This window comes from Dermacentor albipictus, chromosome 5 (assembly GCF_038994185.2).
Source record: "Dermacentor albipictus isolate Rhodes 1998 colony chromosome 5, USDA_Dalb.pri_finalv2, whole genome shotgun sequence".
In the NCBI taxonomy this organism is placed as follows: domain Eukaryota; kingdom Metazoa; phylum Arthropoda; class Arachnida; order Ixodida; family Ixodidae; genus Dermacentor; species Dermacentor albipictus.
This window is the reverse complement of record NC_091825.1, coordinates 38,747,502-38,891,680: the sequence shown is the minus strand read 5'-3', so window position 1 is coordinate 38,891,680 and position 144,179 is coordinate 38,747,502. Positions and strand designations below refer to the sequence as shown.

The 144,179-nt window shown below is 46.6% G+C and overlaps 2 protein-coding genes and 1 long non-coding RNA gene across 5 annotated transcripts; 2 read left to right on the top strand and 1 right to left on the bottom strand.

Moving 5' to 3' along the window:
- The first annotated feature begins 5 nt into the window (after positions 1-5).
- LOC135909526 (uncharacterized) lies at positions 6-44,456 on the top strand. The gene is made up of 4 exons (XR_010566726.1): positions 6-142; positions 8,189-8,256; positions 29,210-29,293; positions 44,320-44,456. It is a non-coding gene; the product is annotated as an uncharacterized lncRNA (long non-coding RNA).
- A 20,565-nt stretch (positions 44,457-65,021) lies between these two features.
- LOC135909507 (decapping and exoribonuclease protein-like) lies at positions 65,022-120,665 on the bottom strand. Of its 3 annotated transcripts, none has more exons than XM_065441477.2 (6): positions 120,184-120,664; positions 79,478-79,692; positions 78,760-78,982; positions 77,860-77,995; positions 67,497-67,579; positions 65,022-65,458 (listed from the first exon to the last, which is right to left on the bottom strand). In XM_065441477.2, the coding sequence occupies exons 1-6, from the start codon at positions 120,594-120,596 to the stop codon at positions 65,308-65,310; spliced, it is 1,221 nt and encodes a 406-aa protein (XP_065297549.1). In that variant the 5' UTR covers positions 120,597-120,664; the 3' UTR covers positions 65,022-65,307. The 3 variants fall into 3 exon arrangements, with proteins under 3 accessions (XP_065297549.1, XP_065297550.1, XP_065297551.1); XM_065441478.2 differs by having other exon boundaries at positions 67,497-67,576; XM_065441479.2 differs by lacking the exon at positions 67,497-67,579 and having other exon boundaries at positions 65,321-65,458; positions 120,184-120,665.
- Positions 120,666-138,682: 18,017 nt separating this feature from the next.
- Positions 138,683-142,985, top strand: LOC139059870 (uncharacterized). Its single transcript, XM_070538350.1, is given in 1 exon segment — positions 138,683-142,985. A coding segment is annotated over 1 exon segment (993 nt). The 5' UTR covers positions 138,683-138,765; the 3' UTR covers positions 139,759-142,985.
- The last annotated feature ends 1,194 nt before the right edge of the window (positions 142,986-144,179 follow it).

The following is a 144,179-nucleotide window of genomic DNA, read 5'->3' as shown; positions in this document are numbered from 1 at the left end:
TATACCAGAGTTTCTGGCGCTTGGAGACTCTAACAATGACGGCGTCTTCGAATGCCTGACCGCTAAGCGAACAGAACTCAACACTGACAAAAAACGAAGCTACCTTCATACTTACCTTCAAGGGACAGCACGGTACCAAGGCGTACGTATGTTTCATTTAGCAGGCAGTGCAATTTTGTTTGTGTGTGTAGTGCGTACGAGCAACCACACCATGCTTACGAATTCATTCTTTCAAGCACGGTCTAATTAAACGATGCTGCTATGAATGCAAATCATCTTTTGGAGAACCGAAAGTCGCTTTCCGAAATATGGCTACCGGTCTTCAAGCTAGATTAACGTAAAACGCATAGTGGATCCCTTCATCCACATACCATGTTCCATTTCTCAAATTATTTGACCTCTGCAATGATACCAGCAAAATAATACTGATAGTTGTATTAAACGCGACAATAAATGTTAAAAGGCGTTTCAGTGAGCCTGCATTGAGTTTTCGTAATTAGCCTAGCTATATGGCTAGCTATGTACTCAGCTATAGAGCTGACGCAAAATATGTGCTGAATGTTGTCGCGGGATTGTATCGAATTTGTTTATGTACCCTTTTGTAGACTGCTAAACCACCGCACATTCCACTAGGGCTGTACATTCTACTCAGCTCTGACGAAACCTAACGAATACTTTGATTATAAATTTGCAGAAAGGAGAACAGTTGAATAAGTTTACATACATATGGAAAGTCAAGGGCCCTTAGGTATTTCTACATAGATGAATGCGAAAGCGTTGGGGGCTTTTTATTGAAGACGACTCGTTTTACGAAACATAATGGCAACGTTTTCAAGATGCCTTGTATCACTTCTCGCATCACGTGCCTCAGTCTCATACGCGTACTGGCGTGTACATCCGAAGGAGCCGGGCGAAGTTACTGACTGCGACGTCGAGGTCGAAGGTTTGTCTGTCGGAGCGCACGTAAGAACTCGCCTCAATCACTGCACCGACTATCAGGGGGCTAATGCCATCAGCACCTTCTCAAAGGGAGTTGCTGTATGAGAACGCTGGCATGATGACCAGCATCGGAGCCAGCTGTGTAAGAATACTATGACGAACGCGCGAGCAGCGACACGAGCGGGTCTCTGTGTCCAAGTGACTTTTTGTTTGATTCCCGGTCACGCGGTTGGATTTTTTGTTTCATGAGCCACATAATGTCATCGCATTAAAAAGCGCGACATTGCGAGCGGGCAAGGCGCCCATAGAAATGGCGCTAAATTGGAAACCTTAAGCGTTTATGTCGCCGCCTGCAGACTGGCCCTTACCACGTCACAATGAGGCCCAATCCGACTATTTTCAAGTGTTTCCTTTATTTTCGTTTCAGAAAATTGCGTCAACCTTCATTGCGCAAGTGTATCACATTCCCTAGGCTGACAAATCAATGTCACCGATTCCTGAACTCTCCTAAAGAGGCGCAGAAAGTTTTCGGGACCCTGCCCTCAACCTTTCCGTAGTTGACTGCAGCGCCAGAATAAAGTGCTTAGCACGCACACGAAAAAATTGGAGGGGAAGCATTTAGATTCACTATGGCGCTTCTGAACACTCGTCAAGAGGCAATCAGTGCTTGCACGTAGCCATGCAAGCGTTTCTAAGCTCAGGCTTTTGAAGATGCTGAGGTAAGTGATTCATACTCAAGCAATCGTCTTCTTGCTTTTAAAAAGTCGTTTGTTGTTTTTTATTGTTTCTACTGCCCCAGTGGCTTGTAGCGGCGGCTATTGAAACTAAAATATAGTGGCATGCGGCGTCGCCTGGTCGGTGAAGGATACCCTCAGCATTTTCAACTAAATGACCGGCGCATTAGCACAAAATAAAACGAAAAACTCTTTCACCAGAAGGGAATATACAGCTTAATATCCAGGAATCCCATTCAGCTCATCTTGTAATACGCTGCCTGTGGTTTCATTGTCATGCGCTCTTCCCGAACTCAGAGAGTGGTTTTTTATTGTCAACGTTTCCTTTTGCCAGCTTAAAAATTGCGACTTTGAACATCGCGTTACAATATACACATAAAATTTCAGACATTCTTGCAGCCAATAATTGTTGCTTGAGGCATTTCAGCGTTCCTTGCGTTGGGAAGAATTCTCATCATATGAATACCTTCCTTAATCTGTCGCCGAATCGCTATGACGTTTTGTTATTTACTTATACAAGACTGTATATTGCCATCGTTTACCAGGCACCTATGGAGCCTCAGCAACTTAAATCACCTCAAGGATGCTTGACTTGGCGAGAATATCATTGTTAAAGTTATAGCGTGATGAATTCGTATGCATCCATCAGCGAAATTTCTTTCATTTCTAAGAGAAAAAATCACATTATAATGTTCTTTATCAATCTCAGTCATCGACAGCCGCAGAACTTTCAATACTTCTTGACAGCAATCTTTCGTAAGCTATCTCTTGCGAAGAAACGTCTATATACTAGGTGACAAGTCAATAAGTTCAGTACTCTCTATTTTAGTTACCAATTGTTCACATGGCTTCAGACCGGAATCACTCGTTGCTTCTCTCAAAACGTGTACAGTGCCTTGCAGTGACTCATTAGTGGATTATGCAGTATGAAATCCCTTGAACTTTCTCTGGGTTCGGTGTTTTGCCAATTTCTTCAAATTCTATGACAAATAATTTATACCGAAGACGAAGTCTGGGCTCCTGCGCCACCATTGATAGATTCTTGGTCTTAGTTTGTTTCCGCCGCTCTCTCTGAAATACGTCCACTGGCTTAGCGTAGCCATCAATGAATTCCCATCAATGTGATGGAGGTCCTGGGTTCCAAACGAGAACGTTGCCTGTCGCCTCAGCATTGCATGAACAAGCCGTCGGAGAAGGTGCTTCTCAGCATCCAGTCGTTATACTTTCCTCCATAATGCATTAGTACGAAACTCGGGCTTTTAGCGGCTATGACGACCAAGACCTCGATCACTGGTTCGTATCGTACGAGTTTGTGAATGTGTGGAATGGGTGGGAAGACGCAACAAGGCTTAGTGATGAAATCGTCTGCTCGAGGGGCGAAGCCAATCTTGGGTTCCGCTACCACCAAGCTGACATGAATACCTGGTCCGCACATATTTGGAGCTTTGTAGAAGTCGTAAACTACGACACGGTGTACAAACTTCGTGCAGAACAGCGTCGTCATGGCCGGGTGTAACAGCAGGGTGAGAGCTTGTAAGCTACATGGAAGACGTGGTCACTATTTTTATACAGGTGAACCCATTGATGACAGAAACAGACAAGCCAGAGCAACTATTTAGAGAAATTAATGATGATACTTGCCAGATATAGCTCGCGAAAGGCCCCAAAACCACTGCCGAAGTTTTCAATCCATGTTCACGTTTTCTCAAGTTACAGAAGCAATGCGCTGTTCCGTGGTGCCCGCTCGCACAGTACAACTCTATTGCAGCGTTCAGTCTTTCCACTGACAAGAACTCTTTCCTCACCCACAAGAGGAGTGGTAGCGCAGCTTCCTCTTTGCCAAATGTGCCAGAACATGTACACGCGTCGGCAAAGTATACAGCCCTAACCAGCCTGCTTTCAATCCAACATGTTCTTGATGCCGCCGGTTGCCCTGACAACTCTGAGGACTTTTCTAGAGAACATCACCTCATCAACCCCCCGACGGCATTGCCTGTCCGACCACGGTGTAAGTTTTAACCTCTATATCGTTCTATTAATAAAAACGATGTCCCAAAAGCCATGCAGAGTTTAGGCCCCATATTGTTCTCTCTTTATAAGTATGATGTCCGAGAAGCCCTGTAGAGGTCAAAAGCATTGATATACACGGACGACACTACTTTGATTTTTACAGGATACTTCACTTCTCCACTTCTCAGAAACAACGTGGCGACCATGCCATTTCATTTTCGACTAACAGCGATTCCTCCTTACTGCGCCGCTGCGGCCTATGTGAATTGAGGCGCACGAAAGACAAGCGCAGCAGTTGTTGTGGTTGCCGTTATCCGGGTCATGGAGCATGTCCCCGCCGATGTCGGCTTCCAGCAAACATTGGTGCCACTCAAGGGAGTGCCCCCGAAAGTGGCCGATTTTATGCGCCGTCTCAGCAAACTCGCCACTCTTTTTTAACAAAAAGCTAGCCCTTCATCCGCCATCGTTCGCCGCCACTAAGTTCCTACTCTATCTCAGGTTTGTGGTGTCGCGCTCACCCTACAGACGCGAAAATAAAGGTACCACATTTCAAGACACACGAACTGCATTGTCGTCGAACATTGCAAGTCTTCGCATTTACCCCACAGTCGTAGCTGTTGCATTTGTTCAGGGTACTAGAACCCTATATCTCGAGCGATCTGCTAGCGCTGTCTCTGCTATAGACTAAAAACTTCGCAGCGCTCTTCGTAAGGCTACTGCGACGTCACCCGGAATATGGCTTGAAAACGCTAGCACCCATAGATTGAGCCTCTTGGCGCCATGGATAACTAGCACCCTTATTCAGGGTGTGCCATACGTCATCGAGTTTATTTTGCTCCATCTTAGGTCTCAAGAAGTCATCCTCGGTTTAGGTTTTGTTTCACGTTATCGCGCCGTTATCAATTAAGCCCACCCTGAGTTGAAATTCGCCGCGCTATGCTTCTAGTTGCCTTCCACAGGGCTATGCCAGATGGCCAATAAAGCACTTGTGGCTGAAGACACTGACATACCACCCGACTGTGCTGGTGAACCGCAAGTTTCCATGACTACTCCGTGGGCTTATGTAGAGGACATCACCAGGACACCCTCTCGACGGCATTACCACACCGACCCTCTCGTATTCCACTTCGACCACCTGCTTTCTCTTACGAGCCACGTCATCTTCGACAACCTCAGATCTACGTGAATTGACCCGTATACAAGACAATCGCGGTATTTGTTGCGGCTGCCGCTGTCGGGGTTATGTAGCACTCATTGATAATTTCATGAAGTGTCACTTATGGGTCGCAGACTCGCAGTCGTAAAGTGTGTGCTCTCTAAAGACGGCAATCTTCCAGTTTCCTGAAGACTTCCTGCTTTCCCCATTTTTCCAAGCACCACTACGTTGATAATATTATATATATATATATATATATATATATATATATATATATATATATATATATGTAAATTGCTTCAGTATTTTCCCCTTGACCATATGTGTCTACGTTCCGCTTTCTGCACATCCACGAAGCTTAATCTATTAGCGGCGAGAATTAGGAGTGGCGCCCTCTCGCGAGTGACGTCACGGCCAGGACGCCACTCGCTCCGGCTCGCTCGGCTGCCGCGCGCGCACGTTCCTTTCGTGTATGCTTGGGGCATGGGTGGCTGGAAGCGCACTTAATGAAGAATATGTCGGCTTCTTTCAGCTGCCATACCTTAACCACAGTTTCTTCTTCAAAAGCGTGTGAGTCGAGAAACTTTGCGACTTGGATATCGCAAGCTAAGTAGCGTTAACGGGGTCTACTAGGTTTTGCAATGCATATATGCGCCGTGTCTACCGGTAAATTTTGACTAAGAGAAGAATGTCTGCAAATTCCACGCGCGAAGTTGTGTATGATGCTTCGCTAAACACTTAACATTCCTTTAGTATTTAGCTATGAGAGGCATTGCAATTTACGGGGAAGAAAAATTTGGTAATTGGCGTCAACATATTATCCGATGTTAGAAAGACAAAGCCCAGCGAAGCTGTTATCATGATTCCTATTACTCTGGTGTGTTGTTCTATTCAAATATGGCCATTCATTATTGCGTAAAAACACAGTTAGGCGCGCATTTCTTATGAAAAAGTTTGCTGCTACTTTCATCCCCCTCTGAAACAGGCCTCCAAAAAACGAATTGCTCATGGCTGCTAACACGACGGCGCGTCATGTAGAGTATTTACATAGTTCATTCACAAACACCATAGTAGCAATCACCTGAGAGAAAAGTTTCGTTGTTAAGATCGAGAGCCACTCAATTGAAAGTGATGAAATGTTTCATAGTGGCCCTCAGTAGCCTTTATCGACAATATGGCACACCGCTGATCACGTAACGGTAGCAATCGACTGTCGGTATGGCGAGGCACGCTATGTTCGCGAAACCCATCAGTTCACTACAACTTCGAATTGAAACCATAAAGCATTTTTTACAGCGCCAACTGGAATGGCTAAAGTATTCTCGAACTACTACACCGCAGCTTAGATTGCCTACAAAAGGAAAATTCAAGCACCTTCTGTCTCACCATGTCTCGATCCGGCGTTATTTAATTATACAAAGGGATAACCATTCGCTTCGTCGGTACATAAAAGAGAACCTTTCAGGCTAAATCAAGTTTGCTCCAATCCAATCGCAAACATTCGTAAAGAAAGCACCACAAGCCTTGCATATACTTTCACTTAATTTCTGACTCTCCACCGGGGGAATTTCTATATCTTCAATATGTCCCCTACTACTAGTCACTGACGCTTCGACTTCTTTCTGGCTGCAGCTATGCGGTCCAGCAGGCATACTTCACAAAAAAAATTGGGCCGAGCAGCCTGTATCAGTTCGCCAAACAAATTCGTCATGTATATTCCTCAAGCAACAAGAACCTGTAAATTTCTCAAGTGAGTTTGATTTGATTTGATTAATTAATTTCCATTTACACACACAAATGTACGGAGGAGTGGTAAATGGAGGTGGATGAGGGAAAAAAGCCGCACAGACGCGGCTTGAGGTAACCTCACCCCCTTAGGTACAATATGGCTGCATGGGGTCACACATCAAGCGCCATATAAATTACATTTATATAGTGGCCATAAAACATTGCAGTTATACAATGTATGAAAGAACAGTGAAATATTTCCACAATAACAATGCAAAACACACTGCGGCATTGAAATAAATAAATGATATGCACTTGGTAACATCGACAAAAACAGAGGAACAAAACATACATTATTAATCATTAACAAACGCGCTCTAAAGAGGTGGGTTGAATGTGTAGCACGGAAAAGAGAATATATATTGGTACATTCCTATTTGTACTGCGTAAATAGCTGTGCGCCTTCATTAACTTTACTTCAAATTTCCGCCGCTTAAAAAAAATAAACACGTGAAGAACCGCCTAATGTTGACAAGCAGTTAAAGAAGCAAGTGAGGCGTGTAGAATCTAAGCTCCAGTATTAGTTAAGTCTGCGTGCTACTGCCGAGCGTTTCTGTGAGGAAATGCAAAAATTCGATATTATACCATGAACTACTCGTCGTGAGCAAACCTGTTTTAGCGGAATAAAATCAACGTAACTGCTGTAGAAGTCATATATAGCCAGCTTTGTGACATACTTGTTGCACAGCGGCAGGTATGGTATCATAACTAGATTCCTATAGGCTATGCTTTTGCGATTGTCTATCCGTGTAGGAAAAACCCGCAATGGGCTGGTCTGCGTCGCTTCGGCTGGCACTGTAGCGTTGCCTTCGAGAGCTGCATTGTTGTCTCAGAAATTAGCTCTTTGAATAAATGTTCGCAAAGGAAGACACCGTAAAAATATATTTGAGGCGACCACCATAAGTATAGAAGCAGAGAGAACGAGGGCGAACAAACGAAAACACCGCAGAAAGCGCCCGGACAACGCCCAAACTGTAGCAGACGACAGGCGCGAGTCCGTGCCCTGACGTCACGCGAGCGGCGCTCGCAGCGCCGCTCGCGTTCGTTCTCGGGGCTAATAGAGGCAAATACTTCAACTAAATAGCTGAGCGTTCGTTTACTTAACTCAGAAGGGGTGTTAAATATGTAAACTTCCTCATTTATCGATGCTGTGAGCTATTTCACGTTGAATGTCAGGTGTACAAAGCGCATTGAAATTTCTGAACATGAAATAAGACTTCACCTTTTTGTCTGCTGCTCTGCTGCTTTAATAACTTTATTTCGGTAATTTCCGTCTAGGCTGCCTGTTCAAGCAGCAATTAAGGAGCTTCTGTCTGTATATGTGTATGTGCATGTTTCCTAAAAACGTAATTAATATGCTGCTACATATAAAATAGCAGGCCAAAGTGCACTTTTCTGGCCAATCTGTCTGCCTTTTTTGTAAATAAAGTGTCCATCTCTCTGCGTTCTATAATGTATCGTTACCGAATGAGAGTGTTTAAACATTAAGTAGTAGAAATTCATGGTAAATACCCAATTGGTATAGTTATTCTGCAGTGGACAACGTATTTTACATATGCAGGAAAGTTGTGCCCTTCCACATAGTTGCTGGACCAACGCCGGACACCTTCATTTACACCCCAGAAGATGGTAAGTTCGACAAATTCACAAGATAATTATAGCGCCGTGCATTCAAACCTAAGCAGCGTGACCAGCATTGTCGTTATGACGAAATATCTACACGTGATACGAGTTGTCAGGTAGATAATCAAGAATTTGAAACAACTATACAGAAAACGTCTCTGTTCGTGGCCCCTCCCTCTTTTCTGGTAATTACGGCAACTACCAAATCACACATTGGTGTGTGAAACCTAATTGCAACAGCTGCGCTCTAAGCACATCAGAATAAAACAGTAACTAATAGCGAGGCTATGCAGTCTCAGTCCATAGCTTAATATAATCAGAACATCAATTTCAAAAATTAATTTCTCGGGCATTCTGTGAACACCACGATAACGGGAGGAGGGGGGGGGGGGAAGGGGACCTAGAAGAACACCTTTAATAAATTTAAGAACGCTTACCGACAGCTACGTAATTTACTTGACGTGCAGCATTACTGCAGGAGTAGAAGGGTGGTGGCTGCCATTGCGACCTATCCGATGTACAAACAAGGAAACCGCGATTAACGAGCTTTCCAAATCGACGTCTCTGCCTGTTGTGTAGTTTCTCTTCATGCATTATATTAAGTATTTGTTTGGCAAACTCGCCAACGTTGCACAATTGTGAATGGCATTGCCAAGGCTGATAGGGCGAAGAGCAATTGGACAACAGTGCACATTCAACCACTGACCAGGTACGGCTGAATATAATGCCGCTTTTTATGATATTGCAAACGAGGTGACTTTCACGAAAGAGAATGGGTGCTGCCTAGGCCCAATGGGAGCATCTTCGTGTTTCCTCTACCTCTGCGTTTCGTACTGCTTATAATATTCCTCATGTAAACGCACCATCCCTGGTTCGGTCTCAAATGAGCCTAGCTTAAGACGTATGTAGGGCAAACTGGCCGGTGGCTAAACAAGAGAATAAAACAGTACTATGACAAGGTGGATTCAGCCATTTCCGGTAATTAAGGCTTATATTGCCGAACTTGTGGGTGCGTACGACGTTTTGATGACAGAGCTGTGCTTAGCCACCTTTTTTGACAAGGTTATAATACTGTCACGCTGCACGACACATCCTTATGCAGGAAAAGTAGAGGTGCGTGCCAGTACCTGGCCGCTGCCTGTTGGCCTTACATGACCACTCTGTCCCCCGCGCTATGTTAACCATCTATCATCTCGTAATTGAATCTGTTCCATTGGGAAATATATTGTGGAGGTGCGGGGAGCTAGTAAAGCAGCTGGTGCGACCGACAGTGGTGACGTCGCGGGACAGTCACTTCTTCAAAAGCCTTCGCCGATCGCTTTGTTAAAGAACAAAGTGTTTGTCTCGACGGCTTAACAACACGTCTCAGGCGGTTAGCAGTGAACTCTTACGTCCTGTGGGAGTATGTTCAGTTGTGATAACCGTTGTGGAAAGGCATTTCTAACGCAATTTACCGTACTCGTACGCGCCACGCAGTACGTAATTCCTCTTATTGATTTTTCATGGGAGTCTGAAGCAACATTAGACTGCGGGGCTGGGAAATATCGCTCACCAGCATTGTCAGACCATCAGCACTCGACTACGTTCCGTGAAAATGTCAAGAAGTATGCATGGAGTGATAAACATGTGCCTCTGCAGACGGCAATGTTCATTCCAGGGACCTCGCTGCGTGCCTGTGTTGATTTTTGGTGTGGACTAATTGAATCTCGAATACGTCTACACTTTAACGAAGAATGTACTAGTTCCTCACTCACTTATCGAAGCTATAGAAGGTTGTGCTCACGTGTGGACGGTGAGTGGTGTCCACCGAGTCACTTATTTTAACTGCCGTACTGAAGGTAGCTCACATTGAAGAAGATGGTGCGGTGAGCATTCGTGCAGTTGCTACTTCAACGGAGACAAGATCGTCGCTCAGTAAGCACTCTTTGAAATCTGAAAGAGTAATTAATTATTTACTCCCCTCTTCCCACCAACATGTGTGTCAAGAGCACCTTGTCCGCTGTGCTTCAGTGTTCGACTTTGCACGAGAGCATCTATTTTCACCAGCACACTCCCGCGTACACCACTTCACGAATACTGCAACAGCGTCGCCAATACGACAGAAGCCATACCGCGTTTTATCCACCCAGCGCAAAGTGATCGTCAAACAAGTTAGAGACATGCTACAGAAAGGCGTCATCTATGAATCCAATAGTGTGTGGGCGGCTCGACTTAAACTGGTCACCAAGAAATATGATTCATCGCGATTCTGCGTCGACGACAGGCGCCTAAACGCAGTCGCAGAAGGATGTGTCATTGGGTAGATGACGCCATTGACAGTTTACATTCTTCCTCGTACTTCTCATCTGACAATCTGCGCTATGGCTACTTGCCAGATACCCATGCACCACCACCTCCCCAAGACAAGTTGGACAATGTTGCCTTCGCTGCATACAGCAATCCGGACTGATTTCAAATTCCAAAACCTGCCACTTTGGCGAGAGTGAAACACTTGTTTTGGGTTACCTTGTCGACAAAGGAGGCATCTATCAAGAGCCGTAGACGCTTCAAGCCCTTCGTGACTTCCACCAGCCCGAGACGGCGAAAGACCTCCGCAATTTCCTCAGATTATGTTCGTGTTTTTGACATCTTATTAAGCGCTTTGCAAGCCTACCTTATCCGCTCACGGAGCTCCTTCACAAGGACTCACAATTCACGTGAATTGACTTTAATGACTGTAAGTGTGCGTTCTGTCAATTAAAATTTCTGCTCACCTCAGCTCCAATTTTGCGCCACTTCGATCCTGAAGCTCCAACTTAGCTTCACACCGATATCAGTGGTCTGGGCGCCGCTGCAGTGCTCGCACAGATACATGGTGGCCGCCATCAAGGCATCACCTATGCAAGCGGTACTCTTCCCAAGGCTGAGCGAAATGTTGCCTTAACCGAATCGGAATGCTTCGCGGTAGTCTCCGCCACCTACAAATTTCGACCATACTTGTACGACCGGCACTTGACGATAGTGATGGACCACCATTCTCTTTGCTGTTTGGTTGGACTGCACGATCCATCTAGCCGATTAGATCGGTGGTCACTATAGATTCAAATACTCTCTCAAATACTTCTCTCAAATACAAGAGTAGTCGCTCTCACACCCATGCTGACTGTTTGTCTCAATTTCCGTCAGCAGGCATGGGATACACGGCCGATGACTTCGATGAGTACCTCCTTATCATCTTAAAACAGCTTCCTAATGCCTTTAAACATGAGCAACAGTATGACCCTTGTATTCGGTCTGTTCTTCCCGCTGCTTGGAGCTCCACTTTTATTATTTCTGATGGTTTATTGTATATGTCAAATCATTCTACTGAAGGCGCCCATTCCTCCTCGTGGTTCCCCAGACAGTCAGACGTATAATCCTTCGGGGCATGCACGATGATATCACGTCAGGCCACCTTGGCTTTGCTCGGATGCTCCACCGACAGCGCTAGCGTTTCTATTGGCCCATTCTCTGGAAGACAGCGAATGAATACGTTTACAGCTGTGCAATTTGCCAACGTGATAAGCAGTTAACGACGCCTTCTGCGGGTGTCCTGCTGCCAGTTAAACTGCCCGCCTTGCCATTTCTAAAGTTGGCGCCCGCTTTTTGGGTCTCTTGTCGAAGTCTACTACTGGACGTCACTGTATTATTGTGTATGTGGACTATTTTACTCGGTATACTAAGACGGCGGCACTTGCTTCGGCGACAGAAGCGGACATTTCATTGTTCCTGCTGTACTCCATGATCCTACGTCACGGTACTCCACGCGTGGTGATTAGTGATCGTGGACGGCAGTTTTCTGCGGACGTTGTTGAAGAAGTAATACATATTTGTAAATGTAATTACTCCACTCAGCCTCTTACCACGCGAAAACAAACGGCCTAACTGATCATTCAAATTGCACGCTGAGCAGCACGTTTGTCATGTACGCCTCCACAAATCACAAGAATTGAAATTCTTTTTTACCATTTGTTAGGTATAATTACAATACTGCCAAGCATGCATTCGCAGATTATGTGCCTTCCTTTGTACTGTTTGCTCTCAACTGCCAAAATTTCATCTACATGACCCTCCCCTGGTCTGCACATGATGACTATTCAATAGGCGAGACTGTCGAATAAGCCCGTCGACTAGCCCATCTCCGGACTCTCTTCTCTCCAGGTCGTGCCAAAGCTCGTTATGACGCTCGACCTACGCTGGTCACATTTGCTCCTGGGGACTTGGTTTGGCTTTGGACACATGTACGGAAAAAAGGGGCTGCACACAAAATTTCTGTCACGATACACCGGCACATACATCATAATAAAATGCTCGAGTGACGGGACGTACGTCATCGCAAGAGTAACTTCGCTCAACCAGCGGTCGCGTAGAGCGGAAGTCGTGCACGTCACCCTATTGAAACTGCTCCACCGTGTGGCTGTGTAAATCGATCGGAGAGATTCGCCTGCCCCCGGAGAAACTGTTATGCTGCACGACACATCCGAAAGAAGAGAAAGTAGAGACGTGCGTGAGGAGCAGGCCACTGCCTGTTGACCTTACATGATCGCCCGGTCCCTTGCCTTACGCTAAACATGGGCCATAAAACGTAAAACTACTCCAATATGTTTTTATTCCAATCTCCTGACGTCATATTTGCAGAACCACCGACGGAAGCATCGGGCGGTCAGCCGCAGGGTTATTGAACAGACCAATCAAACGGCTCTCTTTGTTCATAGGAGGTCACTTTTGTTTGCTTGAAAAACGAATAACATTGTCTACACTGAGCCGCTTGCCTTAACTAATTGACTGACAAGAGGCGAGGAGCACGCTCAAGTGGAGAGGGATTCGATGGCGTCGAGCCAATGCACTGAAAATCGATAACAGGATGATGAGGGTGGTGCCGAAGTTTTCGACTGGTCCGCTTTCCCTCACTCGAATTCAGGTGGTTGGCCGAAAATTGCGGTGGCATGCAACGGAAGCTTAAGAATGACGCTAAAAGGGAACCTCAGCAAAGAATAGTTGGCAGAAAGAGGTCGTAATTGTGCCGAAAGTACTCGAAAGCGATAGACAGCCACGCAAAAAGGTTCATTGTACGCAAATAAACCCATGCTCTCCGGCAGGTGCCAGTAGCCAGTTTATGAGCCATCGGCCGCAGTCATCTTTTATTCCTTTCAGAAAAGGGCAGCCTGCGGCTATTCAGAAGGAAATTCACTTTTGTTCGGCATATTAATACATCTTTAACGCGTACAGGTCACTTGGACGCGGTGAGTTTTTGCGGTTTTGTGACGTCGCATGACACGCAGGTGAAGCGGGTGCAGCGCGAAAGCTTATGACGAATAGCCGAGGGCTAATGGCGAAAAGGCGTCCAATCAGGAATAATAATTTTCATTTTGCTAGGTTAAATCATCCTTAATCAGTGTGTATACGTCCTACCAGATGGGGAGCTATCATTGTTTCCATGACGTCGCATGAGAGACCGGTGAAGGGCAGGGGGTCCAAAAAAGATTTTGACCAATCGCGCAGGTCTGATTGCAGAATTGGAATAAAGAAGTTAGGAATAGTTTTATGTTGTAGAGCGTCATCTATCACCTTGCAATAAACTTAGCCCATCCGTAACAATACCAATAATCAAAGCAGCAGAAACGTCTAAATGGCATGACGCATGTGTGAGCATGATTTACCTCACTGATAAAAAAAGAAACAGTTTCAAGCTAGGATATAGTCACAGGGATACGTTATTCTACTAGGCAGTGAACATGTGTTAGTGATTGTTGTTACTTTCCTTTGTTTTTTTTCGTTTTAACAATATGTCATACATTTCGTACACTTCCGGAAAAAGCAGTGGTTGAAAGTCATATCCATGTATATCGCCTGCTCACCTTGTTTTTACCGCAAAGCTATATATATCTAGGATCCCTGGAATTCCCTTTGGCTTAACGTCGACAGAAAATTAACATCCCCCATGACACATAATGCCAAATCCAACGGATCACGCACCCGTAGTGCCGAGCCTTAAAACACTCAGCAAAGTGAAGCGAATAATGCATGCGCTGAATGTTTCACGTTCAAAGAACAGTGCATACATTCTTTGGAATCGCGCATGCAATATACGGAACTACATACGTTTCCTTAAAGAACAAACTCAAAACAGGCATCCTATCTACCTAATTGATGACAAGGCGCTTCTGCGCCTTCACACAATGGGAAGTACGTAATGCTCCCCGCCTACATTTCCCAGTAAAGATTACTGTTGGGTAAGCTGCCGAGGCGACGGTAGTTTGTATGATATAGAGCCAAGGGCGACGTTGCTATACTTTCGCACGAACTATAGAACCCGCCTAGCAACATATTTGCGTTCTGACAGAGCTACAGGTAGGCCACGTATAGTGAGGACTCCTGAAAGCAGCGTGTATAATAGGCGCGGCGAGTTCCACTTCTCACTTGTCTACTCTTTCTAATTGCACAAAGTAACGGCGCAAGCAAACCGCCAGCTGTCGAAGCGTCTTAGGTTAAACATTAGGTAAATTGGCTGTTGATGTTGCCACGTGAATATTTTCAACGCACGTCGCAATGGGTAATCGTTCTAGTTGTCATTTACAACTTCGCTGTCCAATAACCTTCACAGTGTGTATTGGAGACATTTTTTGCCTGTTCGCAGTGTTAGACGGTTATGATGATCCAGAACCATCTAGCCCACGAGTAAATCTGAACCAAAATGTCAACAGCAGAAAACTCAGGTCAGCTACGCAGAAGAGAAAAAGTCGGCATCAAAAGCAGCCAAGTGTGGAGAATGCAATAACGTCAACAGAAAGGCATAAAACCTGCTTTAGGCGAGAATACTAACAAAATGATAAATTGTGGAGCTTTATGTACTAAAACCCAGACATGATAATAAAGCATGCCTCACTGGGGTACTCTGGATTAATTTTCACTGCCTCCGGTTCTTTAACGTGCACTTAATTCAAGGCACATGGGCGCTTTTGCATTTCGCCCCCATCGAAATGCGGCTGCTACAGCCAGGATTCAATCCCGCGCCCTCTGTCTTACATAGAGCGAGGAGCGTTGGGCTTCAGTGAAGATATGAAAATGCCAGTAGCAGAAGATTGAAGAATCAGGCCACGCAAAAGCGAAAAACAGGAGAATAAGTTGTGTCACTTCGTGTTTCACGGCGAATTAGATTCATTTCGATACTTACAGTGATATATGTAGTGCCAATTTTTTTGCAGTACTTGCAGCGTTCCAACAGAGCAAAGCTTACAACCGTGAGGTGTTTTCAAGTCATATGTAAAGGCAGACACAAACCAGAGTGGTGTTATAATACGCTAGGTTAATCACACTCATATTTGCCTTGCAGTGGATCTTTCACCAGGCATGATTTTGTGAAACTTGCACAGGGTGCCACAATTTCAATATTACAATAAACATAAAAAAGTAAGCCATGAAAAAAAAACTCATTAGTTGGTCTAGCATGGCCTAGTTTATTATTGTGAGTGAAGGAGATGTGCGTGTAAATATATAATACGGCATAACCTCTCATAGTTTTGCAGGAGAAGCAGCAGAAAGGTTGACGCCCACAACCACATTATACCATAGCAGTCAACGCCATGCCACATCATTTAAAATAAACTCTCACAGTAGCAACGCAAACAAATATAAGATATTCTACAGAAGAGCATCGCCAATAAAGACCACTCTTAAAGGCAACGCGTTTTCTTACAGTCGTTATTAACACAAGCAATGTCACTGCCATCAAAACTCTTTCAATGCCTTATCAAGCGCACTTTTTCTATCTTTTCATGGTCACTGACTAAAGCATAATAATTTCTATATATATAGGTTTATTTATGTACATTTTGTATTAAGGTGCAAAAGCTAATGCATCCAGACTGCTACATTTCTTAATAGCTTTCATTTCAAAATTATTACGTTACGTGCAGGCAAAGAAATTACTCTACATCGCGCCAGCGGACATTGTGGATATCAATGTTTATAAGTACGCTTTCTAATTAGCAATATAAAACCTTTTCAAGATATATGTGGTATTACAATAGGTTTGCTAAGGAATTAATTGTGCACCAATGAATTTTCATCAAATTTCCTGGCCTCTTCAGTATATTGGGCCTAGAGATATGGGAAACAGCCATAATAAATTGGCATTATAGGATCTGGAGGCTCCAATTGGTTCGGATTTTTTTTCGTGAGTTATCGATCTGAAATATTGCACGATGTTCGAATCATAACATCGACTTCTAGCATACCAATTTTATTGATTGTACGCATGTGCCAGGTCTAGCACCGAATGAGTGAACGAATAAATAAAGGGAAAATCAGACATCCACCCGTTCGTAGCAACTGCTACAAGGAAAATCCATACGGCTTCCTCGAAAGAAAAGTTTCATAGCTGAAGAAAAATTCGTCCTCGTCTGGGACTCCAACCTGGGACCACCGCCTTCCCGGGTCAGCCGCTCTACCATCTGAGCTAACCAGGCGACTAGCAGATGGCAGGGCGAAGTCGAATTTGTCGACAACACGAAGCAAAGGCAAGAGTTTGACATAGTAGTTGTGCAGAAACCCGCAAGGTTGAGAGAAGTAATGAATAAACAGAAAATCAGACATCCACACGTTCGTAGCAATTGCTACAATTCTTCTTCAACTCTGAGGCTTTTCTTTCAAGAAGCCCGTAAGGGTTTCTCTTGTTGCAATTGCTACGAATGGGTGGATGTCTGATTTCCCCTTTATTCATTACTTCTCTCCACCTTGCGGGTTTCCGCAGAACTACTACTGCAAACTCTTGCCTTTGCTTCGTGTTGTCGACAAATTTGACTTCGCCCTGCCATCTGCTAGCCGCCTGGTTAGCTCAGATGGTAGAGCGGTTGCCTCGGAAAGGCGGCGGTCCCGGGTTCCAGTCGCGGACCAGGACGAATTTTTCTTCCACTTTGAGGCTTTTGTTTAGAGGAACCCATATGGTTTTCCCTTGTAGCAATTGCTACGAACGGGTGGATGTCTGATTTTCCCTTTATTCATTACTTTTCCCCACCCTGAGGGTTTCCGCAGAACTACTACGTGAACGAATATCACGCAAGATAAGTATCACAATTATGATCATGACTATCATATTAATCATCAGCCTATCCTAATGCCGTCTGCAGGTGGACGCCTCTCCCAGTGATTTCCAGCTTCCAAGTTGTGCCTACAAATTTCATATTTTGATCACCTTGGCTAATTTTATGCAGTCCTTAATAGGGCCTTCCTTTCCTTGGTCCCAACCTTGTTACTTTCGTGGTCGACCGGTATCGACCCTATGCATCACATGTACTCTCCCGCTCCATTTTCCATGTACTCTCCATTCACATGTACTCTCCCGCTCCACTAAAATATCAGATATCACCGTTTGCTTTCTGAATCCCATCATTCTGTTCCTGTCTCACGACGTCACGCCTGGCATTTTTTCTTCTCTCCATCGCTCTTTCCGCGGTCAATACTTTGTTCTTCGGCTTCTTGTTAACCTCCAAGTTGTTTTCATCCCAAATTTTAGCACCATAACATGCAATCTTTGCACACTTTCCAACGACGTTGGAAAACTTCAAGTCAGGTTATGGTAATGTTGGCCGTATGCACTCCAACCCGTATTTATTATTCTATAACCCTTTTTGACGAGTGTTGCCTTCATTCAACATACCAGAAAAAGAAATTATTGTCCAGTTTCAGTATTTAACACAAAGTTTCTCACTAAATGTCTTCGACCAACACTGAGTGACAAGCAGCAAGCTTAATTCGTTGGTTTGGAGCACAAACACGGGAGGAAGAAGTTCGGCATGCGACTCGCTTTCTTTTGAAAACACTGTTACAGGAAACAGGCCGATGTAAGATATCCGCCTCAAGTGGTGTCACACACGTGTCACACCATTTCATATGACATCTATAGTTCGCATATGATGAGAGCGGCCTGTACAAGCTCAAATGAAGACTTAAAATGGCTTCAGCCCACTTCCACTTTTCTGCCTAGGGGGTTTTGGCCCTATCGCTTCAAAAACTTCTGTTAAATATTTTTTCTCTTTGTCGATTATACCTATTTGTGATGTGTTTTGTACATTTAGATAGCAAACACACATTTTCTATGGGTATTTGTGTGTCTCGCCTTTAAAGGGTTAAATTACCTTCAGATGATGACGGTCCCCTGCGAGTATTTCACAAAAATAAACGTACTCGCGCACAGATCCTAGAGGCTGCATGGTGATCGTGAATATTTTTCTCCTGCCAGGCGATTCATTATCTTTCTCTCCTGAATACTAATACTGAACGTTACTCTCATATTTCATCTGTTCCCCAATCATTTGATGCGACTCATCCCCAATGTTGCTTACCAGCTAGGGCAAAATTTGGCAAATGAACTTGCAGTTTTGTGTTTAGTGTAATAGAAGGCAACATGAAGCGTTTCCTAATACAGGGTGCTTTCAAATCGGGCTAAAATGTCCTCAGAATTTTTTTTTAGAAATGATAGTGACCCCTAATGCCACTTCTGCTGCTTTCATGAATAAAAAATTCTTCTTTAACCTGTGCATTATTTATGCACATGCACTATTCTTCATGGGTGGCACCATGGATAGATTGGTGGGTGGATGGATGCTATGAGCGTACCCCTGGGAATGGGGCAGTGGGCTGCGCCACAAAGCTCTTGTTATTACATTGGTTATTGCTCTACTTATGTTACAGAAGAAAAAGGGAAAAAAAGACGAAACAAAAAAAAGAACCACAATCACTTGCCATAACCAAACTTCCTGAACCTCTATTGTGAACTTTATTTTTGCGCACCTCCGCTTGTAGTTTCCATACTTTTTTCAACCAATCTTCCTATCGCTGCTCACTCATCTCTGCTACGGACACGTTTACTTTTTCTCTGCTTTCGCTGAACCCAAGAGGTTTAATATGGCTAGAGATGCTTAAATCATCCCCTGGGCAGATCTTCATATTCTAATAAAACATGCTCCATCGTTTCCCTAGCTTAATAGCAGCAAGCACATGCTTCTGCTTCCTTTTTTATATCTTGCTTTATAGGTTCGTGTTTAGGCCATCGTGACCTCGCTTCAAAAAGTAACGAGCTTCCATTTGAGTTCTCCTTAATTGTTTCTTTCCTGATTTTGTTTTTTTAAGTAGTTAGTGACAGTAGGTTTCTTTTTCATATCCGACACCTGAGATTATCACAGCCCCCCCGACTTTCCGCTTGATGTTTTTTGTTCCAATGTTGCTCACCATACAGGTCGTATGCTTGTTGGTAAGCTTCGTAGTTTTTTTCCTCCACTGTGAATCAATGTTTTTTACTGTACGGATACCTCAACACTCTCTCAGGCCATTTAATTTCTTCCATATTCATCAGTCGTTCTCCATAATAAATTTTACGGCGAGCTTCCCTCACTTCAATAATACTCCAGCCCATATCACCCTGCATAGCTTCATTTGTAGTCTTCCCGTGAGCGCCCAATGCGAGGCGACCCACTGACCTTTGGTTCCCGTCGAGTCCTGAGTGTAACCCTGATTTAATGCAAACAACCACCTTTCCAAAAGTAAGTCCTGGAACCATTACACCTTTCCACATACCTCGGAGGACTTCGCACCTATTGTATCCCCATAGAGCTTTGTGCTTCATTATTGCTGCATTTCTCTTCCCCTTCACTGTTATGGTTTTTTCCTGTGATTCGATGTATCTATTGCCTTCGTTTATTCATATACCAAGATATATATATTATGTTACGCGAGGTATTTCCTGGCCCTGTATTTCCATTCTCTCTTCACTGTTTTCATTGAATACCATACCACCTGATTTTCTATACTAAATTTCAAACCTAAATTTTTGGCTTCCTGTCCACAGATATTAGCCAGACGTTGCAAATCAAGTTGATTGTTTGTTAGCAACACAATGTCGTTCGCGTAGGACAAACCACCGAAACGGAAACGACGAGAACCACCACCGAATCCGCATGTGATGTATACATCTACAAACCAAAAGCAACACGACACGGTGCAGCGCAGAGACAGGGCTTTGAAAAAAGTCCTACACCTCAGTCATGAAATAAAACCAGCAAAGGCCATCAACTGCAACGAATCCATCAAAGCCCTCAAGTGATATAACCTCAACCTCACGACAGCAACAAGTGTCCTCAAGGTCGCAGCAGAACAGGAAGAACGAAGAACGGTTGTTAGATGGTAGCACTGCAAATGATATATCAAGTATGCTGATTCCCATGATGTTCGCCGCAATCATGGCTATTCTCCGTGCCAGCTCATCGTTTAAGAGCATCCCTGAAGTAGAGGCCGTCCTGGCTTTGGACCCGCTAGTGTCGTCTTTTTTCACGGCGCAAAGCCGTGATTCTTCGTAGTAGCAACGATGGCTTCGCCAACAATCGTCTCACAAGCGGTGTCCACCAACAAACACTTCCGCACATGTACTGTATTCCAGTGGAACGCTCGCGGATTGCGCTCGAAGTTAGCAGACTTTAAGCATCTTACGCGAGTGTACCGATTCCCTTTTAACGCGATAGCGTTAAGGAGCTCGTGTCGCAGAAAAGCCGGTGTCGTCGGCGTTGGTGTCGGTGTCGGCGTTTCGCGGCGTTGACCGTGAGCGATAAATCACGGCAGGCACTCCATAAATAAAAAGCAACTTCCAAGATGGGCTGGGTGGGAATCGAACCAGGGTCTCCGGAGTGTGAGACGGAGACGCTACCACTCAGCCACGATTTCGATGCTTCCGAAAGGTACAAACGCGCCTCTAGTGAATGCGGTGTTGCCTTCGAAACGAGCCGTGGAAAGTTATACTGTGGTGTATATCGGTAATTATGAACATGTAACTTACAGAAGTCGCATTTACACGAGTAGCGAAGTGCGTTTCGCTGCATTTCTTCTGCGCTTTCCGCACACGGAGAGCCATCTTGCGGCAAACACAGAAGACCCCCTCCTCTCCATGTACGGCACTGCCCCGACAGATGGCGCGCCACGCGCGCATTGGAGCTCTCGCGGCTCGGACTCTCTCCCCTGACAACGCTTCGCCTTGCTCCCTCTGTAGAATCAAGCGTCCTTCCTTTCTTTAGATCACTATCTCTCCATCTCTCTGCCCGTGCCGATCACGACGTTTGGCTGGCGTGCATCATTTCCCCCTCCTGGATACCGAGTTCTTTGGTTCGCTCCGCTTGCTCAGGCGCACGTTTCGTTGCTGCGCCGAACGCCGCGTTGCTCGACCATATGGCTCGACGCTCACCGCGTCTGATGCGGGGCGCCTCGTAAGTGATGGCTGCCCTGTAGCCCATTGTGTTACACCCCTTGGCGGGTCGACGGGAACGCTATCGCGTTCCACTCTTGAAGGCGAAGCTTAAGCGTCCTCCAATTTTTTTAGTCATTTCCGAGTCTCGCGTCGACAAGCACTTTAGGATAAAGGAGTAATATTTTCATCATTCAAGGCGAGAAAATGGAATTAGCCGACTGCTCGTTGGATTTCGCAGCGACATACCTGCCTCTGTGATCGACGCAACACCGCATGACAAAAACGAATATATTTGCGCAACCACAGTAATTGCATCCAAAGTGTTTACCCTGATCGGCGTCTACTTGGAACCAGGATCACTTTTCGACGTGACTAGATTGGAAAACTTCTTGAGAAACACTCAGTCTCCACATATTATTTGTTGCGATTTCAACGCACATAACGAGATCTGGGGCAATTCACATACATGTGCTCGGGGTGCCAAGCTGACGAAGCTTTTTGCAAAATACAATATAGAGCCCTTGAACGATGGCAGCATAACATACCTGAAAAATCCGACGACTGTTAGCTGCATTGACATCACATTGGTATCAAGTCAAGTGGCCCTATGTTCGGATGGTGTGCAGATTTCGAGACTCGAGGTAGTGATCACTACCCGATCCTAATCTATGCCTTTCATTTTCGGACGGCGCCCAGAAAAGTGAAACTGAAGTCGGTAGACTGGGAAGCTTATACAGCAGCCGTAGACAAAGGAATCACAGCCTCGACTACGAATACAGAAATAATACCGACAACAGCTCGTTGCCTCAAACAAAGTACCCGCTCTGCCCTTAAGCATTGTAATGTACCAACAAACGACGAGGAATTTGAAAGGTTATGTGCCATTCGAAGGCGTGCCGAAAGGAAGGCTCTACGTACTAAGAATATCGAAGACCTCAGAACTTGTCGACGGGCACAAAGACATATACGACGTTACCTCACCAAACTGGACCGAAAAAGGTAGAGGGATTTTTGTGGGACACTGGACATACGACAACCGCTGAGCAAAATATGGCGATTCGTCAGAGGCATTCGCAAAGAGCCGCAACAGCTTTATCCTTTTATCGCCCTCTCATTACATGAGCGCGCATCACTGAAAGAGGTGGCAGAGCAGTACTGCAGGCTCCTTTCCAACGGGGCACAACCTTTGCGACAAATTGCAAGTCGTCAGCCTAGTCCACCTCGAGCTACCCTTCGTGACTTAGAATTACTGTTCACCATCAAAGAGCTCACGGCAGCAATCAGCGACGTAAACAAGCGATCATCACCTGGCCATGACGGCGTGAGTTATGAAGCGCTCGCAAATCCATGTCACACATCTCGCCTGCGCCTTTTGGAGTACTACAACGCCTCATGGATTACTGGGGAGGTTCCTACGGAATGGAAGCTTGCGAAAGTTATTCCTATATTAAAGCGAGGGAAGCAGCCAACAAATTACGCCTCGTTCAGACCCATATCTCTGCTTAGCTGCGTAGGGAAGCTATTCCAAAAATGATCTACAAGTGACTAAATTGGTTCCTGGAAACTGCAAAAGTTTACCCGGAGGAAATGAATGGCTTCCCGCAAAATAGATCCGCAATTGATAATGTCATTGCCTTGGCCTCACCAATTGAAGAGGAATTGGTCTCTGGAAACATACCTACTGCATTATTTTTAGACATTAAGGCAGCACATGATTCGGTCTACCATAAAGCAATACTTGACGCTTTGGAAACCCTTGGTCTTGGAGGATGGCTCTACGCATGGATTGCAGACTATCTTCAAGGACGCCAACTTTTCATGTGTACCCCGGATGGCCCTACGGCGCTGTATGCCGTCGAGAAGGGAGTGCCACAAGGAGCTGCGTTAAGCCCGGTATTATTTAATTTAGTCCTCATCCATCTGAAAAGAAACCTGCCCCCTGGCGTCAAAATCACACTGTATCCGGACGACATCTGCATTTGGAGTGCGGCGCATTTCCGCAGTACCACCCAGCAACGTCTCCAGAGAGCGCTAGCAAATATATCGGCCTACCTAAATCTAAGGGGTCTGAAATTGTCCCCCGACAAAAGCGTTGCCATGGCTTTCACGCGGAGGTGTACGGAAAAATACCCACTAGTGTTGGGTGGTCGCGCCCTTCCATACGTCAAGACGCAAAGGTTTCTTGGAGTGACGATCGATAGGAACCTCACATGGTCGCCCCAAGTGAAAAAATTGAGTGAGAAGATTTCCTCGGCGTCGCATGTATTCCGATTTTTAGCCGGATCACAGTGGGGCAGCAACTGTCGATCAATGGTGCTCTTCCATAAGGCCTACGTCGACGGAACACTACGATATTACCTCCCGATACTGCACAAAATATCTCCCACAAGCAAGAGAAAACTCAAGGCAGCACGAAACAACTGCCTTCGCGTATGTCTTGGCCTTCCGAAGGGGTCGTCCCGCTCAGGGACTGTAGCAGAAGCTGGATGCCTGCCTCTGGAAGTGCTATGTTCACAGGAGACACTTCGGATACACCTCCGCCACGTCATTCATACGAAGACTCACTTATTAAAGGATATTTCCAGAACCCGTGCTACATCTAGCTTTGGGCAGGCCATCGGAAGCATATATATTTCCATTCCTGCTCAGGCGTCACAATTTATGCCGCGAAACATTTCACCATCGACACTGTCCCCACTGGAAATCGTGCCATATATACCTGGAATCAGTGCGAAAAAGAAAATTCCTCAAGCAGCGACTTATCAGGTAGCTTTAGAATATATGCACAAACAATACGCAGCCGCAACGCACATTTTCACAGATGGCTCTACAACTCCACATCGTTCATCATGCGGACTTTTTGTTCCCTCTACAGGGCAACGATTCTCGTTTCGTCTTGAGCGAGCGACATCATCTACTTCAGCGGAGCTATATGGCATTAAGGAGGCCCTTGTGTATGTACTTCGACAGCAACCGCCAAAGACATGGGTGATTTTCACAGACTCAAAAGCTGCCCTACAAAGTATGTGGAACAGGCACAAGCGTTGCAATAATCAACCAGCAGCATTTGACATTGCTTATCTTCACCACAGGGCTAAGATTGCTGGGCATTGCATAAAGTTCCAGTGGATACCTGGCCATGCCGGTATTTCGGGAAATGTAAGAGTGCACGAAGCTGCCAGAAATGGACTTCAGTACCGCAAGTTCAGCAGAACATATTTTACAAAAGCCGACGCTTCAACCATGGCAAAAAAATATGCCTATCAAGAAAAAGACCGCATCTTGGATCTGCCGCTTCACCAAGATGACTTCCTACGTTACATTGACCCAGAAATGAGACCGAAAATTCCACGACCACTTCCTCCACACTTAGAGACATTGTACCATCGTCTTCGACTGAACGTGGCATACACGAACAATTATCTGTACCGCATAGGACTTACCACTAACCCATATTGTGATAACTGTCGCAACTTAGAAACAACTGAGCACATATTACTAGAATGCCCCGCGTACCGCGACGAGAGACAATTTTTTGAGCACCAAATGGACATGGTTTGCCATGAACCGTTAACGTTACCGAGCATCTTAGGTCCAATGCCCGGCCCCTCAAAACAGCGACGGGTTTTGGATTTATTGTTCAAATACCTGACAGAAATCGGTCAAATAGGAAAGGTTTAAAAATTGTATCCTTCCTTAACAAAAGCCTAAATTTACCCGCCATGTCACCTGTAAAAATTTGTATCAGGTCCACTCGGACATTTCATATTTAGTTTTATCCTTTTTTTTCTCCCATTCTTTTCTGGAATCTTTTTTCCCTTTTCCCATCCCTATACAGAGTAGCATGCCAGCGGTTATATACGCGCCGGCAAAATTCTCTGTTTTTCTAATAAAGAGCCCTTTCTCTCTCTCTCTCTCTCTGGAAGATGCTGCTCTAGTACTGTACCCGCCTCTTTGGTTGGGAGAATAAAGCCGATATTACTTTCTAGCACCCTATCTAACCTCACCATGCGCATCCGAAACAGTATTAAAGATAGAGGGCACCGCTGCTTGAGTCCCTTATTGATATGAACATTCTCCTCGCTCCTCATCCCTTCCCATTCAACGCAAACGATATTTTCTGAATAAATCTCTCTCGAAAGCTGTATAGAATCGCCGATACAACTTTCCCCTTCTAGAATATTCTACAAAATGTTGCGCATTACGTTGTCATACACCCCTGTGATGTCGAAAAAGGCGATATATTACGGTCTCCTTTCTAGACTGAGTAAGGACAATTAAGTTATCATCGAGATGCCTACTTATTCTGAAGTCATTATAAATTTCTCCCAAAATGTCGTTATTCTCTGTCTATGTTTGCAGCTTTAATTTAATGGCTTGATTTTCTATCTTGTGTATTACCGACGAAATCATCAAGTCTCTGTGAGTGAATTGTATATTTCTCCCCTTTAGTTTTATAAATAAATTAATTATACTGGGTCGCCATTTATCTGGTACGCGCCTAACTATTAAGCTTTTTTCTGCTGCTTTCAACAGAGCTTCCTTACAATTTGGACCTTGTTAATTGATCAACCTAACCAGAACCTCGTCTAGCCATGTGGCGGTGCGCTTATGAATTTTATCTTAGGCTTTCTTCCAGCTAAACTTTCTCAGCGCCAGCTTCTATTATATCTGGTTCTCTTTCATACACTTTTTCTTCCGCAAGCAAAATTTCGTCACTGCTTTGGAAAAATTCTGCTGGTATTTTTCGGATGTAATTTAATGCCGCCTCCTCTTCCAGTTTGTTTCCATCTTCGTCTAGGATATGTTGTGTTGTTCCAGACTTCCTCCCTAACAAGTTGTGTGATTAGATTTTTTTTATTTGTTTCATACTGCAGATCATGTTACTGATCCAAGCAGATCAAATATAGAAATTGATAGCATAGGATCAAAGGTACAAGTAAAAAACTGCAACGAAAAAGAAAAGAATGACGCAGCATCACAATGCGTTGTCATTTATTGTTTCGGCGAAATAAGGGGTTGGTGAACCGGGTTTATGGTGACCCCTGCGGCACGTGGTTAGAGATTATACATAAGATGCACGATCAAGTGCCATTTTTCTATTCATTAGCAAGGAAAATAATTATCGACGCATGTTTTTTTCTTCTTGTTTCCAGGATTTGGATACTGTTAGTTTTCATTAGCTCGGACGGTGAATCCAATGGCGAAAATTTTAAATAAAATAATCTTGCGGCTTTCCTTTGAATTCTTTGAAATATTCTAGGTGTGGCCTTCTTTTCTCACGTATTTCTGACAACCAGCATTCACTTCCCGTTTTATCTTTCCTTGCACCAGTATTTGAACCATAGACTTTTTCTCCCGGTATATTTCCCATTTACTGGTTACTTCATCCTGCGGCAACTGCACCTTTGCCTGCCTGTGCTCTCAAGATGCTTTCTGTCGTTCGGCGATCGCTTCTCGTATCTCCTTGTTCCACCAGCTTTTCGGTTTCTTTTTTTACTTTCCAACGTGCATGTTGCTGTTTTTTCTATAATTCTGTCGTCATTACACTTAGAAGCTCACCATATTTCCACTCTATGACTGGCCATTCGCGACGTTCTTCCTCGGCTCTTGTCACTCAATTTTTTTTTATTTGCTCAGCGTTAATATTTGTACTGAATATGTTGGGATCAATGCTCTCTTTCGCCACTAAATATACCATTTTCAAAATGATTCGTTTATGGTCACTCCCTGTTCTGCTATATCCTTCCTCGTCAATGACCATTTCTCTGAAGTTATCATTAAGTAACATAAGGGATGGGATTACAACAATTATTAAAGCACTATTAGTTTCGCTGACGTTTCTTCCGTGAATGCAGATGAACTGCTGATCGCCGCCATGTCGTTTTTGAAGGTGAAAAAACCAGCAAATCAAAACCAGAAGTGAGCTCAAAGTATGCGCAAAAACCTATGTTTTCGTCTGCGCCAAGGAGCATAGGAAAAGCACGTCCGTCCGCAAAAACATCACCACGCCGAAAAAGCCACATTGTGTATGCCGTGGCATGTTATATAGACAGTTGACTTTCGACGCGCGGTACGCCAGGTGTAAGCTCGACGGCAGTTTCAGGTGGTAATTTTTGCGCTCGCGTAGTCTACTTAGCCTGACGTGGCGTAGCCTATTTGAGAAACTGTTCTGTGAGACGCACTAGTGGCGTATCCTACGCGAGGAAAGGTTCTGTGAACATGCTGAAGGAATTTAGGCCGAGATGGCCGATGTTTCTGCTGGCGTCGAAGTGGATGTACCACCCATCCCAATGCGTAGGCGCGTGATTAGGCCGGTAATCAGCCTCGAACTTCAGTTGTGATATTCCTAATACTTGTTTCACTGATGGAATCTGAATGCACCATTCCCATTTTAGTTTTAATATGCAGTTTAGATGTGGTACCATTCTGGTTGGGTCATAAGTCGTGCTCTCTATGCTGTTACAAGCATTCAAATTGTTATCTGCAGATGCACTGCGCGACTACTTCGTTAGTGTGTAGCTGCTCCCGCCCACGAATGAAATCGCTTAGGTTGGAAATAACAGCCCCTCATATAGTGTAAATCACACTTATCTTGTGGTCGAGTGGTAGGCTGAAGGCGGCGCGAAAGTCCAAAGCGGTTGTGGATGGTGATTTTCAGATTCCCTTGTTCAATGTTGGGACATAGCCCAAGCATGCGACGCGAGCACGCGAGGTAATATTGCGGCGTAATCCCACGTTTTCTTTTTCTCTTCTTTTTCGCGATGGAGAAAGAAAAAAACATTTTTTTTTTGGCTTGATGTTACACTGACCCGTCTCACTCAAATTGTACAAATAGCTGTCGGATTCTTTTTTATGCGTTCCCTTTCAGATACTACTGCGCCACAGATTAAAAAACCTGGACGAAGCATAAACCTTGGAAATATCATGCCGGCTTACAAACCGAAGGCATTGCTGTGTTGAGCAACGGCATCGACCTCCTAGATGAAGCTAACGTGAAGATAGCACAGTCATATCATTCTAATAGTCTTCACTTGCGAGAGACGGGTTCCGCTGGCTGACGCAAATATATTTTAAGCATCGTCGCTTGGTTGTTTCGGGGTTTCACTACGTTGGTCACACAGGAGCTGAAGGTCGTGTGTTTTATTTCACGTGCCAAGCCACCATATAGTCTGAAGATTTTGAAATTGAAGCTGGGAATTTACAAACGCTGCTTCCTTTCGATAAGAGAAAACCACTGCAGCCAGATAAGTGCGCAACACAGAAATGAACTACGGATGATGGCGCAGGTTGTATTTTTGCGCATCCAATAAAAATGTCCGTTTACTGTACTTACCGTTACACCGAAAGGCGACACAGTGGTTGTTCGGCGAACCTGTTTGACCAGACGTCACGTAAATTACACTATGCGCGAGGTAAGACGTTCCAAAATTGTTCGGTAGCTTTCTACGGCAAGATTTTCAAGCATCGCCTCAACTGCTTGCACAAGCCAGAGAGAAGAAAACACTCGCCGCGCACCCTTTCCTCCTCGCCCAATAAAAAGGTTTGAATGCATAAAATTTGAATTATCGACAAAGCTCTAAAAATTATAGCTGGACCTGCTCTTCCGGAAGGCACTTTTTTATGTTTGGAATTTCTGCATGTGATATTAAACGGATAGCACTGTTTTTTGTATCACCTAATAACGTTCGTATCTTGTTTGTATTGCAGATCCAAGCTACAGCGAAACAACCAAAGTCGCATACACTAACTTCGAGAACTGTGCCGTAGCTCAAGGCAAATACTACGAACAACGTAAGGCCCATTGTATAGTAGCTGATTGCAAGGCGAAGCATGTAACTTTCTTTTTTCACTTGATGTGTGAAGGCAACTTGAATCAACCAAGAGGCCTTTGTTCGCAAATATTCACCCTAACTTAATCAATATAGTCACTGAAGCTTGAACAACGTAGAACGACAGAAAGTTGAGCTAGTTGGTAAGTATTCATTATGCAAAAGGTTAGGCATACATACAGGACAAAAGAGAAGTTCGTAAAAGATCTTAGGACACAAGGGAAGAGAAGTTCGTGCTGTCGATTTCTCTTGTGTCTTGTTTGCACACCTTACCTTTTTGCATATTGAACAACTTTATCAGATTGTTGCAATGATCCTGACAATAGGGGCAAAAAGTCATTGACTGAACATAGAAGACAAACTTAACCACGGCCATGACGAAAATAGTTATGACCTGCTCGTTATGGCTCAGAAGCTTCACCCAGGCTGTATGGGAGGTCGCTTCTAGAAAGCAAATTCATTTTGTATTAATGTCTATCTGTACGTTGTGCTGTATCATGTTATCTATGAGTCGTAATTCTGTAAACAGTGTGAAGTATCAATCACGATGACCGTATCATGTTCATTTTGTCTGATATTACGCTTAACGTAATATCAGGCAATCTGAATCCTATCAGTCTGAGAGCTGTCAGTATCAGGCTATCAATCTGAAAGAAATCACTGCGGCAAAACTCTTTAATCGACCTACGCAACACTAGGCAACAGGAAGGTTTCGTCAATGTAGAGGTGAATGGTTTTACTTCTCCTAGTAGGGTAAAAGAACTTGATCAAGATCGGCTTTTCTCAACAAAATTTACAACGCATTCTACGTTGTAATAAGTTTGTACTTAAACTCTATCTCAGTTAATTAACAAAAGACCTGCTTCGCACAAATATGTAGGTTGTAGCTATTATTTAATCAAACACAATTCCCCAGCCAAGCAACTTCGCTCTAAAATAACAAGATTTTCTGGTGAGACAGTGTGAAACTGTGCCACACTTCGGCGTAACCCTTCCTGCCAATCGGATGTCTCCCCGTTATCAATTTTAGCTTGACGAAGCAAGTGTTACTTGAAGGCATAGCGGTGGCCATGCTCCAGTCAGTGACAGACAACCACGTCACTGCTTTTGCAGCCAACGCGTCTCTAGATCCTCCACACTACCCGCCGTACGCTTTGAACCTCGACGGTCCATTACATCCCATGGTAGCTCCGGACCTCGCATCTGACGAAGCAGCCGCCCTACATCACCTTTTGCTTTCTTACCGCGACATATTTGACACTGACAATCGACCTCTTGGTGAGACGTCCCATGTTAAGCATCGAATGAACACTGGTGATGCTGTTCCCATCCACCACCGACTGTATCGCGTGTCCACGGCAGAGCGGCAAGTTATTCAGCAGGAAGTAAACAAGATACTCGCCAGAGGCATTGTCGAGCCCTCGTGGAGTCTTTGAGTTTCACCTGTCATGCTCGCCAAAAAGAAAGATGGCATGTTGCGTTTCCGCGTTGATTACCACCACCTAAACTGAATTATCAGAAAATAACGTTTACCCTTTACCACGAATCGACGACGCACTTGTCTTCACGGTGCCAAATACTTTTTGTCCATCGACATTTGTCTTGTTATTGGCAGATTTCTGTCGATGAGCAAGACCAAGAAAAGACCGCTTTCGTCACTCCAGATGGCCTCTACAAAATGCAAGGTTATGCTATTCGGTATATGCAATGCCCCCGCCAGGTTCGATCGGACGACCGATTCTCTGCTTGAAGGTTTCAAATGATCTACTTACCCATGTTTCCTCGACGACGTCCTTGTGTTTTGTCCTACATTTGCGACGGCCCTTGAGCGCGTCGCGTCTGTCCTTGACGTCTTCCGCAAGGCTGGGTGCCAATTAAACTGATGGAAATGCCACTTCGGGTGCGGACAGATTACAGTGCTAGACCATCTCGTCGATGCTTCCGGAGTACAACCCGACCCGGAGAAGGTCAGCGCAGTAACAACTTTTCCTGTACCTCAGTCTGTCAAAGACATTCTGAGTTTCGTGGGGCTCTGTTCTTGTTTATGACGGCTCGTAAAAGGTTTCGCAGCAATCGCTCGACCACTCACTGAACATCTGAAGAAAGACGTGCGTTTTACGTGCGGTTCCCCTCAGGCTGCCGTATTTTCACACCTTATCATGATTCACACCAATCCACCGGTCTTCAACCACTTTGACCCGCCGCACCTACAGATGTCCGAACCGATGCCAGTGTTCATGAGATCCGCGCCTTCTTATAGAAACGCCAACATGGACACGACCGCGTTATAGCCTACGCTAGCCGGCTCCTGACAACTACGGAGCGCAATTATTCGATTACCGAGTGTGAATATCTTGCTCTCGTCTGGGCTGTTTCAAAGTTCCGTCATTTTTATAAGGCAAGCCCTTCTCAGTAATCACAGGCCTTCGTGCTCTCTGTTGGCTTTCATCGCTCAAGGACCTACTAGCCGGCTTGGTCGTTGGGCCCACCGGCTGCAAGAATATTCCTACGCAGCGGCTGACAAGTAAGGACGCCAACACCAGGACGCGAATTGCCTCTCGCTACCCATTCGAAGACGCGACCTCTACGTCTGAAACCGACACCAACATCTGTGTTCTCTCTGTTTTTCCACTGCTCCATGTCGCCGACGAGCAGCGCCGTGCCCTATCCTTGTGTATCAATAATGACCACCTGGAATCGTCACTCGCCGACAGTTCTCTTCGATTATTCACAGTTCAAGATGGCGTACTCTACCGACACAACTTTCATCCCGAGGGCCCTGCATTACTCCTTGTGACCCCAAAATACCTTCGCTCGGCTGTTCTCCACGAACTTCACGACCTCCCCACTGCCGGTCACCTGGGTTTGTCACGTCCCTACGACCGGATCTGCCGAAGCTTCTTTTGGTCAGGGCTTGCTCGCTCAATTCGAAGATACGAAGCTGCGTGTGAGAAATGCCAGCGACGCAAGACACCATCGACGCTTCCTGCTAGGTACCTTGAACCACTCGATATTGCCGCGGAACCATTCTTTCTGGTTCGTTTGAACTTGGCCTTTTTCCTCTTTCTACTTCTGGGAACAGGTGGATCGCTGTGGACATGAATTACGCCACTCGCTACGTCATCACCCGAGCGCTTCCTACAAGCTGGGCCACAGATGTTGCCCATTTTCTTCTACGCGACCTGACTTTATTACATGGAACTCCACGACAACTTCTCACAGACCTTTTTTGGACATTCCTATCAAAAGTTATCGCGGACATCCTACAATCCTGTGCCACGAGGCTGAAGCTATTCTCGTCATACCATCCGCAAACAAATGACCTCACGGAGTGTCTCAATCTCTCTCACAGACATGCTCGCGAAGTATGTCTCTTCACACCACACTGACTTGGACCTCACTTTACCATTTGTCTCATTTGCTTATAGTTCCTCACGCCACGACACAGCCGGTTATTCCCCATTTTTCTTTCTGTTTGACGGAAAACCAGCGCTGCCCCTCGACCCAACCCTCCGTGTTCAGATGGAACCGACTGGTGAATATGTACTTGACGCCATCGCCTGCTGTTTCCACGCAAAGAAAATTCCCCGTGAACGCCTTCCCAGTCATTCCCGTCCAGTGATATTGTGCACGTTACACGACAGAAACACAATCCCAGTGATGACATTTAGGTGCTGCGGGACGTTGCTTCTGCCGCCGGGGAATCTTTTTTTATTGATATGATATAAGGAGATGTTTACGCCCAACTTAAGGCACCGGCTACTCCTCATCTCTTGAATGGATCTTCATACATACTATAGGGTTCAAGATTACATATCTAATGACGTTTTCACACAAGCACCAGTATTTAACACGCAACGATTTAACAGGAAGACCATGGCGTACGAAACACATGGTACATACATTATACAAGGAAAATGTACCCATATTTATCTAGATAAATGTCTCGAAAATACAAATGATACTGTCGCCTAATAACGCAGTCTGTAGTGAGCGGGTGGTACATACATCGTGTAACTCCATTATAACCTATATTCACAACAGAACAGTGAACATAACATAATTCACAAACACGCGCATATATACAGCGACATTCAGATGAAGGGAACAATAAAAGCGTTAATAACGTCCAACAATGCCGCTGTCTTCAACAAAAGTGTTTAGTGCTTTTAAAACGCCCTTCTGCAAGGATGTTGTTTGCCAAGGACCCTGAACTTTAAACTAAAAGCTACGCGGTTTCATTTAATTAGGGTTCACTGAAGTCGGCTTCTCGGTGTGTCGTGATGTGGGCAATCTAGAAGGAGGTGATATACATCTTCGAATACAAATTCACAATCACATTCGGGGGTTTCCGCGCAGCCAATTCTGTGTAAAAAAGTGCTTTGTGTTGGCAGTGCTTAGCCTTAGTCGATGAATGAGGGTTTCCATAGTTCTGTCTAATAACAATGAAAATTTGAAATCAGTACACAGATCCATATGGTACAAGTCTGAGCTCCTAGAGTTCTTGTCAAACAAGTGTTTCTACAAATTTAAAAGCCGTTGTTCTTATAATGCCGCGTAATTCATTATTTGATATTGGTAGCGGAAATGCATCATCTTTGAGGCGTGCTTGTCGTACTGCTTCATCGGCTGCTGTGTTGCCAGGGAGGTTACAATGCCCAGGTATCCACTGGAATGCTATTGTATGTTTCGCTACCCTTGCTTTTGTGAGGCGTTTAAGTGTTTCGTATATTATACTATCACTGAATGTGTTCCCTTTTGTGCTGCAGAGTGATGTTAAAGCCGCCTGTGAATCACTGAAAATTACCCATTTTTGCGCATCTCCAATTGACAATATAAATTGTATCGCACATAGTATTGCTAACAGTTCAGACGGTGTGGACGAAGTCGCACGAGATAGCCTAAATGATTCTTGTTTGTTGAGGTGCGGTATAATGAATGATGAAGTTGAAGAGGTTGCTGTACTGGAGCCAGCTGTGTAGACGTGTATGTATCTTGAATACCGCATATAATAACTGGTACAGTGCTAGTTGTTGAGCAGCTTGAATGAATATGTCTCTTTTTTTGAATATCCCGTCTACTGACAATTCGATTTTTGCAAGTGTAAGCAACCATGGAGGATATTCGACGTCTTAGTTCCAAAATTCATTTCTTGGCAATATGTGAAGCTTTTGTCGAATTTCTATATGAGCCAAACCTGTATCTTATTTCATTATGTCTCGAGCGAATGGGTGGCTTTTATGCTGTGTTTGAAGACGAAAATAATGTCGGCATGTTTGTGTAGTTCGCATGACTGGAAATAGTGATTGGCGAGCCTCAGCTATAACAAGAGAGCTAGAATCTCGTGTCGCTCGTGGAACTCCTAGACATGTACGTAGTCCTCTAGCTAAAAGTATTTGCAGCCGCTCTTCTGACAGGTGTGAAAGTCCATGTAAGATGGGCACGGAATACGCAATTTTTTGTCGTAATAATGCATTGTAACCAGTCAGATGGGCGATACTGATCCGCCCCATGATGCGCCGGTAAGTCTGCGAAGTACAGTGAATATGACATTTACCCCGTTTTCGAGTTTTTTTTTTATGCGGGGTGCCCACGATAGCTGCCTATCAAGTGTTATGCCAAGACATTGGTGCTGTGTGACAATCATTAGCGGGTGTCCTTCCAGATTAAGAGCGACATTTTTTTACTGCCTCCTAGTGAAGGGCAATATCGCTGTTCTTGCGTGTGAGAGCATCATTCCTCTCTCTCTCTCAAAAATTGGTTAATGATATTTATGTCGTCTTGCACTGCCATCTGAAGTACTTGAGCATTAGACTCAGATGTCCAAATACACACATCATCTGCATGCATTAAAAACTTCAACTGTGATGGCAGGCTTGTTAAATCAGCTATGATGAAGCAAAAAATAAAGGGGCTGAGTACGCTTCCTTGTTACGCTCCCTATTTAGCAACATATTCAGCACTCTTTCCTTCACCTGTCTGACCAAATCTTTTGCGACCTGATAAAAATTTAGAAATCCATCGCAAGGACCTGCCAGAAAGTCCAAATACCAACGTACATAGAAAATGAACGTGACTAACAGTGTCAAATGCTCTCTGATGTCTAGGAATACTGCTATCGTCATGTTTCCGCGTGCACGCTTGTGTTCCATACAGGTTACTACATCAAATATTGCATCCATTGTGCATCTATGTTTTCCTAAACGTACTAAGTAGTTGGGCAACACCCCCGTTTCATCAGAACACCCTTGAAGTCACGCATCAATCATTTTCTCCATTACTTTGCATAAAGAATTTCTCAAACTAACTGGGCAAAGGGATTAAAGGCACAAGGGCGCCGTACGCAGTTTTAAAATTCGTATGATTCGGTCGACTTTCCCAGAGTCAGGTACAGTTACTTCTATTCATAAATTATTATAGATGTCTAAGAGAGCATTTGTACCTGTCGGTCTGAAGTTTCTTAGCATATTGTACGTAATGCCGTCCGGCCCAGCAGCGGACTATTGGCGACATGATGCAATAGCAGATTGAAGCTCGCTTAATGTGAATGTATGATTTAGTTGAGGATGTTGGGCCCAGTAGCAAGAAGTAATTTTCTGTTGAGCTGACATTGCTGAAATATCAAATTCGGCACATTGAGATGAAAAAGCAGGTCTGGAAATAAGTTCACAAAAGTAATCTCCAACTATTACCTCACACGTGTCCCTGGCCACAGGGAGAGCACGAAATGGGGAACTCTGTGTTACAGGTACGCCTAAACAACGAATTACTAGAAACATTCGTGGTACAGACATGTGAGGAGACAGCGTGCCGCAGAAATCGTGCCAGCGCCGTTTCCCCAAACTTCACATGCGCCTGCGCGTTACAGTGTGCATTTTCTGAGCGTATTTATATGCTTCTAAACTTCCGCTCTGGTGGTACGCTCTTTCGGATCGGCATCTCATGGCTCTTAGGTGTTCATACTGTTCGTCAACTGCCGCACAGTATTTGGGAATTGAGACCGTCCTTTTGCATATGCTCATACTATCCGGCAAAGATTCTGTAAATCTTTCCACTGTTGCACGTTAATTAATTTGATCCGTTAGGCGGTACTGAAAAGCTTGCCAGTTGGTTAGTCTTCTGTAACCCCTGATATCACAGTGCATGCTACGGTGATTTACAAGGATGGGAAAATGATCAATTCCGCGCGTTCCCATATCTGTTGTCCATCCCACATCATTCACTAGATCATGGGAACATCTATGCAGCTTGAATAATTATATCCGCGAAGAAATGTTGGCATCCCATCGTTTAAAACAGTCAAGTTGTATTTATCCATGTCGCACTCAATAACGTTACCACAAGCATCACAATGATAACTGCCCCAGTTGATGTTGTGTGCATCGACATCGCCACATATAAATACATTACAATGAGCTATTTTGAAGATCTCCACTAGCACTGCTACTGAAATATGGTTTGAAGAATGTAGGTACAAATGAATCACTGTTATGCAGACCTCGCCAAAGGGTACATTACATGCGATGAACTCCGGGAAGTATGAATCACTGGACTGAGTTTGATACGATGGTAGGTCCTTTCTGACGCACAGGAGCACTCAGCTAACAGCACCTTGATTCCAGTTCATTCTTCTTCCTTTTTCTCGAGTGATGACGCCCACGTGCCTCGTTCAAGCAATCAAATACCACACGCGTGTTCCCCGGCAGAGCAAATCCTATCTGCTCCGCCTGGGAATTATGCTACACTTGTGTTATTTGATTGTTTGAAAAAGGCGTGTGGGCGTCATCACTCGAGAAAAAAGGAGGAAGAACTCACTGGTCTCGCCTGTGGATCTAACCGGTGAGCGCTGCGACCACTTTTGTAAATATAACCTGTGAATCGTTGCTCGTATTACTGGCTCCTTCTTTGCGTAACAATCTATTGCATGCGTGTTAAATCTTAGCTTTCGTTTAGAGAGTAACTTCCCTTCCATGGAAGTCGCATTATCACTTGTAGTATCCTAGAGGATAGCACATCGCAGACAGAAGGAAAATTGAACAACAGCTGCAATCATACAGATGAAGAACGCGGTACCCACTCTATCTCTATTAATGAAAAAGCATTGTATGCCTCAGTAGGCGAAAATCTTGCCTGGCAATCGGCGGCGTCAGCAAATTATGGCACCAAAGATGGATACCGGCAACGACTAAAAGCACTTCGAAACATACTCACAATAACGCCAAATTTCTCAAGGGGGTTCTTGAAACAAAGTAAATTATGACTTTGAAAGGTACATTGGGTAAATTTAGGAAGAAGACAGGACGGCAAGCCATCCTGTCTACTCCGCTATCCGCATATACAATGAGATGTCTCTAATGGATAATTCAGCAGTCTAGGAGCCAAGTTGATTGAGAAATTTTGTATCCGTGGACTTCTACATGTACTTCAGTAAGCCTTGCTAACGTGACGCTAAAAGTTAACAGACATCTTGACAAAAAGAATTGAATACTTTTGTTATACATTTCTTGAAATTCTTGTGGCAGCGCTTACAGAAACACGTGGTGTGTCAACGGCTACAATTTATTTTAACCTCTTCACTGCCGGAACAAGGAGTAAAAAGGGAAGCATGGGCATCAGAAAGAAAAAGGTAGTATGGCCGGGGGTGCCGTGATGCACTAGTAGTTTCCCCAGACGTGAACGATGTAAATAGTGTGGAACAGCCTGATTATTTGACTAGCGTATTTTTCTTATAATAATAAATTTAATGCCACCTGTCGCCATCAGAATGTGAATAAGAAATGTCTGTATTGCATGCTGATGTCATGCCAATGTGCCCCATTAAGGAAAACAAGTATGAAATGCAAGAAAAACTTCACTGTTGACCAAATGTCACCCGGCTGGCTCACCTGCAAACAGAAATTTTTTCTACCAGAGAAAGATTCTGTCAGTGTTGCTGCTTAAAGGGCCCTTCATCAGGTCTGGCCTTTTTTAGCAGACAAGCGCACAGCATACAATGCGCACTAGCGATCGTGCTTGCAAAGAATTACATCGCTACGCGCCGCGGAAAAGTCTGAAATTTCAGCCAGAAATTATTTTTCCCTAATCATTAACCCTCGGGGTTACCGCGCTCCAAACCGGATGCTGATGTAGTCGTGTCCCTGCGCCTACGCAGTCGTGTCCGCAATGTGACATCACGTGACAGGTGACTTCCAGAATTCTTCGAGGCATCCTTTGGTATTTGTGTGAACTGTTGCTTGCATTGACGAATTGAGCTTTCGAGAAATAACAAAACACACAAACGGAATGTCTACGTATTTTTATGCGAAGCATATTACTAGAGCTCAACCCAGCTCCTCAGGCGCGGCGGTGTCGCCTTCAATACCACGTGATACCGTGACGTCAAGACAGAGGAGAAACGGGGCTCCAACTCGCGCCGTCGCTCGCGGCGCCGCCTTCAAGGCTGACCACGTGACACCGTGACGTCATGACAGAGGAGAAACGGGGCTCCAACTCGCGCCGTCGCTCGCGGCGTCGCGGCGGCATATAAGCAGCTCCGCTTGCCTCTGCAAGACACTCACGAGGTGAGATGCCTTCTGGAGACAGAGCTGCTCGTTGGAATGAGAAGCGAAGGTTGCGGCGTGCTACAGAGACTGTTTCTAGGTGGCTTTGGTACGGCGCAGCGACTACGCGCCCCGCATCGGACGCGGTGAGCGTCGAGCAACACAGCGTTCGGCGCGACAACGAAATGTGCGCCTGAGCAAGCGCCGCACGCCTGAGCCGACGCCGACGACACCGGCTTTTCTGCGACACGAGCTCCTTAACGCCGTCGCGTTAAAATAAAGGCTATTATGCTTCGCATCCTGGGCTTAACCTTAGCTAAGCCACAGCCAGTTCTTTTTGTTCTACTTCGCACCGAAACAAGAGCGATGCACTTCCACTTCGTCTGCTTGTTCACGCCGTCGTGCAGTCGCGTGCGTGCGTATCGAAACTATGTCACCCGCTCTGCGACCCGCTTGTTCTCCCTCAGTACTCCTGTAGCACTGAATTATGCCGCTAGTCACGTGTCCGTATAAACAGCGCCCAAAATCGTGCGCTGCGCGAAATGAGACACACAGCAACACGCACGCAATGCCGTCAGCGGAAGTGCCCAGCGCCGTATAAAAGCAAAAGCGAAGGGAAAAAAATGGAGGCGGGGCCCGTGACATATGCATCATGCGATCCTCGACGTCCGGTATGGGAGAACGCAGGGAAGGAATTTCAATTACAGAGGTTAGACAGGGTGAGTGGAGAGCATGTCTCGCTGTGCAGTGCAGCTCGACTTCTGAAATCATGGGTTCACGGCACTGAAATATTGCTACCTCGGCCACAATTGAGCCGATCTGAATTTTCTTTTTTCCGGCAGAGCTCTCCCAAGAGGATACGTAACAACTTCCGGTGTATGAGCAAAATTTGTTATGGGGCCTGGTGTGGGGCCCTTGAAGGCTGAACTGAAATTTTGGTTTCACTTACAGGCGATAGGATAGCATGACACCAGTGTTACAAATAGAATGCGGTGCTACAATGAATCTTTAGAAACGTAAAAGATTGTTCCCATAGGCGAATACCCATGGCCTACCATTCTATCCTCCAGTATAATATTTCTGTTTTGATGTTCGTGCCTCATTTAAAAGTTAATTCTAACCTACTTTGTGCGCGCCCATTGTGAACTACCACAATATGGTCATTCAGTGTCACACATAAGTTGTAGTCATTCATTCATTCATTCATTCATTCATTCATTCATTAGTGAGGTCCTCAAGATGCAAAACTTGCACGTTGCAGATGGGAGAAACGAGAGTACAATGCAAGAGTAAAAAAAAAATACAGGATTAGTTCTAGCAATAAACAGTGCAGGGATGGAAAATAGGCATGTAAATATTACTAACTAGTGTTTTCCACAACTGTAAAAAACAATTAAACAGTATGAAGTATTTAAATACACGAAGAGTACACTTTACCAAGCTATGTGCACGAATAATTAAGTAAGCCTACAGTTTGCTACCATACATCATTTCATGTTGATTAACATATTCTTCAAACGAGTGGGGTCACAGATCCTTAGTAATGATGCATAAACAATCGCCTGTGGTATCACAGAATGTCGTGGCTGATGATGGTACTCGGTAACCAGCACCGATAACAACCCTTGGGTGGCTAGTGCTTCGGCCCACCCACCAATCAATGAATTCCTTGCTTATTCCATGTCCCCGGGACTGAAAGACACAACCAAATATGCTTTTTTTTTATACACACGCTGTACAGAGAAGCACCTGACGCACTGCAGTGCAAAAAGCATGACGGCAGGCTAAAATGCCGCAATACATCTACTTCACACAATATACATATACATACATATATATATACATATATACATATACATATACATATATGCATATATATAGTCAAATTTTATTAGCTAGTAAATGAGAAAATATGCAGCAAGTATAACTAAAACAGTGACAAATAGCAGCACATGTAGTCCTGCGTGGACCTCGAAGATACTTGCTGCCGCAGCCAGAGGAGGGCAGCCTTCGTAGGAGAACACTGGCTACACACAAAAGCTTGCTGTTACAGGTCACGTGCGATGGTTCGTGTTCACACAGGCAAGCATAATGTGCACAGAACTGCAAAAAAAAAGCCAGGGGAAATGACAATTCGCAAATCACAACTTCCATTTGCAACAGGTGGCAAGCAAGAAGTTTGCCACACATCAAAAATAAATTGATGTACTCCTTGCTCTCGAAGTACTGGGCTCTTAGAATGTATGAGATGAGGTTTAGGAATATTGGTACATTTCCTGGCGTATAGGTATTAAAATGCAGAGTAGACAGAGATGTACTTTGCACTGCATGGTGTTTTGCAGTTAAAAAGGCACTTCTCCACTTGTCAAACTAGTCTTACAGAAGTTCTCTGCAAACATGATCGCCTGAATACAATCACCTTTTCAGGTAAATGATAGGCTATCTTTATTATAATATTAAATCCCCCGTTTGAACCGAAAGCAAGCTCGAAATTTCGTAGTCTAGCTGTCTGCTTTTTTCATAATTTTTTCATTCAGGTAGCAGGTAACATTTAAAGGACTGGCGATCACATTCCACAAGGGCAATGCTGCGGGACAGGGGCAACCAATTTTGTAGCCATACTTTTAGTTCACCCTGACGGGCTTAAGGCAATACTTCTAACCAGTAATGCGTCACCTTGTCTGACACGTTGTATAAAATTGAAAGTATCTCACACTGTGATGAAATCAGAACTTTACCCATTTCTTGTAAGTATGAGCATGCTGATTGCGCCAGAAATTGCCAAGTGAGTTCTATAGGCTTCAAATTCTTCAGTGCCTCTAGAGCCTATATTAATTCTGAACATCTATATTGCTTACTGAAAAGCATTAAGAGAGAGAAAATGACACCAACAACGCAGAAAGATATACGGACAAGCCCAGACTATCAACACACCGTAGCTTTCAGTTGACATTACCAACCTTCCGAACGCACCGCCCTTTTGAAGCATTAACTAGCCCCTAGAAGCCACTGTACCCAAAAAACTGCAGTGAGGTAATGACCCATGTTGAATAATTCCACCTAGACGAAGGTCGAAAGCGGCAGCCTAATGAGAGGGCCAAATGAAACAGGTTGCTAAAATCTGATAACGCCTTTGACTGATATCATTGCAATAGATCTCAAAATAGCACAGGTAATATGAGAGTAAAGGCAAAATTTTGCAAAACACATCTGCATCCTGCTTGGACCCGAAGTGTCATACCTGTTCTACACACTCATTTGACAGAGCGCAATCGCTATTCCAGCTACCTGACAATCTCGTCAAGCTACCTGGCGGGATTTCTCGGCATGTGGCAGCCAAGTGCTGATGGCGGTAGAGCAAAATTGAAGATTGTTCTTTTATGGAAGTCTCGGCCGACGTTTTATCAATCGCAGCATCAAAGTATACCTCGGTACCGCACACAAATCTACGATTAGAGTCCGTGCTCCTGGTATAGAGTGATTGTAAAGAAACTAAATCCAACAGAAAACATTTAAAATACAGAACCTATTGGTTCCCTGATGCACAAATGTATTCAAGCTGGCATGCAAATTGCACCATACACCGCTATAGCAACATTTACTCATATATGAAATATTGATAAATGATGACACAACAGCGTCCATTTGTGAGTTATTAGGATGCTGTGGCTACCCACAGTGATTGGGTTTTGTAAGAATTGGCGAAACTAACAACTCGATTCTGGTAGTTAAACTATGTACACCGCCCAGAAGTAGCAGGGGCGCCTTATTGGGTATCATTGCAAAAAAAAAAACTTCCCAATTGTAAGAGACGACAAATTAGCTACTTTACCGCGAAGTGATTCCTTCTCTCCACCTATCGATGGCGAGGACCAGAGATGGTACAGTACTTAGGCTTACACAAATCACAATATTTAGGTGCAGTCATTCAGCTAGCACTACGTGACGAGGAGGATGGCCGTACAGTTTAGAGGACAAAAAAAGAGCATGTCTGTTCAAAGGCTGATTTGCAGTTACAAATGAGGTGAACCACAATCATCACTCTAGATGAACCTCCTAGGCTGCAAGTTTTGCAGTTCACAGGGACCGGAGCACCAGTGCTATTTCTTACTTGTTATGAAACAACGAAGCATTGGAGTCATCTTTCTGTTTTGCTACGAAGCGGGAACGCTGCAAGCTGTTTAGTTAAACACTCGTGAGCGCGCAAACACGCGTAAGTGTAATTTATCCAAGAACAAAATGACAAAAAATAGGACGAGTTCAGTTTCCTTCCGGCCTTAGTGTCCTTTTTGAAAGGCCTCCCTTCGGTGGTTTATGCTACGTCAAGCACAAAGAAAATAAGCAAGCAAAAGCGTCGTATAAAAAATAAAGCTGACAAAATCCGGCAGCGCACAAGATGCCCACAATCAATAATTGCCGCAGTTAACACCTGGAAATATTGATACATTGTTGAGGAAAAATATAAGTGCAAAGCCTTTCACATGAAGAAAAAGTTCTACCTGAACACGCGACGTACCAGAACGTATTGAGAACAACGAAGGCGCCGAGCGCAGATCCCGCCATTGTGGTAGTGAGCCGGCTGAGAAAACACACAATGTCAGCCAATGTTACGAAGCACTGATGCAAAACACATGGCAAACAGCGTCAGCACAGCTAAATGACGCTACTTAATATCTCATAAATATACAGAACAACTGAGCACGGCTCAGCACTTGCATAGCGTACCTAACCGAACCGAAGACGGAGACATCGCGTGTGCCGGCGACCACTTTTTTTTTTCAGGCTTCCAGCCTCCCAGTGTTTCAGCACGCAGAGAGATGCCTGAAACATTTAGAACCTGCTTACTTGACTACTGTCCAAGTGATCGCCGCATGGTGGCTATCACTGACACCGCTTCAGCCACAACGATAATCACGGCGCTGCGATCATTGTGACACCCGCGTATCGCTCCTGAATCAGGGCTGCTGCGGGAGCATGGAAAAATGGGTGCGAAGCGTCGTGGGCACCCACTGCATTGAAAGCGCTAACACATCCTTTATTGCTGAAGTTGCGGTGGGAAGCTATTCAACATTCACGCCAGCATAATATGTTGCTTCTTATGAGGTCATTTTATCCCTGGCGTCCTTTCTTTGTTAACGCATGCATTCTCCGTAATTTTAACATGTCGATCACATTTTACGCACTTGAGACAAAACATCTGAAAAGGGCTTGAGTTAGACGTTCTGAATGCGTTTACCAAAATTTACTCCGGTAGCACCAGTAGTTGGTTGTTACCGCAGGTAACAACCAAGCACTGGTGTCACCGGGAAACTTCCCTAAATGATTATTGCATTTGTGGATTCGGAATAAAAAAGATTTTAGGAAAACGATAGTCACAATGACTTTTTGAAATCGAGCATTTCTTTTGTTTTCTCTTTTTTTTTCCAATATGCACATTTCATTCCTCCAGGTTGCATACTCTACATCTCCAAGGATGTTGCTAATGATGTGCCACCGCAATGTAGGAAGAACTTCCAAGAAATCTGCGGTCTCGCCTCTTCATCTAACTGGAGTGATGTATGTGGTGAAGACGCGTAGACCACGCGGGAAAAAAACGTGTCATTAAAAACAGTGTTGAGATATATGTCATGTTCAGCAGCACAGTTTGAAAAAAACATATTTTTCTTCAAGCGCAACTTGATCAAAAACTAATAAACGCTAAAAGCACCATGCATACAAAAGCCGTGATGTGTAAAAAAGTATCGGTAAATCCAGAAAGTTCGCTGTTTTCCAAACTGAGATATACGCCAAAAACCGCACTAGTAGCCGAATATAAGTTGGAGTGAAACTGCAATTTATTTAACCACAGAATTTCTTTGCATCACCATGTTGATGTAAATATCCCTTAACTGAACATGCTAAAGGTTATGTCTGCTGCACTAAAAAAAAAAAATCGGAGGAATGTACGGAGAATAATAATGAAGCTGCGGCACAATTGCAGTTCCGCAGCTTCAATGGAAGGAAAGCGTTGCTGCATGCACAACAAATGTGTTTCTCTGCATGGCCACATAGCAGAACGTATTTTCTATGCTGGTTATCATATGCTCGATTCAGAAAAAGAAGACATAATGTGCTATTCCCTTATTGTTTAGCGGATGACAGCAGACATATTTTCGCTTGCAAAATGAATGTTAATAAACAGAATACGGCCGCCACGTTTTACGGAAGATTAGAAATCAAAAGCGTAATTTTTCTTATTTCATTTTACCACGGCTGCACATTTTGGTTATTTAATTGCCTATTACAAAACCCAGTACCACTGGGTTCCAGTGTCATATCAGATCACGACTTCAGTGTCGCGCTTGATGCTGGAGCGCTGGACTGGTGCAGCAAAGCGGCAGGCACTGCGCACGAATGGAAAATGGTGAAGCCCAACTCTAGAGTGCAAAAAGTACGCAGTGCTTGCATACCATACCTCATTCATTACAATAAGCGAGAGAGAAGAGCCTAATTTATTAAAATAGGGAATGCATTACATTTTAAGAAAAACTACCATAACGAAAATGCAAATATCTCACCCAGGAATGACAAGCACAGTAGCCTATTATGAAGTCACGCAGCAATCATGAATTATGGTCATTCTGCCAGGTAAAGAGACATACGGAGTTGCACATTGTGTTGATATGCCGCGTACACACAGGCTAGATGCAATTTCTCCCGCTAAACAAAACGCATGCGACTACCACAGAGATAACAAAATGGTGTCGCTGCGTATGAAATATTTCTGTTCGAGAAAATCTGGTTTGGCCAATGTGGAGTGCATGAGAGCCCTCTTATTTTACTTTTTTTATCACGCAAGCGGCGATCCACGTACAGCTGCTGCGCTGGGTGCATTGTAGTCGCACCGCAACTCTCTGAAATGTAGGTCTGCAAAACTCTCTCAAACGTCGTCCAGCGAAATGCTCTTGCTCATCACCACGCATCAGGAAGCGAACTTCCTTTTCCTCAAATATGTCTGTGTCGGCTTGGTGGAACAGGCGAGCCTTTGCTTCATTGTAGATGGAGATGGTCTCGTTTGGAAGCTGCGCATGGGATTCGAGTATTGCCTCAGCCCTATCTTTGCCGGCGACATCGTGAAGGTGTTCAAAAGCTGTTGAGGAAGTTGACCCACGTTGTAAGGGTGGACTCTCGGTTCTCAAACCACGTCCTGGCAGCGCCTTTCCAGCACAAATATACATGGCTCAGTTCGTTATCGTAGTTCCTGTTATTTAGCGTAGTGACTCTTTAATAGGTTTGCATCCAGCTTTCTTGGTCTTCAAATGACGCTCCGCGGAAACTCGTTGGTTCATTGGGCTGCTGCAACATGATTGGTTTAGGTGGAACTGTAGCTGTTACCGTGACTGCTGTCATGGCCATGCACTTCCTAGTCTTCCCCGGTAGATGTTCGTGCTTCGGGGGCAGGTGTATGCTGCGGCTTGCTCGGTGGTCCTGGACATCATTCGTGCTGTCCACGCGGACGAGCCTTGGATCACGGTTTGTCAAAGGCAACCTGTACATCAACGCAAAGCTCATCCACCAAATGTCATGTGACGGTCAAGGAGAGTAACGAAAGTGTGAATGGCGAAACTAACTTTATTGGGCGAACCTATGGCCAGATAAATAGGCTGCACTTAAAGCTCTACGAAAGCCGCGAACAGAGTCGGCGACCGTTGAAAGTTTGATGTGCGGGGCTAGCACGTCATCTTTTATACGTGAGTTATCGAAGTTTCCCGGATAATCGCTGCTGCACGCGTATATTGCAGAAAGTCATACACAATTCGCGTCGCGCATACAAGGAATCATATTAGACACGATTTAGTGGCAAGAGACAGCGGATAGAAGCATCGCTAGTATTCGAGGAACTTCCCATACATGCCGGTGCGCTGACCGATAACATATCCTACACGCTGAAAGCGGTCACCAGTGAAAGATAAATGCGCACAGTGTCAATACAATGTAAAATATAATGCTCCAGAAATATTCAACTGCATATTTGATCAAGAATGCGTAACACTCGAGGCGTCTGTTAAGACACATATCTAAGAAAAGCGTGAATATGTGGCAGGCCGCCTTCGGGCACAGCACACATACGCATCGTTATGACTGCAGTAGACAACACGCTGTTTGCTACGCACAAGAGTAGATTGCCAGGACTACGCTGGGAAGATAGTCGGAGGACAGTTCCCATGCAATGCTGGACGCTGCGGTCATCACGGCACCCGCCGCTATGAGTGCGTGATCGACGAAAGACAGGACACGACTGTAGTCCAACACGGCAGCAAGCGGAAAAAGCCCCGTCTTTATTTCCACACCTGTTTAAGTAGAACCAGCGTGATGTCAGCGACACGTGGTCCCATACATGCGTCAGGCACAATGACTCGGCGCACCCTGCGGGAGCGTGCTTTCAGCCGCAGAGAAATACAATCCAGCACATCCCCCCTTTTGCAAAACGAAAGAGGGGTTTTCGCGCGTGGCCTTTATAGACCACACTAGCTTCCGGAATAGCCCGCATTTTTAGAATAGACACCGCGGCAATGGTCCGTATTTTCTGACTGCATAATCTTCGGGGGCGTCACATATTTTTGCACTGCACATACCCAAGGGACGTCCAGCATTTTCACACTACACAACTGCTACAATCGACTCATAGATTTAATCTGCATCAACACATTCGAAATCCTCATATTTACTTTAGCTGCACAACATTCCGGATCGGCCCACATCTTTAGACAAAGCTATATTCGGGATTGGCCTATGAAAGGCAGTAATGACCGATATACCTCACATGGAAAAATTGGAGATACTCGCCAGGTAAGCCACTGTCATTATGAAGAGTAGCGATTGAAACTGATTGTAAGGTTCGCACTCAAAAGTGGGTATTCTCACGACGTAACAGTGTTGTTATGTTAAAGCGCTGCAGGTAATTGAACGACTTTTTGATATGCCATTTGCGAAGGAACAATTGCACTGCATCTGCTCGCCATACTTCAATGAAGTGCGCCATTTGACGAAGGTCAGTGGTGAATGGTTCAAATAAATTCTCAAGCATTTCGCGTCAGAAAGTACGCGAATATTTGAAAAAAAAAACTGTTTCTGCTGCACGTTGTTTCAGTTTGCTCACTAGGTTACCTATAGTTATAAATTTCAATAATAGTAATGATTTTTTTACGTTTATGCAAGTGTCGGATAGCTTCAACAATCGACTAACTTTATCCATTACTGCGATCTGCTTTAGAGGTAGTGAGTGTTTGATGTTTAATGGCGCAAGGGCAAAGTATGGCCAAAGAGCGCCATGTCTGTGGTAATGAGTTCGCAGTGCAATTATGATTACTATGAAGCTGGTGTGACGTGGCTGTAAAGGGGCCTTAAAAATATACGCTCTAAAGTGCGTAAAATCTGTATATTGAAATTATGGCGAGGACGTATGACTTCTACTATGAACATTTAGTTGCATTTAAAAAGAATGATACGATAGGTAAAATATATCAGATAATAAGAAATGCTTGGGCACTACTGCCTCCTTAGAGCCCTTGAAACAGAATGGTCTGGAGGCATGTGCTATGCAAAACAATTATCGCAGTGGCACCCTCTGGAGAGAGGAGGCGCTATGAATGTATGGGACTAATAACATGTAAGACGACATCTCTGAGGAAACCTAGGACTGTGCCTATATTAAAAAGCGGTTCTGGACCGAGAAACATTGCAGGATGAAGAGGAATGTGCTGTCGGTACGCTCAGGAAAAATGTCTCTTTCTCTCGGATTTGGCTTCCCGACACTCCAGGAGGACGTGGAGTACGGTCAGCCTCTCCCCGCATCTATCACAAGTAGGAGGCTCACTTCCAGTGAGTAGAAAGTTATGGGTGCCAAATGTGTGTCCTATTCTTAAACAACAGGATAGGACATCTGTTCGGCGAGATTTTGAATTCGAGGGCCAGAACCCTAACTGTGGCTTTATCAGGTGGAGCTTATTATCCGTTTCCGCGTCCCACATGTGTTGCCAGTGATCTCGCAGCCTCCTTCGCAAGAAGGGTCTCAGATCTGTGACAGGCACCTCAGTGTTAGGGTTAACTGGGATAACATTTCAAACTCATTAGTAATGGCACGCGCTCAACGTGTTTCTTCTGAGTCTGGCCATTTGACTTCCATGCCATCCACTTCTTGAATTCATCCTGGTCGTTTTGAGAACCTTGTTGTCTTGAATATAAACGCTCGTAGTGTTGTTAAAACATTTCCTGATTTATTGTCCCTTATATCTATTCATTCCCCCCATGTTATCGGCATCACAGAGACTTGGTTGCACAATGGTATCTATGAATCTGAGTTCACTCCACCCGGTTTTGTTGCCGTGTGCTTGGACAGAGTTAGCGGTACTGGTGGTGGCGTGGCACTGCTTATCCGGTCGGATATACGATTCTCAGTCTTGCCTTCTCCTCCAGAAACAGAATCCGTGTGGTGTAAAATTTACCTTCATAATCGGTGTATTGTGATTAGTGTTATATATCGTCCCCCCGGCTCTACTCTTGATGTTCTTCATGCTGTTTCAAACTTCATGAGCGAGATCAACATTGCGTCGTCGAGTTTTATCTGTATGGGCGACTTCAACGCCCCTGGCATCCACTGGCCGTCATCGGTTAGAAGCTGACGAGGAGCTGCGTGATGCAGAATCACATGGCGGAGAAGGAAGTGAGAAATATCGGTAGTACAGGTGGTTAGAAGCTTGCGTGTAATAGCGTAGCGCGTGGCATAGTATGTCGCGATAGTGACCCATTTATTCCCTGATGGTGATGAAGGGAAAGGTCCGATCAGATCGAGGCCGACGTGGAAGAACGGCTCTACTGGGACATCGATAGGCTGATGAAGGCTGGCAGGAAGTGCCGATGGCCGCTTGCGTCGTTTGTACAGTTCGCAGCTGCCAACATACTTCTGCATGGAGCGATAAAGCCCAAGCCAAAAGAAACGACCCCGCACGCGGTCGTAAGTGCCCGTTACAGCAAGATCACCTGCTGTGGGTTCGTCGTGAAGCTGCTGCAGGACAGTAGAACACATGTGGGAGGGCACTGCCAGCAAGTCCTCAGGGCCTTCAGGTAATACACAGGCCCCGGAGCTGAGGTGGTCGATGATGGAATGTAACACCAGATCACGCCGCTGTTCATCGCAGACATGAAGAAAGTCCGAGATAGAAAGAACACAGGCAACACGAGGCACGAGGCGAGAGGATGAGGCTAAAACACAGGCTTGGTGTTGTTGGGCGGATCAACGGGATATCGGGACAGTCAGTCTGCGTCCTGATGTTATCGGCCAGACTTATCCACGACGGAAAACGAGCACTCTGGTAACCGCAAAGCCCAGTGTCCAAGGCGGCCTGTAGGATCTTTCAGCGAGGAAGCCAGGAGAACGCATTGTGGTCAGTCACTACCGTTAATTGACGGCCAATAAGGTACGGCCGAAATTTGGAAGTGGCCCAAACAAGGGCAAAGCATTCACGCTTGGTAATTGAGTAATTGCGCTCTCGGGCAGAGAGCAGCCGGCTGGCGTACGCTATGGCGCAGCCACAATCATGCTGGTGCTGGGAAAGCACGGCTCCGATTCTGTATTCACTGGCGTCCGTTGACATTTAAGTAAGAGCAGAAGGGTAGAAGCACGCCCACAGAGAAGTCGTGAGAAGGCAGCTAAGCGCAGAACACGCTTGAGCTTACCTACGAATCCATGCGAAAGGTATATCTTTCTTCAGCAGTTTAGTAAATCGACGGACAATGTCAGCGAAATTTTTGACAAAGCGACAGAAGCAAGAACATAAGCAAATGAAGGAGCGAACGTATTTGGTAGAAGCTACGCGGAATTGCTTCACGGTGCGAGTGTTTTAGTGTCATGTCGGATTCCTACACCAATAACATAGTGACCGAGCGTAGTTATGTTGCGGTGACCGCAGTGACACTTGGATGAGTTGAGCTGAAGACCGGCGCTGCGGAATACTTGGAGGATGGCCGATACGCGCGAATATGGCTGGAAAATGTCGTTGAATAAACAATAATTCCATACAGGTAACATAAGCAGATCGACCATTTCAAGTCTCGAAGGAGCGAATCCATCATGCGCTTAAATCTGGCTAGCGCATTGCATAGACTGCAGGGTATAAACTTCAATTGGTATTGCCCGCCAGGTGTTACAAATGCAGCCTTCTCGTGGTCCATGGGATCTATGTCAATCTGCTGTAGTAGGTCTTGTTCCGCGATCGTGGAACGCGACCGCGAACCGTGAGGAAGGTCCGAGAGTCTACATTCAGTCCTGTAGGCTTTCAAAACTCTGTTGACTGTCGAAATCGATCTTCCGGTAATCTCCGCAATTCTCTGGGGAATTCCTTGGCGGTACAAAGCGATGATTTCAATCCTGTCAGCGTCCGACGCACGCGGCATGTTGTTCTGTTCAAACTGAAGAGGCTCAAGCCGATAGCTTTCCCAATGTCGATCCAAATAGGTCGCGAAGCTCCGTGTGAAAAGCGGTTCAGTACAAACTGTCACCGACATCAGCAAGGGGGATTTGGGAGCCGCAATTGAAGCGCGACTACGTTTGGAGGGAACAAATATTGGTAAAGAAAAAGGGGTTTTTTCAATTCAAGCGAGACACAGATTCATTCAACGAAAATAAAATTCCTGCTATATATAATATATTTGTGCCTAGTTAAGAAAATACAATTTTATTTAATTTTAGTATTATTAAGACATACATTTCTTTTCAATGCCCATCGTTACAGGTGGCGTTGACGCCACTATCACTGGCAACGTGACGCAAGTCTTGAAATGTGCAGAAGGGCGCGCTCGTAAAGTTCACTTGTTGAAATACGCCCCCACCCACCCCTCTGACGTTATGCCTGTTTGCTTGACGAAGTTTGTCTGAATTTGGTGACGCGGGTAGCTTCATCGCTTCCTAATCTGTTCTGGCAAAAGTTACGAGTTCCGACCGCCAGGTAATTGTGTAGTTGTTTTCGTGCGACTGCGCTGGCCGACGGGCTTGGCATCCGACGATAAGATCAGCACTCGACACCTAAACCTTTCGTGGGCCTCCAAAGAAAGTATGTTCTTTGCAGGGCTGCGATTTCAACAACCGTAAAGCTGGCCTTTTCCTACGTCGCTTTCCACGCTGAAAGCTCGAAACACCTATCAAGTCGAATGGCAGGGCATCTGAATATATAGCTGCAAAGGCAGGCCAACAAAACAAATTTCGCACCTTCGAAAACAAAATTACGTCCCTTCGGCTTTTAACGCATATGGTGCAACTTTATTTTTTTTCTTCCGCCGGAAGTGTTGCCTCCACATAGAGATGGCGCTAAGCATCATGAATCGCTAAAACCCCTCAATCTCCCAAAGTAGCGCCAATCACTTCCCTCCTCCTCCACTCGGCGCAGCCTCGACGGTGGCGCCGCCGGTGGTGGGCCCGCCGTAGCAGACGACAGCTAACACGCTACGGGAGGAAATCCGCGGAAAAGTTCGTTCGAGTCCTGCGGAGCAGTTTTTTCAATCTAGATCTTGCTTTGTCAGTCGGTAACTGGCCTTAAGAATGTCGTGTCGGATTTGCAGACGAAATAGAGAAAATCACCATTATTCAAGGCGTATTTAAGGCGTAAAGCGTGCGCACGTTGAAAGTTCGTGTGGCTGAAACACGACACAAGCACGCGGTGTGCTCAAACACGCGAGTAATTAGCAGAGTTTCAGGTTTTGACAGCGTGAAAGTATGTGTACGTGGTTTCATAGGCTAATTTACGTACAGTCGCCCAAATCTTTAGCTGGTGTGCGGGAGCGACGACTTTTCCGTGCGTCAGCGCCGTTTGACGGGGCGAGGCTGGAAACAGTCTGAGGCTAAGCGCATGCGGACAAAGCGCGCTCAGCTGGGCCCATCGTCTACTAGGCTGTTTCCAGCCTCGCCGCGTTATACGGCGCTAACGCCCGGAAAAGTCGCCGCTCCCGCACACCAGCTAAAGATTTGGGCGACTGTACCTGCAGGATGCTTTTGTTCGGCCGGCGCGTGAGAGATTCCGACTGTCTGCGGTCAGCAATGCCTGGCAGCAGGGCCGTTTCTGTTCCGCGCCTTTTATAGATGTACGTAGCTCATGCACAGGTTGTGTTGGCCATTAGCAACATTTTCACGCATAGGCGGTACAGATAATTTGAACAACGTACCAGCATATGAAATCGTTATTGATTTATTACAGGGCAAATGGTTAGAATTTGATAGAAAAAAAATAAGGAACTTGATGGGACAACTGGAAAGAGGTTCAGAAAATAATTATCCCACTCCCCTCATTGGCACCAGCAACACGTTTGTTGAAGTGCTAATTTTACCCCTGTATACTACATGCGTCTGTATTCTTTTGCGTTGTAAGTTTTCACAAGGAAGCAGTGTTGCGTTAACTGGAACAGTCAAGGCACACAAGACAGAAAAAAAGTTGATTCTTGGGTTTTACATCCCAACACCACGATCTCATAAGGCACGCCATAATGGGGGCTCCGGATGAATTTTTTTCCAGCTGGGGTTCTTTAACGCGCCCCCAATGCACTGGACACGGGCCCGTTTTGACACGGGCGTGAAAAGAAGAGTTTGGAGGAGCCGTGGCACTTACTTCACAAAGCCGCGCGTTCTTTGCCACTTGCTCGAAGTCAGCCCGCCCGATCTTGTGAATCCACACTTTTCTTCGTTTTGCGTTGCGCCCGGCGGATGGTAAACCAAAAAGCTTTTTGCGTCACTGGGTATGTTGTGGCAACCGTAGGCGCAGCAGCACGGCATCGCAATTAAGCACTCGGCCCTAACACATTGTATAAAACTACCGCGCTCCTTCAAACCGCCTGCCGTACTTTCGTCGCGCAGGCCCAAGAATGGGGGTCGCAGCGCGCTGGAAAGAAAAGATATACAAAAGCGCGGCGCCTGCTCTGCGCCGGAAAGAAAAAAAATATACGAAAGCGCGGGGCCTGCTTTCACGTCACACAGATTGGCCAATGGGGGAGCGGAGGAGGCTGGGGCGACAGGAGGAGTGGAGGAGGAAGCGCCTGGGTGAGCGGGGTGGCGGAAAGATCTAAGAATGGCGCTACTTTTGGAAAATTGAGGGGCTTTATGAATCGCCGATGAACCTCCATGTTTTGAACGTATGAGCTTCTATGGAAGCTTCACTACCAGGTATACTTACCTTGGCATTGCTCCTACGCCGTAGGAGAATAGATCGCGCATGTGCAGCTCCACTTCCAATCATTGTTTTATTCTTGAAGCTTGTTTTTCTTTCATTTACATGATAACCGCTGCCGTAAGGCAGCGACGTTCAAGCTCGCACATAACGCTTCAGTTCTGTTAAGCACACAAACATCGCGACAGCATAAAAGGGTGCCGCAATTTACTTGCCGGCGAATACAACAAGAGCGGACACTCCCATACAGCCCAGCGGCCAAATTGACTGCAGCGCACCAAGCCGTGGATGTTAAAACCTGAAGCACACTTCCGGTTTCGGTTTTGTGCGCTCGCGTTTTGAATACTAGCTGGTGCGCGTCACGCCGGCTCCGTTATTTTTTTTTGCAGCAAATATTTATTCCCTTTTTTATTATTTAATAAATATTTATTTGCAAAATATTTTATTAAGTAAAATTGATTGCGAACGATCTTCACAAGCCTCCATGGAATATATGCCACGTGCAATTTCATAAAGACGCAAGACACCTTGTGAAATGTGGAAAAATTAACGTTTATTTTATTCTTTGTAAATGCTCGTCGCGGGCTTTTTGTGCATTTATCCAGCGTTGTGGCACCAGGTAAGCAGCAGTAGTTTCCGCAGGAAGCTCCACCAGACGACCTGAGCTGAAACAATTACAAGCGTTATTTTAGTATTAACATCTAAGAATAATGCGTGTAGAGGCGAAGCGTGCGAAAGTGGTGAGTGGGCGGCATTACAAACAAAAGCAGTTTGTATTTACACACACGGCGTAGAAAATACCCGAGTCATCCCAAGCAATACCGTACATACCACAAACAGATAATTCCAAGCATTCCCCTCTTCCCAATACTTATTCCTGCACTTTAATAGCACGAATGCGCGGGCAGCGGCGCGTATCGCGAACTTGGCTACAACCGACGCGATAGTACGCTACGAATACACTTAGGTGGCCACAACACAGGCTCTCAACCAGAGCATACTGGACGCTTGCAGAATTCCTTCTACTCGCACTCAAGACAAAATGCGTGGCTGCCGTTCAGAAGACAAAATTTTCGAGTTACTAGTTCCTGGCGTTTGGGCTCCTTGGCTTATCACTTGTGCGTTTTGCAGGCGCAAGCAACACACTCCTGTGTTATCACTCTTTATCACTGCTCGTCGCGTTTTTGACAAGAGTGGGTACCGAAAGAAGGCTTAAATTGTTGCGGGAACATAAAAATTGCGACAAATTTGTCGGAATAAGATTCAGTACGCGCCAAACTGTCACCACGGCCGAGCTGCTTTTCGCTGCGTCATAACGGACGCGACGAGCGGGCCTCATAACATAAAAGTATCGAAAATAATTTTCAACAATGTTGGGCGTCAGAGAAAGAAAAGCGCCATGAACTTGTCAGTGCAAAAGCGCGAAACCGCGGCCGAGCTGATTTTCGCTAGCCGAGTCACAGGGCCAGGCGCGCCCACTGTGCTCGAAAGGTAGCCCGAAAAGTAATGAAATTAGTTCCAATAATGTTGGCAGTCAGAGAAAGCGCCAAAACTTGTCGCAGTAAAATTCAGTACACGCGAAACTGCGTCACAGCACCCTGTGCGACTATCGTGCCCAAAAACTACCGGAATTAGTTAAAACAATATTGGGGCTTATAGGAAGCGTCGCAAACATCTCCCAGTGCGATTCTTTAATTCAAATTAACTGCTCCACGACGGCCACGCTGTTTTTCGTTAACTGCGTCACAAGTCGAGCCTAGTTGCCGGGCAGTAAGCCTAATTGCTTGAAGTGCGTCGCAGACTGTCGAACAAAGTTTCTCACCTTGCCGTAGTCCAATAGTGCAGTTCTGCCATGTCGAAGTTCCGAATGACCGCAATAATTCGCCGGGAGGCCAACAAACCAGGCTAAATCCCAAAATAGAAAAACAGGTGGACGGGTGCCCGAACAGTCCAACGCTCAGATAGGCGGCCGGTCTCTCTCGCTTCTGCGGCGTGTCTGACGAATGACGCAAACATCTGGCTCGTCATTCGCCTGTCGCTAGGCAAGGGAAGTAAGCTGCAAAGTTTAATTTATTTCATACGCAGATATTTTTCATTTTTCCGGGAAATAATAAAAAAAATAAAACAATTTCTGTTAACCTCATTTCACATTCTTCTTTTTTTCGATGCTCGCGACCCCAATTCATCGATGTTAATACTATAGCGTGACCTGTTTCCTGTTTCCAATTTTCGCCGAGTGTCCGCTCTTGTTCAATCCCTTTTTCTATGAGGAAAGCTTATCATCTGCCAGTCATGTCTAGAACGCGCAACACGCACGCGGTGCGATAGCGCCAGCCTGAACAAGATTCTAGCGCTATGGTGGCACCGATGGAAAGCAGACATTCGCCTAGCGACAGCCAAAGCATATAATAGTTGGACACGTGCCCTCGCACTAGCGCTGACTGTTCCAAAAGCCACGCTTTCCGCGGTTAGCGTTTGTTTCAATCCCGATAGTACAGTTTGCGCTGTCATCATTACTGTACCGTCACCATTCCTCGTTTTCAAATTAAACAGAAACAGAGCAGAAACAAAAATCTCGCAGGACAGGGGGCGCACCATCATACAGCGCGATAAAACCGGATATGCCCGCCTGTCTATGGCGATGACTGGACGGCGCGCACTATACCTTCAGTTATGCTTCGGCCACGCGCTCCGCTATTCGCGTTTCTTTCCATCGCCATAGGAGATACGTTCTTCTTAGGGATCTTGCCCACGTGTCTAATCGACACAGAAACGTCATGTGACGTCTTTTTTGTTTTGAGGAGCACAACTAGAGATGCCCATGGGGTACTCGAGGGTTCTATAATGTCTTTCTCTGCCATCTTGGCGACTTCTTTTTGTATATTCGCCCGCTCAGCTGCAGAAACGCGATACTGACGACGATGAAAAGGGTATGCGTCGCCGGTGTCATTTGATGAATTCCAGCCGTTGTCTGGCCATGCGGGCGTTTGTCGAAGGCAACAACATCTCGATATGACGCTAACACACGGCAAAGTTCAGCAGCGTGCGCACGTAAACTCTCTGAGGCTATCATTTTGGCGAATTCACTGCTGGGTAAGCTGACGGATACTGCTGTGTACGTAGGACATGAATGGACTTCAGACGGTAGCGTGGAAATCTGAAAGTTGTTTGGGAATAACAACGTTGCAAGGTCAATTCCGGAAGGTAGAACATGGGCGGATACGTCGAAGTTGAGCACAGGCCGATGAGCTTCATTGTTAACAATTTTGACAACGGTGTGTGGTAGCGTAACATTGTGTGCCAAAACAACGTCGATGATAGGGGATGCAACGTAATCCCCGTCAGCGCCAAGGGAGGACCTCAAAAGAACATGATTAGTCGATTGTGGTGGCAGTCGCACGAACTCTACAGCACAGAGCCGCGTGGGCCTAGAAGCAAAAGTATCGTGGTCAGAATGGAGCTCAAAGTGAAGAGTGATGGCGCCACCGTCGACAAGGGCTGAATCTGTCAATAAGAGGTCAATGGCCATGATCACGTTCGTATGGCCATCAAGCACAAGAAACAGAGCACTTGTCCAATGGACAGATATAGTGACTCGGGCAGTACATGTTCCAACAATGGTAGGTGTGCTTCCATCACCGACTCTTGCTGCACCTTGCACGGCAGGTGCTAGGACTTTCTTCAGCTTCTCACGAAGACTAGCGCTCATCACGCAGAATGAGGGCCCTAATAGTAACACCGTCGACTTAGACTTCGAGCAAATTAGAGTGGGTAAGCACAGTCAGACGAGGATTTCGAAGCCGGGTCAAGAATGCACTCGTTTGTTTTCCGGAGCGTAGCGTCCGGGATTGTCAGCTGACGGGAACCGGCAAGCTTGCGACGAAAGGAACTGGCTGGCTTGTGGCTAAATGAACCAGCTGGCTTGCTGCTAAAGGAACCGGCTGGCTTGCGGCTAAAGGAACCGGCTTGCTTGCGGCTAAAGGAACCGGCTGGCTTGCGGCTAAAGGTACCGGCTGGCTTGCGGCTAAAGGTACCGGCTGGCTTGCGGCGAGCGAGATCGGTGGTCACGTGGTGATGGTGACCTGCTATACACATTGGTACGAGTGTCGACATCGGACATGTCAGTCGGTAGAGAGCGCGACGATGTTGTACGGGAGTAGCCTTCAGGACGAGGGTTCTGGTGCTCCAGCCAGGCGGCGACGTCCGATGGCTCCAGCAGTGCCGCGCGGTATGCCCAACTCGAGAGCACGCGAAACATATTGGGCGATCATCCGGCGTCCTCTTCTCGGCAGGATTGCGGTGTCACGAATAAAAGAGCTGGTCCCTCGGTTCGACTGGTGGAACTGATGGTGTGACTGGTGTAACTGGTGGAACGCGCATGGTACAGACACAGGATAGTCTCAAATTAGCGACCTCCTGTCGAACCACGGCTTTCATCAAGGAAACCATAGGCTGGTTGGAAGTCGAGGCATCAGGCTTTACAGGGGTGGGCGACATTGCTTCTATTTTACGACAAACGATACGTGTCAAAGTGTCCGAAGGAGGCGATTGTAAATCCTGTGGCGATTGTTCGCATGATGACGATGCAGCAGTTTTGGGGAGCCTGGTGAATTGCTGGGTGATACGGTGGGATTATGCTTGTTTGAATCGCCGACAGTCTTTAACAATGGCATCCATGGTAGCACATTTCATGAATATCAAGACTTTGAATGCGTCGTCGGCGATACGTTTGAGCATGTGCCCGATCTTGTCCGCTTTGGACATGTTGCCGTCAACGTTGCGGCAAAGTGCTATGATATCTCAAATATACCAAACGTATGATTCAGTAGGTGACAGCGAGTGAGAGCCAAGTTCTTTTTTAGCGGCTAGCTGACGAGCCAACGGCTTGCCGAATAAATCGTTCAGTTTTTCTTTGCAAAGGTGCCAGCTGGTGAGATCGTCCTCACGCATCTCGTACCAGACGCGTGCGGTTCCCTTAAGATAAAATACCCCATTTGCCAGCATAAAGGTATCGTCCCAGCTGTTCTGTTTGCTGAGACGCTCGTACCATGAAAGCTAATTCTCAACGTCAACGTCATCTGTGCCACAGAAGGTGCCTGGATCTTTTGGAAGCGATAAGATGACAGATGGGGGGGGGGCGGCTGTGGCGCGGTAAGTTCCGGCGTGGTGGGTGCTTCAGTGGGCATCGCAGAGGGATCAGCGCGGCGACCGCCTCGGACTTCCGTTCTGAGGTGATGCTGATGAACAGGCAGCGCACCCAGCACTTCCACCAGAAATGTTGCATAAAATATTTTTATTCCCAAATACCTACAAGTAAGTCGAGCAGCACGGGAGTCGTTGTTGTTGTCAGAGCCGCCAAGATGGCGAGAAGCAACCTCTGCTTCTTCATCGATGCCGGCCTAATGCGAAAAACTTATTTTGTCTTGCGGCAATATGTATATACCACCACTCGGCGCCGTAATGACTACGCTAAGTTCACTTACATGGGTCGTCTTATCGTCGAATGGAACTTGTTACCTGACTCTAAAATCAGATCTTCTACGTTTACCTGGTTCGAAGAAACTATAACGCGTTTTTTTTTGTACATAACATTGTGACTACATACAGATTTTATTCTGCATGCCAGTCTCATGATTCTGCACATGCTTGTCCCTTGCTCTTGTACACGATGCATTTTGCACTGCAACTTACGTATGTTCTTTTAGTATACGTGTGTCATTGTTCTTGTATATATTGAGCTGCTCTTTACAACAACCCCGGGAAGCATCACTAGAGCACTGTAATACATTTTTGCCTGATTAATTTTCGTACTTTACAGCTGTAATGGCCCTCTACAGGGCTAACAATATAAAAATCATTGAATGAAATGAAGTAAACCATACGATATATTGTCGCGCTTCCTCGCTAGAGAAAAGCCCTCTGAAGTACTATAGCGCCAAACAGACGACACAAGAAGAAGAGACACGGACGAGCGCTTACTAACAACTGATGCTTTAATGACGGAAACAATACATATACACAAATTTGGCGGCGCAACTCGCGCATTCTCAAAACATCATATGGAAGATGGGCAAAAGGTGATAGAACGATTGTGAATGTGACGTTCGTGAAGATGACACGTGGTGTACAGGGCCAAATGACTATAAATGATAATGGTTACGCGATACACAAACAGCGCCGTAAGGGAGTACCCCCTAAAAAACTAAAAGATTAGGAATGTTCAGCAGGCGCGGATGGCACAGCAACATGCTCAGATTTAACTATGGGCTTCTAAAAATGACATCTCACTTTTATAGAGAATTTTCGATGGTTCGCTTACGCATTCAATGCCCTTCCTTTTAATGTGGAAGTCTTCCTTCAGCTCGCGGGCCACGCTGTCTCGACTTCTGTCCAGAATGATGGTTTAAGTTTCTGTCCAGAATGAGTTATTTTAAAAAAAAGAACACGTAGTATGTTAGGTATGAGCGCTCCCATGCTGGCGCGGCACCATTAACACGAAATTCTAGCGCAACGTGCGACCGTACTACGAGGTCGTCTACATGAGCGCTAAATCCCGGCCGCGGTGGCTGCATTTCAGTGGGGTCGAATGCAAAAAGTGCCGCTGTGTTGCAGGTTGAAAAAAAAAACCATTTTAATAGAGCAAGGACGTAGGAAGGAAAAAAAAACAGTATAAGGCAGAGCGCTAAGTTCCAAGCTATTTTGAAGTTAGTTATGTGAAAAGTTAACGCTTTGTGTTTAGTTGGTTTTCTTCCCGTTTCCTAGCGCTTTTAACAATGTTTCACCATGGTATGCCCGGCAGGCCTAGATTGCGGCGTTTGTGCATTGGGTGCCCGTTTAAGAACCCCGGGTGTTAAAAACAAATTAAGTCTCCCACTAAGTCATATCTAATAATCATATCGTGGTTCTGGTACGTAAAACTTCAAATGGTAATTAATCTTAATTACAAGCTCGCCTAAAGTTCAGTTCATTTCAGCCAGCGTGATCTAACAGATAGAGCACCCTGACTTGCTGTGCGAATAGATACGAATTAACGTAGCCCAAAAAACCTAGTTCGTCAACTGGGTGGCACCCAAGAAAATTACGCGGAAAGCGGATTCGCAGCGTGAATGACTATCTCCACAGAATACGCAGTTCACAGAGTCACCTCACCGTCCCCAAAGCTAAATGAAAATAGTAAAACAGGTGTGTCACACGCAACCAGTACAGTACGAGTTAAATGGAAACACGATGCGGTAACAGCATGCGTGCGAATCATCCCGAGATCACATTCGAGGGGGGAATATTTTACAACAGCGCTGCCGCGCCACGCAGGTGTCGAAGAGTAAAGAACATACCGAACAAATTATTCCAGCTAAGCGAGCTTGCCTCATCGCGTTTGTGATCGCAAACAATCTGCAAATGACATGCCAGTAGAGAAGCAAGCCATGCAGTTCTATGTCATCAAACAAGCGACACTTGTCGAAATTTTAAAGTCTCGGCATGCATACAGCACCCGCTTTGATAACCCTGACCTGAGTAATTAACTCGCCCTAATGGTCCCCGTATGTGTACACTAACTCTCCAGAACGGATTCCACTGAATATCGATCAGGGCAATTTAATTAGGTATTAAAGCTCGTCAGTGTAGCGCTGTCTCACGCGCCTGTCAGAATCGCGGATAACAACATGAAAATGCGACAAATAGTCGCTCACAATGTTGAAAAAGCATTCACGTATCTGTGAGATTACATGTCTAAACTTTTAATTTGGCACCGCGGCAAGCTCACAGTATACCCTTCGAGCGCGTCGCGCAGACGTACCATGCCCATACGAAGGAAATTTCGGGTAACAATTATCAGAAATACGTCATTTTCATGCGGTTCTCATTTTTCGTCAGCGAAGCGCAGACATTGGCGAGTCAGGATCCTTCAGAGTCAGAGAAGCGACGCCGCGTAACCTAAGGGTCAACGTTGGTCTTTAGTTCAACACAGTCATACGCTACAAAGCACAGTACGCTTTGACTCAACCACAGAGATAATGTAACGAGCTTCAGAGACAAAGCTCCACTTAGCACCCATACTTTGAAAGTGGCAACCGCAAGAGCGCCGCAATGTTGATGCGTCTAGTTTACCGAACGAGATGAATCCTTGTGTCATCACGTGACGTCGTATATCCTGTAGCATTCTGTATTTTCTGTTGACACTGGTGACCCAAAAGCACCTCTGGCCTTACAGCAAAGGGATCCACACTAGAGAAGCTACAGCCGCATGATTGCACCGGAGGTCGTAAAGCCAACATGCTTTATCATGCAGTTTACTCTTGCAATCATTGCTTGTGCCTCCAACGACTGTGCATTGACTTTCAGGCAGCTTTATGGATAGAGCGTAGAAGTAGCACTGAAAATGAGGAGGACTAGTTCGGAAATTCTAACCTTTCTGTCAATGCAAGTATATGGAAAAGCATCAACGCCGGATCGCGCAAGCCTCAGAAGAGGAAATCAGCTTGTGGCGTTGGGTTGAGACTAGTTCTCTCCTGTCGTTAAAGAGCTCTATATGCGTGCTACATCCTTGAGAACTCTAATGAATGCTTCGCTTGTATTACAAATGTTTTGTCTCGGATTTCGAGGCCTAGTATGTATTAATAGCCGGGAGGTCTCTAAATCGGTTGTGCCAGGTGTGCTGTCTGTCGTTTCCTTACTAGCAGTTCGTCCCTCGTACTGAGCTTTTATTCTTGCTACGCAGCACCCCTTCATAGACGACGGCGGTGTTAATAGATGTCGTGATTGATCGGTTGTGCCGGTTTGAGGCTATTTCAGTCGTTTCTTCTATCGAAAATGCTTGTGTCGATTAGACACGCAGGTAGTAGGATCGAGAACGCAATGATTTCTACTTTTCGATTAAGATTCGAACGGGTCTATCATTTCCCCAACGTACATTATTGTTTGTTACTGCAGCTACTGGAAGTGACATTCAATCACCTTGGAATGGCTTGGCTTGGCTTGCAGCAGTAGCAACTGAAGTATTTCTTTAAATTGTTCACCGAAAATTTTCGCGTAGCTTTCGAAAAAGAAGCATAACCTGACCTTTGACTGTCATTTCTTTTTGCATAGTTCTTATCCAAGTGCTTGCTCCACATGCCGACATTCTCGAGGGAGAGTAGCCTGATTCAAATGTTTTAGTTGCAACGCTTTTCGTTTATATGATACACACTCTTGACTCGAGAGCAAAGAGAACTGAGAGTTTTTTTATATAAAATTATTCTTCGACAATTTAAAAGGAAACAATAGGCATTTGGCGAGCCAGTAAAGGTGCAAAAAAGAAAGACGCATGGTGCATCACAGTTCGCCCAGCAGATCTTCGTGATGTAACGCATTTTGATGATGCCTGCTAGGGCCTAAGTAATTCTTTGGCGGTAAACATGGTCCGCATTGTTTTCGAAAGGAGTCACACTGAATATCGCAAGTTTCACAGACTTTTGCGCGGCAAACACGGCCCATGGAGAGAAAAAATATGTTGCCGTCAGTGACGTCACACTAAGGCACAGGCATCCAGGTTTCAGTGCGAAATTGCAGATATTAAACATGGACCTTGATTTTCTCATCTAATAATCAGCTCACTTGCGTGAAAAGAATAACCACCGTATTCAAACATATCTTCTCAGTTACGACTACATTGTTTCCTTTAATACTACAGAGTTACCTGCCTCCCCACGTCTTCCTACATTCCTCAATTCAATTATTTTATTTAAATTTTATGGCGATAGCAGTCATATGGACACTCTGAGCACATTTCTGCCGTCGGCGCCAGCGTCGCAGTGATGTTCCGTATAATGTCCAAGGGCGCTAACACCGTTGCCGAGCGCCGTAACCTGTATGGGCGAGTGAAAGCGTGCGATGGAAGCCGACGAGTGTGCCTCATTCTCGCCCACGCAAATAGAGACGCAAGCGGAAAGTGCGCCATCTTGCGTCGCGCGCGAGGCACCCAAATAGCGAGACGCCGGAGGGGGGAGTGAAAGTGCGGCAACGTTCTACTCGGGCTGTCACTGCGCACTCTGAGCACGGGGTGGCTGCACCGGTCATTCAACCATATCTTGAGAGCGATCTGTGTTCGGGGCAGAGTTTACGTCCATTCGCTGCTCGTACCTTTATGCGTGCTGTGTGTCCTCAGGGCTCACTTTTCGTCGAAGTGACAGACAGCATGAAGGCCTTTTCGCTTGCAAATGCTGGTGCCGCACGGTTTCCTCAAGCCAAAGTTTTGACAAAGTGTCCATGGTCATTGAGTGGGATGCGTTTAGGTTTGCTGAACGTGCTGAGACCATGTTAGTTAACGTAGTTAGCAAGCAAATGATTACAAGTAGATACGACCGATAAGACCTTACTTCATATGGCTTTCTGCTAATTTGCTATCGCGATTGGTATTATACCTTTCGGACGAAACTGCGACTGTGCTGCGCTGTGACTGCGACTGTGCTGCGCTGTGCAACTGTGCTGAGAGCAGGAAGTACGCGGGAAACTAAGTGGCTCTTTGTTCAGTTATAATCATAGGAAATAAAAGGATGAGCTCATGCAATGCACAAGTGAAGTGCCTTATTTCGAACCTAAAGAGTTCTTATGGAATAGCGAAAGAGAAGTAGACAAAAAGACAACTTCACGCATGTCGCAGCCAAACGCAAATAAACCGCATTACGTGCTAGCTGCTTCACCGTTAGGCTACTAAAGCAGCTGTACGGCGGCCAATGTTCTTGGGTGTCTTTGTGTACGTTGACGATTGGTGCTGACGGACATGAAGTTGAACATCCTTGCAACAGCAAGCGTCACGTACTATGACAACTTAGAAGTGGGTATGGGGTCGAGAGATTGTCCCTTGCAATCGCATGGCGTCAGGGCTGCCAAAGTCGAGACCATCGCTATCCGGCTAGCAAGAACAACGCGGGGAATAGACGGACTCGGCTTGTCATTTGCGAGAACCTTTACACGGATACGGTACTAACAAAAAATACTATCATTTATTTGATATTAAAGGATTAAAAGAAGCATGATGGATGCTCGTGCTGATAAAATATTGGTCACAAATGCTGTCGCGTCATTGATAAATAGCGACCATGCACGTTTTCTGTTGAGTAAATCAACTGATGTAAACATAGCCGTTTTGCCCAGCAGATGAAAATAGAGTCCACACAGAGACACTCGAGAGGTGGCTCTGATGAAGGACGTGGCTTCTCTGGGGTGTCTTCAAGAAACGTAGATGTGGTCCGAAGTCGTTAAGTTGGGTATTAACTGGTAGATTTGCCAGTTACCATAGATTGCAGGTACCAGTCGGGCAGCACTGGAATACGTGAAGGATTCTGAAGGCGCCTACATTCAACTTTCCGTCTTGATGAGTGGCCTGTTTCAGTCTCCATCGCGACGTTGAAAAGGTACGTCCTAATAGAGGTGGGAAGAAACGGGAGGAAAAAGGGGTAAGACATTCCTCACGCATCACAAAAAATGCTTGAGAATGTTAAACAAGCGGACCTTCCGATGCTAATGCGTCAAATGGCCCATTGAGCGAAAAAGCCAGCGTCTGTCGTCTGGACAAGCAAAAAACTGCACATACATTCCCATTGCCTGTGACGCCAAGTCATGATTTTGCCTCGATGGAGGAAAACAGCCGACAAGAAACACCTACTGCCGCGTTAGCGCAGCAGGTGTTCCGATGGTTTATAAAGAGGTGTATACTGATCCGCCCTCTCCTCACACTTCATCTTGGTGTTGGGTGAGAAGGCATCGCTGTGAAGCCACGTCACCCTCACTCTCGCCTGCGTTGTAACTGCGCCTCGGTAAGGCCAAATGAATTTAAAGGACGCTTAAGCTTCCCCCTTTAAGAGTGGAACGCATAGGGCCGACTGAACGAATTCGACTGAACGATATCGCTTTCTCATTTTGCAAGTGATTAGGAGTGCTCAGATTTTTTCGCAGCTTTAATTTTTGCTGTTGGGTGACATTTCGAAATGAATTGGCAACTGCCTAATTCAAAATTTACGCATACCAGCGATCGGCGGTCACTGCCCGTTTGCCCTTCTATCGCACTTCAACGCAATGAACCGCATATTTCGGTGGGCTATATATCAAGACATGGAGCGAATTTTCACAACTTTTTCTTGACAATGTCGTCAGGGTGCTTCGTCTTATTATACATCTTTACGGCACATTATTGTAACATTCCTCCTTCGTTATATTGGTACATTGGTCAAGACGAAAACATTTATAAGATATAACGGTGGTGAATTTCGACAAATAGCAGAAGAGGCAATCTCTTGAAAGACCTGACTTGTTTTATACCTGAACAAAAAGGTTCAAAAACACTTGAGTGCAAACCAGTCATTGGGACAAGTTGTATAATGCGTTCGAAACACCTAAATTTATATCGCTGTTATTCCCTCAAATTAGCACTACATGCGGCCCTGCCAACGTAAACGCCTATCGACAGAAACAAGCGACGTTTTAAATTTTCTGCATGATTATGTGGTCTACAAATTACTAGTCACATGTCTTAACCTAGACTATGTCCAGCACTTTCAGAATTATGCAGCTTAGTCATCTAACCCACTTCTAGAACCCATATTTAATTTCGGGTTAGCGGCCGTGCAGAATAGACTTGAGCTGCAGTCAGCCTGAAGTCAGATTAGGGACACGGGGGAGCAGCTGCCCCATAGGTACGAAACAGAAAGGGCACCGCTTTGTTTTCCCTCAAATGTATTTAGGGCTTCTCTCCCCGGTTTGATACTGCGAAGCACGGACGTCGCCTTATCCTCCTGAGTCCCCGCTATGGGGATTTGTCCAATATATTGGACATTAAGAAATAAGACAGCACTTCTGTCACAAGGCTTTCACCCTCATAAAACCGCACTGTCCAACTTATTGGACACCTGCTTGCGCCATCTATGCAGCATTGATGAAAATACATCGTTCAAATTCCTGCCGAAACAATTCCACAATGGCGGCATTCAGCGGCGCGGCGTTTTACGGCAGCTGCCGGAGAAGTAAGCACTGTTTCTCGTATTTCTACCTGCTTTCAGGGCATATCTTTGATTTTATAATAAAGTTAATACAACAGCATAAGCGCAGAATACGAAATTTAAATTTTTGGCGCGCTTACTTTTTTTCACGCTTCCTTTGATTTTGCGTCTTGATGTCTTGATAAATCTGCACGTGATTGTTGCCCTTGTTTCTGCTTTCAACCGAAGTTGCAGACGCCACCTCACCGGAACTCTACAAAGTCAAGGTCGCGCTTGGCGTTGAGAGCAGCATGTAGTGCTCCGATGTAGAGCCTGGCGCTCCGATGGAATTTATTGCTATTATGCTATTATATGAATTATTGCTATTATGCACAATATGAATTTAGGTTCACTTCCAGAGTGCTCTCAAGCGCTAAAAACGACCCGCCATATGCACCACAGTAAAGTTCATACGTTTCACTGACCTTTCATCATCCCGGACATATTCCTTGATAAAAGAGAGAACGTTATCGCAGAATCGCATGCACTCCTCTTCCTTCCAGAACTTCTAGAAATAAACAGACGGCAAAACGCTAGACTGAAACAGAGAACAGCTGCCGTTTGGTACCACTGTACCATCGTCATCGACTGAACGTGGCATACACGAACAAATGTCTGGAACACATAGGGCGTACACTTGTTGCTTAGTGCGATAACTGTGTCAATTTACACTGAGTGGAGCACATTACTTGAGTGCCCTGCGTACCGTGACGAGAGCCAATTTTTTCGATTGACAAATGGACATGACGTTCCACACATGCTTAGGTCTAAAGCCCGGCCCTCCAAAACAGCATCTGGTTTTGAATTTATTGCTGAAATACCCATCACAAATTCGTTTAATCGGAAAGATTAAACAGTAAAAATTTCATATAGAAAAACTTAAAAATGACCTGCCCTCTCACCTATGAATATTAGTATTGCGTTCGCTGGCGTATTACGTATTTTTTATTCTCTTTTCTCCCTCCTCTGGAATCTCAAACCCCTTCTCCTTCCCTATACAGAGTAGCATGCTAGCGGCTGTACACGTGCCGGCGAAAATCTGTCTTATAAAGAGCCTCTTTCTCTGCCCTGTACCTGCCGCGTTGTATGAGAACAGAGCGCGACTCATGATACACGTTAGCACAACCTCATCTTTATTTGACTAGATTGTGTGTCGAAGTGAAGTTTAATAGAACTTCCTAGAAGCCGCCAATCACTTGATCCAGTAAGACTTGACTTCTGGAATTGGTTGGAGCGCTTGACCGCTTAGTTGATTTCGTCTTGACAGTATTACTAAAAAACTGACATGATCGTTTGACATGTGCCACTCTGTGTAATAATCCCTCAAGTTGAAATTAGACGATGGGAGGGCAATGGCCGAGGTACGTTTGTAAGGCTAGGTCAGCGTTTAGCTAGCACCATCTTATTCCGCCTCTAACTTGCGTGTATACTCAACAACGTACACCGTTTGATATCAGTTCGCAGTTGTGTCAAAATGCTTCTCGTGCGTTGTCTCCGAATAGAAAGTTAGAGAAAATTTTAATGCGAAATTAAACAAACCTAGAAGTTGTCTACAAGACAAGATTACGGCACTCAACCTAATAAAAAAGCAAAGTACACCACTATTTGCGTTTGGCATGCAGTCTGATTGCAGACGAGATTCTTTTGTTATAGGATCGTCAAGAGGATTCGAGAAACTTCAAATGCGTCAAGGCTCGTCCTGCGCCGAACAATAACACGAGAAAAAAAAACGTTCGGCGAAAAACAAAGAATCTACAGGTATGGCGGTATAGCACCAAAGGCAGTCTAAGATTTTACCACCTACGTACATATGGCAAACGGTCTAAAACAATTCTTGATGTCACGTAGCACTCACCGGACTCTATAAAATGCTATATTGCGTTGAATGCGTAGTCCGGGCACAAATATTTCAGTGAAAATAGGTTCCCTGAAACACTGTTGAGCTGTTATGGTGATGATGATGCACGGAGATTTTCGGCAGAAGGGCTAAGAATGGCCAAAGAGCGCCAAAAAAAATGGTATGGGGAAGTCGATGATACGGTGAACGACAAATCCCAGATTTAACGTGGTTGTGTAGATGCCTAAAATATTCGCTGTGAGTTACGTAAAATATACAAGTAGGAAAATATTGTCTGGGAAGAGTGATGTTGGTGATGGAAGTGAAACATATTAGAGAAAGTGAAAACACAATAAAATGCGTCGCTTCCAATAGCACTACTGCCTCATTGAGGCCCTTGATCACAAGGGCCTGGAGGAACGTGCCCTACAATACAGTACGCTCGCAGCAATACCCTCTGAATTGAGGAATGGCTACAAATATATCAATCACAAACTTAAGCACCGCGCTGGTTTCAAAGAAAGGTTCTTGGCAAAGAAAATTTTGATTTACGGGAATTCGTAATTTGTATGCTACAAAAATTAGTGGCTATCATATTTGTTCCTCATTCTGAAGGGGCAAAAAAGGACAGATAGTCGCAATTTTGTAACATGGTCATTTCTCAAGAAGTGGCTGAATTACATGGAGCTTGTTCAGTGATTGCGCATCCATTCCCCAAGTGCTAATTTTCCTCAGGAACGGCTTTCAGCGTGTGGCCGCGAGGTGTGTGGATGGATTGCGAGGCTTAGTTGATATAAAAGTTGCTATAGGAGTCCCTATTTCATTTGCAAGCTCATTACTCGATGCACGCCTGTGCCCAGGCACTCAACATATTGTCATGTGGTAGTGACGGTGAAGAAGACATCAAAACTCTAATTGCCGAAGCCAACCATTTCTTGGGCGAACTTGTGCCCTCAAAAGCAGGTTACGCTTAAAGAACAATGATAGTGGCGAACACAGTCAGCGTTAGTCGAAAATTTGATCGGCCGATCCAGCCAGTCGGCTTTCATACACGAGCCATCCAACATTCCAGAGAAATCGCTGGTGCAATCAGATTAGAGAAGGTTCGGTGAAAACAGACAGCGGATATAACCATCGATAAGATTCCAGAATCCTACGATTGATGCAGGCGCGTGGCGCGCTGAGCGACAATATCTGTTAGACGGTAAAAAAGCACTCATAAAAAAAGATAAACAAGTCCACGTGTCAATTCCTCCTTCGCAAAAAGTATCGTCCCGATGCTACAAACATAGCAGGAGAGAGCAGCACAAAAAGACAGTTATCCAAAAAACAAAGTCCAATGTGACAGTCTCGAAAAAAAGAAAGTCCAAAGGTCAGCTATGCAAAGTCCCCAAGTTCACTAGCGCTGGCAGAACGGCTTAAGTCGCACAACGGGGACTATTTGAGGTCGTGAGCGGCACTGCTGTGATAGCGAAATGCCATCTGGTACGACTTCGTAGTAGAGCACGCGAATGCGTCGGATGATCTTGCAGATTCCGAAATAGCGGCGTAGAAGCTTCTCGCTAAGTCCTGGTCGGCGTATTGGGGTGCAAACCCAAATGCGGTCGCCGGGCTGGTACTAGGCGTAGCGTCGTCGCAGGTTGTAGTGTCGGCTGTCGGTCCTCTGCTTGCCTTTGATCCGCAGGCGGGACAGCTGTCGGGATTTTTCGGCGCGCAGAAGAGAGCTGGCGAAGTCATGATTCTCTTCGGCGCAGACGTGCGGCAGCATGGCGTCGAATTGTCGTCGGGTTTCTGCTGTAAATCACCTTGAATGGAGTGATCTGTGTTCCTTCTCGAACAGCCATGTTATAAGCGAATGTTACGTACTGCAGGACGGCATCCTAGGTCTTTCGTTCGACGTCGACCTACACTGCTACCATATCGGTGAGGGTCTAATTCAGGCGCCCCGTAAGACCATTCGCCTGCGGGTGATAGGCAGTTGCCCTCCCGTGGCTTCTCTGTGTTGCACAATGGTTTTCGTGAGCTCCGCTGTAAAGCCCGTTCCTCTGTCGGTGATGAGGACTTCTGGGGCGGCATATCGCAGCAGGATGTTCTCGACAAAGAATTTCGCCACTTCGGCTGCGCTACCATTCGGCACAGCTTTCATTTCTGCGAAGCGGGTGAGGTAGCCCGTCGACACGACGATCCACTTATTTCCGTATGTTGACCTCGGAAAGGGTCCCAACAAATCCATCCCGATCTACTGAAATGGTAGGCTAGCAGGCTCGTTCGGTTGTAGTAATCCTGCTGCCCTTGTCGGTGGCGCCTACCATCGCTGACACTCTCGCCATGTCTTGACGTAACGGGCGACGTCGGTGGTCAGGCGCGGACAGTAATACATATCCTGTATCCTCGATGGCATCCGGTAGAATCCGCGACGTCCAGCTGTCGGGTCATCATGAAGCGCGTGCAGTACTGCTGGACGCAGCGTTGAGGGAACGTGAACAAGGTTGTTGGTGCACACTGGCGAGATAATTGTTTTGAAGTGATAACGAAGGCAATCCTCGTATAAATGCACTAGTGGCAATGTCGGATTACCCTTCTAAATACTCGACGAGGCTGCTTAGCTCCAGGTTTGCGCATTGTTATTCAGCGAAGTGTTCGGCGCTTATTATTATGTGAAGGCGGCCTTTTCGCGATTTCTCTCGTCGACTTCTATGTGCCAGTAGCCAGGCTTCAGCTCCATCGACGAGAAGTATTTAGCGGTCCATAGCCGCTCCAATGCGTCGTCTATCCATGGCGGGGGGTATAATTTCTTCTCCGGAATCTTGTTCAGTCGACAATAAGCGACGCGAACCGTAGGGTTCCGTCATTTTTCTTCACTAAGACTACAAGAGATGCCCACAGGCTTTTCGACGGCTGAATTATGTCTACGGAATTATGCAAGACGACTTGTTGCCTAATAGCTTCCCGTTCTCGTGTCGAAACTCGGCAAGGGCTCTGGCGGAGTGGTCGACCGCACTTTTAAGGTATTATACGATGCTTTGCGACTGGTATTTGCTGAATCCTCCATGACGTCGAAACGCACTCTTTGTATCTTAGGCGCAGACTTCTGTGCCGTCGCTGCTTGCTGAAGGAGAGACTTGGATTTATGTTGTATTCTGTATCGGGAACTATGGTCGTCGGTGTAGATGCGGCAGTATCCGGGGGGACCAACTCAATGCTGGTTTCCAGAATTTGCTCGTTGTACGCAATTGTCGTGCCGTTGTTGATGTGCTGGTACTCCTGGCTGAAGTTGGTTAGCACCATTTCTGTTTTCCCTCGGTGCAGGTGAGCGATACTTCTTGCGCTGCAAAATTTCGCGGTCAAGCAAGCGACCTTGGTCGCCCTCGATGACGCCTTCGTCTGCGGGTGTTTTCTACCGATGGAGTTGACAACGTGGGAGCCAGCTTGGATGCTCCCTCGAACTTCAAGCATATTCAAGGTGTGGCGACTACGAAAGCTCTGCGGCGGTGTCACTTGATCTTCCGACAGCGTTATCGACTTCACGTCGATGATTGGGCCGTGTTTGCTCAGGAAGTCCATGCCGAGAATGACGTCACGTGAACAGTGTTGGCGCATAACGAATGTGACAGGGTAATACCGGTCATGAACGGTAATTCTTGCCGCGCATGTTCCAGCCGGCGTTATGTGGCGCCGTGCAGCGATCCGAATTTGAGGGCCTTCCCATGCAATCTCAACTTTCTTCAGCTGGCCGGCGATAAGTCCACTCACCACGGAGTAATCGTCTCCTGTGTCCACTAAGGCGGTGACTGCGTGGCAGTCGAGAAGCGTGTGGAGGGTGGTCGTTTTTATGCGAAGCATATTACGAGAGCTCAACCCAGCTCCTCAGGCGCGGCGGTGTCGCCTTCAATACCACGTGACACCGTGACGTCACGACAGAGGAGAAACGGGGCTCCAACTCGCGCCGTCGCGGCGGTATATAAGCAGCTGCGCTTGCCTCTGCTTGACGCTCACGAGGTGAAATGCCTCCTGGAGACAGAACTGCTCGTTGGAATGAGAAGCGAAGGTTGCGGCGTGCTACAGAGACTGATTTTCTAGGTGGCTTTGGCTCAACTCTTGCAAGATGGGCTGGGTGGGAATCGAACCAGGGTCTCCGGAGTGTGAGACGGAGACGCTACCACTGAGCCACGAGTATTTTTTTTTCTTTATTACCGGCTTGGCAAGTACATACAAATATTGTCAAATGAATCCGAATGTTAAAACGTCTAGTCTTTACTAAGACTGACGTGTCATGTTAAAATGGCTTCATCGAAGCCAAACTGTCCAACACTGAAAGCCAATTTGGCGGATCACTTAGCAGTTTCAACACTTCGCTTGTATAATTAACATTCTCGGTAAAATAATACATTGCTGGCCTTGCATCAACATCAGCATTGCGTACAGCCATACGAGTTCGCCACACACTTTGCATACACAATAGCATCAACATGTCCACCGGCACACCGTCAGGTTCAGCACATGGCAAAAACCTTATTCCGAACGCAGTGATAGGAAGCTCCTTTTTTATTGTTCTTTGCAGGATGTCCCAAAGAAAGCGGGCATCGTGGCAGTCAAGAAAAATATGTTTGACAGTTTCTTCCTTGTTACATATAAGACAGTTGTCTGACCCTGGGACAAACAAGCCCTTGCTTCTTAGCCATGGCTTAACAGGCAGTGTGCCGGTATGCAGTTTGAAAAAGAATGATTTTGTGTTAGCTCGTACAGGCATATTATTGACTCGCTTGAAAACATCTCCTTCAGGCCCTAAGTAATACATAGAACGATACACTGGTGTAGGTATAAACACTTCAACAAGATCCTTATACATGTGTGTGTCTCTGACACATCTGAACATTGATCGCTCTCACTGAGCCACGAGTACGATGCTTCAAAGCGGTACAAAAGCGCCTCTAGGTTATGCGGTGTTGCCTTAGAAACGAGCTGTTTCTAAGGCTCAGGCGTGCGTCGCTTGCTCAGGCGCACATTTTGTTGCTGCGCCGAACGCTGCGTTGCTCGACGCTCACCGCGTCCAATGCGGGGCGCGTAGTCGCTGCGCCGTAGCCCATTGTCTTACACCCCTTGGCGGGTCGACGGGAACGCTGTCGCGTTCCACTCTTGAAGGCGAAGCAGAGTAACGCATGAGTTGTTTCTTCGTCTAGCCGAACCAAATATAGCCAAGCAACAGCAGTTCACCAGGCTAAACAGAGGTTCAACAACTAAAATAAGGGCTAGTATGCTTCGAATCCTGGGCTTAACCTTAGCTAAGCCACAGCCATTTTTTGTCTTGGGTTACAGTTGGGTCTTGGCGTCAGATTACGGCGGCATCGCCTTCACCTGTGGCTGGTATGTGGCGCCGTCAGGTCGTCGTTTGCCGGCGTATTCTTTGCTTCCAGACTTCGTCGGGATGGCGGCGTCTCGTTGAGATGTCATCGAGACAGGATTTTCGCCGTCTTCGCCGTCTTCGTCGGCGGCGGAGGATCTTCATCAGTCCAACAAACTGCAGCCGCACCTCCATCCGTTGCTGCTTTTAGTTTTCCGGATATGGACTCTCAGAGCGGTACTGGGCGGGCTGTGTATGGTTGGCATCGCAGCGACAGATAGCGGCAAGATGAGTGCAACGGGACGGTCGTCGAGGACTCCACTGTGTGGCGGCGAGGTAGTTGGCGATGTCACGTGGGCGCTCCTCAAGTTGTGGACGCGGCACGTTTACGGTGAACCCTCTCAGTCCCAAGTAGCCGTATGGGCATCGGCGGTACCAATGGCTGGCTTCCCCACAGTGACAGCAGTGCGGGTGTTGTCGGGGGCTCGCCGAATTTCTGTCTTCCTTTCGTACTGCGCGGGGCGACGAGTGGGCGTTCTGGCGTCGGCGGCTTTGGACGACGGGATCGCGGTGCTTCAGGGCCCTGGCGTGGGTGCAGAGGGGGACCTTGACCCCATGCGACGGCAGATTAGGTCATCGCTTCCGGCACGGGAAGCAGCGAATGGGGCTGCACTTCGGAAACGAGCAGTGACCATCGAAGTTCGTCCTTGGCGATGTCAGTGAAAGGAGACACCTGGGGTTACGACGAAGTAACGTTCTAGCACAGTTCTTTGCGTATAATGGCCCTGATGGTCTCTCGGAGGTCACTACTTACATTGAGACAGGAAATGCTGCACCGGATTCACGACGGGCATTTGGGCCTTAATAAGTGCAAAACTAGAGCACGGGCACATGTCTTCTGGCCTGCTCTGGCCAGTGATATAGAAGCTTTATTCCGGTCATGCAGCATGTGCAAGACATTCGCATTTAGTCAGGCGTGCGAGCCCCTTTCGCCCCGCGAAGCACCAGCATGGCCGTGATATTGTGTGGGAGTAGATATCTGCCAATCCAAGGCGCCCCGCTATATTGTGGAGTATGACCCACGCTCCAACTTACTAAACTTTGAGCGGCTGCGTAGCACAAATGCCCGGGAAGTTGTTGATGTGTTGAAAAACATCTTTAGCAGACATGGCATTCCATTGGAAGGTATTACTGAGAGCGGTCTGCAATTTGCTTGCTACGTATTCAGGCAATTCGCAAACGCTTCTGAATTCTATCACACAACATCCAGTCCTCGATATTCCCGGTCAAATGGTCTGGCGAAGAACGGTGTCAAATAACGGTGGCGAAGAACAAAAAACGGATGTTGATATGCGGTTGCTACAAAATTCGTCGAGTAGAAAAGAATTCCTCTGGTTCGCCCTGTAATACTAGATCCACTCCTCTTGAAGATGAGTGGATCCTTAGTGAGCTTCTGATGGGCCGCCGCCTAAGAATACGACTACCATACGTTGCAGCTGATGGTCCTCAATACGTATGGAAGCGCATCGAGCAAATGCAAGGTCGTCTGCTGCCTGTCTTGAAGAAAGGAGATGTTGTACAAGTTCGCGAACACTGCAGATGGAAAATCAAGGCGCAAGTACAACAGCAGTTCCGCAGCAACAGGCATCATTTCCTGTCAACCGAGGAATAGTACGAACCCGTCTTTAGCAACCGCTGTGTTCAAACAATTGACTGCTTTGGAAACCCAGAAAGATATTCATATGACATTCGCCAGCGAGGCACCACTGCTAATGAGATGAACCATCTACAGTTTCACAGCCTCAGCAATAGGCTCCCGCCACGCAGTCACCATCACCCAATGTGGTAGCAAAGCGTAGATCAGCCAGGCGGCCAAGGATGAAAACTTCCAGCAGCTCGCCAGGCAATGACGCTTTTGTGCTGAGCGGTGTAGTGAAGTTGGCAGCCGTTGTCTAAAACAGTTGTCCTTGTGACATCTCTGTGACGGGTGTGCATGGTGTGTGACCGACTTGCCCGATCATGACTTTTTACTGCTGGTGTTAAGTCAGAGAAGGTATATCGTATGCATATAGTGGGACATATCTGCATCCACTACTCTCGGCTGGCAAGACTGGTTGCCTACGAGCCCCGATATCGCAGTAGAAATCATTCGCCATCTTGCATGCGTCAGTGAACCATGCGGTACTTTGCTCCTTTGTTTGCGACTGCGGAATTGACAGTGCAAGAACTAAAACTGTGGCTGCAGTCCATCAATGATAAGCCGCAGGTGCGACGTCTTCGGTGTGCTTGTACAACGATAAGAGATGCGCGTGACTTGTTATGGCGCGTTGCTGAATGATACAAAAAGTCATTGCAACGCACCTCGGCATTTGGATGTAACGTGCGCACGTCATCGTACAGGAACACCTGCACTTGTGCAGGAATGTGCCTTCTCGGTTTCAGAAACTTCACGCTCCACTTAAATGCCACGCTGCTTCAGTATGTGGAAGCTGTGCTATGCATGCGTGTCGATGTAGAGAAAATGTGGGACAAGTTTTGTACTCAATACAGAACTGGGTGGTATAATTCGGACCCATAGATGAAAGAGAATTCCTGGCGATAAGGCAGACAGCATCTTATTAAAATATGTTTGGGCGACAAACTTCTGCTGGGAAACTTTGTTTTGCGATTTCCTGGCATATAGTGTGGTATTCACGATGATTTTTAGCCGCAGCGGCAAATAATGAGTTATAATTATTATTCGCAACCGCAGCACGACCTCCAACAACAGCTTGATGTGAAACAACTGCTATGCTCACGAAGAGTTGAGATGTTCCTCAACAGCAATATCACGTCATCGGCAAGACACTGCAACAAATTCTGCTACGTTCGAGTGCCTCCGACGTTTTCTTCACATATCACCGGCTCATTGACACGTGTTCCTTGCAACAGAGGCGCATCTACAGCCGCAACAATTTTCCCAGTGACGATGCTGTCACTCATTGTGTCTGAATGGCTTAACATTGATGAACATTCATTTTTGGAAGTGGTGTAAAATGTTCGATAATTGGTGGAAAACGTTTATTGAAATGCAGAGGCACAATGACGTAACATAAAATTTAAGCCCAATAACCCACTTCCTTGCTCCGTAGACCAGACATGTTTTTGTGCCGACTCTCAACGACGGCTGCCCTAGTGGTCACACGCATGTCTAAATCATTGGATGTCAAGAATAAAGGCCCAGGCAGTTTCCCACCTGGCTTTCGAAAAACATGCCTTCGGTATATAGCTCGTACAATGATCTATCATAATCCGACATAATAGTAGGGGCACAATGTGCTAAAGAAACTACAGAGAAACAGTGTTAATTCTTAGCCTGTGACTGCTAATCGATATTTTTACTCAATTTTATGAGTTAAGCATAAGGCACTAAAGCGTATAGACGCTGTTCGTTCTATAAAACGCGTAGTTCGGTTCTTGGTTCTTGCCAATTCGAGCTTCGAAAAACCATTAGAGGACTCATTGTCCAATACAGTGTTTGCAGGGAAGACACCAGGTACGGATAGGTTTCAACGTGTATTTGAATGTGAATGCATGGAGCCTAGTTACGTTGAAAAGGAGGGTCACTGACCTTCGTCTTTTTAGGAATGTCGGAGATCTGCAGCTTCTCGATGCGTTTCACCATGCCACTTTCGCTGCACGAGCCGCACACTAGGCTGGATGCACCAGCCAGCCGGGCGTGTGCCCACCATTTGAGAGATTTGTACCTGTGACCGAAACTCATTTCAATAAAGCTGAAACAATTACTTCAGTGCGTTTTCACAAGCAGATAATTTGAAAGGATATCGTTGGAGACTGACTAGGGAAAAAGTACCCGCGAACAGTATTTTTCCCAAAATTTGATACAACATTCGTGAACTTTTTGAACAAACTCGAATTCGTAAACTTTACAACTAATTGGCAACACTTGGAAGGTTTGCTAGATATTGCACCTCTAAGGGCGAGGAGTCAATCTTGTGTTCGTAGGGTCGCGTATGGCGGCGAACACGCTGTCTGTTTAAGGTCACTGTATTCAAAAGGAAATATAGCAGAGCGCACCAGACCAAGGAATATTCACCGCTGGTCCTGCTCTCGCTCGTACGTCTATCCTACGGGATGATGGTGGAAACCAATGTGCACACTTTGTTGTCTGCATATTACAAGAGGTTTGATATATAAATACCTTAAATAATTCCTTTCTTGACCATAGCTTCTGTGATTTCATATTTTCCTGACCACAAGGGAAGCACGCCAGCTTTAAAAATGTCGCATTTAACGAGGCTCTTGTGCACAAAATGTAGTGCATTAAAATTCCGCACGTCGTAACACATTCAAACCTTACGACCAGCATTTTGGTCGGCGTGGTACGTGGTACAAAGTAAGGGTACACCAGCACAAGCAAAGGATGACTGTCTCATGATTTCTTACCGCTTGTTGGCATGCCCTTACCGTGCATCCAAGCAGAAACTGGGACGCTGTCATCGGTGCCTACCTGAGGTATTTTTCTCCTTTTTTAAAACCGTCAAAATCAATGCATGTTCTGAATTCCACGTAGGGATTCAGGCCGGACTTGGTAAATCCCTGGGAATTGTCGACTGCCATCACTTCGGCCTCAAAGATGATCTTGTGAGTACCCAGCTGGCTCTGGAGGACGGCATGGTACGTCTGCGTTTCGTCGGCAATCTTATCGGGCACAACATTACTGCTTCTTTGGCCTGCGTAGGAAATATTGAAGCCTCAACATAAGTAGGTCATCATAGTTTTCAACTTCACACGAATTTCCTAACGCCATTCAGAAGAGAAAGAAGCAAGTGCCGCCTGTTTTGAGCGAGATGCTACATATAGAAAGCCATATCTGCTGAGTAATCGACTATTATGGCGGTGAAACAGCAACTGAGCACTGATGCGGACCAACGTAAAATGTATAAATGCAGGAATCCCTAAAGCACAAAGCGATTTTACGTTTACTTTATTAAGTATGTAGTTTAATATATAGACCTGAAATGCAATGACGGGTTATTTACGACAAAGAATTTGTAAGAAGTCGCCGCAAGTAGTGATTACTTGTAGACTTTTTACCAGTTACTCTTTTCTTAATTGTTTTTCCTTCATAATGTTTACTTCGCATGCATTTTGCAAGAAAAGTGTAAAGTTATGCTGGCCGTGAACCTGACAAGATCGTTGCATTTTCAATTGTGGTATACACATACATGAGACCATGTGCTGTCGGAACCTGCTGCTCCAGTTTGCCTTTCCTTCTTGGGTACCACGACGTCGATCTTGTTCCGCCTTCGAGAGAACGTTGCGCAGGTACACGACGCCCTCGATGCGACGTGCTGCCACTCGCCACTCATCTTTAGCCAAGTAAGGAGTGCAGAGAAACAGCTTCAAAACGTCACGGCTGCATATGAAATCCGGGCGCACTCTGTGTACAGCAAAGTAGAGAGGTGAAAGTTAATATGAACTTTTCTGGCAATATGCGCACGAAACTCGGTAGCCATAAGCAAAACACTGGACAAGACGCTACCGCTCATAAGACCACGCCTTAGCGCACCGTTGCATGCATACACCGAATCAGACGCTAGCATAAAAGAGCCTCGACAGAAAAGGTGAAGCCTGTTGCCCGTTGGATCGGCAATGGGTAGCGAATATAGTCGAGTCATTTAGTTCGGATACAGCGCAAGATTTCAAGATTTTATTGATAGAATATGTTACGATGAAATCAGCTTTCGAATAGATAATGACGGCTGCTATAGGTGTGAGTGTGTGAAAACATTTATTGGAATGAGGTCTGGAGGCTCGACTTCTTAAGTCAAGGCGGACCGCTCCCACGTTGGCACTGTCAGGCCAAGCCTTTCAGCAACATCATGCGCCCTCTGGACGGCCCTTAGTTGGTCCTGAAACAATGGGCTTTGAATCCTTTTCTCCCACTGTGTCCATTCTTCAATGAGGTTGGGGAGAGTCGCAGGGCACCCCGCCAGCATATGTCTGATTCCAATGATGCCATTACAATCGTTGCAGTGCATCCTAATCTCCTTCTCTGGATATATTTTAATAATTGTGTACGGTGTGGGATATGTACCTGTTTGCAATAAGCGCAGTGAGACTGCCTGAGCCCTGTTCAGTTTGGAATGTGGCAATGGGAATTGCCTGCGTCCTAAATAGTAGTGTTTGGTAATGTCATTGTATGTTATTTAATGATCACTAGACTCCCTGGCTTGATGGTGAACGGCTCGGTTGTGACTGTCACGGTTACCAAGTCCTCGTGCCAAGTCATGAGCAACCTCATCGAGGTTTATCCGAGTCTCGTCCACTTTTCTCATATGCGCAGGAAACCATCGAATTTCAGTTCTCATAATCCCAATGTTTTCAAAACGTTTCGCTGCAACACCAGCTACGTAGCCTTTATCAAAACACTTTATAGCGGATTTCGAATCACTGTAAATGCAGGCCCACTTATTACTCCTGATGGCTAGAGCAATTGCCACTTGTTCCGCCACCATGGGGTCCTTGGTAAAAATAGTGATAGCATCTTGCACCTTCCCTTGATAATTTGAGACACTGGCCGTATATGCTTCTTTACCTTTCACCCAGGCTGCATCAACTACAGCTGCCAATTGGTTCTGTTATTCTATTTCCTGCAAGAGTGCTTTAGCTCTTGCCTTTCTCCTTTCGACATTATATTCTGGATGCATGTTTCTGGGGAGAGCGTTGGTTCTGATCTTGTTCCAAACGTCAGTGCTTAATTCTACTTCAGCCTCTATTGGGCTCCTTGATGTATTCCGTTCTGCACCTATTGCCTGTAATATGTTCCTGCCAGCTCGCGATTTTGTCAATCTTTCGTGTTGCGCTAGGTGTTGAGCCTCCGCAATTTCTTCCATTGTGTTGTGCACCCCTAGACTCATGAGTTTGTCAGTTGCAGCGTTACTAGGTATCCCTAGGGCTTTTTAACGAGCTTCCTGAGCATCACATGAAGTTTGTTAAGTTCTGCCTGCTTCCATTTGAATAATCCAGCCCCATAAGTGAAGTGACAGAGAGCAAAGGCGTGTATTAGCCTCAATGCGCTGTCCTCTCCTAAGCCTCTGTGTCTATGGGTAATTATCCTTAGTAACCTAATCACTTCATCTGTTTTATTCGAGATATGTTGTTTGTTCTATAGTTAGCATTGTTTCCGTCTATGTGATACCCAAGAACCTTGATTGTTTCAACTAGCCTGACTGCGGATCCTTCATGAGTGTATAAGCACACTCTTGGCTCATCTTCCGGAATGTAACCTCTTGGTTTGCGACCTTTTCTGCGATGTTTAATGACCAAGAGTTCTGATTTGGCTGCCGAGCATTGCAACCCCATGTCTCTCAGTGTGTTCTCTACAACATATAAGCTTTCCTGTAATCTTTTCTCTGTCTGCCCTACATTACCCTTGGCGCTCCATATGGTTATGTCATCGGTATATACCCCATAATGTATACCCTCAATTTTCTCGAGTGCCTCGGAAGAAGAACGCCTATAGCTGTGGTCTCTTCAATTTCCTGTGTCTCGGACGTTTTTCAACATCAGAGACGGTGTAAAGGGCACAACGTCATCCTCCAGGATGGGGGATCGGAATCCCAACCAAGCGTTTGACCCTGGTCGTCCACCACTGGCTGCATCGAAGACAAGGGACCGCACTGGCCCTTCCACTGTCACCCTTGAATCTTCCGACAGCTCAACCGTTGAAGAAATGGACTCGGACAACGATTTCACACTTGCCATGGGTCGCCGTTTGAAGAGAAAACTCAGGAGGACATCAACAGACAGTGAATCGTTGCCCAGGCAGGACAGCGGTAAGCAATCATTCACTATTGCTTACGTCCCTAACACAGCTACCGACGATCTGAATACCTTGAACAGGCAGAGTTTAACAGAGTACTTTGAGCGAATTGCGCCCGGCCAAGTCTGCGAGATCAGAATTAACGCACGGAGGAACATCCTTTCGATGGACGTGAACAACAAGACAATTCTGGATACGCTAAAGGCTGCCACACTACTAGGAAACATCCCAGTGCGCTCCTTCTTTGCGTATGGAAAAGGAACTTCGACTGGCGTTATTTCTGACGTGGACAAAGAAATCGCAGACACTGACCTCCAGCGGCTTCTGAATTCCACCGCACCAATAGTGCAGATTCACCGCTTCGGTCAATCCCGGTGTATTAAAATCGTTTTTGACTCTGAAGCATTACCTGACTACGTAAAAGTTGGATACGTAAGACACCGTGTGCGCCCTTACGTGCCAAAACTGGTGCAGTGTCGGAAGTGTTTCAAAATAGGACACGTAAGCGCAGCTTGCAAGGGCGGCGTAACATGCCAACGGTGTGGAGGGGCCCATCAAAATGATAGCTGCGATGCTACTGCCCTAAAATGTCCTAACTGCGCCGGTCCACATGAAGCGACATCAAAGGACTGCCAGAAAATCAAGGACGAAATGTCAGTGCTTCGAAAGATGGTGCGGGACAACTCCACTCACAGACAGGCTGCTACATCGATACGCCGCCGCAGACGTCGATCGCGACACAGACGACAGCAAGACAAGAGTACTTCTCATACAGATGGACCATCGAACGCATGGCGAACTCCTCGCTTGCCAAGTTTGCTTCTGCGATCAAGATGCGGGCCCGACGTGCCTTCTTCGGCGGCAGCACGTGGAACACATGCGCTGCATAAAACGACGCTTCCGCCGACCGACTCTGACATTGACTGGCCGTCGCTCCCACCCAAACAAACAGGCTTAAATGCGCCGGGTGATGTGTCTGCAAGGGTGGTTGAGAACGATAAGACAGAAAATGAAAATGTACAAAGTATGCTGAAACAGCTGATAACTACGATGCGTTCACTTCTCTGCGGACTTCAGACGCCGGCTGCTAAGACCGCGCTACATGTTCTAGATGCTTTGGAACCGCTCCTCGCGGCTCTACAATAAGGCATCATGGCGCTCTCTTTTGAAAACCAATTACGAAGATCTGCAATAATGCAGTGGAATGCCAGAGGCCTACGAGGCCGCCTCGCAGACTTTCGGCAGTGGATGTTCAAATACCAGTTTCCCGTGGCTGTGATATGTGAACCAAACATGACATCTTTACTACGCGTATCTGGATATGTGCCTCTGTGGTCAAGGAATGATCACAATTTAAGCAAAGTGCTCACTTTTGTTCGTCGGAACATAACGTGCCTTCGTAAAGACATTCCTGCACACGCTTCCAACGAGTACGTTTGCATAACGCTGAAGTACAAGTGGCGCACACTCTCAGTAATTGGCGGGTGTATACCCCCAACATCGAGCATAGACTGTTGATATTTGCTGTCCATACTGAAAGCTTGTCCGGGTCCCCACATAGTCATCGGTGACTTCAATGCCCACCATCCCATGTGGGGCTCTGCTTCGACGAACGCCCGCGGTAGAGACTTAGCTGACTTCATGCTTAGTCAAGGCTTGATGGTGATCAATGATGGCTCACCAACATACCTTCGAGGCTCTTACTACAGCAGTTGTCTTGACATTGCGTTCGTTTCAAAAAGCCTGCTGTCTGCTACACGATGGTGTACTGATCTCGACACCCATGGAAGTGACCATCTGCCAACATATGTTCAGTTGAAATGGTTACATCCCCCAGCTCCGCACACTGTGCGTTCTATCGATTGGCCAGCATTTCGAGAATCTGTGGCCAATGCATGTCAAGCCATCCAAGCACCATCCAATATTGAAGATGTCATCGCGGCAACTTTACGTGACACAACAAAACACCTCAGTGCGCCTTCACCTAGATCATCTATTGATGACCAGTACGAGCGACTTCGCGCGATACGGCGTCGAGCAGAACGAAAATACAGAAGGACCAAATCACCATTAGACGTCACTGCATCACGCCGGGCTCAGCGTCATGTCCTGCGCCACCTTGACAAGCTTGACAAACAACGCTGGAGATCATTCTGTGGCTCTCTGGATCCGAGAAAACCTCTATCTAGAATTTGGCAAATTGTACGAAGCCTTCGCTCGCCTCCACAACAGCTTCACCCGTTCAGTGCTGTGGCCATAGGGCAAGGCCGGCGTGAGGTTGAGGTCGCCGATGACTTTTGCAAATTACTCGTGAGCTCCTCGAGCGATATACCAACCCATTCACGACTGACTTTCCCGTCATCTAGTGATCACCGTCTGGACGCGCCTTTTACCATGCACGAGCTCGACGCGGCGATATCTTCTTCCCGCCGATCAACTTGTCCAGGACCGGACGGAATTACATACTCCGCGATTTGTCATCTTGGAGTAGAAGCCCGAGAAATTCTCCTGGCGCTCTACAACTCTACGTGGGACACAGCAACTGTGCCTAATCACTGGAAGTGCAGCCGTCTTGTGGGTTTGCTAAAACCTGGGAAATGCCCGCAGGATCTCTCACACTATCGACCAATAGCCTTGGCAAGCTGTGTCGGTAAAGTGATGGAGCGAATGGTACTGAGCAGGCTGGAATGGCTACTCGAGAAAAGTGGTGGACTTCCTGATTTCATCAATGGATTCAGAAGAGGCCGATCATCCATTGACGGTGTTATCGACCTAGTATCTTCTGTTCAACAGGAAAAGAGACGCCGTCGTCTAGTATGCGCAATATTTCTGGACATCAAAAGTGCCTATGACAACGTCTTCCACCACTCGATTCTTCAGGCGCTTGAGGATATCGGTGTTGGCGGCCGGATGTATGCGTGGCTGCAGAGTTACCTCAGTGGCCGCACCATTTTCATGTCCACTTCGGATGGCGAGACTGATAGACATGAAGTTGGCAGGGGTGTTCCGCAGGGTGGTGTCCTTAGCCCAGTATTGTTCAATATGATACTGGTGGGCCTTGCAGACGAGCTACCTGAAACAGCGCGTATCAGTACGTACGCGGATGATATCTGTATTTGGTCATCTGGGGTCACACGTCCACAAGTGCGTGCAAGGCTTCAACGTGCGGTTACCATAACGGCGAAGTACTTGCGCCGTAGAGGCCTGCAACTCTCAGCTACTAAGTGTGCAGTCATGGCATTTACGCGCAAATTGATGTCAAATTATCCAATCGTTGTCGACGGAACGGCGCTCCCTTTAGTCACCCACCACAGATTTCTTGGCGTGATAATAGACCGCAGTCTTTCTTGGACCAAACATGTTACTGCGCTTAGGGCTAAACTGACCAACTTCATACACGTTCTTCGTGCAATATCAGGACTGAGATGGGGCCCCTCTGAGCGAAGTTTGCTCCAAGTGTACCAGGCACTTTTTGTGGGATACATACGCTACAGCATGCCTGTGTTATCTAACATGGGGTCATCTTGTATACGCACGCTGGAGAGCCTTCAGGCTCAAGCACTACGGATATGTCTTGGCTTGCCACGCTGCACGTCAACTAAGGGCACAATAGCGGAAGCACGGGCTTGTCCTATCGACATATACAGGTCTTGTGAACCTGTGCGCACCTATCTTCGCCTGCTAACCAGACACTCAGGCCATCCACTGTCAACGCTTCCAAGCATCAACCTTGACTGTGCTTTTTCTAAAGCTATTGCATGTCACGCAAGCATTGTACCTGCAAGATTCCAGGTAAACGACATCCCCACGACACCTCCATGGACATTGCCAAGACCACTAGTGAGGCTTCAGATACCCGGAATTAGGAAGAAATCTCACGTCTCCTCCATTGGCTTGAAGCAGCTCACCCTGTCCCATATATTTACTTTATATAGTGGGACTGTAGAAGTATATACCGATGGTTCGGTCACGCCATCTGCCACAACGGCCGCATTTGTCATCCCACAACTTGGAATTACCCAACGATTTCGATTAGACCACAAATCGACATCTACGGCAGCGGAACTTGCGGGAATACGGGAGGCTGTCCGTTTTATGAGAACGCAGACACCCCATAAATGGACAATATTGTGCGATGCCAAATCAGCGCTACAGGCGCTAAAATATTTTTTAAACAAAGGACCATACTATCTGCTCGTGCTGGAAATCGTCGAACTTTATCACAGTGCCGAGTTAAGTGGCCACGTGATCACCTTTCAATGGGTGCCTAGCCATTGTGGTGTTTTTGGTAATGAACTCGCTGACAGTGAGGCAAGATCGGCCTCCCCTTCCTGTGATGAAGTACGGATTGCCTACTCGCGACCTGACACCAATTCCATGATCAAGGCACTCATGCAGGACCTTACAAAGGCTTACAGAGCCCACTCTGATAACATTCACAGACGTCTACGTATGATTGACCCAGACGGTAAATTCTGTTTGCCCCCGAAGCTTACACGGAGCAAAACATCATTGCTACACAGGATTCGGCTCGGCGTTGCTTTCACCCGTCGCTACGCACACCTCATCGGCCAATCGAACAGCCCTGATTGCGTACACTGCCAGATGCCCGAAACACTGCAACACGTACTGTGCGACTGCCCAGCATATATGCTGGAGCGAAGGACGTTAGACAGTTTCCTAGCCAGCGTTGGCAGACAACTACTGTCGGAGGAAGCTATTCTCGGCCCATGGCCTGACACTGCAATTTCAATGCGTGCCACAAAAGTATTGTTGAAGTTCCTGCAGGACACCAAGCTCGACGAGCGGCTCTAGCGAGGCAACTGTCTCATGTACATAAGCACTCACCACTTCTCTTATCATCGTCATCCATCCCAATACTTTCACTCCCCTTCCCTCTTCCCCAGTACAGAGTAGCAGACTAGAGCGCACTAGCTCAGGTCGACCTCTCTGTCTTTCCTATCAATAAATTCTATTCTTCTTCTCTTCTTCTCAATTTTCTCCAGATTTCTTGCAACCTTGGACATTGCTAAATTAAATAGCATGGGTGAGAGCACAGCCCCTTTTAGAGTGCCCCTATTACCCAAATTCTTAGCTTCTGATTTAAGCTCACCCAGCATAAGTTGTGCAGTTCGATTTCTAAGAAAGTCCTTAATCATGTTAAAGAGCCTCTTACCTAACCCCATCTCCGAGAGGACGCCAAGTATTGCGTTATGCTTTATACGATCAAAAGCTTTTTCCACGTCCAATCCCAAAAGAGCTTTCGTAAGCGCTGCGCTTGCCTGTATAAGTTGGTGTTTGATCAGCAGCATAGCATCCTGAGTTGACAGCCCGGGATGAAAGCCGATCAAGTTGTACGGGAGGATGTCGTTCTGCTCTACGTATTGAGTGAGTCGATTTAGGATGACATGTTCCATAGCTTTGCCTAGGCAGGACGTTAAGGAAATACTACGGAGGTTGTCCAGAGTGAGTTGTTTTCCTGGCTTTGGTATGGGGATAGTATTGGCCACCCTCCATTCCTCTGAGTATACCCCTTTTCTCCAACGCTGATTGAAATGTTCAGTTAGATAAGAAATTGATTCATCATCCAGATTTCTTAATATCATGTTAGTTATTCCATCAAGTCTAGCCGCCGATCTACTATTAAGACTGAAGAGCCGCCCTCACTTCACTCTCAGCGGAGTCCCGGTCAAGTTCTTCACATATGCCTACCGTATATTCGGGGCTCTCGTCTTCTTCGTTTGGTTGTTTAAGTTCGAGATATTTGGCTGCGAGACTATCCATGATATCCTTCTGTGTTTTATCTTGGCTTTCCTGATGAACCAACTTAGATATAGCTGTTCTCTTGCTTGCCCTTGTTTCATTCTCGTTGAGCAAGTGCTTGAGGAGGTTCCAGCTACATCCATGCTTGAGTCTACCATCAGCCTAATTACAGATCTCATCCCACTGTTTCTTCACGAGAGTCTTCGAGTGATTATCAATTTCTCTATTTAATTGCGCAATGTTTTTTTCCTTAGCCATCTGTTAAGTCTCTGCGTTTTCCATCTCTGTAATATAGACTGTTTGGCCTCGATCAGATGTGCCAGCCTGCTGTTCATAGCCTCAATATTTTCCTCTGTCCTGATTTCTTTAGTGGCCCCTTTGACGTCCTTTCTGAGCAGGGTGACCCACGTCTGAAGGGGATCCTGTTCGGCATCTAGAGGCCCCACTTTCCTTTTGTTCGCCCTGATTTTTCTGAACTGATCCCAATCAGTGAATTTGAAGATACTAGTTTCCTATCTCGGTATGCGTATAGTTATGTGTATGATATAATGATCGCTCCCGAGATCCATGTTTGAATTTTCCCAATTGGCTCCTTCTGAGTTGTTTACGAAAGTAAGATCTGGTGTGGAGTCCCTGCTTGTGGACGTGCCACAGCGAGTGGGATACGCCGGATCAGTAATCAAGCATAACCCCAGATCCGTGGCAAGACTCCATAGCTCCTCTCCCTTCTTTGTGTTCCAAGCGTATCCCCACGTGTGATAGGGAGCATTAAAGACCCCTCCAATGATGAGCGGGGAGTTTTGGGCAACCGAAAGCACCTTGAAGAGTGCTCTAAACCTCTGTCTCGTGTCGTTAGGACTGCTGTGAATATTCAAACAGAAAAAGCTTTGCGTCTCACCTCTGTTCCTTTTAAGTATTATCTCAACTAGAATAAATTCAAACCTGGAATGTATAAGATGAATATCATGCTCAATGTATGGCAACTTTTTGTCAATGAGGGTCGCCAACCCTCTCCCCGTTTTTTTGTCTACATATAACTTTGTACCCAGTAAGCATAATTTCGTCCGCTAAGGTTTCCTGCAGGATAATTACTTTTGGCCTGGCCTCAGATGACCTGATTACTTGTCGCAGTGCTGCTTTTTTGTGTTGAAACCCGCGACAATTCCATTGCCACACGTTAAATCCATGATTACTGTCCATTGTTATTAGGTGAGGATGCCTTTCTATTACCCACTACTTTGCTCTTTGTGATGGCCCCCGACAGTCCAGGAATGGACTTTATGCTATCCGCCTCCGATGGCAGATACTCATCGTCGTCATCCCGTCGCGTCTCAATTTTCCTAAGTCTTTTCTCCGCCGTTAGTCTCGATTTCCACAATTTGTCCACTTTAAAGTTGGTCGTTTCCACTGTCTCTCTTATCGCTTTAATTGCATCTTTAATTTCACTGAGGCCTGAGAAGACTGACTCATCCTCGGAACTGACCGCCCTCTTTTTAGGGGCAGGAGAGCTGGATTCTCCTGGATCGCTGCTTTTGCTTACAGGTCTATCTATCTCTAGCAGGGCTCGACTGCTCTTTTTTACGAAGCTCTGCTACCTGCGTTGTCAATTCTTCATTAGCTTTTCTTAAAGAAGTTATTCTTGAATTAATCGCTCTATTCTGGCATCATTGTCATCACCCACAACAGCCGAGGCACCCCCAACAACTCTCGCCATACCTTTTACTTTGTCAGCCCAAGTGGTTCCTGGCGTCTTCTCTCCAGGTGTTGAGTCCCTTTGCACGAAGCGCACCTGTGCTTCCCTTAACTTGGAGCGCCTTCTCTCCCTGGATAGTGATCGATGCCTGGATCTGGTGCGACTCCTGGAGCGTGAGTGCTTCCTGTCCTCGGGGCGATGGTTGGGCGCCAGCTGTTGCGCTTCCGACTGCACTCCGGTTGACGACCGAGTCCTGTTGCGCTCTCTTCGACGAAGTCGTACGACGTAAGGGATTTGAAATCTTTGCTTACAAAACTTGTCGCCGACAGGGTGATCGCCTTCACAAAATTTACACTTAGGTACACACACATGTTCATCTCCTGGGTTGCGAGTTCCACATCCACTGCACTGAACAAAGTCAGGTGTTGGACACACATCAGAACGGTGCCCGACCCTTCCGCAAGTGAAGCAGATGTCGAATTGCTTCCTGTAGAGGTAGCATCTCACTAGTGAGGATCCGTACCTGACGAAATTGGGCACTTCGAGTCCATCGAAAAGTACGATGACCGATCCCGAAGTCTCGATGCGCTTGGCAGCAAGCGCAAGCGGGTTCAAATCATGCACGATGCTTCTTGATATTATAGCTTGCGAATCTCTGATGTCCACTCTTTGGATGACGCCTTTGCATGTGGCATGGGGTGCCGCTTCGTATGCATTTGCCTCGTATTCCACTTCCATAATATTGAAAGACTTGATCCTAACGTACTTCGCAGCATGTTCGGGCTTAGGCGTGCTGACTACGATGATATTTTGAATGAAGTTCGGGCAGACAACATCCTCACGGGCCTTCTCTTTCGTTAGGCCGGACGCCTCGATGACTGCGGAACCAATCGTGGTGGTGCTCACCTGGTTAAAATTGAGCCCTTCTCGAGGTCGTATAATGATCGTTCTGTGCTCCTCGGGCAGTTGAGGCATCCTCGAAGCTTCGATAACCCGATTCTTGACCATTCCACCAACGGCGGTTCTCTTGACTCCATGCTCTCGCTGATTACGTGGCAATGTGCTGTCCTCATCCACAGCCTTTGTGCTAGCTCGTGATCTTCGGACAGCCACTACTTGCCAGCCGTAGTCGTCCTGACCATTGTTTCTTTCATTTCCAGTAAAATCATCATCTTATATGTTTGTATCCGCCATGGCTGCGGTCAGGTGGGCTTACTATGCCCAGCAAAGTCCCTACTCCTCACTAAGGCGCAGAAAACGTTCCGTAAGATTGTAAAAAAAACAAGCCCCACCTCGAATCTTGGTGTCAGTAGATTCGCCGTCGCTTCGCAGATCCAGTGGTATGCTTTTTTTCGTTGCACTCTCAAAACTGACGAGCGGAGCATGGAAAAAGAAACGGAGCCGATGCTTCCACGTCTGCACTGCTCGGCGCTTCTTCTTCCCCTGCTATAGGTGAGTAGTCACTTTCGGCAAGGGCGTGTTTCCGCCCGCTTTCAGTGCAAACGCATTATTACTTGGTTCTTTTGACGCACTGGAGACACGCCATAATAGGCCAGCCACTTAAAGCAGTTTGCTCAACTTTCCAACAATGCTATCAAATGCGTTGTTTCTACAACACCCTTATGCCTCTACTGTTGGCTGCAAAGAATATTGTGCGTGTATACTATTTATTTTTCTGACAGTTTTTTGCGAGCTAGGCACTGTTACAAAGCTATCGATAGGTGCAAGATGCCTATTTTTTCATATGTTATTTCTAGAATGTTCTCTGCAAATTTAGAGCAAAAGAATGTTTTTATTAGATTGCGTGCGTGAACCTACGCGAGCACTATCGGTTACGCTGCAACATACGACGAGTCGTGTGCAAAGAGTCACGTCTGTTTCGTCCATTGAACTGTGCTCACCGCTGCCGTCCTGCTCGAAATTTCACCTGCTCTCCTGGCCCGTAGTTCACCAAATAAGAAAAAAATTATGCGTCACTCGTGTGGTAGTGTGTTATTCGTGAATGTCACGACAATTAACTTTACGAAATACACATTTTTTTAAGCGAAGCTCTTTTTCATAACATCCGCGTTTCTGCATGTCACACCAGATCTGTCATTGGCCGGGTTCTCGCACAGTAGATTTGCCCTCATTCTTATAAAATGTAGTGGGTCTGGTTTTGTGGTTTGAACCTAGGCTCACCGGCACAGCATCCCTACCCAAGCAGCCATGGCTCCGTCTAGAAAAACAATGCAATATATTCATTGTATATGTATGGCAGAAAACATTTCCCCTATAGGGAGGGCAGTAGTTTGCACTTGATCATCAATCCACGCCATTTCAGTTGGAAATTTTAATAAAGGCTTTAATCTTTGAAGTCACTTCAATAAATTGCGACTGCGAAGATACCATTAATTGTGCATTTCTATCCAGTATAGAAGCTTTTTCTAAAATGTTTATCTCCATAAATAGGTGCATGTCAAAAGGCGCGTGTTCAGATTATGGTATGAAAATATGCCTACAGATCGTCTTTAAATGCTTTTAGATAAATGCTAAAAATAGGATTCAGTTCTTCTAGCTAATGAATTAGGGCCCTATAGCTTCCAGGACATCACCGAGACGACCGGTAACCAAAGACACAGACACCTACCAAGATACCTCCTAACATGTGGACACCGTATGCCGAACAGTGTACAGACCTTGATTTATACATAAAGATAACCTGAAAGCAAATTCTTGAGTGAACGCGGCATCTCCGGAAACGCAAAAACTTATCCACTGTTCTCCATCAAAGTCTTAAAGAACTCGCTGAAATAAATTATAATAAAACGATTAGACAAACACGGCCGTATCGTAATCTGGCCTATGGAAAAGTACAGAGTCAGGCCCCGAAACCACTGAGCAGCCGCACTCATATCCAAAAACCTGCCTTTAAGCCAACTTCAGACTACAGCAATATTGTGCAAAGCACAAAAGCGGAGTCCCCGTCCATGAAACTAATGCCGCAATCTGAATATAGCTTCATCACGACCAAGAAGAAAAAAAGCAGGAACTTTTATGTTCCTGACATACTTGAGGCTCCCGTAGAAGAAGTATTTATAGCAGAAATCCCAGGTCTGCCTTATAGTATATAATAACAACACACCTATCGAGTTTTTTCTCCACCGTTAAATCACCACCGGTCAAACATCCCCACTTTTTGTTCAAGACACGCCGCACATCCTTCGAATTATCGACGGCATAAACGATAACCAAATTCTTTCCGAGCGCGCCATTCTAGACACTTTAGATGTTTCTGACCTCTATACTAATATACCCATGAGTGAAGGAATTGAAGCCGCATCGAAATCCCTCGCAATCAATACCCAAGCGCATGCTCCGGAAATTTACCTGTCGCTCGCGAGGTTAGTTCGCTTACTCGGCTATTTCGAATTCGATTACGTTCACTACCTGCAAACTTTCCGCACTAGAATGGCAACACCGTTTGCTCTGACGTATGTCAAGATTTGCATGGGGCACTTTGAGGGAAACCTGATAGAATCATACGCTTTAAAACTACCACACCTGTCAGCGTTACATTGACTAGATATTTATGATATGGGGACATATCAGAAGCGTGTTAAGCGACTTAAGTAGCCATGCAACCACTTCCGCTCGAGTATTAAATTTACTGCTCACCATTTTCCTACTCAAATGAACTTACTCGACCCGACGGACTACATAGAAAATGAAAAACTGAGAAGGACACTATACAGCAAGCCTATGGAAACGCAGCAATAGTTAGACTACAGCAGTCATCACCCAGCGACAGTGCAAGCAAGAAATTTTGTCGGAAATGCAATACGAATAAGAAACATCTGCAGGAAAGACAATGATTATATGCACCACCTAAACGACCTTGAAGCAATGCTACCATGAAGAGACCCTCCCCAGGTTTCTCTCTACAGAGCGTATGACGTTGCGTGAAGATTGGAGCGGCAGTTCGAAATAGCTAAGAAACAGCCCATAGCAAAATCTGACATCTTTATAACAAAATATTCTAAAGACCTCCCAGACATCAACAATGTTTTACGAAAATACCATCCAATATAATCAATTAAGGCACATCTGAGAGAAGTGTTCGCGGTGGTACTAAGGGTGACATATCATTGCAACAGAAGCAATAAAGACATGTTACTGCACGCAAAAGTCAACCAACATCGATCCCGCCTAGTAAAAGCATGTTGTCGCGCCAGGTGCAAAACCTGCAGGCACCTCCCACATGACAATAAAATTAAAAACACCCCTAATAGTTACACTGAAAGTGAAAACTAGCGTCACTTGCACTAGTTTGGATGCGATCTGTATGTTCCTTCTCTAAGAAACAATATATGGATGAAACGGGACAATCAATAAGCGTTATATTATTCGGACATCACGCGGACAAAGCTAAAAACGTTCCTAAAGCCGTCTCCGAGCATTTCAGCTAACCACGTGATTGCTCTGATGAACTTAAACTCTACATCTTACAGTCGAAATTCTGCTCTGTGGGACAAATAACATGCAGAAAATCTTCTCATGTCTCCGACTCGCGCGCGGCGGTCAGGGCTTTCTATTCTGCTCTGGTTTCTAAACAGGCAGCCGGCATCATCAACAGATCCTTTCGTATTACTACGGGGAAGAAACTTGCTCATAACATAGGGTGGTTCTCGGCGCACGTTAACGATCTAACTAACCAAGCGGGTCGCAAACCAAAGGAGTGGGCCAACTGTCTGGCGCATAAATTCACGAACCGCGCCCGAGCTAGTGGTCCAGCTCTCCCACAAGAGTGCCCCATTCAAAATCCTCTAACCGCCCATCACCAAATTACGTCGCATTACAGACACGGCAGGAAGAAAATACCTGCCCCCATCCCAAAACTGAACAGGGCTCAGGCCGTTACTGTCAGGCTCTTGCACACGAGATTCTGCCTTACCCCCAGAGTGCTTAGTTGCATAGATCCAAACTTCCGACAGTCGTGTTCCAAATGCGGTCACGCAAGCTTCTCCTTCGACCGCAGTCAGTCACTCCCGGAGCGGACCGGATTCAACACCACCGCAGCAGCAAGGAAACGCAACCCTTCGCACGACCACAGTTAAAGGGCAAGACGCACCCCCCAAGGTAAGCTGGGCCAGCATTGTCTCCCACCCAGGTCACACCTCGCAGCCTATAGCAACCCCAGTGATGATACATGCAGTTAGTGACGGTACGATGCACAGCTTCATGCATGAGCTCCGATCCTTACGTGCTGAGATAAAAGACTTCAAGACAGAAAACGGTAAGCTCAAATCACAACTTGCAGACACACAACCCAAACACACCATCAAATGCAGGCATCCTTCCTGTCCCTGCAATAGATTGCCCGCAAACAACCGAACAACCAACCCCGCACAAGCGCAAAGCTCTCGATCCAATCTCAACAGCGGCAAAACCAGCATACACTTCAGAAGGAAATGTCAACTGTGAGGCCCTCACTGAGCTGCAACAGAGGATAGAACGCAACCTCAACGAAGCAATAGACTAAGTTCGCCACATCGCTCGATGTCTCCATTGCAAAGGCTCTCGAACGCGCAATGGACAACCTCCTTACTACGAAACTAGAAACGTTACTACTGCCCAGAATTGAGCAAGCCTTTGCGGCAAGAGAACAACAGCGACAGGAAAACATGGACGACACGCGCAAAGTGTTTCAAGACATGGTCGCGACTCTGGCTCAAAATCACAACGCCCGTTTGACAGAATTGGAAAATACCCTACTCCGTCCCAGAGCAGGTCCCCTAAAGAAGCCGTACTCGCGTCCCGACAAAGATGGCTGCGAGTAATCCAGAACGTGCTACCTACTGCATTTGGCAGTGGAACTGCCGGGGCTTCCGGCAAAAAAAAGCACGCTTAGAGCAATATATTACCTCTCTCGCACCACATACTTCCCCCGATGTTATCGCATTACAAGAGACCGGAGCAGCCGCTAAGCTTTCGGGATATGCGACATACACCGCAGTTTGCGATAATAACCGCAGGTCCCAAGTAACCACACTAGTTAAGCGAAACATTGCGGTTATACAGCATCACACAGGCATTGATACAGCAGCCCACATTTTCCTGGAGATCATCCCGTCTGCAAGGCGCAAGCAACAGAGTCTCTTCATCCTCAATGTGTACAGCAGCCCCAAACAACAACATAGGTTTCTACGACTTCTCACCAAAGCAGATCAAGTAGCTAGGGGAGCGCCCTGCTCATCGTAGGGGACCTAAACGCCCCTGCGGGGGCATGGGGATACCCAATGGACCGCCGAAAGGGAAGACTACTGTGGCTTGACGGATGCAATCTAGGTCTTAGTCTTGTCACGGATCCAACTTGTCCCACTCGTATGGGAAACAGCGCTAGCAGAGACACTACTCCGGACTTAACATTCGCAAAACGAATTGCACAAGCATACTGGATCAACACACAAGACAACTTGGGCAGCGATCGCTATTTATTCCAAACAGTTCGAGTGGGCCCGCGAAAGCCCAAGGGCCGTCAACTCCGCATAACGAACTGCGACGCTTTCCGGCAGGCCACAGCCCTCACCTCTTACTCAGGTACCCAACCCCCTTTCGAAGATTGGGTCGCATCCTTGCTGCAAGACGCGAGTGAATCCACTAAATTGGTGCCTGAGGAAGCCAATCTGCAGGAGGCAGATAGCATGTTACTGCATATGTGGGAAGCCCTCGCCAGTCTGCAACGCAGATACAAACACAACAAGCTCAACAGAACGCTCAGGAAACGTTTTAGTACTCTCACCCTTCATATCGAAGACTACGCACGACAACTTCCTCGTCAAAATTGGCAGAGCACATGTGACATCATGGAACGGCAACCAAACCTGCCCAAAACGTGGAATATCTTCCGTTACCTCCTCGATCCGGCCAACAGCAAGAACACACAACAGCACAACTTGCAAAAAATTATTCACACCCATCCGGGTACGGACGCACAAGTTCTTCAAGAGCTGATAGACCGATACATAGGACCTCAACCTACTACACCCACTCCCAGCATACACAGGCACCACTAACGACCACCTGGACGCGCCCATAAAAGCAGCAGAAGTACGGGAAGCCATCCTCGCACTCCGCCCTAACTCGGCCCCGGGACCTGATGGAATTATTAATAAAATGCTTCGGAACCTAGATAAAGATTCTATAGCAGCCCTCACAGCTTATTTTACCGCATACTGGGAAACTGGAAACCTCCCCTCACAATGGAAAGAAGCCAAGATTATTATGATTCCCAAACCCGGGAAGCACCTCCTACTCGAAAACCTCCGTCCTATCTCCCTCACTTCATGTGTCGGTAAGGTCCTCGAACACGTTATCCTCACACGCTTACACAGACATGAACGACTATGACCTCTTCCCCAATACCATGGTTGGCTTCCGCACGAAACTTTCTGCTCAAGATGTCATGATTCAACTGAAGCACCAAATTATCGATGGCGACAAAAGCTCCAGGCTAGACACCAAAGCCATCTTGGGACTAGACTTAACCAATACATTCGATAACGTCACGCATGAGGCCATACTGAACCAACTGGCACAACTCCAGGTTGGACATCGAACATATAACTACGTGAAGAATTTTCTTACTGGTCGCACGGCCACGATTACCACCAGAGGGTTGCAGTCGCCAATTATTCACTTCGGCAGCAAGGCACGCCGCAAGGATCGGTTCTATCCTCTTTTCTGTTCAACGTGGTCTTGCTCGGACTACCGCTTGCATTAGCTAGCATCCCAAACATCAAGCATAGCCTCTACGCAGACGATATCACCCTGTGGGTCACCGGGGGCAGCGACGGGGACATCCAAGACACGCTGCAGCAAGCCATCAACGAGGTCGTTGCATACGTAGAACCACGCGGTCTGGCGTGCTCCCCACAGAAATCGGAGCTCCTTCTGTACAAGCCTAATTGGGGAGGTCGACGTCCATACCCTCACCCGCCCGAGATATAACTCCACGCGCACCAGCAACGCATACCTACTGTACCTAGCATTCGTATACTTGGCTTACGCATCCAACAAAACGGCAGAAACACGGAGATACTCAAGCAATTAGACAATCATGTACACCAAACCACTCGCCTCATTGCACGCATCGGAAATCGGCATCACGGCATGAAAGAAAGCAACCTTATACGCCTGGTAACCGCCTACGCCCTGAGCAGGATCACCTATGTCGCCCCGTACCTTAGCCTCAACGCAACCGACAAGCTCAAACTCAACACCATGATCAAGAGGGCCTATAAACAAGCACTGCATCTTCCCATCGCCACCTCTAACTAGAAACTGGACGCCCTCGGCATTCATAACACCATAGACGAGCCTATTGAAGCGCAGCGTAATAGCCAATACGAAGGACTCGCCAATTGCACCACGGGCAGGCACATTCTAGGCACCCTAGGAATAACCTACGCCCCCCAATTCGGACCAAAAATACCCATCCCTCCAAACGTTCGTGCTCAACTAGTTATCCCACCCATACCTCGCAATATGCACCTTGAACATAATTCGGAGGGGCGTGCAGAACGAGCTAAACGACTACAAAAGCGCTACGGCCAAGCCGCTGACGTAACCTACGTGGTCGCTGCAGAATACCCCAAACAAAACGCCATGGCGGTCGTCGCAGTCGCGGGTTCGCAGTACAATATTCACCACACAACCCGAAGAAGGAGGAGAAGCGTCCATCGCTTTGGCCTACGCGGTTACCAATGCACACTGCATCATAAGCAATTCAAAAACGGTCATTCGTAACTACACAAGAGGACTGATAGCACCCCAAGTACAGAAGATTCTCTCTGGCACTCGTCCCTCAAGGCAACGCCAAGTGCAGATTATTTGGGCCCCTGGTCACTCGGGTCTGGCTGGAAACAAAGCCGCTCACGATGCCGCCCGAGTTCTCGCACACCGGGTGCATCATCCTTCTCCTGCGTCTTCCGATCCCGACCAGCCCTCTGTTCTGCATCGCGGTCACGTGCGGGACCGAATGGTCACGTTGAGAGAAATTCTCCTGCACTACCGCGGGGAGCGGTTACGCTGCCCCCCAGCACACAAAACACTGAATAAGTCTCAATCTACCACTTGGCGAATCCTTCCGACAGGAACTTTTCCGAGCCCCCTGCTTTACAACCGCATGTACCCCGATGCATACTCTCCACTCTGCAAAGCGTGCGAGGCCCGCGCTGACCTCGATCACGTTATCTGGCAAAGCTCCAAAGCCTCACCCACCAACACCTACCGCACTAACACACTCATAATTAAGGCCGAGCAGTGGGAGACATTGCTGCTCAGCTTGGACCCAGGGGAGCAGCTCTGAGCCGTCCGGATGGCCGAAGATGCCGCCAGAAAGCCAGGACTGGCCGCCGTCTGAGGAAGGGGGGGGATTGGGGGTTAGTCTCCCGACCCCCGCCACCCCTGAACCCCATCAAGGACATAAGAAAGTTTTATCTCTCTCTCTCTCTCCCCCCTTTTCCGCATTTATTTATATATTCATTCCATTTTAGCCTTTTTTTCTTTCACGAGCACCATTTGCTGTAGCTGCTTTTATTACCTCTTTAAGAGGGACGCTAGCTCGCCAACCTACAGCGAAGCAAGAAAGGCCCCATCCCGCCGCCGTCATCCAAGTCGCTTCCACGAAAAAACACGACCCGCTCCATCACGACCGTGTCATTGGCAGTTTTAATAGCACCCCTTTATTTTCAGTTCTACACCCTCGGTCGCAAACACACCCTCGGTCGTTGCCTCAAGCACCCGCTTTACCCCACTCCCCTTTTGAAGAACCATAGCTTTAGATGTGTGCCGTGGAAAGCATGTGTCACCTTGAAAAAGACAAGGTGACTTGTCGAAACGTTGGCTCCCGCTTTTACCTTGGTCTCGTTTTGCTGATGTTATCTTCACACCTTAAGCAGCCTTTAGCGGGTAGCACGTCCGTAAGAAGTTTAGAAAAGAATGTATAAGAGTGAGAAGAAGCCAGTGTATTAAGGGCTCATGCAAGCATGTCATGTCCAGGAAAGCCGATGTATAGGGAGTGGTATAACGTAGCTTAAAAAAGTATCAGTTTCGCCAGAAAGGTGATGCAGTTGTTTTGAGTTCAGGATATAGCTTTTATCACCATTATCTACTTGGAAACAGTTGCTCGCTAGCTAAATTCACAAGCATGGTGTCAGCGCGCAAAGAAAACACATCCCACTCAATTACGGCGGACACTCGCTGTCTAAACGTTGGCGTGTGCAAGCGCGGCAACAGCAGGGAGCGAAGTGAACTCCGTGCTGTGTATCGCTTAAACGGAAACTTAGTGCTGAGAACACACAGTACGCACAAACTTACGAGCCGTCAACGCGCCTTGACTCTGCCCCCAACGCAGATCGGCGTCAAGATGCTACGTATGTGGTCGCCGCACGAACGGGCGCTGCCACCACATACGTTGTTTCAACTGAAGTAAAACTGCACCCCCTCCTTCGCATCCTCGTGGCGCCTCACAACGCTGGGTTTCACACCATTATATTTATAGCACCTAACGGTGCCATGCTCTAGAAGAGGAAACAGAAAGGGGACGATGATCTGTAACGATCGTTTCTCATTTCATCGTGGAGGTTGTTACCCTGTGCCCCAGAAATGCAGTTTGCCTCGCCGTGGGGGTCATTGCCACCTACTATTGCTTGAAACCGAGGTGCCTTCCCGACTGGGACGCCGCCAGTCGCTCGGCAAACCTGCTTTTATTCTTGAATAAAGCCAATCACTCCGCTTTCTCAAGCTGTCAAAATGATCATTCCTTACCTGATCTAAACAAAGCTCCCAACACTACTTATCAAATGCTGTAGGTAAGTGCATTTGGTGCATTGCCAATTCGAAACGGGAGCTGGAACAAGATTTCACTAGTGTATGGTATCAGTGTATTCTTTTTATTGAGTGACCTTGCAGACAGCAAGTCTGCAAGGTCAATTCTTTTGAATACCGGCATTGTTGTTCTTATTAGAACTTAAAAGTGCCAACTTCAACAGTGTCTACATGTCGGGAAATTTTGAAATTAGGACTATGCGACTTCTTGTGTATGATATAAGAAGGCTGTCCAGGTCAAAACCAACTCTGAATATGTGGAGTAATGCAGGACAAAGTAAGGATTTAAATGCTGTAGAAAACGTGCCTGAAATTCCACTATGACCCGGTGTCTTCACATCAGTAATTGCACAGTAGCTAGTGCTGGTTACGGTTGATCGAACGGAACAATGACGGCACGCTGTTCTTCAGATAAAGCTATGTTAAAATAGAGAATAAATATGTTCCCGTATGATTATGTTGTTTATCAGAAGGTAGGCAAACATTGCCCCATAGGAAGTATCATATTCGGTCATACTTTCATTTTCAGACGAATAATCCTATCGAATAAGCATCACGCACCAGCCTGGCTTTTTTTTTCACTCCTGTATTCATCAACTAATGTGCGAGGAGTCGGTTCGAGTTTTAGGAAGCATTTATGATGCAAGTGGCAACTCGAAGCAACGACTAGTGTGCATTCATGTGCCATATGAACATTGCCCTATTCGCGCTTCGCTGAATTCAAGCCTTCCTATCTAACGGAGCTCAGTACCTCGAAGTTAACAATGCTAACTCACCTGCGATGCCTGTGGGATCAGCTGTGCCATAGGGATATGTTCAAACGCCTTTATCACTTATAATATATATTTCCAGTTTACCTAATGAAATTTCCTTCTCGGCCTTTCCCGTGAGGACTGCGTTATGTATTGCAAAATTTCTTCCGACTCTGACACAGCTAATCTCCCAAATGCCATTAGCCGTTTAACTAAAGTTGCCGTGAATTCGCCACATAACTAATAAGTGTCATCTAGGTGCTAGAAGCTTTTTTGACTCGATTGCCGATTTTCACTCGTTCGCTACAGCGTTTTCGTGCGCTGACACACAGCGCCATCTATGAAATGTGGAGTATGCAGTATCGTAATCATTGTTTGCAGCCGCAATCGAGGTTGTGGTCCCACGTGGAACTTTAACTATTTTGCACAGATCTTGCTTAAAAGTCACTTATTGCATCGAAAATGTTCTTCCGTTTGTTTTCATCCCAAAGATTACGATGGCGGTGTAGCAGTCTTGAGAATTCAGTCAATTAGAGCGTTATTGCTTTTTCTATGGTAAGTCACGAATTCGTTGCATTCGACGCTCAATGACTTTAGCAACATGCTCGAACACTAAAAACGCGCCTTGTTAAGTGGTAGGGAACAGACATTACGTATCTTTAGCATTTAGATTCCCGCAACTTTTCATGCAGAAATCTAGAGATGTCCTTTAGAAGTCTTGCGAAGTAAGTGCCCCTAGCCAGTGCCGTAGTGAGGAATGTTTATTCAGGGATTACGGGTACGCAGATGGCATGGTTAGGCGTGCGAGGCTGCATGTGTTGTCACGCGTATTTTCTACAAGCAATACTTGGTACACATAACTTTCAATAAAAGAGGGGGTGACAGCGACGGGAGTGCCTTTTACTGATGCGATTCGCTCTCCCCGGCTACGCTACCTCCCTGTAGCCTGCGGCCAACGCTAGCACTGACAGCAGCAGACAGTTGCCAGTAGTTTATGCAAACCAAACCATGCAGGCGGGAAGGATCCAAGGCAGGAATAGTTATATTTATGCACAAAGTGCAATGTGCGTTTGTGTCTGTACAAATTGGTTTTCTGTTTTCGGTATAGCTTACCGGTGAAAGTTGTGTCACCCATTCAATAAATATATGGCCATATAATAGTGCAGAATATTCCGTTTTGCAGGAGTTAAAGCAGAAAATGTTTCAGGTTGATATCATTTTCTTGCAATATATGCGCAACATTTTTGGCCCAAGTGCCAGATGCCGCGAATTAGCGACGTACTGCAAAGGGCTTCGATAATGCTCAATTATCACAAAATACAAGGTACACGTAATTACGAGGGTTCAATGAAATGAAAATCTCGTGCGACAATTTTTGTGTCGTGCCCTTAATAATTCTGGCGGTAAATGGTCAATACCATTATTACCTGGTCTGACACGTTACCTGGTGCAACAGTCAGGCATTCGTGTTTTTTGTCAGCCTCTTTGACAGATTTGTTGTATTTGCTGCCAAAACAAACAATTCATTCAAGGTGGAATTGAAAATGCGCACTCATAGGTCAATGAATGTTTCTTGCGGTCTATCTCCATCTCCTACGATGTTCCTAAACAGATACATCTTTATATTCCCTAACCGCCGATAAGCTTGGCTTTCACATCCCTAACAATCTGCCGTTAAAACTGCATGTTGACTCAATCAGATCTAAGGCCAACTGTACATTTGCTTTCCTAGATACAAAATTTTATCTTGCTTCCACAGCGCATAAAAAACCCTAACCTAAAACAGCCCGCCTAATTGTAAGACCCCGGTCACGTTACAATAATCAACAAGCTTAAAGGTGTGCAGAATATGCCTATCATTTGATATGCCTATCATCGCACTGCAAGCGATTCTTGACGAAATTCACTTTGGACCCGCATTTGCTCCTACTCGAAGAAAGTTGTTGCATCTTTGTTTCTTGCATAAAGCGTATCGCAAAAATGAGCTACTCAATTCATATTGGATCAAAGGAGCTCTTTTCATTTCGCCGAACCCAGAATAAGCTCTCAACGTTGCCATACGTACTACAACACTGCCGTTCTCTCATTCCTGAACTAGAACCACCTTCCTGAATTGCTATTAAGCATTGTAAACATTGGTTGTTTCCACAGCTCATTCGCCAGCATAATCTGGATAAGACCCAATTATTTCGTTACTCATACCTGTTCAGTTTATTATATATATGTTGTTTTCTCTTGCTTTTTTCGTACGCGTAATACACGAAGAGTTGACATAATTAACGTCTGATATTTATTTTCTCGATGGGTTCTGCAGCGCTGTATTCTTTGTTTTTTTTTAATTGTCTGCGATTTTAGATCCTCCCTCTCTCGGGCACTCGACGCATTGGAACATCATAAAAATTGTAATAAAAGATTAAGTAGGTCTGAAGAGAACTTCTTGCTGGGAAAGTTGGCATTGAAAAATTATACCTCGTTTTAAGGTGCCAAAAAGCAACACACAGCACACAAGAGAGCTTGACGAGAAACAGCACCACCCAACTATATTTTCAGGGAAGACTCAAGCATCAAGTACAGTAAGATAACACCTTTCAACAAGAGACCGGAAGCAAAAATACACAAGTTAGCGAATTGCTAAATGCCTTTTAATTACAGTAAGATAGGTAGCTGGTGTGTTATTCAAACTTCGTTATCATTGTATAGGTCAGAAAAAGTTTGTTGAAAGGGCCTTATGTTACCGTACTTGATGCTTGAGCATCCTTGTGCAAGCGCTGACTGAGCGTATATGGGAAGAGGGGGGGGGGGGGGGGGACCTTGGGCCAGTTCAACCGACATGTTTAAAGAGGAAAAGAACTGCGACGTCTGAAGTCGCGGTTGTTTCCCTCTTGAAACATGAGGGTATATATGTACGTGTTTTCTGTGAAAATAAAGTAGTTGCGAGTGCCGCTCTGCCCCGTTGTCCTCTCTTGTGTGGTGTGTGTTATACTTGGTGCCTGAAAAATTAAGTTGTTCATCCGAGTAAATAACCTACTGGGAGACAACAACAAGCGAAAACACTGACAACAACAGTGAACTTTAGCCTGCTCACCAATGAAATGAAGTCTTAAGTCAACGAGATTAAGATCACACAAAGACTTGTCTGTATTCATTTGCCGGTCCCTTTGTTTTTAGTCCAGACCTGTCATCTTAGCGTTGCTGAGTAAGGCGTTGCGAGGTCAAACCCCATCTACGGTAGCGACACTGATTTGGGCGCATCTCCAATATGGACTTGTACCGCGCATTCGGTTTAAGGTAAACGATCCCAAGTGGTCAGAATTATGCCGTATGCATTGTTAAGCATAGTAGAAGGCTACAACGCGAGAACCGATGGAAACAAAGGAGGCCACAAAGTACGAACTACCAGTGAGTCCAACTAGTTACTCTGCTCAGCTTCAGTTCAAGTATATCAGGCTCTTTTGCTCGTACCAGCATGTATCCTTGCTCCCTTATCGCGGTCGTTTCCTTGGCCGAGTGTCGGTCACGCGCCACTTGTTACTGTCTTTGCTTCAACGTCCTTCTGCCTGAAATCAGATTTCTTTTGGGTCATCTTATCCCTTCCACAGGCCATGGACAACGGATCACCAAAATCCCGAGAGCTGAATGGAGAAAACAAGCCGTTTCGTCGAAGACTGCTTGTACGCAAGGTTAAAGTGGCACAGACGACGGAAGTAAACTGGTAACGTTTACCTACTCTACTCCGGAGCCTCCGTCGTCCAAAGGATCTCGTAATCGGGAACAGTGTGCACAACTATTCCAACGTGGATCTAGGGAGGATGCGTGTGAATCATTACAGGACGGGCCACAATTTGCCGTGGAACCTAACAAAGACGGTCCGGGTCTAGCGATTCTTGTAGGAAGAGTAGCGAAACGTGCACCACAAAGTGAAAATGACGGCTGTGTCTCGCTTGGCGCTGATGTGCTCAACTGTAATGTTGGTCAGCGCTATGTGTGTACCTTCTGTGCTTTTGTCTCTGTCGGTTCTTGCGTTGTATCCTTCCACAATGTTCAACCAAGAAGCCGAACTAGTTGCTATGCTCAAATATAAACGCGTCTATAGAGCCGCCCGAGCACAGAAAATTCGCCAGCAACAAGGAGATCTTGAGCTGAGGGAGAGGTAGGCCGAAGCAGTGTGAAGAAGTTAAAGTGCATGCAGGACAAGCTTTGCTCACCCCCATTTTTCTGTAAGCGAGGGGTGCGTAAATTTAACGCGCTAGCGCCAAGGGCCCGTGTCACAAAATCCGGCATTAGCGTCCGGATTTCGAACCACGCATACCCAATCACACACCGTCGCGCACGCACCGTCGCAGAGCCCTACAGTCGTGAGCCATTTAGACTAACGACTGATTTTCGGAACCTGAACTTTTGGACATTACAAAAATTGTGCATGTGTAAGGTAATATATTATAATACTGCATGATATTTAGCTTTAGAAATATTGCTCGTGTGTTACAATCTGGACTATAAGCGCATAAAAGCCGCCTAGTATCATAAAAATAAAAACAACTTCTAAAAGCTTCTGTCTATGGAAAATAAGTCATACTGCACTAAGCAAAGAGGGATTTAGCAGCGCATCTTATCACCTATGAATGCCATCCATAAGCGCTTCCACAAGTGAGTGTGCTGAACTTGTTCTGTTTGCAAGAATACTCATTTTTTCTTTATCCGTAGAGCGTATTTCACCGGCTAACAAATGTTAAAGGCTGTCCGTCAACGCAGGATGCCTTCTGGTATCGGAAGTCGCTGAAATGTCATGGATGGTTCTATCTGTTTTCTGTGTTGTTGCCAAGCCAAGTCTAATCAAATTCCATGTGTAATGGGAATCATGTTGTACATTCTAGAAATTATGCGAGCGGCCATAATGGCGCTTGAAGGTTCATTGAGTCAGCATAAATAGACGACGCGTCTCATCCACATATCAGATATCAACGATCGCCGATTGTTGTCGCCGCTATTGTTCTGCTTCTGAGTGTCACTTGCTCATGTGGGATCAGGTTCGCACAATAAAATGTTAGCTTCGCGATTCACATTTTTGCTACACTGCATTTACACCGTCACTACAACGTGACATTTGGTGTAGGTGTATTGTGGTAATGTACCCGATGCCCCCCCAAACCTATGAAAGAAACCCCAGCCACGAGGACAGCCCCAACACCCTCCAGAACCATCGAGCTAGCCTCAGGCTTTGAAACCTACTCCCGCAGCACGGACTTCTTCGCGAACAGACCGGGAAGTGCACAGCCACAACCGCAGCCACGATGACAGCTTCAGTGGAACCAAGACCGAATGCATTGCAGCAGCCCAGGAAGCCGTCGACCGCCCAAGGATCTTCATTCGAAGTGTCGGAAAGCTAAGTGGAAACGTAGAAAACGACCGCTGCCTACTACCACTGAAACTACGACGACAAGCTGTGCCATGTAAACTTTTCTTTAAAAGATGCCGCTGGGGCGCGGCTCGAGAATCGTGAGTCCAACCCAACAGCCTGAGAATTCTTCCGCAGCCCCCTCTTGTACTTTCACAATCGTCGTGCGCAAGGAAAGGGACAAAGTTCATTTGGAAGCCCGAGTACAACAACCGAACCATACCGTCTCGATCTTCACGGAGAAAATAACAGGGCTCTTCCGCCACACCAGCCATGATATGTCTCAAAAATAGAAAGTTCCGATCCGCATGCGAGGTGTTCAAGAACAGCTCTTTCGCGGATTCATGCACGATGCACCCAAGACCGTCGCCGAGTTTGTTTCGGAGGCCACAACAATCGAGAAGACGTTTGAGATGTGTGTCAGCCAATACAACTGCCGTACGCTGACAACTACGCTGAAGCTCATGAGCTACGCGGCGACGACCCGCACGACATAATAGCGGTGGTCGTACGAGAAAAGCTGCAAACGCTGTGCCCAAGGTCGCAGCCTCAGGTGGCATCGAACGCTGACAAAGTCAAGGAAGACCTTCAGCGGTGACTTGAAGTAACAGAAGTGGCCCACATCTCCGCAGCCCCAGCCGGAAGCGATGTCCTACGCCGCCGTCCCTCGCAGTCAAAGCCCCGTTGCCTCGGCGCGCCTGCACCACGGACAAGTAACGCCGCATTTCCGTCGCCAGCCACCGCACCGCCAACATGCCAACCTAAGAGGCTGTGCAAAGCCGGACCAAGAAAGACGGAGGTTTGCTACGCCCGCGGCCACCACCTAGGGTCCTACTTCTGTAGAGAAGGAGGCCACGTCTACCCGCCGGTCCCCATATCACGAAATGGGACTACGACAGCTGTGGGCTCCAAGCTTCGCTGTACCGTTTTCTTCACCGTCACTACAACGCGCCAATATGATAAAAGCCTAGAGGTCAATATGGTAATATTCACCTCTAGGCTAATATGGTATGGTATGGTATGTGGTACGCCAATATGGTAAAAGCCATGTGCAAGCCTGCGATGTTCAGGTGATCCAGGCGTTGCTGCAGGACACTCATTGGGGGAATGAGTTGACCCATGCATAGGCGCCGACTGCAGGGGGCCTCCGGGGTCCGAACCCCCTCTGGAGTTCCCGGAGGAAAGGCTGAGCGCCCCCCCCCCCCCCCCCCGTGGTGATACCAAAGCCTGCCGCCACCCACCCCCTCCCCCTAACGTGTAAATAGAGTTTCGCCACTCACATCAATTCAATGTTCTGTTGTCCTGCCTCGACCAGTTCACCCAAATTTTATTATAGATAATGCCTTACTTATCATTGTTGGCACGGACGTGCACGGATTTTTATTCCTGGTTTGCTTTATTTCTGCTAATCCCGACAATACGAGAACAAGCGCATTAGATGTATCAGCGGTGGCTGCCACACCCATATTTTCTCCCTTCAACATGGTTTTAAATTTCCACTGCAGGCAACATGCACATGCACAGTATGTTTAAATATACACCCAAGACTATGTTGATTACATTTTTAAAGAGAACGAAGCAGCCAAATAACAGTGCTTCTAAAGGTATGTATAGTTTATTCCTAGAGAATGAATGTGTTCCTATATTTTGACCTGGCTGCAATATGCTTTGAGTGCTTTTTTGAGACTGAAACTGACACTTAAAAAAACATTTAGACTTCAGTGACCCATTCAGCAGATTCTTATCAATGACGTGTGAAATGCACATTAATTATATGTGTCTCACTATTGCTTGTCTTTCAACTAGGTGCTCCTAACGAGTCTCGAAAGAAAGCAATTCTCATAATTTACAACATTTATTAGGGATGGAACCATCCTCATTTGCACGCAGAAGTCAAGTATATACAGGGTGTCCCAGTTAAATATCATGCACTATATTAACGAAAGAGCAGTTGCGCTACTTGAAGAAAACTTAGTGCATATATTTTCCGGTACAGTAGCTTAGTAGTTTTTGAATTAGTGAAATTTATTTAGGTAATCGTAATTAATTTTACAGCTCTAGGCGTAATGTCCTAATTATATAAGTGCCAGCGATGCACTTGTAGGCACTGACAATGGTCATCTAATTACGGTATATCTAGGAACGTCAAAATTGCGCACAATTTTTTTCCGACAAGAAGCAACCCCACAAACATATATAAAGCAGCGCCCTTGGAACATGCTCTCTCTGAGTGGCCAGGAGGAATTAGATGAAATAAAGAAAAACATCGCGATCGAGCAAGTGCCTTATCTGCCACGCCCGACTGAACTAGCACGTCACGTTTGGTCTTGGAAAGAGGCTGCGATAGCTGTTGTCTTACCCTGGATAAAGTGCACGGCCGATTCTTTCTGTTTCCAGAATACCTACCAGCACAAGAGCGAATTGACAACGTTAGTGCAAATGTTTAAAAGTGAGTTTTGTTTCGTCCCAGTCGCCACGTCTCTCTTATGGGCAGAAGCTAAAAATAATCCTTACCTTGGGAGCTGAAAATGACAGCAAGAGGAAGGCTGCAGATACAAATTAATCATCGAAGCGTGGCGGTAGATCAATTTTGTCGATTATCATCAGAAATGATGAAAGCCCGAGACAAAGCGGAAGCTTGAAGAAACAGCGGCGTAGGACTCCATCTTTGAGTCATAGTCTACGAATGGATAGTCTAGCATATATGGCCTCAAACCCTCATACTAGCGTGGGGATGTGGCGGCCCAGGTACTAATTTCCAAATCAACATATTGGAGGATTGTATACGATGGCGTTTTACCCGTAGACGTTAACCAGCACGAATGATTCAAATACGGGGACCTGTAGAATCGCCTAGATTTCTCGAATTGGGTCTTCACAAAAGCCCTTGAGTTACCGGACTTTTTGAGCAACAATATGTGCACAAATGAAGCCAGATTTCACAGAAACATTTAGGTAGATTTGAATATTACACACTATTGGAGTAACTATAATGCACACTGCGTAAAGCGCGATCGGCACCAGTACCAGAGGTCATTCAATATGGGATGCGGAATTTACGCCGGCGCTATAATCAGCCCATCTTCTTCGATCACACACTGACTGGACAGAGTTGCGTGAACGAAATCTGAAAAAGTGGTGTATGAGTATTTCGGCGAAGTCTCGCTTTCACGTCTTTCCTTCTTTGATATCAGTAAGATGGGGCAACCGCACACAGCAGCAGCCAAGCACGAAATTGTCTGGATGATACACTTCATGTGCAATAGACTGGAAAGCGCAGGCCTGTGAATTGGCCGGGTAAGTTACCTGACCTCCCTCCACCAGATTTTTTTCTTTGTGATTATGTGAAAATTGTGTTTACATGATTGAGACGGACGTCAGATTAGCTCAAGACAAGGACAACGAATGTCTGCCGTAGAATTCGAGCGTCGGTCGTCAAGAAAACAATTGAATATGTGATAAAGCAAACTCGGTACTGCGTAGCTGCGAAAGGAGACCTATTCGAACATGTGCTCTAGGCGGCAGACTATGTCCAACGGCGCTTACGATCTAATAGAGAGTAAGGGCACACTGAAATCTGCAGTTGCTTTTTTTCAGCAGGCATCTCGATGCCAATTCGGCTCATTTAAAGTGGTTATTAATTTTCTTCAAAGCATCGGTTTTCCTTTTTCTTAACACCTGGGTCGCCCCTCTGTTGGTTTATTTTGCTTTTATTTTATGCCATGTACCTGTTTTCCACACCTACAACATGCGATAAACGTAGCGAGACCAGATGTTTAGTCATATGATCTGGCGTTGCTCTGCGTTACGCAGCTGCAAGGGCCACACAAAAAAGCGGAGGGATGCAACTCTATGCAGTCTCACATCCGATGAAAAACTATGGGCAGTCCAACGCGCCTGCGAAGCTCCCGAAAGGCTTGGCCGTTCAGTCCCAACGTAGAAGCGGCCCACTTCGTTTTGAAGCTAGTGTGACGTGAGTGACCACAATAAAGTTTCCATCCATCTATGAAACTGCTTTTGCAGCAGGGGAGCCTTTCATGAAAAATAAAACCGTCACTTTAATTTCGCTTTGTTCCGAAGCAAGTTTCTGTCTAGAAATATCGCAGCGCGCGCACTCTCGATGCGATGCGAGCATAGCCGGCATTTTGAAACATTCTATGCCTATTCCATTGCTTTTTTATTTGCGTGCCTGATCAAAGCGGCGTTTCGGCTGCGTTATCAAGGGGCTTTTTTATCAATATGATCAGTAGGCCTTGAGAGACGGATAATGAGTGACGTACAGAGGAAGGAACAGCTGCAAAGCCGCGAAATCAGCTGTTGGTACTCCTTTTGTACCATTATCAAGGTGATGAGCTGTCTCTCCGGGTTTGCGACTGGCAATGCAGTTGTTTGTAATCAGCTTATTTGAGGGCGCAGCTTTATGATGCTCGTGGGAGAGCAGTCACGTGGTATTTTTCATATTTCGTGATGTTTATTTGCCAGTCGGAAGAATATAGCATGCAATTAGTACATCGCTAAAAACGCAGCAACGACGTGTCATTTGTCCACTGGCTAAGCGCCTACGAATGTCTCATTGACACTTCGATAATTAGGGCAGTAGTTCTCGAATTAGATAAATAATTGGAATTGTTTAATTAAATTTCGGGAACGAAAGAAATACTGGCGGCTATAGCAGTGTACTGTAATCAATATGGACTGGATTTTTCTTTTCGAGTAAAGCAACTGCTCTTTTTCTTTTGTTTTGATGCACGATAGTCGGGGAATCCTGTATAATTCACCCAGTAACCGAAATGAGGCCAAGCCGCATTCACTCGAAATCGTAAACAGCAGTCATGCGTAGTAGCGCTTATACTCGGACTCCCAGAAACAGACAGTGCGAAGCTGCAGTTTCACCGGAAAAGCGAATCATTATTAGTGATAGCGAAGTATACTACGAAAACACGAATTTAGATTACACCAACAAGAGATGCCAGATTCTTGGTGGTGGGAGAAGTCTCCCAGGCTCCGAGGTCTTGTAAATTTTCATGTAAGGCCGTCACTTCAGTGACCAATTCTTCCAGGTAACACGAAGTTATGAACCAGACGAACAATTACATGTTGAAATAATCGGTAGAAGACCAGTAAAAAGAGCTCTGTGTAAAACGCCTTCCTATAATCTCTCTCTCCATAGTTTCGTGCCCTTCCATCGAAAGCATTTAACTCATATTTCAGAAGAATGGCGAGATTCGATCAACAAGCGTCCTCCACACGACAGGAACTGTACGACAAAGACAACCTGGCTGCGCAAAAAATATGTGAGCATCATTATAAATGCATCGGGCGAACTCATGGGATCATGTTAACCTTGTGGTCTACATGAGTGCATACAGTAATTTTGGAGACCTAACTGAATACAAATGAAATGGTGCTAAAAACCAATTTTAATAAATTAATCAGTTGTTGTAGAACGGTTTTGAAGTCGACTACCAACTAATTTCTTTGATGGGTAGTCATTTTCACAACTGATATAAATCATTGGCAGATTTTTTTTTTCATTGCGGTTTGAAGCATAGTTTAACAAAAAGCATAAATTGAGAATTACCAAAATAAACAGCTTCTTAGCACATCCACAACCCTTGAATAGTGCGAAAATTTGATGTAAAGCTGGTCAAGTATGGCTCCCTAATCACCGTTGCCTGGTACACTACACTACAATACGCCGCTTGCAATACTATGACCGTTGGGCTGAAGCGTATCCTATTGTTTTCCCTCCCTAATTTGTTTCATTGTACGTAGTTCACTTATTAGAATATTCAAATACTACTGAAAAAAAGATATTCGTGTTTACTAATAGCGACTTCTCTATTCCAAAACCGAACTGAATGGGCCAATATTTCCTTCGTTATTCGGAACATTGTGGTATTCACACACCCACTACTCAGGTCACAGGTTTGCTGCAGCATGCCGAAACATGACTGTCTCCAAGCCAAACAGCGTTGTCAAAAAGAAATGAAGTGGTATAATGGAAGGCGCCCAGGTGCGCAGTCTAGTGAATTATAATAGCAAAGTATAAAGGCAGAATCATGTCTAAGGAGAGAGTATCGACCATGGAGTAACAAAAAGAGTAGCAGTGACACTACTATCGTGCAACGCATTTGGTGCGGTCATCTAATGTCTAATTGATAAAGTTAACCGAGAATGAGACAATGCTATACACCTCCGCTGAACTCCTCTCGTTTGTGATATTCCAAGATAGTCTCTTTCCGTTCTTTCCCTAGCTGTTGGCGCTAAATGTGCATGGCGCGCGGCGGCCATCACCACAATGAACTGTGTCGAGTACTTTATGAGGTGCACAAAGATAAAATGGCTGGAGGTAGCCATTCTGCCGATACTTGAAACGGGATATAATTACGGTGGGGTACTTAATTTTGATTGCGACCAGTTACTTTTTATTGAAATTTTTCTGCAACAATCTGATCTAAAAGCCCTTGCGCCTTATCAGTGCTGCCAGCCCCGAAAGAGGCGAAAACAGAACGGGCTTTAAGCAGAACAGCGGCGCGTTAGTTGGCTTGTGAAGAGAGGTTACGTGCAACCGATTTGTTCCCAATGATACATAATGTAAAGCAAACGTATACGGCTTTCATTCAAGTTTCGTTTTACCGAATGCAATTTGAATGAAAGCATACTGACGTAAGCATACTGACGTGATTTTTTATCAGATGCTCGTATGACACTGACACCTATTGCAGCCACTTCTCATGTACGTAAGATCATCGAGCTATCACACTAGATTGAGCAGACGACAAGTGGGACTCGCTAGCACACGCGCCTAAACTGTGCCACACAGACACCAGCAGAAACGCTCGCATAGTTCTACAACATGCAAATTTTTCAACAAACAGAAAGCCCGATTTCTCCTCCTTCACGTCTGACCGCGTATTGGCGACTCCGGCCGGCGTGCTCTGTGTGTCAGCAACTTGTAACGAGTGATGATCTGACCCATAAGGCATCTCATTCGCCAATGTTCTAGTTTAAACGCCTTAACCAATGAGCAGGCGCTCGTGGGCTCCTTGTTTACTGTGAGTCACTCACTATCATTGATTTATTGAAGTGAAATAAACACATGCGGATCGCAGGCACTGTAGGAATTGTTATGAGTGAACATTTCCTCGGGGTTTTCGGAGGACTGCGTAGCTTCTTACCGTCTATGACGGAAGACGACGACGGCAGTGATGTGGTGACGAGGGCAGTTTAACCACAGATAAAGAAGCTGGTGCGCTGCAGTAACCATAGGATGGTAAGAACTCGAATTAGCTTAGACCTGAGGAGGGAACGGAAGAAACTGGTACATAAGAAGCCGATCAATGAGTTAGCGGTAAGAGGGAATATAGAGGAATTCCAGATCAAGCTACAGAACAAGTATTCGGCTTTAACTCAGGAAGAGGACCGTAGTAATGAAGCAATGAACGACATTCTTGTGGGCATCATTAAGGAGTGCGCAATAGAAGTCGGTGGTAACTCCGTTAGACAGGATACCAGTAAGCTATCGCAGGCTACGAAACATCTGATCAAGAAACGCCAATGTATGAAAGCCTCTAACCCTACAGCTAGAATACAACTGGCAGAACTTTCGAAGTTAATCAACAAGTGTAAGACAGCTGACATAAGGAAGCTTAATATGGATAGAATTGAACATGCCCTCAGGAATGGAGGAAGCCTAAAAGCAGTGAAGAAGAAAATAGGAATTGGCAAGAATCAGATGTATGCGTTAAGAGACAAAGCCGGCAATATCATTACTAATATGGATGAAGTAGTTCAAGTGGCGGAGGAGTTATACAGAAATTTATACAGTACCAGTGGCAGCCACGACGATAATGGAAGAGTGAATAGTCTAGAGGAATTCGAAATCCCACAGGTAACGACGGAAGAAGTAAAGAAAGCCTCAGGAGCTATGCAAAGGGGGAAGGCAGCTGGGTAGGATCAGGTAACAGCAGATTTGTTGAAGGATGGTAGGCAGATTGTACTAGAGAAACTGGCCACCATGTATACGCAATGCCTCATGTCCTCGAGCGTACCGGAATCTTGGCAAAACGCTAACATAATCCTAATCCATAAGAAAGGGGACGCCAAAGACTTGAAAAATTATAGACCGATCAGCTTACTATCACTTTCCTACAAACTATTTACTAAGGCAATCGCAAATAGAATCAGGAACACCTTAGACTTCTGTCAAGCAAAGGACAAGGCAGGATTCCGTAAAGGCTACTCAACAATAGATCATGTTCACACTATCAATCAGGTGATAGAGAAATGTGCGGAATATAACGAAGCCTTATATATAGCTTTCACTGATTACGAGAAAGCGTTTCATTCTGTCGAAACATCAGCAGTCATGCAGGCATTACGGAATCAGGGTGTAGACGAACCGTATGTAAAAATTCTGAAAGATATCTATAGTGGCTCCGCAGCCACCGTATCCTCTATAAAAAAAGAAACAAAATCCCAATAAAGGAAGGCGTCAGGCAGGGAGATACGATCTCTCCAATGCTATTCACAGCGTGTGTACAGGAGGTATTCAGAGACCTGGATATGGAAGAATTGGGGATAAAAGTTAATGGAGAATACCTTAGTAACTTGCGATTCGCTGATGATATTGCCTTGCTTAGTAACTCAGGGGACCTATTGCAATGCATGCTCACTGACCTAGAGTGGCAAAGCAGAAGAGTGGGTCTAAAAATTTATCTGCAGAAAACTAAAGTAATGCAACTGTCTTGGAAGAGAACAGCAATTTACATTAGGTAGCGAGGCACTGGAAATGGTAAGGGAATACATCTACTTAGGGCAGGTAGTGACGGTGGATCCGGATCATGAAACGAAATCAGAAGAATAAGAATTGGCAGGGGTGCGTTTGACAGTCATTCTCAGATCATGAAAAAGCAGGCTTCCATTATCCCTCAATAGAAAAGTGTATAATAGCTGTGTCTTACCAGGACTCAATTACGGGGCAGAAATATCGAGGCTTACGAAAAGGGTTCTACTTAAATTGAGGACGACGCAACGAGATATGGAAGGGAGAATGATGGGTGTAACGTTAAGGGATATGAAAAGAGCAGGTTGGGTGAAGGAACAAACGCGAGGTAATGACATCTCAGTTGAAATCAAGAAAAAGAAATGAGCATAGGCAGGACGTGTAATGAGGAGGGAAGATAACCAATGGTCATTAACGGTTACCGACAGGATTCCGAGGGAAGGGACGCGTAGCAGGGGGCGGCAGAAAGTTAGGAGGGCGGATGAGAATAAGAAGTTTGCTGGGACGATATGGCCACCGTGAGCACATGACCGGGGTTGTCGGAAAAGTATTGGAGAGGCCTTTGCCCTGCAGTGGACGTAACCAGGCTGGTGATGATGATGATGAAATAAGCTGAAGCGTCAAGAATGGTACGACTACGACGGCGGAACGACAATAGGATCATCATCATCATCTTCTTCAGCCTGGCTACGCCTACTGCAGGGCAAAGGCCTCTCCCATACTTCAACTACCGCGGTCATGAGATAACTGCCATTCCTTGCTACGCTTCCCTTCTCTTGGAATCCACTCCGTAACCCTTAATGACCACCGGTTATCTGTCCTCCTCATCCCATACCCTGGCTATGCCGATTTCTTTTGCTTGATTTCAACTAACATGTCATTAAATCACGTATGTTCCTCACCCAATCTGCTCTTTTCTTATCCCTTAACGTTACACCCATCATTCCTTGCATAGCTCGTTGCGTCGTCCTCAATTTAAGTAGAACCGCTTTCGTAAGCCTCCAGGTTTCGGCTCCTTACGCGAGTACTGGTAAGACACAGCTGTTGTACACTTTTCTCTTGAGGGATAATGGCAACCTGCAGTTCATGATCAAAGAATGCCTGCTTATCCTACCCATATTTGTAATGATATTGCCAGCTTTATCTCTTAGCTCATACATCTGATTTTTGCCTATTCTTAGATTCTTCACTGCTTTTAGGCTGCGTCCGTTCCTGAGAGCATGCTGAATTCTATCTACATTATATTCCTTACGTCAGCTATCTTACGCTTGTTGATTAACTTGGAAAGTCCTGCGAGTTCTGATCTAGCTGTAGGGTTAGATGCTTTCATAGATTAGGATACATTAGGACTATAGGATACTGACACTGCAATGATGTCAAGGGTATGGCGACGCCTGTATGACGACGACGGCGTGAGGAAGGGAAGGACGGAGCTGGAATGATAACGACAGCAGGACGACAAAAGGATAGGGATGCTAAAATGTGATTAATGAAGCCAATACAATGACATGACGAAGGTGGAGTGACCACGATGGTCTGACGACAAAGGCATAACGACAATGGATTAAATGCAATGAGAAGCTACAAAGTATAAAACTAGCACGATAACGCAGAATGCGGTTGGGACTTGTTTCCTCAACCATTATCAATTCGAAAATCTCAGGAGAAAAAATTTACTGGATGACAATGAAAAACGTGGGCCATAGCTAGTGTCTTCTGACCTCCAAAGCACAGGGCAGAGGTTAAGGGAACAAAATAGACTCATGAGATGTAATGATGACGAAGGGAAAAGGGCATGTATAAAGGATCTTAGAACGCGGTAGAAGCACATACCTTGGAAGCTTATTGCTGCAGTAATCAAAAAGATCATGCATCGCCGTTGCTTCATGGTGCCTCAAAATTATGGGATTGTACGTGCGAAAACCACAATCTGATTATGAGGCACGACGTAATGAGGGACTGCGAAATAATTTTCCTGGTGTCATCTGTTGAATGAAATGGTGTTGTCTGACCCAATTTACGTTCGGAGTGCCAGGGCTAGAGCCGCGTGGCCATTATCAGGAGTTTCATACTTTGTTATGCAGGTTATTCTAGGGCGGCTGGGGCTAGCTGGTTAAAACGACGCCCAGGGCAAAGGACAAGGGCTGCGAAAGACGACAGACTGCGCCGCCGTATGTCGCCTATCGCAGTACTTGTCCTTCGCGCTGTACGTCGTATTTATCAGGATCTTCCGTTTGATATATGTTGGTTTGAACTTCGTATCTGGTTCGTTTTATGGTCATTTCATTGTGCGATTCCTGGCTTCGTTTTAAACAAAAGTGAAGAAAACCCTTTGTAACTGGCGTGCGTTGTGTCAGCTGACAAAGTTGTCGCTGTCGTTTTCCAAAACTTTATATCAACATGAACGAGCAGCTTCATGTGTGTGAGTGTGTGAACGAAGTAAGTTTTTATTTACACGTGCTAGAGCGAAGATGATCGGTATACAATTCAGCATCTACGGCTGTTGTGGCACGCTCAGTAAGCAGTACGAGTTCCGATAAAAGTCGAGTACAGCTGCAGGGCACGGCTACCGATGGCGCGCCATGGACGCCAGCCAAATTTGTTCGAACTATCCCGGCCATGCTTGCGTTGTGTTTGCTCTAGTTGCATAGGCAGTGTTCCACAATGTGCCCACCTCAAGTAGCAAGTTAGTAAAGTATTTCGGCATCATGGGCAACGAACACGCCGATGGAGTTTCTAGGAGGGCTCACAAAAATTCCATGAAGGAACCCATCCTGCATCAATAATCAATGCAGCAACGCTTCGCATACTCGTACGTAATACCACGTAATTCACGTGGTAGGTGTGTCACGTTTGCGACATACTCGACTGCATCGCCTGGACCAATCTATCCGACTACGCATTCCATCTGAACTATACCTAATCGAGACAAATGTTCTCTGTCGACTGTAGCTTGGAGTATTTTACTGCAATACAAACTATATGGGCACTCCAAGCGCATTTAAACCATCAGCGTCGCCGTGAAGTTCCGTATAGAATCTAAGGGTGATAAAATGAACGCCGCGTGCCGCATGCTGCATGTAGGAGTGAAAGCTTGCGAGGGTGAGCAGCCGATCGGGGCTCAATCTCGCTCACCCAACAGAGGAAAGTGGCGGCGAAGTGCGCCGCCTTCCGCTGCGCACAAGGGGGAGGGGAGGGAGACAGTCCCTTGTGACAACGTTGGCACGGCTTTAGGAGTAGTCGCTTTCTGAGCATACGATCTCAGACTGCCGGCTGATGAAGTCTTCACACCAGAAGGCGACGACCTTTTCAAACGACTGTGAAACCACAGTGTTCCTTCGGGTGGGTGATTTTTTAAATCACCAGTCTGCGCTCGTAACTTGTCCTTGCTTTCGCCTTTCGTCCGGGTTGAGCTGCCCGCCCCTAGGAACGTGTATTTTTTGCCAACCCCCTCACTATATTTGCGCGGGCATTTTTTACTCATCTTTCTGTCTCCCCATAACCCTTCCAATAGCCCAGGGTAGCAAACTGGATATCGATCTTACGGCTAACAACCTGGCCTTTCGCATCTCATTTATCTCTGCCTCTCTTTCGCCGCCCACTTGCCTGACTATCCCCTCTGTGGCGGCACGCTGCGCGATATGCGATACATGCCATCTACACTGTGCGATAAAGAAATTTCAGTAAAAAAAAATTAATATTTCCGTCATTGCGGGAATCAGTGTAAGCGGTGCTTTCATGAGACTGGAAGTACGGCACCACACTGTGAGAAACGCCGAATTATTTTTGGCTACGAACGAGTCCCGTAACCCGGCCGCGGTCAGGAACCACCATAGATAAGCTGGATAAAAATATAAGTTGTTTGGTTTTAAGGCAGAAACCACTAACTAATTATGTGGCGCGCTGTAGTGGGGGAGTCCTGATTAATGTTGACCACCTGGGGTTCTTTACCGTGCGCCCAATGAAGGGCACACATGCGTTTCTTTTTTCTCCATTTCGCCTCTACAGAAAGGGGGCGGCCGCTGCAGGGATGTGATCCTACGAGCTTCTGCTTAGCAGCGCATCACCAAAGCCTCTAAGCAACCACTGCTGGTGGCGTGCAGACAGTAAATACATGTTGTATTCAGGAGCGATCACTTCAGCTGATACACGAGATTCGATGAGTCGATGCATTGGCCGCGTACACGTAGACGGCCGATAGCCTTTGCGGCGTATCACCAGAATCTGCGTGAGCTAGAACAGTCTGCTCCCATTGTCGCGAGTGAAACGCGCCCGCTAAGTCGGCAAGAGAAGCTTAATTTAATTAAAGACCCGTAGGTGCATCTTCCTCCGGCGCTCACTCTTCCCTTGTACAAATCTCGTTTCCGTCTCTCTGTATTCCGATGACCCTAGCCTTTGTGAACAATACACGCACAGCGTCCGCTCATGCCGCGTTTACTAGCGCACTTTTATGTCTGAGCGAAATTATTGTGAGAAGGTAAATTGACAGCAGCTGTAAAAAAAACGCTGTGGCTCGCAACACGTGTGCGCAAAACCAGCGGTTAGGCTTTGTAAATTGCCAATGAAAAAAAAAAAACAATGCACACGTGTCAGTATGTCATGTGGTCGACGCCTAGAGGATATAAATAACGACCGCAATAATTGCAAGGAGCAAAACATTATGCATATTTTCTATTGGGAATAATTGATACCCTTCGATGTTCATGCAAGGCTAAACATGATAAAGCGACAGACCATACTGGTTCCCTAGTTAGCCTCCATCCCGCCTTCAGCGTAACATAATGCATAGAGTCAACTATAATTCACGAAGCGCTGCGATAAATTTTGAAACAATAAACGCACTTACCGTTGTGTTTCTTCAGAGGAACAAGGCGGCATCACCTTGCCTCGGTTGCGATCAACCCAGTGAAGTAGGTTTTCTAACGCAGCGCTCTTCGTCCAGTCCCTTGGCACTCTACCTTCTAGACCATACTTCAGGTTAATCTCGGCCGTCTTGCACGGTATATCAGCACGGAGGTACCTTTTGTTGACGGGACTATCGATGTATGTGCGCGTTTTGCCTCCCACTGAGTAGCAACCGATCTCACGAGGCACATCAAAAGTTAAACTGTGATCCCTTTGAGAAGAGGAATTAAATATCACTGCCATTGACGCGATTTCATTGCCATATGAAGCAGGGTGATCATCCTGAGGTGGTGACTCCCGCGGCGAATATGCATCATGACCGTACGCCATCCCAGGATGTAGTGAAGGGGACATATCACTCCTGGCGCGAGCAAATGGTTATGGCAACTGACTGCTCGCTTTCTGCCTGTTCCGTGATATGTAACATCGGTAAATTTATTCAGAGGGCGCTTCAAGCAGCTGTACTCTAAGATCCCTGAAGTTTTGATGTGCATGCGATTCTCTTCTTTTTCGATGCGGAAGAGCCAGCGATTGGCTCATTCCGTTCACGTGCAGTAATTTCACCTGCAGTGTGCTCTTTAACACACCGGAAGCATATCTGTACTGCTGAGGGGAAATGAAAGGCGAATAGTAGATAGCACACACCAAGCAAAAGTGGATGCAATGAGCGTCGTTGGCCAGTCATTTTTGTACACATGCGCGTGCAAATGGTTTTCCCGCTGACTGCCAATGTGCACGTTCTACTGACAACCATACTAGTATGTCCGACCCTTGCTTCCTCACGACAATGGTACAAAAATAATACTGGGGTTTTACATCCAAAAACCTTGATATGATTATGAGGCACGCCGTAGTTGGGGACACGGGAGTAAATTTTACCACCTGTGGTTCTGTAACACATACCCAGAGCCCGGTACACACACATTCTTGTTTTTTTCATTTTGCCTCCCTTGACACGAGGTCACCGCGGCCGGAATTTCGTCACTTGCTCGGGCATGTTAGCGCAGTGCCAAAGCCACTACTTGAGCAGGATGGGTGCGAGGACTGTGCCAGCCACCCTAACGGTACTTACAAGGTGGCAGTCACGCTGCAGCAGGTGAAGCGATGAAAAAAAACGTTTAATGATAGGGTACACAGGCAACGCATGTCTATCATGGGAAAGAAAGTGTCATAGAAGTTTACATGCCCTTCAATGACAGCGTGCGAGGCGCCTGAGCGTGATCGACATCTTGAGGGGCGAACGGTTAAACGAAAATAGGTCATGTTTTGAGAGCACGTGACTTCGTGAGAATATTGAAGGTTATCAGTTGTAGGATTGTTACACCCGCCATTGCATGTCTATGTCATGCCAGAATGCCCAGCTACGAGATATTATCAAGGCTGGAAGAAGTACAACACTCGGACGACTAACGGTAATGAACCGTTATTAAGTACTGTAGATGTTGAAATTTGTATTCGGCGTTGAATGCAACAATAACTATTTCACGAAAACAATTACGAAAGCTATTGGGTAAAATTAAACAAAGATGATGGCTGGTGAATCATACAACATCGTAATCGAGGCCTGCAATTCACGTGTAAATGTATTCTACAAAGCCCATCGGGTCCGCGTGGAGCGCTACAGAATGAAACCCTTACAGTTTTACGGGTTGTCTCTTGTGGCGCTAGCTATCGCGGCACGTCTTCACGTACTGTTGAACCAAGTAGAATAGCCGGTTCAGTCATATATTTGTCGTAATCTCAACAACATCCTAGTGAATTTCCTGGGTCCTGTACACGGCCGGGTCATGACAGGACTACAAAACAGCTTGGCGCAGCGCCGAGAGTTCAACAAAGTACACTCGCCCACAAAATATAGCGGCGCATGCAAGCGCGTGGCGTAATGGTCGTCCGCGCTTTGTAGTGGCGCACCCTTCTTTTGAAGACTGACACCTGCGCGCATGCGCATCCCACCGGGACTGCGAGCGTGCATGTTTGCGCACTTCCTCCTTAAGGCTGTTTCACATGGTGCGATTTTCAGTCAGCGACACTACGAATTCCGTCCCTCAGCGACCGCCGCGACATCGCGGGCTCACCGCGAATGGCTGCCAACATGTTGGTCGCGCCGTCGCAGAGTCGCAGCGATAGCTGGATGTGGGAGGGGCAATGTGTGAAGAAACAAAGCGACTGCAAAATGTGTGCTTCCCTGTTTTACCACGCGTTGGTAGCTCTGTGGAGCCAGAGGCGCGCCAGCTTTAGTTATGTTTTGATAGGGCGTACCCACCAGAGCCTGCGGTTTAGGAGCTTTATACAATTTTTTTTTCTTCCGCTTACACAATTTGTTTAAAAGCAGAAGCTGCACGCTAGCCAGGCCGGGAAAGCACGCCGCCGTCAACATAAGGCACGTGCCTACTTGACCGCCATCGTAGTCAACCTCTTCAATGCTGCAAATTGTGCCAGCTGCTTATACATGCACACTCAATAATAGCTTCTTCTTCTGGAAAAGCAAATACTCAACCAGGAAAAACGGTGAGGCTTCCACAGTAACAAGGAAACTTGAGTGTACTTTGTGGAACCACGCCACCGATGCCGCACAAGCAGCACGCTCATACTTGCGGTTTTGAACAGCGTCTCACTAGCCACCTCCGCAAGGTGTCGTAAATTCAACGCTTTCAAAAGTTAAAAAATCGTGTACTTATTCTATTACCGACTAATAATACGAAAATTCGAGTATTTATTAGTTTCCAGGTTCTTTTTATTTAATGATGCAGGCATGGATACTTCGTGAGCAGGGGACAGCCTTGCGCACCACTGCGACGGTAATTGCACTCCCTCAAATGCAGGTGAAAGATGTCAGCAAAAATTGTTCTGCGACTTGCGTCCAGAACAATAATTTTCGCCCCAATCGCACCATGGGAAACAGCCTTTATGCGCTGGCAATATCCGATTGTATCCGCGACGTGCCGCTCCTGCGAATGAGGGTGTCGAGATTTCAACGTGCAAAACTAGGTGACGTGCCGCATCGGACCCTTTTTGTCGAGCCACAGCGCGGAAGCATAGGGCCCGGGGGCGAACGCAGCAATCTTTTTTTTTCTGCACTGCGCATTCCCGTGGCCAGTCTTCGTTGTTTCTTCCTTTTTACGATCAGGGTGTTCTCCTGCAGAAGATCCTAGCAGAAAACGTGCTCTATAGAAGAAGAAAGGCAAAAACTCTTTGTTTACGTTACATAAACGAAGTTTTGCCCGTCGAAGCCGCCACAGCGCGAATCACAAAGGGGCACCTCACGGCTTGTTACGAACGGCCTGCAGGGGCTGGTGAACAGGAGAAGTGACCGTCGAAACCTGCCCGGCCCGCTGCGATGACTCACTTTGTGAAAACAACAATCCGTCGAGTCAACAGCCCATCGGTGCCACCATGTCTGCTGCGACGACTCGCTTTGCAAGGACGACAATGCGCCGCGTACCCAACCGAACGGCGCCGGGATGTCTCGACGGCATCGGCGGACCAAGTATTGTTTGTGGAGTCGCCGTCTTAAAGGTTTGATTGGAGCGGGGGAACTCCTGGAAGGAGATGTCTTGCAGTGCGTCTCACGGGCCTTATAAGTCATCAGTCAATGGACAGACGCGGCGGCCACTGTATGCGGGGTCAACTCTGGAATCAAGGGGCGCCTGCTGAGAGCAAGACCTGTGTCTGCGAAAAACCTCTCGCCTTGGTGTGGTCACTGAAACCTGTGCTAAAGTTAGTGTGTAAACACTCCCCCTCAAACGCGAGTCGCCTAGGATGACTTTCCACGCTCCGAATTGGTCGATGGTTGAACGGCCGTATTCTCTCACCTAGGGATCTAGGGGGGACAGAGTGTATTTAAGCAGTCGTTGTCGGCTTTTTGGTGTGCATTCTCTTTCATTCATGCTAGACTGATGAACTGCAACGTTCTCATGTAACGTTCTCTCACACGTTTGCTGTGCGTTGCGTGTGTGTGGCGTGCACTGTGCGTTGCATGTGCGCGCGTGTTTTGCGTGTGCTGTGCGTTGCCTGTGCTCCACGTTACGTGTGCTGTGTGTTGCATGGGCTCTGCATTGCATGTGCTCTGCATTGTTTGCGCTGTGCATTGCGCGTGTATGTTGCATGTTCTCTGTGTGTGTTGCCTGTGCTGTGCATTGCATGTGCTCCGCACTGCGTGTGCTCTGCGTTGCGTGTGTGTGCTGTGTGCGCTGTGCGTTGCGTGTGTGTGTTGCATGTGCGCACGTGTGTTGCGTATGTGCGTTGCGAGTGCGCGCATGCGTTGCGTGTGTGCGTTGCGTGCGTGCGTGTATGTTGCCTGTGCTGTGCGTTGCGTGTGCTGTGCATCACATGTGCGTGGGTGTGCTGTGCGTTGCATTTCCTGTGCGTTGCATGTGCTGTGCGTTGCATGTGCTGTGCGTTGCGTGTACTCTGCATTGCGAGTGCTCTGCGTTGCATGTGCTATGTGTTAAGTGCTGCACGCTGGGTGTGTGTGTTGCGTGCGCTGTGCATTGCATGTGCAGCGGGTTGCGCGTTTGTGGCGGGTGCTGTGTGTTGCATGTGCTGTGCGTTGCGTGTGCTGTGTGTTGCGGGTGTGCCTTGCATGTGTTGATCATTCTGTGTGTGTGTTGTATGTGCTGTGCGTTGCGTGTGCTGTTCCTTGCATGTGCTGTGCGTTTTGTGTGCTGTGCGTTGCATGTGCTGAGTACTGCGTATGCTGTGCGTTGCGTGTGTCTTGTGTGTGTGCCTTGCGCGTGTGCGCGTGTGTTTCGGGTTCTGTGCATTTCGTTTCTGTGCGTTGCGTGCACTGTAGGTTGCGTGTGTTAAATGCGTGTGTGCATTGCGTGTACGCGCGTGTGTTGCATGTGTGCATTGCGTGTGCTGTACATAGCGTGTGTGTTGCGTGTGTATGTTGCGCGCGCTGTGCATTGCATGTGATGTGTGTTGCGTGTGCTGGGCATTGCGTGTGCGGTGCGTTGCGTGAGCGCTGTGTTGCGTGTGCGATGCGTTTCGTGTGTGTTGCTTGTGTGCATTGCGTGTGTGTGCGTGTGGTGCTGTGCGTTGCATGTGCTCTGCATTGCGTGTGTACATTGCGTGTGCACGCATATGTTGCGTGTGCTGTGCGTTGTGTGTGCTGTGTGTTGCGTTTGCGTGCGTGTGTTGCGGGTGTGGGTTGCGTGTGCGCGCGTGTGTTGCGTGTGCTGAGCGTTGTGTGCGTGTGTTGCATGTGCTGTGCATTGCATGTGCTGTGCGTTGCATGTGCTGTGCGTTGTGTGTGCTGTGTGTTGCATGTACTGTGCGTTGCGTACGCTGTGCGTTGCGTGTGCTGTGCGTTGCCTGTACGCGCTTGTGTTGCATGTGCTGAGCCTCGCGTTTCTTTGCGTTGCGTGTGCTGTGCGTTGCGTGTGAGTGTTGCGTGTTTGCGTTGGGTTTGCGCACGTGTGCTGTTGTGCTGTCCGTTGCTTGTGTTGTGCGTTGCGTGTGCTGTTCGCTGCGTGTGTGTTGCTTGTGTGCATTGCGTGTGCGCGCGTGCTGCGTGTGCTGTGCGTTGTATGTGTGTGTTGCGTGTGTGCGTTGCGTGTGTGTGTTGCGTGGGCTGTGCGTTGAGTGTGCTGCGCCTTGCGTGAGCTCTGCATTGCGTGTGCTGTGCGTTGCGTGTGTGATGCTTGTGTGCATTGTGTGTGCTGCGTGTGCTGTGCGTTGCGTGTGTGTGCTGCATATATGCGTTGCGTGGGCGCACGTGTAATATGTGTGCTGTGCGTTGCGTGCGTGTGTTGCGTGTTTTCTGCGTTGCGTGTGCTGTGCGTTGCATGTGTGTGTTGCATGTTTGCGTTGCGTGTGCGCGTGGGCTGTGCGTTGCATTTGCTGTGTGTTGCGCGTGCTGTGCCTTGTGTTTGTGTGTTGCCTGTGCACGCGTGGGTTGCGTGTGTAATGCCTTTCGTGCCCTATACGTTTCGTGTGTATGTTGCGTGTGCGCGCGTGTGTTGCGCGTGTGTGTTGCGTGCGCGCGCGTTTGTTGCGTGTACTGTGCATTACGTGTGCTCTGCGTTGCGTGTGCAGTGCATTGCGTGTGATGTGCGTTGCGTGTGTGTGTTGCGTGTGTGCGTTGCGTGAGCTGTGCGTTGCGTGTGCTATGCATTGCATGTGGTGTGCGTTGCGTGTGCTGTGCGTTGCGTGTGTGTTTTGCGTGTGCTCTACGTTGCGTGTGCTCTGCGTTGCGTGTGCTGTGCGTTGCATGTGTGTGTTGCGTGTGCGCGCATATGTTGCGTGTCTGTGTTGTGTGTGCTGTGCGTTGAATGTGGTCTGCTTTGCTTGTGTGTGTTGCGTGTGCTGTGCGCTGCGTGTGCTGTGTGTTGTGTGTGCTGTCCATAGCGTGTGCGCGCGTGGGTCGCATGTGCTGTGCGTTGCGTGTGCCCTGCATTTCGTGTGTGTGTTGCTTGTGCTGTGCGTTGCGTGTGCTGTGCATTGCGTGTGTTTGTTGCATGTGGGCGCGTGTGCTGCGTGGGCGCGTTGCGCGCCCGCGTATGTTGCCTGTGCTCTGGGTTGCGTGTGCTGTGCATTGTGGTTGCGCGCGTGTAGCTGTGCGTTGCGTGTGCTGTGCGTTGCATGTGCTGTGTGTTGCGTGTGCTCTGCGTTGCGTGTGCTTTGCGTTGTGTGTGCTGTGCGCTGCGTGTATATGTTGCGTGTGCGTGTTGCGTGTGCTGTGCGTTCCGTGTGCTCTGTGTGACGTGTGCTTTGCATTGCGAGTGCTGTGCGTTGCATGTGCTGTGCGTCGTGTGTGCTTTGATTAGGACACAGTTGTGGTCCAGGCTTTCCTATAATAAGTCCCGTCCCTTGGCCGTGTCCTTCACGTTACCCCACGTTGGATGGGCGGCCTTCAAGTCCCCTCCGATCAGCAACGTGTTGTCTCTGGCTTGGGTGCTGGCTGTGTGTAGTAGGGCTTTGACTTTCTGTGTTTTGTGCTTGGGGTTACTGTAGATATTGGCGATGAACAGGCTGCCTTTTCGTTGTTTGCTAGGGATGATTTCGGTGAAGGCGTATTGCACCCTGCTGCGGCCGTGCTTGAGTTGGTGCTCGATGAACGTGAGCCCTTTGCGGACGAACGTGCAGACGCCCCGTCCCTCCGGTTGGCTAACATGGGTGTGATACCCAGAGACGGAGGGGGTCACCGTCGCCGTTTCTTGCAGCAGGATAACGTCGGGTTTCTTGTTTACTGTGGTAATATGTTGTTGCAGCACTGCTTTCTTGTTGTTGTAAATGTGGCGGTTTCACTGCCACACCGTAAGGCCCGGTAGCGATCCTATTGTGGATTGGGGTTGGGACATAGTTGTCGCGAAGGGTGGGATTGCGTCTGTTCTTGGAGGTATGGGTGGTCGGCGAATTGCGCTGAAAAGATGGGGCTGCGCTCTATTGGTTTGAGGCTGTGTTCAATGAAGTCGGAACGCTCTTGTATGTTGCAGAAGGACGTGGTGATCAGTTCCTCCAGCCGCGCCGGTCGTTGGTGGCTCACGGCAGCCATGCTGGCATAGGTGTTGGCGAGCGCTTCAATTTTGGCTTCGAGCTGAGTTTCCAATTGGGTCAGGCCCTTGTAATGTCGTGATGAAGTGCGTGTTGGTTTCTTGGTGGTTGAGTCAGTGGTCTTGTCCTCCTGGTGCGCGTCTTGGGTTTCGTCCTTCGATTCTGTGCCTTGGTGCGATAGCATGTCGGTGTTCTGCTCCGGGCCAATGGTGGGTGTAGGTTCGGTGCGTGCTCGTTTCTTGGGGGTTGGATCAGTGGTCTTCTCCTCCTGGGGCTCATCTTGGGTTGTGTCCATTGATTGTATGCCTTGGAGTGATGATGTGTCCGTGGAGCGTGGAGGTGTCGCAGGTGACTGAGCTGGGTCTGTCCTTGGATGGGCTTGCTGTGCTTGAAGTTCTTTCTTGACCTCGGCTTGCGCTGCAGCAAGCCGGCGCGTGTTTTCTACCAGCATCGCATTGGTTGCGCGGAGTTGTTCGAGTTCCTTGTAGTAGGGGCTGGCAATCCCCGCCTGCCAGCTGCTCAGAGTGCTTGGGCCACTAGTGGAGCTGTTATGGCTGGCGCTGCTGCCTTTAACTTCGCCCTTGGTTACGTCGGCCCAGCTGACTTTGTGACGGGAGCGCGATCGCTTTGCGCCGCAGCTGTTCCTGTCCGACGAGTCACGGCCGCGGGATGCGCAGCGGGAGGCATGACGCGAAGCGTAAAGGGATTCGCGGCGTGAAGCATGGCGCGACGCTCTGTGGGTTCCGCCACGGGAAGCGCTGCGCGAGCTGGTGTGTTTTGAGGATTTGAGGATGAGCGAGCGGGGCACTTTGAGAATTTGGAACCTGTGCGTAACGTTTTTTTCTAAAAGGCGCGTGCTCTGCATTGATATAGTATTATAGTATTTGGAAAAAGCCGTGCAATACATGGAGAGAAAACCGGTAAAGCAGGCAGTACGGGGGGTCCCTCGAGGCAGATGAGGAAACGAGTGAGAATGCATAGGGCGTCGAATCAACCGGCACACAATGTGATGTCGATGCTAGGCTGCAGAAAATGGAGGTTTTCCAGGAAGAGCTTCCCAAACAGGTGCAAGAGCTCAAAAATGAGATAAACAGTGAGCGTGAGGCACGGAAGGTAGTTCAAAAAAGACTTGAAGCAGCCGAGCAAAAGCTGAACAGGACCGCCATTGTGACCGAGATTGTGCGTGACAATGGAACGCAGACCACCGACGCGACAGGCGCGGGAGGGTCAGAGAAATTCGTGGAACACAGACAGGGTGATGAAGGGTTAGCTGGAAAGCGCAGCACCTACATGGAGGCCGCTACGCGGAAAAAGCAGGAGCCCAGGGGACAATGCCCCTTCTCGAGTCCTAATCACGCGGAAAATGACAAAGGGAAGCAGGGAGGGGTAGGAGAGAGTGAAAGGGTGATTATCGCTGGTGATTCAAACCTGGCTGGGTGCTCAAAAGAAATGTTGGGGAAGGTGAAATGCGACAAAAGTGTGGCGGTAGGCACATTTCCAGGGCGCACACTGGGTTCTGTCATGGAGCGAGCAAAAGAAAAGCTCGAGGAAAATGCCCACGTGCGCAAACTCGTCATAGTAGCAGGTGGGCTAAATGATGTTCTAAAGAAGAAAGGGCCAGGACTAGCCCAGCGCTTGGCGAGGAGGTGGACGACTTGCGTGAGCTGTCCACTCAGGTGCAGATCGTGGTGTGCACGGTGCCGGAGCTGCCTGTGTGTGACAGTCATGTACAAAAAGCCGTAGTGGCTGCTAATGAGGCAATATGGAAAATGAGCCAAAAAAAAGGCTTCGAGGCTGTCGAAGTAAACAGGGAAGTGAGAAGTTGTGGTGATCTTAAACGAGACGGGATCCACTTCAATTACAGGCTAGCACGAGAAGTGGGCTGACGATTTGGTGGTCACGCTGTTGCTTATTTAGGGGGCCCGCGGGCGCTCAGGAGGTCAGAGTAGATAGTAATGAAAAAGGTCCCCTCGGGGAACATCAGAAGAGCATCGCCGTCGATAACAGAAAAAGAAGGAAAACAAGAAAAAGAGCTCGCCATGCAATAGGCTATATAAACATGCAGCGCGGCAGAAGAAAGGAAAAGTGGGCAGAGATTGAGGAGCAGTTACACAGAGAACAAATAGGGGTGTATGCGGTTACAGAAACGCACCTAGGAGACTCAGGAGCGCCGCCAGTTATTGAGAATTTTGCTTAGGAAGGGTGCAACAGAACTAAGTCGGAAATGAAGGGAGGGGGAGTCGAAACGCTCGTCCATCAGGGAGCCAAATGGACGAGTAAATTCACAATGTCAAGAGCATCTTTGGTTATCAGGTGCAATGAGTGGCAAAGAAACACGGCTGAGCGTTACGTATTTGTGGAATGCATAAGCACTGATAATAAGGGTTTCAGGGGTGGAGCTGAAATTGTGCTATTAGACGACATGAATGCCCACATACAGGATTTAGATGGCTATACCGACAATAACGGGAAGTCAATGCTGGACCTTTGTGAGCAACATAACCTCGTGATCGTGAATACAGGGCCTAAGTGTGAAGGACAGTTCACGTGGGAAGTGAGAGCCCGGCAATCGACCATTGATTACTGTCTGATGAAAGGAGGAATTCATGATAAGTTGACAGAAATGGTCATCGATGAGGAAGGGTTTAACAGCATAGGGAACGACCATAAACGCATCATTTTCAAATAGGTCATGTAGTTGGGAAAGAGAGAAAGGAGCGCAAACAGGCCAGTCCAAATTTGAACGCTGATCGAATAGCAAATATAATCACTAGAGTCGAGGAAGAACTCGGCAGATGGCCAAGTAAAGAGTGGGAATATGGTGAGCTTCTAAGCGTAATAACGACAGAAATACGGTAACAGAAACATGTTCTTTGGAAAGGACAAAGGAAACCGAAAAGCTGGTGGAACAAGGAGATACGAGAAGCGATCGCCGAACGACAGAAAGCATCTCGAGAGCACAGGCAGGCAAAGAAGGCGCAGTTGCCACAGGATGAAGTAACGAGTAAATGGGAAATATACCGGGAGAGAAAGTCCATGGTTCAAATACTGGTGCAAGAAAAATTAAAAGGCGAAAGTGAACGTTGGTTGTCAGAAATACGTGAGAAAAAGAAGGCCGCCCCTATAATATTTTCTAACCCCATAAAATTATTAGGCAGAAAGTCAACAACAATACAACAACATATCCTAGACGAAGAAGAAAACAGACTGGAAGGAGAAGCGGCAATAAATTACATCCGAAAAGCAACAGCCAAATCTTTCCAAGGCAATGACGAGGTTGTACTTCATGAAAAAAAGAGAAGGAAAGAGACCCAAGGGGAAAAGGAGCTGGTGCTGACAAATTTAAACTGGAAGAATGCGGAAGAGAAAATTCCGAAGCGCACAGTGACAGGGCTAGACGAGGTTCCCGTAAGGCTGATAAATGAACTAGCACGAAAAAGCAAGGAAGCTCTGGTGCAAGCAGTGGAGAAAAACTTGAAAAGATAGAGAAGTACAGAAAGTTGGCAACAAAGTAGAATGAATTGAATTTATAAAGGTAAGGGGGAGAAAGACAGAATTCACTCGTATAGACCGTTGACCATTACATCGGTAATATACGGGCTAGCAATGCAGGCAATCAAATAATGCTTCAAGCATGGGCAGAGAATAATGGCATTTTGGGAGAGCTTCAGAATGGGTTCAGAATAGGTAGGCGTTTGGATGATAACTTGTTTGTTCTTTGTCAGTGTATTGAAATATCAAAAGCACAAAGCAGACCATTGTATGTGGCCTTTTTTAGACATTACAGGAGCCTACGACAACGTACACCGCAACATTTTGTGGGATATTCTGGAACGGGAAGGCTTAGGTAATGTTTGTCTACAGCTTTTGAGAGAGATTTACCTAGAAAATACCGTTTGCATTGAATGGAAAGGAATGAGGAGCGAGGAGAAAGTTCATATCAAGAAGGAACTGAGGCAGGGGTGCCCTTTATCACCGCTGTTGTTTATGATGTACATGGTGAGGATGGAGAGGGCGCTAGAAGGAAGTAAGAGCGGGTTTTATTTCTCATAAAAACAGGCGGGTACAGTAATAGAGCAGCATCTCCCAGGTTTATTTTATGCGGACGACATTGTGTTACTAGCTACAAGCAAAGAGATTTGCAACGCCTGGCAAATATCTTTGGACAGGAAGGCAACAATTTAGGTTTGAAATTTAGTGTTAGAAAATCAGGTGTTATGGTATTCAATGAAAACAGTGAACAGACAGTGGAGATACAGGGCCAAGAAATACCTCGCGTAACAGAATATAAATACCTTGTTATATGGATAAACGAATGCAATGGATATATGGAAACACAGGAAAAAACCATAACTGTAAAGGAGAAGAGAAACGCAGTCATAATGAAGCACAGAGCTCTATGGGGATTCAATAGGTACGAGGGCCTCCGAGGTATGTGCAAAGGTGTAATAGTTCCAGGACTTACTTTTGGAAATGCGGTTGTTTGCTATATATCCGGGGTACAATCAGGACACGACGGGAACCAAAGGTCAGTGGGTGGCCTCGCATTGTGCGCTCACGGGAAGACTACAAATGAAGCTTTGTAGGGTGATATGGGCTGCACTACATTTTAAGTGAGGGAAGCTCGCAGTAAAATTGAGTATGAAGAACGGCTGACGAATATGGAAGAAAGTAAACGGGCTGGGAGAGTGCTCAGGTATATGTACAGGAAAAACATTGATTCACACTGGAGGAAAAGAACTAGGAAGCTTACCAGCAAGTATGCGGCCTGTAGGGTGGACAACCTACAGGCCGCATACTATTTACTATTTCCGCATCTATTTTCAAATCTTGTTTCTTTTCTTGAATCGAATTCATTTTTTTTCGCCTTCACAACATGGTTTCCGCAAGGCATTCTCGTGTGATACTCAACTCGTATGTTTCACTCACCGTCTTCATGCCATCCTCGATCGTTCTTCTTTAGCTGACTGTATATTTTTAGATTTTTCAAAAGCCTTCGATAAAGTATGCCATAATCTCCTTTTATATAAGTTGCAGTTACTAAATTTGGATTCCAAACTGCTTGCATGGCTCGAATGTTTCTTACTAAATCGTTCCCAGTTTGTCTCTACTAATAACACTGACTCTCCTCCGAGTCCTGTTTCCTCAGGAGTACCACAAGGATCGGTGCTTGGCCCTCTCCTCTTTCTAATCTACATTAACGACTTACCTTCCTGCGTCTCTTCCCATATCAACTTGTTTGCAGATGACTGTGTAATATTTCGAGAAATAACTAGTCCTAACGATACTGCTATTTTACAGTCTGATCTTGATTCTGTGTCCGCTTGGTGTAAGACTTGGTGCATGGAATTAAACACTAAAAAATGCAAAGTCATGCGTGTAACTAGATCTACTAATGCAAATGTTTCATATCATCTTGATAACTTTCCTTTAGAAATAGTATCGTCATATAGATATCTTGGCGTCACTATATCATCAAAACTAACCTGGAATGATCACATTGAATCCATAATCGCCAGCGCCAACAAAACACTTGCATATCTTCGCCGGAATTTCTCACGTGCTCCTCAGGCTCTTAAACTACTACTTTATAAAACACTGATTCGTTCGAAGGTGGAATACGCCGCCTCTGTTTGGGACCCTTTCCATGACAATCTAATCTACTCACTCGAAATGGTTCAAAATAACTCTGCACGTTTTATTATGTCTAATTATGCTCGAACCGCAAGTGTGACTAATATGAAATCGAGCCTTGAACTACCATCACTAGCATCTCGCCGTAAGTTTTATCGCCTGTGTCTTTTTCACCGCATATTTGAGCATCGTTCTCTACACGATGATTTCATCTTTCCTCCCCAGTACGTATCACCACGCATTGACCACCGACATAAAGTAGCCGTTCCTTTTTGCAGGACTTCTACTTTTCAATATTCATTTTTTCCCAGGACTTGTGAAGAGTGGAACCACCTACCTACCACTACTGCAGAAATTACAGACCATCAACATTTCAAAAATGCTTCAACAGTAACTAATTAGTTCTTTACCTCGTGTTATTTCTCGTTTTTTCTCTTGTTTGCTTGTGCTTGCCTGTATCATCTACTCATTTTACATTGTTTTGTAGTTTGGTGATTTGTATTGATTTGATTTGTTAATTAGAGTATTTGTATTTGCATTGGTACATTATATAACTCCATGTATAAGTATCTTTTCACAGAAATGATTTATTTTTTGCCACTCCCCTCTGTAATGCTACGGCCCTGAGGGTATAATAAATGAAATGAAATGAAACACAGCAACAAAGAAGGTCAAGCGGAAAGTCAGAGAGTCTAAATTAATCTCATGGGTAGCGGCAATGGAAAACGTGCCCGTCATGAGTAACTATATATATATATATATATATATATATATATATATATATATATATATATATATATATATATATATATACGTGAGAGGAAAAAACGAAATCGGGAAAGAAACCATATATAACTCAAAGGGAAGCTCATTACGTTTCGAAGCAAGATCGGCATGCCTTAGAACACGCACCTATAAAGCGAGATATAAGAAGGAAGAAGAAGTTTGTGCTTGCTGCGGTAAAGCTGGGGAAACTACGGAGCATGCTTTGTTTGAATGTGAAGACATCTACCCATCAGTGGATTTAAGCACCACTGGCCTCCTTGAAGCCCTTGGGTTCAGAGTGAGCAGTGGTAAAGCAAACATGTCCGCAATACACATTAGTAAGAGGTGACTAGAGGATTGGTGGAAGAAAAGTATGGAAACGACAAAATACGGAGACGTACAAAAACCCAGTTCGCAATAGGGGATCAGAAAATTGGGGCGTGGTAGTTCATAGTGTTTTTTTTAAATTTTTTGACCTAGGTAGGATATTAGGCAGTATAGTAGCAAGAGCTTGGTGGCGCTACCCACGGCCCCGTTCCAAAGGGGACGCTCATAATATCCATCCGTGCATCCATCCGATCTAGGCGTGGGAAGGAGCTTGATTTGAGTGCTTGCTTTCGCTGTTCTTCGGTGTTACGGCGTTCCCATCACCGTCACCGCACGACGTATGGAACGTTGTATTTGGCTTTGCAGAGGCGGTCCCCAGTGGGGTGTTCTTCGCCACAGAGCTTGCACTTGGGGACACACTTGTGGCTCTCTCTCTAGGATTAGGAACACCACATGAAAGACAAACAAGTACGTTCGGTGTGGGGCGCACGTCGCGGCTGTGGCCAACCTTGCCGCATACTTTGCACACTTTTGTTTGCTTCCTGTAGATACTGCACGGATAGAGCTCGGATCCATAACGCACATACTTGGGAACCTTGATACCGTTGAAGAGTGCTATCATTGTCATCTTGTTCCCGATACCATTCGCCCCCATGGCAAGGGGGTTGTACTTTGTAATGATCTGCTGAATTATTTCGGCTTCGCTGTCCTCGAGCGCTATGCCCCTGATCACGCCCTTGACTGTGTCGTGGGCGGTCGTACCGTAAGTGCTCACTATAGCTTGTACTCGAGCATACTTCTTCGCTCGCTCCTCGCACGGAGTGCTGAGCACCATAATGCTCGGATGGGTATTGGGACACGCCATATCCTCAGCTCGATCTGCCTTCTCAATTCCCGCTGCAGCCATGATGGCAGAAGCCACGCATGCAGCTCCCGCCTTGGAAATATCGAGCCCTCCGCGGGGCCGCACGACGATCTCAATTTCTTCCGCAGGCATTGCGGGCATGCGAGCCACCCGAATAACTGCGGTCCTAACGTTCTTGTTGAATTTAGTCTTCTGCTGAGAGCTCGGAGTATCGGTACCAGAATTCGACTCACCCTGCGTTGCTTGCCGGCGTGTTCGGCTTGTGTGCCCACCGTTGTGCAGCCATCCGGGCGTGCGATGAAATTCCTCCGGCACAATTTCTTCTCCCTCTACTTACACGCACATTTGGGAAATCTGTGAACCGTGTGTCAATGCGGCGGGGAAAACCTCCATGTTGTCGTCGCAGTAGTACGGCTGTTTAAGCCTAGCAAGCCTTTGCTTCGCTTAGGCCTAGCAATGCCTATTGGCCGTGAACCAGGGAAAGTCCGATAAATCGATGAAAACGCACCTTTGATGGAAAGTCGGGTGTCTGAGGATAGCGGATACCTTCACGATCACAGTGGCAATAAAATCTTGGGGATCCAAACTAATTAGCACTGCAAAATCTGGCATTAACGACGGAGCCGATATGAGCACTTCTTTGTCAGCAATGGCTCATGCCCTCTTCTTCTGTTGGTGTGTCCGTCACGTAAGACAGTGGCTCATACCCCCTTAAGCAATTACTCATACACCCGTAAACGCGGCCTCCCCATTACGACGACTGAAGGGAGAGTGAGAGAGAGAGAGAGACAGACTAAGAGCAAATGATAAATGAAAGGTAGGGAGGTTAACCAGGAATGAGCCCGGTTGGCTACCCTAAACAGGGGAAAGAGAAAAGGGGACGGAAAGACTAAAAGAAGAAGAGAAAGACCACTGGGGATATCGTTCAGTAATTCAGTCCAGATCACAGACGCTGACTCAATGCTGCAGCTTTCAAACATCGCAGCAGCGCTTTTGTGGCCTTTTGTAGCTGCGATATGCGAGGCCATGGCCCCAATATCTTGTTCAAGGTGAACAGTTTTCTATCTAACTGGCTGACAGCTGTGCAGAGCTCTTGTCTTTCATTTTCAAAAGATGAGCAGTAGCACAGTAGACCTTCTATAGTTCCCACAACAGCGCAGGCATTGCACTGTTATCATGATCAGCCCATATGAAAATTTGTTTTTGTGAACATCTCGGACGCATTTTTTTCCAGTTCCTAACCATAGACAGTTTCGCAGTAAAAATACAGATGGTAATTTGAGAGCGTCGTGCTACGCGAGCACGCAGTCGGAGCGACAGCTTAATTTTCACAGTCTAGCTATTCAAGCCGTTGTGCCGCACAAGGCAAAGGCGAGTTATCCCTCTGACGGCACGGGAGCGTCGTCCTAGCGCCGCCATCGGTAGCGCACGAGGCCAATAGCTAAAATGTATCACGTCACGTACAAAAGCACCTTCGCGACCTGCTCGATGCATTTCTCGGTTGAAGTCAATGACCTTAAATTATTTGCCTTATCTAGCGTACGAATTTCCTTCTTTATTGGAATCACTGCCCTGTCAATGCCACACCCCTGCATTTCAACATCTGGCACCGTGCCCGTTCACTTTGTACTTCCTTTGCGAAATTACGCAGGTCGGTAACGCATTTAGCCATTTGCGTCGCGATCCGAGTTCCCTTCCTTGCAGTACTCAATCACTCCGCCCATTGTGACCACTAGCTGCCTCTCCTGCGTTATATTCCACACGTGTTGCTTGGCTTCCGCTGCGACTTTCCGAATCGGCTTCCCCGGTATCGCGCTAATGTGGACATGCTCGCCTGCGCCATACCTCTTTATCATCATCATCATCGGCCTGGTTGCGCCCACTGCAAGGCAAAGGCCCCTCCCATACTTCTACAACTATCCCGGTCATGTACTAATTGTGGCCATGTTGCCCCTGCAAACTTCTTACTCTCATCCACCCACCTAACTTTCTGCCGCTCTCTGCTACGCTTCCCTTCCCTTGGAATCCATTCCGTAACTCTTAATGACCATCGGTTATCTTGCCTCCTCATTACGTGTCCTGCCCATGCCCATTTCTTTTTCTTGATTTCAACTAAGATATCATAAACTCGCGTTTCTTCCCTCACTCAATCTGCCCTTTTCTTATCCCTTTAACGTTACACCTATCATTCTTCTTTCCATAGCTCGTTGCGTCGTCCTCAATTTAAGTAGAACCCCTTTCGTAAGCCTCCAGGTTTCTGCCCCATACGTGAGTACTGGTAAGACACAGCTGTCATAAACTTTTCTCTTGATGAACAATGGCAATCTGCTGTTCATGATCTGAGAATGCTTGCCAAACGCACCCCAGCCCATTCTTATTCTTCTGATTATTTCAGTCTCATGATCCGGATCCGCAGTCACTACCTGTCCTAAGTAGATATATTCCCTTATCACTTCCAGTGCCTCACTACCTATCGTAAACTGCTGTTCTCTTCCGAGGCGGTTAAACATTACTTTAGTTTTCTGCAGATTAATTTTTAGACCCACCCTTCGGCTTTGCCTCTCCAGGTCACTGAGCATGCATTGCAGTTGGTCCCCTGAATTACTAAGCAAGGCAATATCATCAGCGAATGGCAAGTTACTAAGGTGTCCTCCATTAACTCTTATCCCCAATTCTTCCCAATCCAGGTTTCTGAATACCACCTGTAAACACGCTGTGAATAGCATTGGAGAGATCGTATCTCCCTGCCTGACGCCTTTCTTTATTGGGATTTTGTTGCTTTCTTTGTGGAGGACTACGGTGGCTGTGGAGCCGCTATAGATATCTTTCAGTATTTATACATACGCCTCGTCTACACCCTGATTCCGCAATGCCTCCGTGACTGCTGAGGTTTCAACTGAATCAAACGCTTTCTCGTAATCAATGAAAGCTATATATAAAGGTCGGTTATATTCCGCAAATTTTTCTGTCACCTGATTGATAGTGTGAATATGGTCTATTGTTGAGTAGCCTTTACGGAATCCTGCCTGGTCTTTTGGTTGGCGGAAGTCTAAGGTGTTCCTGATTCTATTTGCAATTACCTTAGTAAATACTTTGTAGGCAACGGACAGTAAGCTGATCGGTCTATAATTTTTCAAGTCTTTGGCGTCCCCTTTCTTATGGATTAGGATTATGTTAGCGCTTTTTCAAGATTCCGGTACGCTCGAAGTCCTGAGGCATAGCGTATATAGGGTGGCCAGTTTCTCTAGAACAATCTGCCTGTAGTGTTATCGGTTCTCTGATATGACTCAGCACTCATGTGCGCAGGCTGTGACGTCATAGAGCAAAAGGGATAAAAAGCGGCTGTCTAATAAACACGGGGCTTTTTGGGTTCGTGGCTACAACGGAGTGGCGGCAGTCTTTTGCTTGCATCACCGCTCCGGCAGCGGACACGACATGGTATCAGAAATGGGATCGACCCCACCCCCCATCCTAGTTGCATTTGTGGCGCTCACCCGGCGTTCGATCTGCGCGATGACGGCTCCGCCAGCGGCAGCCCCGCCACCGGCAGCCATCCCGCCACCGACACCCTTCAACTTCGACCGGACTTCCGAATGGCCAGAATGGATTATGTCATTCGACGACTACCGCTACGCGTCGGGCCTCAGCGATAGAACGGAAGAGGCCCAGGTGCGAACGCTTTTGTACACCATGGGCAGGCAGGCAAGAAACATTTTTCAGACATTCGGCCTTACCGAAGAGGAGTCTCGAATCTACGAGACAGTGAAGAAAAAGTTTCACGCCCATTTTGTCGCCAAGAAGAATATAGTCTAATAAAGGGCAAATTTCCATCGACGAAAGCAAGAACCCGGGGAAAGTGCGGACAACTTTGTGACAGCCCTGCACGAGCTTGCAGACCGCTGTGAATTTGCAGAATTTCGGGATCGAATGATCCGCGACAGATTTGTGGTCGGCCTCGAGGACGCGCAGCTGTCGGAAGCACTCCAGATGGATGCCACCCTTACGCTAGCGACCGCTCTGGCGAGGGCCAGGCTTAAGGAAACAGTTCACCGACAGCAACTGCAACTCCGGGCCGTCAGCAACGAGGCGAATACAGGCGAACTTGACGTAGTCCGACGAACAACGAGGAAGCCGTCCAACAACTGGGAGCCTGGCGTCACAGCACAGCGGCGAACGCAGGCGTGCCAGTTCTGCGGACGGTCGAGCCACCTGAGAGCCCGGTGCCCTGCACAGTCAGTGCGGTGTGACTACCGTGATATCAAGGGGCATTTCGCCGTGGCGTGTCGCAAGAGAACAGAAAACAACCAGGTGGGCGTGTCTATGCTAGAAGGCGATGGAGAAAACTTTTTTTGTTGGGACACTGAACAGCTCAAATGCCAGATACGCGGAAGTGTCTATCAATGGTGTACGCGTGAGTGCAAAAATTGATTAAGGAGCCGAAGTCACTGTTGTTCCGCCCGATTTCCCCGGTGTACCGCCTCGTATAGACAGGTCACAAGCGGTGTTGAGAAGCGCTGCGAATCAGCGCCTCGAAGTGAATTGTTGTTTTTCAGCAGATATTGTTTGGAAAGGCAAAACAACGCGACAAACACTGTATGTTGTAGAGGCGCTGCAGTGTGTCGTATTAGGGCTACCAGCCATTGAAGCACTTGGTGTAGTTAAATTTCTTGATGTGGTTGATGATAAACAGTTTGAGCACATGTATCCGCAGCTCTTCTCTGGACTGGGCATGATGTCAGGCGAATACACCATTCGCATGAAAGAGGGCGCCATCCCCTTTGCAATTTTCGTGCCGCGGCGGGTACCCATCCCGTTAAAGAACGCCATCAAACTAGAGTTGGCGAAAATGGTCAAGAGCAATGTCATTCGTAAGGTAGATGGCCCAACTACATGGTGTGCAGGAATGGTTCCAGTAGTCAAACCAAGTGGGGAAGTACGAATCTGTGTGGATCTAACCCAGCTGAACAAGAGCGTCCTACGTGAACGGTTTGTCTTGCCGACCGTAGACGACGCACTGGGGCAATTGGCGGGAGCCACATACTTTTCGAAATTAATTGCCAATTCAGGATTTCACCAGGTTAAATTGGCGAAAGAAAGTCAAGAACTAACAACATTTATCCCCCCCTTTGGTAGGTACTGCTTCCAGCGACTGCCGTTCGGTATCGCCTCGGCCCCGGAATACTTTCAAAAGCGAATGGCGGAAATCTTAGATGGCCTTCAAGGAGTAGTGAACCTGATGGACGACGTTCTGGTTTACGGAGCTACTAAGCGTGAACATGATGAACGGCTGCACGCAGTGCTGAAAAGGTTGGTTGCAGCGGGGGTAACACTCAATCGGGCAAAATGTTCTTTTTGTGTCAGAAGAGTAGCGTTTTTAGGCTACGTGGTCGATGCGGCGGGAATCGCCCCAGATCCCAAGAAAGTTCGAGCCATAAACGAAATGGCTATGCCATCAAATGTTGCTGATGTCCGCAGGTTTTTGGGCATGATAAATTATCTGGCAAGGTTTGTGAACAACCTTGCCGACATGTCAGCACCGCTCCGTAGCCTTCTCTCGAAAGGCCGTGAGTGGCACTGGGGCTTGCCTCAGCGAAAATCCTTCGAGACTCTGAAAGAATTGATCACCTCGGCGCAGTGCGTCGCGAAATTCGACCCTAAGCTGCGCACTATTGTGTCCGCCGACGCGTCGTCATTTGGTCTCGGCTGTGTGCTCATGCAAGTGCAATCAGATGGGGAAAGGCGGCCGGTTGCGTACCACTCTCGTTCATTAACACCGACAGAAGAACGGTACGCGCAGATAGAAAAGGAAGCACTTGCGCTGATGTGGGCGGCAGAAAGGCTGGAAGGGTTCTTGATAGGGCTGGAATTTCAATTTGAGACGGATCACAAACCGCTCGTATCGCTACTCGGTCTGTCACCCCTTGATGTGCTTCCCCCTAGAATACAAAGATTGCGATTGAGGCTCATGCGATATCGCTTTTGTCTCCTATGTCCCAGGAAAACAGATTGGCACCGCCGATGCCCTTTCTCGGGCACCTTGCACGGAAGCGGATGTAGAGATAGGGGAGCTGGATTGCGGTGAAGTATCGAGCCATGCACAAGGCTGCATTAGCGAACTGAAATTTTCAGCCCACTGGAACAAAATAAAGTTTGCGCAAGAAAAAGACTCAACCTGCCAACAACTTCGGTTGTATTGTAAGCAGGGCTGGCCACGTCTCGCTAAAGTAAGCAGTTGGCTAAGCCCTTACTGGTCGGAGAGAGCACACCTTACAATATGTGACCCTGTGCTTCTGCATGGGTCTCATCTTGTGGTGCCTCAGAACCTAAGAAGTGAAATACTTTGTTAATTGCATGTTGGTCACCAGGGCATTGTGAAATGTCGCGCAAGGGCCCGCGAATCTGTGTGGTGGCCTGGTCTCAGCGCTGAGCTAGGAGCTCTGGTAAACAGTTGTCGAGAGTGCGCGAGACTGCGCGTTCAGAAAGCAGAGCCCATGATGCCATCAGAGTCCCCCAGCTTGCCTTGGCTGAAGGTAGGAGCTGACCTTTTCCATTTGCATGGTAGATCGTATCTCGTGGTCGTAGACTATTTTTCGCGCTATCCAGAGCTTGCCCTTTTATCTTCCACGAGCTCGGCGGCGGTTATTGAGCAAATCAAGAGTATATTTGCTAGGCACGGGATTCCAGAACTTGTCGTAACAGACAACGGTCCTCAATTCGCTTCCTCAGAATTTGCATTGTTTGCGACTACTTGTGGCTTTCATCACGTCACGTCCAGCCCCAGGTACCCGCAGTCAAATAGAGCTGCCGATCGTACAGTGCAGAGAGTAAAACGGATGTTGGAAAAAGCGGTTGACCCGTACCTGGCCCACCTTGCTTATAGGGACTCCCCAGGTCCTTTGGGTACAAGCCCAGCCCAGCTATTGATGAGCCGACGGTTGCGCTCTACGCTTCCCGTGCACCCGAAAAAGCTAGTACCGTCAATGACGAGTGGTCTCAGGAGCCTCCGATACAAAGACAAGAACGCGCGGATGAAGCAAAAATTTGACTACGACCGCCGCCATGCGGTAACGCAGCTACCGCTGCTCACCCCGGGAAACCAGGTATGGATAAAGGACAGCGAAATTCCAGCAAAAGTGTTGAGTCGGGCCATGCGGCCTCGGTCTTATCGGGTGCGCACAGACGACGGGGTTGAACTAGAGAGAAACAGACGCGCGTTGGTCTGGTACAGCGAGCGAACCGGCGTGCATGAACCATCCTATGACTTTCCTGTGACTGCGGACGCTGCAGGCCAATCCGAGGAAAACAAGGCCTCGGCAGAGCCTTCTGTGCTTAATTCAAGGCCGGCTGCTGCCTCATATGAGGACAGGAGACCCGGTGGTTATATGACACGCTACGGTCGAGAAATAAGGCCGCCACAGCGATATGGCTACACTTGAGTGCTGTATACTCATTCCATTTGTACGTTTCATACTGTTTGGTTGTTTTGTGGTTCATTTGTGTTCTATGTGTTGCGTAAAAGACAAAAAATGGGAGATGTAGTGTTATCGGCTCTCTGATCTGACTTAGCACTCATGTGCGCAGGCTGTGACGTCATGCAGCAAAAGGGATAAAAAGGGGCTGTCTAATAAACACTGGGCTTTTTGGGTTCGTGGCTACATCGGAGTGGCGTCAGTCTTTTGCTTGCATCACCGGTCCGGCAGCGGACACGACACTGCCCATCATCCTTCAACAAATCTGCTGTTACGTTATCCTCCTCAACTGCCTTCCCCCTTTGCATAGCTTCCAAGGCTTTCTTTACTTTTTCCCACGTTACCTGTGGGATTTCGAATTCCTCTAGACTATTCTCTCTTCCATTATCGTTGTCGTTGCCACTGGTACTGTATAGATGTCTATAGAACTCCTCAGCCACTTGAACTATCTCATCCATATTAGTAATGATATTGCCGGCTTTGTCTCTTAACGCATACATCTGATTCTTGCCAATTTCTAGTGTCTTCTTCACTGCTTTTAGGCTTCCTCCGTTCCTGAGGGCATGTCCAATTCTATCCATATTATAGTTCCTTATGTCAGCTGTCTTACGCTTGTTGAATAACTTCGAAAGTTCTGCCAGTTCTGTTCTAGCTGTAGGCTTAGAGGCTTTCATACATTGGCGTTTCTTGATCAGACCTTTCATCTCCTGCTGTAGCTTACTGGTATCCTGTCTGACGGAGTTACCACCGACTTCTATTGCACACTCCTTAATGATGCCCACAAGATTGTTGTTCATTGCTTCAACGCTAATGTCTTCTTCCTGAGTTAAAGCTGAATACCTCTTCTGTAGCTTAATCTGGAATTCCTGCATTTTCCCTCTTACCCCTAATTAATTTATTGGTTTCTTATGTACCAGTATCTTCCGTTGTCTTCTCAGGTCTAGGCTAATTCGAATTCGTACCATCGTGTGGTCACTGCAGCGCACCGCGCCGAGTACGTCCACATCTTGTATGATACCAGGGTTAGCGCAGAGTATGAAGTCTATTTCATTTCAGTGTCGCCGTTCGGGCTCCTCCACGTCAACTTTCAGCTATCTCGCTTGCGGAAGAAGGTATTCATTATCCGCATAATATTCTGTTCTGCAAATTCAAATAATAACTCTCCCCTGCTATTCCTAGTACCTATGCCATATTCCCCCACTGCCTTGTCTCCAGCCTGCTTCTTGCCTACCGTCGCATTGAAGTCGCCAATCAGTATAGTGTATTTTGTTTTAACTTTACCCATAGCCAATTCCACGTCTTCATAGAAGCTTTCGACTTCCTGGTCATCATGACTGGATGTAGGGGCGTAGACCTGTGCAACCTTCATTTTGTACCTCT

Excerpts from the sequence above, each read along its gene's own strand:
- LOC135909507 (XM_065441477.2), bottom strand. The coding sequence starts at position 120,596 with ATGTCCCCTTCACTACATCCTGGGATGGCGTACGGTCATGATGCATAT. Across the intron at positions 79,693-120,183 it reads TCCTCTGAAGAAACACAACG|AGTGCGCCCGGATTTCATAT; the intron begins GTAAGTGCGTTT and ends TGCTGTACACAG. Across the intron at positions 65,459-67,496 it reads TATGTCCGGGATGATGAAAG|GACGTACCTTTTCAACGTCG; the intron begins GTCAGTGAAACG and ends CACCTCTATTAG.